The sequence below is a fragment of the Meriones unguiculatus genome, chromosome 6, assembly GCF_030254825.1.
Source record: "Meriones unguiculatus strain TT.TT164.6M chromosome 6, Bangor_MerUng_6.1, whole genome shotgun sequence".
Lineage (NCBI taxonomy): Eukaryota > Metazoa > Chordata > Mammalia > Rodentia > Muridae > Meriones > Meriones unguiculatus.
In genome coordinates this window covers 90,250,897-90,395,075 of record NC_083354.1, presented here as the reverse complement: position 1 = coordinate 90,395,075, position 144,179 = coordinate 90,250,897, and the positions used below count along the sequence as shown (strand labels likewise).

At 38.1% G+C, this 144,179-nt stretch overlaps 1 long non-coding RNA gene across 1 annotated transcript; it reads right to left on the bottom strand.

Annotated features, from left to right (window-relative positions):
• Nucleotides 1–48,391: 48,391 nt before the first annotated feature.
• On the bottom strand, nt 48,392–111,622 carry LOC132654549 (uncharacterized). The gene is made up of 3 exons (XR_009592177.1): nt 111,264–111,622; nt 49,618–49,796; nt 48,392–48,492 (listed from the first exon to the last, which is right to left on the bottom strand). It is a non-coding gene; the product is annotated as an uncharacterized LOC132654549 (long non-coding RNA).
• Nucleotides 111,623–144,179: the final 32,557 nt, after the last annotated feature.

Here is a 144,179-nt window from a genome sequence, read left to right as displayed (position 1 = left end):
TTATTCATTTATTGTTTCATTGTGTGTTTGTTGGGGTTTTGTGTTCACTGGAAGTACAGTTGTTTTGTAATATATATATATATATATATATATATACAATGGATTTAAAATATAGTACTTAATTAAAGTTCAGCAGCTATACATTCTGAAAAACGCACTGATAAATCAGTTGTCAGTCACTGCAAACATTTAATATTTTCTCATTTGTGTGAATGAATAGACCCACGAATATGTGAATACACCCAAATTAATTAGAAAATAAATGAACTCCTTAACTTACTCAGATAAAATGTTGGCATGTTTTCTGTGGAAAAATGATATAAACATTTTTAAAAATTGAGGTGATTATTTTCTTGAGCTTAACTTGTGTTACAGTAAGAGTCTTGATCTCACTTCCCCCTGTATGGGGGTTATTTAGGTTTTTCCTAAACAGAAAAAAAACAGCTCAGGCTCTAAGATCAGCAATCAATAAATGGGTCCTCATAAAACTGAAAAGCTTCTGTAAAGTGAAGAACACTGTCAACAGAATAAAATAACAATTTACAGATTAGAAAAGATCTTCACCACCCCCACATCTGACAGAGGGCTAATATCTAAATATATATAAAGAACACAGGAAGTTAAACTCCAAGAAACCAAATAATCCAATTAAAAATGGATTACTTTATTTTCTTTGTTTGTTTTTAAAAAAATTTTAATGTATATTGGCATTTTGAATGGATGTTTGTCTGTGTGAGGATGCCAGCTCAGTTTCCATGCGGGTTCACTAGTAAGGAGAACAGGGGCAGTCTCTGAAATGAACTAGGTTGCCTGCTCTTTGCTCACTTCCCCTTGGCAAGGCAACCTAACCATCCCACAGAGGAAGAGGATCCCAGGCAGTCCGGAAGAGACCTGATAGGCTAGGGTCAGACAGTAGAAGAAGAGGACTGAAGAGGATGTGGAGCAGGGGGAACACTCCTCCATTGTTGGTGGGAGTGCAAACTTGTACATCACTTTGGAAATCAACCTGTCACTTTTTCAGACAGTTAGGAATAGTGTTACCTCAAGACCCAGCTATACAACTCCTGGGAATATACCTGAAAGATGTCCTTACAACAAGGACATTTGCTCAGTTATGTTTATAGCAGCTTTATTAGCAATAGACAGAATCTGGAAACAACCAAGATGTCCCTCAACCAGAAAATGGACTCAGAAAATGTGGTACATTTACACAATGGAATACTACTCAGCAATTAAAAACAAAGAAATCATTAAATTTGCAGGCAAATGGATGGAACTAGAAAAGATCATCCTGAGTGAGGTAACCCAGAAGCAGAAAGACACACATAGTATGTACTCACTTATAAGTGGATATTAGTTATATAATATAGGATAAACATACAAAAATCCATAGTCCTAAAAAAACTAAACAGCAAGGAACACCCTAGGGACAAACAGGATAGGCACTGTAAAGTTTTGGAGAGAGGGAATAGGATGGGAGCCTACAACAGATGTCTTCTGAAAGATTCCACCCAGCAGGGGAGTGGAAGCAGATGCTGAGGCTCACAAGCTTTGGGCAGAGTGCAGGTGGGCGTAGGAAAGAGTGGAGGAATAGAAGGACCCACAGTGTACAGGAGTTCCAAAAGAAGACCAACAGAGCCAACAAATCTGAGCCCACGGGGGCTGGCAGAGACTGATGCACCAACCAAGGACCATGCACTAAAAGGACCTAGACCCTCTGTTCAATATAGCCAACAGGCAGCTCAGCCTCCATATGTGTTCCCTATTAAGGAGAGCAGGGCCTTTCTCTAACATTGACTCTGTTGTCCACTCTCTCCTCACTTCCCCCTGTTTGGGGGTTATTGTCAGGCTAGAGAGGAAGAGGATGCAATGAGACTTGATAAGCTGGGGTCAGATGGTAGGGAGGAGGGCTCTGACTTTCTGAGAAATAAGGGAGGAGAAGAGGGGAGAAGAGGGAGGGAAGGTAGGGCTGGGAGGAGAGGAGGAAAGCATCTACACACTTGAAGTAAAGTTAATAAATTATAAAAAATAAATTTTACTTAAAAAATTTGGGTGAATCTGTAAGTTGATTATATTGTTGAATTGGGAGAACTACACTTTCATTTTTTTAAGTCATAGGCCATTATTTGACTTTTAAAAATATGATATAAAACATACATGTGTAAAATATTATGTATTATGAGGTAGCTTGAATATGAAATGTCTCCATAGGCATACATACTTCAGGACTGGTCAAGAAGTGGACCTGTTTGGAGAGGTTGTTGATACTCTACATGTGTGTTGCTGGAATAAAAAAGTTACTAAGGACATGTTCTTGCTAGTTGTGTCTTAATTACTGCTTGCCTCCTGCTTCCCATCTTTCATAATGTGATCAATCCTCCTCCCCCACACTATTCTAAGGATATGTTTTACTCACCAAAGGCCCAGGATGATCTATAAATTCTATACCATATATCAAACAAGCCTTTCCTTTTTAAAATCATTCCCCTCAGGTACTTGTCACTGTGATGGAAAAAAAAATTAAAAATCGTTACTGAGAACATGAATTGTCATTATACCTATTTGATTAGGTGGTTCATAAGCCTTTAGAGTTTTCACAAAAGCTCTTTACAGAAGTTTGCCAATGCTGAAGTCGAGCTTGCTAGGTGATTCTGGTGGGAGCTCAGATGACAGTAGAAATGGATAGAGGTAAAAACAGTGCACGTACTGTTTCAGAGGGAAATAGGAACTCTGTTAGGAATTAGACTGTAGGTGCATTCATGACACATGCTGGCAAAGAATTTATAGACATTTTGTCCATGGTCTGAGATTTTGAAGGAGGCTAAACTCAGAATTATTGTGTCCATTATCTGGCTGAGAGACTTTCAAAGCAGCATAGCATTTGGGGGCCAATGAGAAGGCTTCTGGCTTCCTTTAGCCGAGCTTTCTGTGATAAGTATAAGAAAAAGCAATAATGTAGGATTGGAAACTTTGTGTTTTGCCTAAAAAGAAAGTACATGAAAATTTGAGATTGAGAGAAATGAGTCACTGAAGAGATTAGTTGTATTAAACCAATGCTGAGTACTCTGCATAGGTAATAGAAGAAAGGTCTTGAGGATGACTAAGGAAATCAAAACACCAGACAGGAGATAGTCAATACTGTAAAGGTTTTAATTTTTTTTGTTTGTTTTGTTTTTATTTCACATCTATGAGTGTTTTGCCTGCATGTACATGTTCATTTGCCTGCATTGTTCATGTGGTGGATGCCTGGTGCCTTCGGGAGCCACAGAATTTGCTGAATACCTTGGAAATGGATCTACAGAAGATGGTGAGCCATTATGTGGATGCTGGGAATCAAACCCCGGTCATCTGAAGGAGCAGCAGCTACTCTTCACTGCTAGGCCAGCTTTCCAGCTTGGGGTGAAGATGTTCATTTATGTGAACATTTTTTACTTTGAGTGTTTTTTTTTTTTTTTTTTTTTTTTTTTTATGACTCTCTGACTACATATGGGGATTCCTTAGGCAGTATTTCTTCAGATTTAGCTATGTAGGCATGTGGAATCCAGTGCAACTGTGGCTCACTGGGGGACTAATTATTGTCTGATGTGGTGGGAGATGTTGATACCATTTATATGGTGCTATCTTTTCAGGTGTAGATGAGGCAAGACTTTTGACATTATAATGACCTCCTCAAAGACAACAGAAGAAAATGTCTGAGGTCAGTAAATGTATGGCAGTCAGGATCCCCACAGGCATTCTTGAAGTTGCAAGGATTAAGGTAAGGACACAACACAGAGAACACAACAATAAGTTAGAGACGAGGGAAATGTGAACTGTCTAAGGAATTTCAGTCAGTAAGGAGTCAGCTCATGAGATTGGCCACATGGGTTGCTATGTGGGAAGCCATAGAGCTGCATATGGCTGGGGCTGCTGGACCTTTGAGCTCACTTCAGGACAGCACATTTCTCAGCTTTTGACACTGTGCTGCTGGGCTTATTGTTTGTCCTGCTGAGCTTTCATCTCTATTTGGTAAGATTGTTTTTTTTTTTTTTTTTATTGTATCCCCTCCCCCTTTAATGGGAATTTGTCTACTTTGTTTTCTGGGTTTGAATATTTTAATTGTTTTCCTATTTTTATTTGAAAATTTCCACACCATATATTTTAATCATGTTTTTCTCCCCCGGATCCTCTCCACTGCTCTATCCACTCATCTTTATGCCCCCTCTTTCTCTCACTCTCTCTCATAAAGCAACAAGAGTTAATGTTAACAAACAAGACCAGTAAGACAAAGAATTTTAAATCAAAAGAACCAAAAAAAAGTATTTGATTCTGAGTTTTTTTTTGTTTTGTGTGTGCTTGTGTGTGTGTGTGTGTGTGTGTGCATGTGTGTGTGTGTGTGTGTGTGTGTGTGTGTTTGCCAACTACTCCTTGTCATGAGGACTACCCTGGAGTATAGTTGATATGCGTGGGGATACTCCATAACTGAAAACTTATTTTCACTTAGCCAGTGAATACTAATTGAATTGACATACTTCAAGATCCCAGATACTTACTCAATATGTTCATACCAGCTATATTCATAAAAGCCAGAAACCAGAAAATACATCCCTCAACCAAAAATGGATAAAGAAAATGTTGTACATTTACATAATGGAGTATTAATTAGCAGTTAAAAACATGGCATCATGAAATTTGCAGGCAAATGGATGGAACTAGAAAATATCATCCTGAGTGAGGTAAGCTAGACCCAGAAAGACAAAAATGGTATAGACGGTATGTACTCATTTATAAGTGTATATTAGCTGTTAAGTAAATGATAATCATACTACTATCTATGGACCCAGAGAGCCTAAGCAACAAGGAAGACTAAAGGAGGGAGAGATGAAAGGATATCCCTGGGAAAAGGACAGAGAACAGATTGTGCAGGTGGGCTGAGAATGCGTGGGAGTGGGAATCAGAGAGATCAAGTTGGGGAGAGTGGAGAGAAAGAGTAGGGGGACTGATGACTGAAACTGGAAGGAATTTGAGGGGCAATGTAGAGACCTATTGCAATGGAAACTCCCTGGAATTTATGATGGTGACTCTAATGAGGACTCCTATTCATTCTGAACCATCAATCTCCTGTTATCAGGCAAGGCTTCCAGTGGAGGCACAGGGGAACCAACCCAGCTACAAAACCTGTGACCTAAAAATCTTTCCTGCCTGCAAGACGTGTTGGGATAATAGTGGCACAGAACTGTGGAAGTGGCCAGCCAATGACTGGTCTAATTTGAGGCCCACACCTAGAGAGAGAGGTCATTCCTGACACTGTCAGAATGACCAGAAATGCAGACTGTGTAGTCCAGAGACCTCGGGAAGAACCAATAGAACTGATGAAAAGAAATCCATGAAATGATCCTTAATGATGTTCCGTTTTACTGATAGTTTGGTGCCCAATTCGGGAGTCATCAGAGAGGCTGCCTCTGACATCAGATGGTAGAAGGTGCAGACATCCATAGTCAAACATTACGTGGAGGGAGATCCAGGTTGAAGGCTACTATCAGGTTCCTGGGGGAGGAACTATGGGAGACAGAGGGCTTGAAGACACTGCTGTGAGAACACCGCTGGCAGAATCAACTACACAGGGATAATGGGGGCATACATGAGTCTGTGCTAGATCTTTTGCATATAGTTATGGTTGTTGGGTTGGCATTTTGTGGGGACTCCTGACATTAGGTGTGGGAGTGTTTCTGACTCTTTTGCCTTTTCTTGGGACCCTTTTCCTCCTACTGGGATGCATTGCAAAGCCTTGATATACCTGGTCTATTATATCTTGTGCCTTTCTCAGTTAATGTGTCTGGGGAGGCCTGCTCTTCTCTGGGTGGGGGGGAATAAGAGGTAGATCTGAGGGAACTGAGAAGAGTGGAGGGAGAGAAAGCAAAGTCAAAATGTGCTGTATGAGAGAATAATAATTTTTTTTAAATAGCTTCTGGATAAGGTGGTCCTTTTGCTTACTTCATTTCAGTTCTGTACCTCATCTAGCTTGAACCTGTGTAGGTACTGTGTATGCTGCCATATTCCCTGTGAGTTCATAAGTATGGACATCAGTCCTGTTGTCTAGAACACACTGTTTTCTTGAAGATGTTCATAGCATCTGGCTCTTATAATCTTTTTTTCATCTTCTTCTGTTAAGCCTTGAGTGGAGAATTTAATAAAGACAGAAGGACACACATGGCAGGTGCCTAGGATAGCTGTCCTCTGAGAGGCTCCACTCAGAAGTGGATAGAAACAGATGCTGAGACTCACAGTCAAACATGGGGCAGAGTTCAGAGAATCTTGTGGAAAAGTTATGGGAAGGATAGAAAGACTCAGAGGTGACAGGGGCTCCATAAGAATGCCAACAAAACAAACAAAGCAGGGCTCATAGGGGCTTTCAGAGACGGATGCAAGGATGCAACAAGGATCATGCATGAATTTGGTCTAGACCCCTTACATGTAGGTAGACCATGGGTAGCTTGCGCATCATGTGTGTCCCCTAGAAACAGGAAAGGGGGCTGTCTCTGATATGGACTTTGTTGCCTGCTTTCTGATCACTTCTCCTTGGGAGGGCACAGGAGAAGAAGATGAGACTTGATGAGCTGCTGTCGCTTGGTGTGAGAGGTTCCCCTTATCTGAAGAGTAGGGGAAGAGGAGAATGGGGAAGAGGGATGGAGGATAGGACTGGAAGGAGAGGAGGGAAGGCCTACAGTCAGGATGTAAAGTACATAAAAAAATTTAAAAAGAAAAGATAAAACATCCCATTTAGGAATGACTATGCTAGAGCCAATTATCCTGGGTATATTGTCCAGTTGGGGGTCAAGCTGATAATTTCAATTTATGAAAGAATAAGTAGTTCTCTTGCAAGGATTAAGCAAGACACTAATCTATGTCTACAACAGTATTTCATTAGGAGCCATTTTATTGCTGTGCTCCTTTAGTTGAAGAAAGTTTTCCCTGGGTCCATGACCATCTAGTCTCAGGTCCTTGGCCTCTTTAGGAGCATCACATATGGGTTCCATCTCATGGAGTGGGCTTTACATCCAGTTCAAAAGTGGTTAGTTACTTCCATAGTTTAGTCCATCGGATATGGGTTCTATCTCTGGGAGTGGGCTTTAAGTTCAATCTGAAAGTGGTTGGTTACTTCTAGAATATTTGGTCCATCAACATTTCTTGCAGGCAATTTACTATTATAGGTTACAGTATTTGTAGCTAGGTGATATTGACGATTACCATTTTACTTCTTTAGGGTGCAGACAATTACAGCATCATGATGACTCACCAGTAGAGATGAAGCTTCTGGTAGAGCATCAACTCAGCTTCTCTGTGTTTGATGGCATCACTATTGTTTTCAGCAATAGGACCTTACAGTCAGATGGTGGAGAGAAGCCAATAGTTTTCCAAGAGCCTGAGATATCCAGGGGTTCCTTGGGACTCCTATGATCAAAACTCCAACCAGATTTAACCCATTTCTGGCACTGGAAATTGTATTTGGTAACACAAGTTGTCTAGTTGGGACCTTGTCTTCCCCATTATAAGGTGACTCCTTTTAGGTTCCCTTTATATGTGAATATATTTTAGGGGGCTTCTACAGTAGTAGTTATTCACATGATTTCCAAAGAGGTCATTAGTGTTGTCACTCCTCATATTTCTTCCTTTACCTTTCTCTTCTATCTCTCTCTACTTAATGTCCCATTGCAGTTTTTCCTTTTATCTCTTCTTTTTTATCTTTCTTTACCATATTCTAATTTTGCTTCTTTGGTAGTTCCTCTCATATCTCCCGGTGCTTTACTGCAGTTATTCATATGGCAACACACAACTTAAAAGCTAATATACAAATATAAAAGAAAACATACTGTATTTTTCTTTTTGTTTCTGGACTACCCACCTATTAAAATTGTTTCTAGCTCCATCCATTAATCGAAACTCATCTTTCTTAACAGCTGAATGATAGTCCTTGTGTAAATGTAACAAATTTTCACTATTCATTCATCAGTTGATCAGAATCTAGGCTCTTTTCAATTTTTGTCTATTATAAATAGAGCAGTAATGAACACATCTGAGCAAGTAGCATAGAGAGTTCATTTGATCGATGTCCCAGAGTAGTATCTTATTTAGGGTTACATTTGCTCTGATGAAACGCCATGATCAAAAGCAAATTTGTGATGAAAAAGTTAATTGGCTTACACTTCCAATGTTACTGTCCATCAATGGAGGAAGTCAGCACAGAAATTCTCACGGGAAAGGAACCTGGAGGCAGGAGCTAGTGCAGAGGCCACAGAGGAAGACTGCTTACTGGCTTATACTTCATGGCTTGTTCAGCCTACTTATTTGGAGATCCCAGGACCCCCAGCACAGGGGTTATACCACCAACAATGGGCTAGGTTTTCCCCCATGAATCACTAATTAATAAAATACCCTCCAGGCTTGCACACAACCAAATTTTATAGAGGCATATTTTCCATTGGGGCTCACTCCTCTCCGATGACTGTATGTTGTGTCAGGTTTACAGAAAGATAGCCAGCACAAGTAGTACAGCTGAATCTTAAAAGGGAGACCCCAGCTTCCTGGGGAACTTCCACATTGATTTCCATCGTGGCTGTTCCAGTTCTAGCAGTGATAAGGTTCTTCTAGTTTCTCTGCATTTTTACCAGCACATTTTATCATTTGTTTCATTCATCTTGGCTATTTTGATTGAAATAAGGCAACATCTCAAAGTAATTTTAATTTGTATTTCCCTGATGGCTAAGAATGTTGACTATTAGGGGTATCTATGTTTTCTTTTATAAAAAATATGTTTTTTTCCTATAATATAACCTGATTGAAGTTTTTTTCTCCCTCTCCTCCTTTCAGCTCACCTCCTCTCCACTCCCTTCCCCTCCACATTCATCCCTTTTCTGCCTCACATTAGAAAAAAGAATTAATTGGTTTTAAAGGACAATAATAAGATAATAAAAACTAATATATCAGAAAAAGACAGAAAAACAACAGACAGAAAGAAAAAAGCCCAAGAAAAGGCACATGAAACAGAAATAAAGAAACCTACTTTTTTGCACATTCAGAAATCCCATAAAAACAGAAAGACAGAATCTATAATATATATATGCAAAGAACCCACAGGGTTAAAAAAAAGAAAACATGTAAAAAATGTAAGTATTTTCTTGTAAAAAAGAAAAGAAAATGTCTGGACATGTCTTGATGTGACATTATGAGATAAGGAACCTCTAAAGATGAGTTCATTTTCTGTTGGCAAACAGACCTACTGCTGGGCATGCAGACTACCCTTAGGAGTAGGTTCCCTCATGAGACTACCTTGGAGAAGCCTAAGTTTTCATTTACAACTGGTTATCAGTTGGAGATAGCGTCTAGATTAGGGATGGGGGCATGTGTTCACTTTTCCTTTCAGCCCTGGGACTCCATCTGGTGCAGATTGCTGTGCATGCTGTTTCTGTAAGTTTATATATGTTTGGTCCTGTTGTATTGAAAGGTCCTGGTTTTGTGGTGTCTTGTATCCACTCTGCTTCCTTTACTCTTCCTGCTTCCTTTTCCTCACTGTTTCCTGAGCACATATAAGAGGGAATCAATGATGACATCCTATTTAGGACAGAGTGTTCCAAGTTCTCTCCTTCTCTGCATTATATATGGCTGTGTATTTGTGTTAATGTTTTGCAGAAGAAAGCTTCTCTGATGATAACTGAGTAAGGCACTGACCTATGAGTATTGCTGAACATCATCAGGAGCCATTTTACTGCTAGGTTCCTTTAGCAGTATTTGATTTTACCCTAGGTCTTCCGCTATCTAGTCTCAGTTACTTGGTAACCCACATAGCTGCAGGTATGGCTTCCATTTCATGGAGAGGAATTTGAGTCAAATCAGATATGAGTTGATTACTCTTACAAGCTCTGCGATACCATTGAACTAGCTTATCTTGCTGTCAGAACTCCATTGTAGCTCAAGGCGTTTGGGACTGAGTTTGTGTTTATGTTTTTCCTTTGGAAGTGTGCAGAATACCTTCTATAGCAATGACACTAGCATATAGTTGTGAAGGCTCTGTGTAGGTACAAGCTTGACTTCTCCATGTTCAGTGGGTTATGAGGTGTTGCTTTAACAATAGGGCCTTCACTTCAGTTTGTGGAGGCCCACCTATAATTTTAGGAACACCTGGGTTTGGTTGTTTGAGGGATAACTGTGGGACCCCTTTGGCCAACAACTTAATAATTGTAAACCAATTCTGCACTGAAAGCCTCATTTAATGAGAAAACATGTATAGGTGGGCTCTGTCACCATCATTATTTGACAATTTAAATTACATAGTATTCATATATGTATACATTTTCAGAAGCTCCTACTGTATTAGGTTTCCATAGTGTCCATCAAATGGCCCTTAATTTCAGCTGGCTGTCCTTCTATTTCCTCCCTTGTCCCTCCTCTTTCCTTCTTTTCCCCACTTTATCCTTCTGGTCCAACTCCCTATCAATCTATTCTATATCCGCTTTTTATGGAGCTGTATGAGTCTCACATAGTCCCTTACTCTATTCCTATCCTAGTTAGTTCTACTGATTGAGGTTTGGTTATCACTGACTCAAATGAAGCAGCCACTGAATTTATGTCAGAGACAACCACAGCTCCCCTTATTCGGGAGCCCATTTGGAGAATGACTTGCCACTAGCTACCTCTGTGCAGAGGGTCCAGATTATCTCCATGAATGGTCATTGTTTGGAGTATCATTCTTAGAAAAGACCCCTAGGCCCAGATTTTTTGGGTTCAGTACTTCTCCCGTGGAGCTCCAGACCCTTCCAGGTCTTCTTATCTCCCTTTCTTTCATAAGATTCCATGCACTCTGCCCAAAATGTGGCTATGAGTCTCAGAATCTACTTTAATACCTGCTGGTTAGAGCCTCCCCCGACTGTGGGAGGCTTCTATCTTGTTCCTTATTTTCACCTTTTTCCAATGTCTATCCCATTTGCCTTTCTGAATGAAGTTTGAGCATCTTACCCAGGGTTCTTCTTCTTGTTTAGCTTCTTTAGATGTAAATATTTTAGTATGATTATCCTATATTGTGTCTAATATCCACTTATAAGTGAGTATATAATATGTGTGTCTTTCTGCTTCTGGGATAACTCACTCAGAATGATCTTTCTAGTTCCCACCATTTGCCTGCAAATTTCATGATTTCCTTGTTTATAATTGCTGAGTAGTATTCCATTGTGTAAATGTACCACAATTTCTGTATTCATTCCTCAATTGAGGGACATCTGAGGTGTTTTCATTTGCTGGCTATTACAAATAAAGCTGCTATGATCATGGTTGAGCAAATGTCTTTGTTGTGTACTTGAGCTTCTTTTGGATATATGCCGAGGAGTGGTATAGCTGGATCTTGAGGAAACAATATTCCTAATTGTCTGAGAAAGTGCCAGATTGATTTCCAAAGTGGTTGTACAAGTTTTCATTCCCACCAGCAATGGAGGAGGGTTCCCCTTTCTCCACATCCTCTACAGCATGTGTTGTCACTTACTCAAGTGATCTTGAACTTAGCCATTCTGATGGGTGTAAGGTGAAATCTCAGAGTCATCTTGATTTTTATTTCCCTGATGAGTAAGGATGCTGGGTATTTCTTTAAGTGTTTCTCTGTTATTCGATATTCCTCTAATGAGAATTCTCTGTTTAGTTCTGTACCCATTTTTTTAAACTTTTCTTAATTACACTTTATTCACTTGTATCTCCCCCATAAGCCCCTCCCTCCTCTCCTCCTAATCCCACCTTCCCTCCCCCTTCTTCACCCATGTCCATCCCAATGTCCACTGATAGAGGAGGTCCTCCTCTCCTTGCTTCTGATCTTAGTCTATCAGATCTCATCAGAAGTGGCTGCATTGTCATCTTCTTTGTGTGGCCTCATAAGGCTGCTCCCCCCTCAGGGGGAGGTGATCAAAGAGCTTTTTAAATTGGATTATTTGATTTGTTGTTGTTTAACTTCTTGAGTTCTTTTCGTGTCCTGGATATCAGCCCTCTGTCAGATATAGGGTTGGTAATGATCCTTTCCCAATCTGTAGGCTGTATTTTTGTTCTGACGACAGTGTCCTTTGCTTTATAGAAGCTTTTCAGTTTCATGAGGTCCCATTTATTGATTGTTGATCTAAGAGCCTGTGCTGTTGGTATTCTGTTCAGGAAGTTGTCTCCTATACCAATGAGCTCAAGGTTCTTCCCCACTTTTTCTTCTAACAGGTTTAGCGTGTCTGCTTTTATGTTGAGGTCATTGATTCACTTGGACTTTAGGTTTGTGCAGGGTGATAAGTATGGATCTGTTTGCCTTTTTCTATATGTAAATATCCAGTTAGACCAGTACCATTTGTTGAAGATGCTACCTTTTCTTTCCATTGTATGAATTGACATCTTTGTCAAAAATCAGGTCCATAAGTGTGTGGGTTTATTTCTGGGTTTTCTATTCAATTCCATTGATCCACTAGTCTGTTTCTATGCCAGTACCATGCAGTTTTTACTACTGTTGCTTTATAGTACAGCTTGAGATCAGTGATGGGATGGAGAAATCTCCAGAAAATCTTTTATTGTAGAGGGTTATTGTAGCAATTCTGGATTTCTTGTTATTCCATATGAAGTTGGAAATATTTCTTTCAAGTTCTGTAAAGAATTGTGTTGGTATTAGATGGGAATTGCATTGAATCTGTAGATTGCTTTTGGTAAGATGGCCATTTTTACTATGTTAATCCTGCCAAGCCATGAGTATGGGAGATCTCTCCATCTTCTGATATCTTCTTAAATTTCTTTCTTCAGAGACCTGAAGTTTTTTCAAACAGGTCTTTCACTTGCTTTGTTAGAGTCATACCAAATTCCTTTATGTTATTTGTGCCTATTTTCAAGGTGTTGTTTCCCTAATTTCTTTCTCAGCCCTTTTGTCTTTTGCATTCAGGAGGGCTACCGATTTTTTGAGTTAATTTTGTATCCAGCCACTTTGCTGAAGTTGTTTATGATTGTAGAGGTTCTCTGGTAGAAAATTTGGGGTCGCTCATGTATCTTTTCATCTGAAAATAGTGATACTTTGACTTCTTCATTTCCATTGTGTATTCCCTTGATCTTTCTTACTTGTCTTATTGCTTTAGCTAGGACTTAAAGTACTATGTTGAAGAGATAAGGGGAGAATGGGCAGCCTTGCCACATCCATGATTTCAGTGGGAATGATTTAAGTTTCTCTCCTTTTATTTTGATGATGGCTATAGGCTTGTATATTGTCTTTATTATGTTTAAGTATTTGCCTTGTATCCCTGATCTCTCCAAAACTTTAAACATGAATGGGTATTGGCCTTTGTGAAATGCTTTTCGGCATATAAGCAGATGATCATGTTGTTTTTTTTTTTCTTTCCTTCTGTTTATATGGCGTATTACATTGATGGATTTCTGTATATTGAACCACCCTTGTGTGCTTGGGATGAAGCCTACTTCGTCATGGTAGATGATATAATTTTTTTCTTAATTAAATTTTTTATTTTTATATATTAATTGCAGTTTATTCACATTGTATCCCAGCAGTAGCACCCTCCCTCATTTCCTCCCAATCCCACCCTTCCTCTCTCATCCCCTCCCAATCCTACCCTCCCTCCCTCCCTCATCTCTTTCCATTCCCTTCTCCAAGTCCACTGGTAGGGGAGGTCCTCCTCCTCTTTCATCTGACCCTAGCTTATCAGGTTTCATCATGACTGGCTGCATTATTTTCCTCTGTGTTATGACAAGGCTGGTCCCCTCCTCAGGAGAAGGTGATCAAAGAGCCAGCCACTGAGTTCGTGTCAGAAACAGTCCCTGATCCCTTTACTAGGGAACCTGCTTGGATATTGAACTGCCATGGGCTACATCTGAACAGGGGTTCTAGAATATCTCCATGAATGGTCCTTTGTTGGAGTATCAGTGTTGGAAAAGACCCCTGTGCCCAGATATTTTGGCTCTATTGCTCTCCTTGTGGAGCTCCTGTCCTCTCTTGGTCCCACTATCTCCCCCTTCTTTCATAGGATGATATCTTTTATGTGTTCTTGGATTCCGTTGTGAGTATTTTACTGAGTACTTTTTGTCAGTGTTCAAAAAAGCTATGATACGTCTGAAGTTCTCTTTTGTGTTTGGTCTTTGTGTGGTTTAGGTATCAAGGTTACTGTGGTCTCATTGAATGAGTTTGGTAGTGTTTCTTCTTTGAAGGTCTGGTAGAGTTCTATCTTGAAACTATCAGGCCCTGTGCTCTTTTTTTGGCATGGAGATTTTGGTGACTGCTCCTATTTCCTTGAGGGCTCCAGTACTCTTTTATCTATTTAACTGATATTGGTTTATCTTTGATAAATGGATTCCATCATGAAAATTTTCCATTTCATTTAGATTTTCTTTTTTTTTTTGAAGAAAAATTACGTATATAATCTATTTTAGTTATCTTTTAGACATCATTCATCAACCACATTCTTGGATTGTGTGGGATACAGCTTCACTGCCTTTTCAGTCTTTCCTGAGGGTTGTAAGCAGCATGGTGGTAAGATATCTTTAGATGATCCATTTTCATTGTCATCACCATATGGGGTTTGTCATCCAAGAGTGGGCTGGAAAGTATGGAAAGGAAAAAAGAAATTACTCTTACAATTTAATTTGCAAAGATTCTGATAAAATGTATTTTTTTCTTACTACTTTAATTTGCTTGTTTTGAAAACACAGCAAAGTTGAATATGTGAAGTTATAGCAAGACAGCTAATGGTCTGAAAAAAGAAAGTGTGGCAATAAGATTACCTTCTATTGCTATTATTATCGGCTTTGCTCAAGCCAGAGATTTATATTAAGCAAGATAAAGGAACAAAAATATTCTTTGAACTGAAGTGAAGCAAGATCTTCAAATTAATTTCTTTTTGATGTGAAGAAAATGAACAAATTTGGTGGCATATTGGCATTTGAAATAAGTCCTAAAGAATCTTTGAATTTCCTCAGTGTCTGTTGTTATACCCCCCTTTCCTTTTGATTTTGCTGATTTGAATAGTTTCTCTCTGCCTTTTAATTAGTTCGGTAAAGGTTTGTCTATCTTGTTGATTTTCTGAAAGAACCAGCTCTAAATGTCATTGATTTTTTGAGTTGTTTTATTTCTAATTCGTTCATTTCAGCTCTGAGTTTGATTATTTCCAATTGCCTACGCCTTTTGGGTGTGTCTGCTTCTTCTTTTTCTAGGGCTTTTAGGTCTGCCATTAAGTTGCCTGTATGGGATTTCTCAAACTTCTTTCTGAAGATACTTAATGCAATGAATTTTCCTCTTAAAACTGCTTTCATTATGTCCCATAGGTTTGGGGAAGTTGTGCCTTCGTTTTGGGTAAGTTATGCTTTCTTTGAATTTTAGGAGGTCTCTAACATATTTTTCTTTCTTCCCTGACCAAAATGTCATTGAGTAGAGATTTGTTTAGTTTCCAGTATGTAGGCTTTTTGTTATTTCTGTTGTTTTTAAGGTCAAGTTTTAGATCACAGTGGTCTGATAGGATACAAGGGATGATTTTGATCTTCTTGTATCTGTTGAGGTTTGCTTTGTGCCTGACTATATAGTCAATTTTTGAGAAGGTTCTGTGAGGTGTGGAAAAGAAGGTATACTCTTTTGAGTTTGGGTGATAAGTTCTGTAGACATCTACTAGGTCCATGTGATTTAGGACTTCTGTAAGTGTCATTAATTCCCCTCTAGTTTCTGTCTAGATGATCTGTCCTTGGAGAGAGTGGACTGTTGAAGTCTCCCAGTATTAAGGTGTTGGGATTGATGTGTGATTTCAGCTTTAATAATGTTTCATTTACAAATGTAGGTCTCTTGTATTTGGGGTATAGATGTTCAGAATTGTGATGTCTTCCTGGTGGATTTTTTCCTTTGATGAGAATGATGTACCTCTTCTCATCTTTTTTAGTAATTGTGGTTGATAGTCTGTTTTATTTGGTATTAGGATAGCTACCCTAGCTTTTTTTTCTGGGTCTGTTTGCTTAAAACAAACAAACAAACAAACAAAAAAAACCTTTTTCAGCCCTTTGCTTTGAGGTAATGTTTTCCTTTGTTGCAGAAGTGTGTTTTTTGGATGCAACAGAATGTTGGAACCTGTTTCCTCAACCATTCTGCTTGTCTGTGTCTTTTGATTAGAGAGTTGTTAGTTAATAATGTTGATAGTTAATACTGACCAATGAATGTTAGTTCCTTTTATTGTAGAGTTGGTGGTGTTATTGTGATTCTATGATTGTTTTCTTTTAATATCTTGTTGTGAATTCATCTACATCCTGTGTTTTCTTGGGTGTAGTTGATTTCATTTGATTGGAGTTTTCTTCCTCGTATCTTCTGTAGGGCTGGGGTTTTGTGTATATAGTGTTTACATTTAGTTTTGTCATGGAATATTTTGTTTTCTCCCTCTATGTAGATTGAACGTTTTGCTGGGTATGGTAATCTGGTTTTATATCTGTGGTCTCTTAGAGTCTACATGGTATCTCTTCCTGTCCTTCTATCTTTCATGGTTTCTGTTGAGAAATCTGGTGTGATTCTGATAGATCTACCTTTATTTGTTACTTGGCCCTTTTCCCTTGCTTCTTTTAATATTTTTTCTTTGTTCTGTATATTTCATGTTCTTACTATTATGTGACATGAGGAGTTTCTTCTCTGGTCTAGTCTATTTGGTGTTCTGTAGGCCTCTTGTATATTTATGGACATCTCTTTCTTCTATGATTCTCATGAAAATATTTTCTGGACCTTGGATCCTGGAATCTTCTTTTTCATCTATTCCTATTATTCTTAGATTTCGTCTTTTTATGGCATCCTTGAGTTCTTGGATATTTTGTGTTTGGGACTTTTTCGATTTTACTTTTTCTTTAATGGATGTACCAGTTTCTGCCTTTGCATCTTCAGCACCTTAGGAAGTTTTCCATCTTTTGTTTTCTGTTGGTGATGCTTACTTTGTGGTACCTGATCTCTTCTTCAAGTTCTCCAGCCCCAGGGTTTTCTCTGTGTTTTTCTTATTGATTCTAATTCTGTTTTCATGTCTTGCACTATTTTCAGCTGTTTGAATATAGATTCTTGTCTTTCCATGAGGGAATCTATTTTTTATTCATTTTCTCTGTGCCTCTAATTGTGTGGTTATATTTGCCTGTGTTTTTGTGAGAGCTTTGTTTATTTCTTCTCTTTTTGTTCAATGCAGTTTATTCAGTAACCTTGAACAATCATCTGACCCTGGGGAAAGCCAGCCCACAGCTTAAATAGCCTCTGGGTAGCCAACCCCAGCGTGCCACATGGGCAATGCAGATAGGTCCACATACATGGAAGCAAGCCAGATCCTCAGCCTTAGCCAAATGTGGAATTGTTCGTGACAGAGAGCACTCACCATCGGGAAGGTGGAAGGCGGAAACCAGCTCCATCTTTAAGGCATAGCATTCCGCAGCTCTCTACAGTTCCCCCTTTTTGTTTTAGACGCATCAGGCAAGAGTAGAGGTCTGATCTCTGATATTAGAAATAAATTGGGACTTTGTACCGATGTTCATTTAGGTGTCTTCCACCCAAAGAGCATCAGACCCGTCTGATACCTTTTTCTCAGAGGCGGGACCTGGGGCATCAACCCGCATGCAATCAGACATGCTCTTCTCTGGGTCCAAAGAGGCTGACCCTGAGTGCAGTGCTTAGCCTCACATCCTGAGCATAACATTTTAGCTTTTTATGGTAGCCGACCATGCTTGGGGAGACTGTCCTGCTTCAATGGCTGTAAAGGCCTGAATGGTCATGGCTGCATTACGCTGTTGTGAGACTCTAATCTTGCATATATACCACAGGCAAACCAAGGAGACCAACACCAGAAGGCCTGCTAATGCTCCCATGCCCGCCCATTCCTTCAAATGATTCATGGCTGCAGCAATCCATAATGATAATCCTGTGGCTAGTCCTGCGTCCACTCTGGAAGAATTTACTGTGACAATGGCCACTCTCAGCTGCTCCATCGTAGTATCGAATTCTCCAGTCCAATTACCTAAAATATAGCTCGACAATTGTTTTGACAGATTTGCAGCACAGGAAAAATTCTCATGTTATATGCTAGTGACTCAAAGTCCAGCATACTTTCATTGACAGCCAAGTTGAGCGATTTGCCATAGGGTATCAATTTGCTTCTGCACGAGGTCAATCCTCTGATTGAACACCATCAAGCTTCCTTTTAGTTGAGCATTAATTCCTTTTTGTACAACTAAGGCATGAGCTACATTGGCTAAATGATTATTCAGGGTCTGAGCAGTCTGCCCAGTATGACTCATGGCTAATGCCCCGGTGGTAGCTCCAACAGCTGCCAATGAGATGGCAGTAACAATGGTGGCTGTAGTTCCAAGATCCCTTTTCTGTCTGAAGAGAGTCATAGTGTGAGGGGCATCAACGGGCACAGGTACCCAGCGAGGCATGCGAGTAACCAGGGCATACCTAAATTTACTAGCATTCCAGCATTGGGCATAAAAGCAAGTATCATCACCACAATTACTTGGCTCTATCTGGCTAATAATGAATAAAAATGGGGGATATAAACAAACAGGTGTGGGCTTATAGGAAATATTATGAGAAGCCTTAACCCCCTCGTTGGAACATCCTGCATCAGTTCTAGAACTAGCAGTGGTGGTGTCCAAGGTCTGAGTAGGTTCAGGAGACCATTGCCTCCAGGGGCAAGACGTGCTCCACGCCAATTGAATAACTCCATGTTTTCCTCCACTTTTGAAAGTCATTTAAGGTTCTTAAATTATTTTTTCCCTTTTTTAAAAAATTTTTCATCAATTACACTTTATTCATTCTGCATCCCCCCATAAGCCCCTCCCTCCTCTCCTCCCAATCCCACACTCCCTCCTCCCTCTGCTTGCATGCCCCCCACCAAGTCCACTGATAGGGGAGGTTCTCCTCTCCTTTCTGATCTTAGTCTATCAGTTCACATCAAAAGTGGCTGCATTGTCCTCTACTATGGCCTGGTAAGGCTGCTCCCCCCCAGGGGGAGGTGATCAAAGAGCAGGCCAATCAGATTATGTCAGAGGCAGTCCCTCTTCACTTTACTATGTAACCCAGTTGGACTCTGAACTGCCCTGGGCTACATCTGTGCAGGGGTTCTGGGTTATCTCCATGAATAGTCCTTGATTGGAGTATGAGTCTCTGGGAAGTTCCCTGTGTTCAAATTTTCTTGTTCTGTTGCTCTCCTTGTGGGGACCCTGTCCTCTCCAGCTCTTACTATTTCCCAGTTCTTACCTAAAATTCCCTTCACTCTGCCCAACAGTTGCCCATCCGGCTCAGCATCTGCTTTGATAGTCTGAAGGGCAGAGGCTTTCAGAGGCCCTCTGTGGTAGGTTCCTAGATTGTTTCCTGTTTCCTTCTTCTTCTGATGTCCATCCTCTTTGCCTTTCCGGATGGGGATTGGACATTTTTGTTAGGGTCCTCTCTCTTGCTTAAGTTTCTTTAGATGCACAGGTTTTAGTGGGTTTGTCCTATGTTGTATGTCTATATGAGTGAGTAGATACCATGTGTGTCTTTTTGCTTCTGGGACAACTCACTCAGGATGATCCTTTCCAGATCCCACCATTTACCTGCAAATTTCATGATTTCCTTATTTTTCATTGCTGAGTAATATTCCATTGTGTAGATGTACCACAATTTCTGCATCCATTCTTCAGTTGAGGGGCATCTGGGTTGTTTCCAGATTCTGGCTATTACAAATAAAGCTGCTACAAACATAGTTGAGCAAATGTCCTTTTTGTGTACTTGAGCCTCTGTTGGATATATGCCCAGTAGTGGTATGGCTGGATCTTGAGGAAGCGCTATTCCTAGTTTTCTGAGAAAGTGCCAGATTGATTTCCAGAGTGGTTGTACAAGTTTACATTCCCACCAGCAGTGCAGAAGGGTTCCCCTTTCTCCACAACCTCTACAGCATGTGTTGTCACTTGAGTTTTTGATCTTGGCCATTCTCATGGGTGTAAGGTGAAATCTCAGGGTTGTTTTGATTTGCATTTCCCTAATGGCTAGTGAGGTTGAGCATTTCTTTAAGTGCTTCTCTGCCAATCGGTATTCCTCTACAGAGAATTCTCTGTTTAGCTCTGTTCCCCATTTACTTGGTTTGCTGCTTTTCAGCTTCTTTAGTTCTTTATATATACTGGATATGAGTCCTCTGTCAGATAAAGGGTTGGTGAAGATTCTTTCCCAATTTGTAGGTGGTCGCTTTGTTTTGATGAAGGTGTCCTTTGCTTTACGGAAGCTTTTCAGTTTCATGAGGTCCCATTTATTGATTGTTGCTCTTAGAGCCTGTGCTGTTGGTGTTCTGTTCAGGAAGTTTTCCCCTGTACCAATGAGTTCTAGGGTATTTCCCACTTTTTTTTTCAAGCCAATTTAATGTGTCTGGTTTTATGTTGAGGTCTTTGATCCACTTGGACTTCAGTTTTCTGCAGGGTGACAAGTATGGATCTATTTTCATTTTTCTACATGTAGACATCCAGTTAGACCAGCACTATTTGTTGAAGATGCTATCTTTTTTCCATTGTATGGTTTTGGCGTCTTTGTCAAAGATCAGGTGTCCATAAGTGTGTGGGTTTATTTCTGGGTCCTCTGTTCGGTTCCATTGATCCACCATTCTGTTTCTATGTCAGTACCATGCAGTTTTTAACACTATTGCTCTATAGTACAACTTAAGATCAGGGATGGAGATACCTCCAGAAGATCTTTTATTGTAGAGGATTGTTTTAGTAATTCTGGGTTTCTTGTTATTCCATATGAAGTTGAGAATTTTTCTTTCCAGGTCTGTAAAGAATTGTGTTGGTAATTTGATGGGCATTGCATTGAATCTGTAGATTGCTTTTGGTAAGATGGCCATTTTTACTATGTTAATCTTGCCAAGCCATGAGCATGGGAGATCTTTCCATCTTCTCATATCTTCTTCTAATTCTTTCTTCAGAGATTTGAAATTTTTTTCATACAAGTCTTTGATTTCCTTGGTTAGGGTTACTCCGAGGTACCTTATGTCATTTGTGGCTATTGTGAAGGATGTTGTTTTCCTAATTTCTTTCTCAGCCCTTTTGTCTTTTGTATACAGGAGGGCTACTGATTGTTTTGAGTTAATTTTGTATCTGGCCACTTTGCTGAAGGTGTTTATCAGCTGTAGGTGTTCCCTGGTAGAGTTTTGGGTGTCACTCACGTATACTATCATATCATCTGCAAATAGTGATAATTTGACTTCTTCCTTTCCAATTTGTATCCCCTTGATCTCCTTCAGCTGACTTATTGCTCTAGCAAGCACTTCTAGCACTAAGTTGAAGAGATATGGAGAGAGTGGGCAGCCTTGTCTTGTCCCTGATTTCAGTGGGATTGCTTTAAGTTTCTCTCCATTCAGTTTGATGTTGGCTATAGGCTTGCTGTATATCGCCTTTACTATGTTTAGATATGTGCCTTGTATCCCTGATCTCTCCAATACTTTGAACATGAATGGATGTTGGATTTTGTCAAAGGCTTTTTCAGCATCTAGGGAGATTATCATGTGTTTTTTTTTTTTCTTTCAGTTTGTTAACATGGTGGATCACATTGATGGATTTCCGTATATTGAAAAACCCCTGCATACCTGGGATGAAGCCTACTTGGTCATAGTGGATAATATCTTTGATTTGTTCTTGGATTCGGTTTGCAAGTATTTTATTAAGTATTTTTGCATCAATGTTCATAAGGGAGATTGGCCGGAAATTCTCTTTCTTTGTTGAGTCTTTGTGAGGTTTAGGTACCAAGGTGACTGTGGCTTCATAGAATGAGTTTGGTAATGTTCCTTCTGTTTCTATTTTGTGGAATAGTTTGAAGAGAATTGGTGTTAGCTCTTCTTTGAAGGTCTGGTAGAATTCTGCGCTGAAGCCATCTGGTCCTGGGCTTTTTTTGGATGGGAGACTTTTGATGACCGCTTCTATTTCTTTGGGGGATATAGGTCTATTTAATTGATTTACCTGGTCCTGGTTCAGCTTTGGTAAGTAGAATCGATCAAGAAAATTGTCCATTTCATTTAAATTTTCAAATTTTGTGGCATATAAACTTTTGAAGTAAGTCCTAATGATTGTTTGGATTTCCTCAGTGTCTGTAGTTATATCCCCCTTTTCATTTCTGATTTTGTTGATTTGTGTGGTGTCTCTCTGCCTTTTAGTTAGCCTGGCTAAGGGTTTGTCGATCTTGTTGATTTTCTCAAAGAACCAGCTCTTGGTTTCATTGATTCGTTGAATTGTTTTATTTGTTTCCAATTCGTTGATTTCAGCCCTGAGTTTGATTATTTCCAGCCGTCTACTCCTTCTTGGTGTGTCTGCTTCTTCTTTTTCTAGGGTTTTTAAGTGAGCCATTACGGTGCTTGAATGAGCTGTCTCAAATTTCTTCTTGAAGGCACTTAGTGCTATGAACTTTCCTCTTAGCACTGCTTTCATTGTGTCCCACAAGTTCGGGTATGTTGTGTCTTCATTTTCATTGATTTCTAGAAAGACTTTAATTTCTTTCTTTATTTCTTCCCTGACCCAGCTGTCATTTAGTAACAAGTTGTTCAGTTTCCATGTGTGTGTAGGCTTTTTGTTATTTCTGTTATTGTTGAGGTCCAGCTTTATTCCATGGTGATCAGACAAGATACATGGGATTATATCAATCTTCTTGTATCTGTTGAGGCTTGCTTTGTGACCCACTATATGGTCTATTTTGGAGAAGGTTCCATGAGGTGCTGAGAAGAAGGTAAATTCTTTTGTGTTTGGGTGTAAAGTTCTGTAAATGTCTGTTAGATCCATTTGATTCATGACCTCTGTCAGAGACATTGTTTCTTTGTTTAATTTCTGTTTTGTTGACCTGTCCTTTGTTGAGAGTGGGGTGTTGAAGTCTCCCACTATTAATGTGTTGGGATCTATATGTGCTTTAAATTTTATCAATGTTTCTTTCACAAATGTGGGTGCCCTTGTATTTGGGGCATAGATGTTCAGGATTGTGATGTCTTCCTGGTAGAATTTTCCCTTGATGAGTATGAAGTGTCTTTCCCCATCTCTTTTGATTAATTTTGGTTGAAAGTCTATTTTATCAGATATTAGAATGGCTACTCCTGCTTGCTTCTTGGGTCCGTTTGCTTGGAAAGTCGTCTTCCAACCCTTTACCCTCAGGTAATGTCTATCTTTGTGTCTTAGGTGTGTTTCTTGTATGCAACAGATTGCTGGGTTTTGTTTACGTATCCATTCTGTTAATCTGTGTCTTTTTATTGGAGAGTTGAGTCCATTGATGTTGAGAGAGATTAATGACCAGTGGCTGTTAGATTTCTTGATTTTGATGTTGGCTGTGGTCATCAGGTTGTGTGCTTGGTTGCTTTTTGTTTTAATGAAGTGAGATTATTTATTTCCTGTGTTTTCTTGAATGTAGCTAGCTTTCTTGGGTTGTATTTTCCCTTCCAGTGTCTTCTGTAATGCTGGATTTGTTTGTAGGTATTGTTGAAATTTGTTTTTGTCATTGAATATCTTGTTTTCTCCATCTATGAGGACTGAGAGTTTTGCGGGGTATAGTAGTCTGGGCTGACATCTGTGTTCTCTTAGGGTCTCCATGATATCCGTCCAGGCCCTTCCGGCTTTCATAGTCTCTGTTGAAAAGTCAGGTGTGATTCTAATGGGTTTGCCATTATATGTAACTTGGCCTTTTTCCCTTGCAGCTTTTAGTATTTTTTCTTTGTTCTGTATACTTACTGTTTTGATTATTATGTGGCGGGAGGATTTTCTTTTCTGGTCAAATTTGTTGGGTGTTCTGTAGGCCTCATGTATTCTAATTGGCCTCTCCTTTAGCTTGGGGAAATTTTCTTCAATGATTTTGTTGAAAATATTTTCTGGGCCTTGGAGATGGGAGTCTTCTTTTTCCTCTATACCTATTATTCTTAGGTTTTGTTTTTTCATATTGTCTTGCATTTTTTGGATGGTCTGTGTCAGGAATTTTTCGGATTTAGCATTTTCTTTGACAGATACATCGATTTCTTCCATTGTATCTTCTACACCTGAGATTCTTTCTTCCATCTCTTGTAGTCTGTTGGTTATGCTTACCTCTGTAGTTCCTGTTTTCTTCCCTAGATTCTTCCTTTCCATTATTTCTTCCATTTGTGTTTTCTTTAATTTTTCCAATTCTATTTTCAGGTCTTGAGTTGTTTTGTTTACTTCCTTCACCTGTCTGATTGTACTTTCCTGTTTTTCTTTTAGTTCCTTCAACTCTGTTTCTTTCATTTCATTCAGTGTTTTAAGCATTTCCTTTCTAATGGCCATAAACTGTTTAGCTGCAGCTTCCTCTATTTCTTTACGAATGGCAATATTCTGTTTGAGTTTATCTTCCTCTACATCTTTACGAATCTTATTTGTTTCTTCTGTTATCATCTTCATGAGCATACTTGTTAGGTCATCTTCTTGGATTTCAGTTATGGTGGGGTGTCCAGGGCTACTTACCCCTGGGTAAGTGGGTTCTGGAGATGCCATATTGCTCTGTCTTTTGTTGCTTGAGCTTTTACGCTGGCCTCTACCCATTGTGCTATCTTAGGTGTTTGGGGTTATTTTCTGGTGGTTGCTGGGGATCCTGTGGTGGAGAGAAGCCCCTTTGCAGAAAGCTGGTTTTTCCTGAAGGATGTCTTCTCAGCTTTTTGGGTATAGTCCCTGGATGGCTGGTGTTTTTTCAGGAGTTGCTCACCTCAGTGATATAGACCTGACTGGTAACTGTGGTCTTTGTTAGTCGAGAGGGTTCTCCTCTCACCCAGGGAAGTCCTGAAGGCAGTTGCCCTGTTTCTGGGTTTCTTGTTGTAAATTTAGTGATCAGCTGCTGTGACCCAGTTGGACATCAGGCGCGCATCAACTGTTTGTGCCTGTGTCTGGAGCACAGCTGAGTGCTGGCGCCTCGGCCCCACTAGTCTGCTAGACTTTTTCTAGGGAAGGATTGGGTGATTTAGGTCAGTACAGTTTCCTTCCTTCCCTGTGGATTTTCTGCAGACATGGACTCCCAGTGTCTTTTTTTGCCCTGGTGCACACTGCTCAGTGTTCGCCAGCTGGCTGGCCGCAGAAACTGCCTGTGCCTGGAGCACAGCTGTGTGATGGCGGCTCAGTCTCTGCCAGCTGTCTGGTGTGCAGAAACTGTCTGTGTCTGCCTTTGCGGCCTTTGGGAACCTGGGTGCCTCCCTAAACTGGGTAATTTTCCGGGGACCTTTTCAGGTTGGTGGTGTCAGCTGAGTGCTCTGAGATCAGACCAGTTTCCCTCCCTGTGTGTTTGCACTGGACAGTGAAACTCATTCGCTGGTTCCCTGGTGCCCACAGTTCTATCTCAGGCGGCAAGTCAGGTCGCAGGCAGGCAGGGCTCAGTGCAGGAACCTGGGTCCCCGGCTCTGGCTCCGGGCTGGCTCCTGGGGTGCCCGTGGACCCCGAGTCTTTTCCAGGGGATGTCTGGGTGACCTAAGGCCGGTCCCAGTCGTTTCCTGTACCCTGGGGTTATCTCTCCACTGAAAATTCCAGTCTCTGATAGTGTGGTGCGCACGGTTCAGTCTGGGACCGTGACCAGAGACACTGGCTTGTGGCTCTGGGCTGGGGCTGGGGCTGGGGCTGGTGGCAGGCAGCCAAGCGTCTGGCCGAACCGGGATCTCTTCCACGATTTAGCCGGGTGAGTTAAAAGCTGATTGACTCCCCCACCTTGGGGTATCCTCTCACCTGGGAAACACAATGACTGTGTTCTATGGCCGAGAGTTCAGAATGCTGGTCACTGTGCTGATCCTGCTGCTGCTGCTCAGAATGAGAGTCCTCTGGGCGCCTCCATCTTGCCCCGCCACCTGTTCATTTCTTCTTAATGTGCTTTTAATAACTGTATAAACATAGCTTTAAAATAATTTTCCTGTGTTTCCAATGAATTAAAATATCCATTGATTTGGGGGTTTGCTGATGAAGCTGTGATGTCCTGATTTTTGTTGTATATGTTCTTAAGTCTGCCCCTAGCCATCTGTTGGTCAGTAGCCTTTGCTGTTTGTTACTGGAGCCTCTGTCTATCTGTCTCTGGAGTCTGGAGTATTTTCAGGAAGATGAGAGAGGTCCACTGGATTGAGTGTGGGTGTTGGTGTTTCAGATGAAGCTAAGGGAGGAAGGTGGCTGGCACAAGTGTGCAAGTGCAGAGGTGTGCACGGAAGTGTGCCTGCCTGGAAGGGTGATGTGAGGGCAGAGCTTAAGTGTAGGTTGTTGTGAAGGCGCAATTGTTGTTTGTGGTGTGTGTGCTCAGGTGTGCTGAATGTCTCAGTGGCCCACAGGCCTGTCTAGGTATTGTGCTCCAAGCCCTCAGATCTCTCTGGGCAGCACCATCTTCATTCCAGGAATTGTCTTCAGGAATTGTTTGCCTGGACTCCGCTGGAAGACCCACAGAACTGGGGCTACAATATTGAGAAGCCTGTCCCAGGAATCCCTATGTTGCCCATAGTGGGGGTGTGCATCTGAGGGATCTGATGTTTGGCTGATAGAGTAGAGGGACCCTGGTTCTGGGCTTTGTATGCACTTTAAAGTGAAGAAGGCTCAGAACCTCACTTGCAAGCATATTCTCAGGGGGTCCACAGTTTTCCACTCTCAGATTTGGGTCCTCTGTTTGGCCATTAGAGTTAAGGAAGCCCCTTTCCTGGGGTTACACATTCCTGCTAATGTTGTAAAGATGCAGCTACAAGGGAAGGGGTCAATAGTTTGTCACTCTGAGACCCTGGAGACTTCCATGGGGAGCCTGAATCCAGTCTGTTACAGCTCACAGGCTGTCCCTTCTAGCCTGGGAACCCTCAAATTCGATGTGTTGGCTTCAGCAGCCCATCTTCTCACCAGTTTTGTAGTTTCAGATCTTCTGCTCTTCATAAACAGTGTGCAATGGTTGCCTCCATTTTGGACTCCCCATGTACGCCATTTGTTAATTAGGCTATTTGTTCTCATGATATCTAGTTTTTATGTTCTTTGCATATTTTGGATATTGAGCTGCCTCTTTTTCCGATTGATGGTGCCTTTCGTGTACAAAACCTTTTTTTGTCTTTGAATGCTATTTTAATTAATTAACTAACTAACTTTACATCCTGATCAGAACTTCCCTTCCCTCCTCTTCTCCCAATCCTTACCTCTCACTTCCTCTCCCTTTATGCCCTTCTCCCTCAGCTCTTGAAAACAATGCATCATGAAATTTGCAGGCAATGGATGAAAACAGAAAAGATCATCTTGTTCTTATAAGTGGTTTTTAGCCATAAAGAACAGGATAGTCCTGCTACAACCCTCTTACAGAACTTTTTCAGTGTCATTGGGTACCGTTTATTAATTGCTGATTTTAGTGCATGTGTAATGGTTCAGAAGAGGCTTTCAGATGTCTTTCAGATGTCTTTTGTTCATGTCCATTTGATAATATAACCATTCAGCACAGAAGCACTACAAAAAGTTTGCACTGAGTCACAGATGACACTGTACTTACAATTTCAAAGTTTAAGTTGCTGTGACTTTATGAAGCCTTAGACCATCTTCAGGATAGACTAAATGTGTTTTCATAGGGAGAGACTGAGGAGGAGCTCTTTTTTTAACATGACAACTCTCCCAAAGGCATGTTGATGTGTTGATGATTTGAACCCAGCTGATGGTATTATTTAGAAGGTGCTGGAATCATTAATCTATAAAGACTAATCAGCAGGAACACATCATTAGCACAGTATCTTTGGGAGTTGCATGGGTGTATCTTGTTCTTGGCTTTTCCTTCTCTTTTTTGTTTCCTTCTTTTCTCTCTCCACTGGACATGACCTAATTTAGAGATAGTCTTTTATGTGACCAAGTTAATATGGTATCATCATAATGGGCTTCAATTCAATACACGTTTGTATTTATTTTATTGAAAAAAAAAAGAAAAGAAAATTACTTGCAGAATTAGTTGCAGGAAGTTAACTAAAAACTCATTTAAAAATCTATCTACAAAAAGAATTTTAGGATTATTGGAAACTAGGTGAAACACATGAATAGTCTCAGTCATCATAGTGTTGAGAAAAGGTGAATCCCACAGACATTTGACTTTGGACTCCTAAGATTAAGAAGTAGAAGATAATACATTTCCAGATTTTAAGGTACTCCTGAATGTAGTCGTTTGTGAGAACAGTCCCAAAAACCAAGCACAGCGAAGGGGGGTTTTATATGTTCTAGCTGTTTATTCTTTTTCTTTGCAAAGTATGTATTGCATTGTTAATCTGACCATCTTTTTTTTTTTTCTGGAGTTTTTGAGACATGGTCTAATTTTGTATCCCATGATATTTGAACCTCACTATTCTGTCTAGGTTGGCTTCAAGTGCAGAGCAACACTTTTGCCTCAGTCTTCTGAATACTGAAATTACAGTTACAGGCTTGTACTACCATAACCAACTTAATGGTAATTAAAAAAAATTACACCTTTATTTTTTCTTTTTTCTACTACTTTTATTGCTATTGCTATTTACAATTTATTTACTTTTTATCCCAGTTGTAACCCTCTCCCTCATCTCTTTCTAGTCCCTCCTCCCTTCCACTTCCTCCCTATTCCTTCTCCCTAGTCTACTGATAGGGGAAGTCCTCCACCCCTACTTTCTGACCCTAGTTTATCAGGTCCCATCAGGACTTCCTGTATCCTCTTCCTCTGTGGCCTGGCTAGGTTGCCCCACCAGGGAGAAGTGAACAAGGAGCAGACAATTGAGTTTGTGTAAAAGACTGTCTCTTCTCTTCTTACTAGAGAACCCACATGGAGACTGAGCTGTCTATGGGATACATCTGAGCAGGGGTCTAGGTCCCCCCTATCCATGGTCTTTGGTTGATGCATCAGTCTCTACAGTCCCCTCTGGGTCCAGCTATTTTATTTTATCTTTAAAAAATATTTATTTTTTTTATGTATGTATGTATGTATGCATGTATATATGTATGTATGTATGTATGTATGTATCTATCTATCTATCTATCTATCTATCTATTGGCTTTGTTGGTCTCCTTGTGTGGTTACTGTCCCCTCTGGTTTCCTCAGTATACCTCTTCTTTCATAATATTCCTTATGTTATGTCCAAAGTTTGGCTGTGAATCTCTGCATCTGCCTACTGTGTGGAGTCTTTCAGAGGCCCACTGTGGTAGATAGGATCCCCTCCCATTCCCTCCTTTCTACCATTTCTGCTGTCTATCCTGTTTTCCGTTCTGAATGATAATTAAGCATCTTACCTAGGGTCCTCCTTGTTGTTTAGTGTCCTTAGGTCTGTAGATTTTAGTATTGTTTTTTTATATTATATGACTAATATCCACTTACAAGTGAGTATATACCATGTGTGTCTTTCTGCTTCTGGGATACCTCACTCAGGATTATTTTTCTAGTTCTCACAATTTGCCTGCAACTTTCATGATTTCCTTGTTTTTAATACCTGAGTAGTATTGCATTGTGTAAATGTACCACAATTTCTGTATCCATTCCTCTGTTGAGGGACATCTATGTTGTTTCCAGATTCTGGCTATTACAAATAAAGCTGATATGAACATATTTGAGCAAATGCCCTTGTAAGATTGAGCATCTTTTGGATATATGCCCAGGAGTGGTATAGCTGGGTTTTGAGATAGCATTATTAATAGTCATTCTTAAAAAAATGTTCTGAGACATTACATACAGCAAGATGTTCTCATTTAGAAGCACAGATTTATGAGATTATACATGTATGTAAAGCTGAGTAAATATTGTCATGATCAAGATTCAGAACACTTAATCATAGGGGAAAGATATTTTTCTGGCCCTTTGTAGTTAATAATTTCCTAACTGTAAATACTTTTAATGAGTGACCTAATTTCTGTCACTGCAGTTTTTCCTTTCAGGCACAGCATGAAGGCTGAATCCATATCATAGCTTGCTTTTTGAGTGAATGTTCTTACATTTAGATGGTGCATTAAGCCGAGCATGCTGTAGGATGTGTAAATAGTGTGTTCCTTTTTGTGTTATTTTGTAGTTTGTATGTGTCCCAGCTTAACCATTTGCCACTAGTAGGATATTTAGGTTTTATTCAATTAGGCATGAATGAATAAATATACATTGAATATCCACCTAGAGATTTTTTAATCAGTTTTCATTTCATAAAAGCTTTAAATTACAGAAACATAATTGTACAAAGAATTTTCATATATTGTATGCCAAGTTCCTTTCCTGGTAATGTTTTCAATTAATATGAAATTTTGCAATAATAGATGAACCAAAAAATGTTGATAGCTAATTGTTAAAGTCTAAACTTTATTTATTTATTTATTTATTTATTTATTTATTTTGGTTTTTATTATCTGTTGTTTAGACAATAGACCATGTTTCTGTAGTTGGTGTCTTTCTGGTCTCCTCTAGACTGTGACAGTTTTTCACACTCCTTGATGACATTGGCTATTTTGAACAGTTTTGTGAACTAATATTTTTTATGGAATATTATTTAGATTTGGTGTTTGTCTGAGGGTTCAGTTGTCATCATATCCAGGTACAGTTATTAACATGAATTTTACTGTTATTTATCTAGCTGAGGGAACATTTTATCTGAAATTTACCTTTCTTTATGTTCCACACTGTAATCTTTAGAAGAAAATCTTTTTGTACAGTTTTTGTATAAGAAGGCAGCATTTTGTTATGATCCAACACTTTCAGAGGGAAGCTTTTACATAAAACATTTAGACACTTTTCTTCTACAGATTGAATGCTCAATTTTGTGCTAGTGATTGTACAATAGTTTGTGTTATTATCCAGTATTGTATAAGCTTGTTCATATTGGTCCAGCCTCAGAGGCTGAACCATCTTTTATTTGGTTCTTGTATCTCAATTTCATACTCCCATTATTTTATTTTTATCATCTGTGTATTCAGATGTCTGTAATTCTACACATAACTATCTGTATATAAAATTAAATATTACTTAATATTATATCTCCTGCAAATAATCCTATAATCTTTCTGGTAGTCTAGTTCCATTCACTTTATATGAACAATCCATCTGAAAGAAGTAAGAAAATGCTGAATCTAATCATTCTTACACAGTTCTATCTGATTAGCAGATTTGGGTGTAGTGTTACATTATGAAACAACTTTATTAACCATAGTTTGGTACTTGTATGCGTTTCTTTGGTTCCCTTGACTAACCACTTCCATTCATGCTCAGAGTAACTCAGATCAGCACCTTCCCTCATCTACCTTCAGGGAGGGTTTTCCATCAGTTTGTGACTCAGGACTGACTTAACCCATTTGCATTACCTGTATCTTTGGATTTGAAAAATACTCAAAATTACCATGTGTTGAAGTTGTTATTTTGTGTTGTATACTACTATAAGATTTAAAAAAAATAGTCATGGATGTGTTTTCACAGTTACATAAAGAATAGTTACAATTCCTTAGGAATTCTTCATGCTTCATTTAGTCAGTCATCTCCCCGCTCTTCAAATTTGCCAAGCAATTTCAGTGTTTTGTCTTTCAGAATGTCAAATAAATAGAACAGCACAATAGTGTTTTCTGATAAAATTTCTTCTCATATGACCATATTTGAAACACTGCAATTGTTTCCTTGATGGCACTGTCTGAGAGTCCATTCAGTATTAACCCTTAAATCATTTCAAATGCCAGGCAGGGCAGCTCATGCATATAGCCTCTGCACTGACTAGATGGAGACAGGATGATCATGGCAAGCTTGAAGTCAACCTGGGTGATACAGTGAACAGGACAGACTAACCGAGTGAGAGCCTAACTGCAAATAACAGCAGAGCAGTCCTAATATTATATTTAAAAGTAGAAAAGCATTCAATTGTCTTTATATTTGATAGATTGTTTAAGCAAAGTCATTTGTTGAAAGATGACTCTATTGCTTCCACGTTTGGTGACATAATCATTTTCTCAAATAATTATGAATAAGTTCTAATATAGATGTATCTTAAATCAATTAAGTGAAAAATGGGTAACATGATTGTTGCCATCTTGGAAAGCTTTGTCTTATGTTCAGATTTCTGTGCAGACACAAGGTTACAGTGGCTTGTTTTTTTTTTTTTTTTGTTTGTTTGTTTGGTTGGTTTTTTTTTCTAATGTTTATGGTCTATTGCAGACCCATCACCAATATTTTTTCTAGATGCTCTGCATTTTATATATATTTTTTGAGACAATAATGTAATTACATAATTTCCCCCTTCTTTTTCCTCCTTCCAATGCCTTCCACATACCAGCTTCTCAATCCTGGATTCATTTTCTTCAACTTTTGTTAGGGGTGTGCGTGTGTAAATATATAAATACACTCCATGTAATTCTAGTTTTACCTAGGTATCTTCAAGGTTGGCCATTTTGTTTTGGATAACCACTCAATGTGTTTGCTCTTCCCAGGGGAATGCTGAATCACCCACTCTCATTATTCCTTAGTTTCCTTAGTTCTTTGTTCAAGGTTGAGGACTCCTGAATTTTCCTCATCTACCCATTAATGTGTCTGTTGGTGTGAGTCTTCTATAGGCAGTGTTAAGGCAACAATGTTGGTGAGACTTCATAGATATAGTTTCCCTGACATTTCCAGGAGATACTATCTCAAACTTCCTCTGGCTCTTACAGTTTTTCTGCCACCTCTTCCACATGATTTCTGACCCTTAGTTTCAAGGGTTTGGTTGTAGATGTATAAGTTGTGGAAGTGCTATGCAACTCCATACTTTGATTAGCTGGCTTAGCAAAATGTGAATTGTAGGTGTTCCTCCAAGATCCATAGTGTCACTAGTCTTACGTAATTGTCTGGGTTTCTAGTACCAGGAAAGATTTCCCTCATGGTGAGTGGGTCTTATTAGAAAGCTGCTGGTTACCACCAAGGTATGCATGCCACTTTTGTACCCTTAGGGTTACCGTACTGTGCTGGTCATTGTTGTGGTTCATAGGTGTTATATATAGTTTGGTAAGACTAATGCTTGTTTTCTTTCTTTGGAGGTGTAGATGGTTCCATTTGATACTATGAGAGCTAGTCCTCACAGGGGAGATATTTAGATTAGATCCAGCTCGAGGAGGCATCTGGGCCCTTTGCCTAAATACGCCATCTCTTCAGCAATTAAGGACTTACTTCCATTTTTTAAAATTTATTTATTGATTTATTTATTACAGTTCATTCATTTTGTATCCCAACTGTAGCCCTCTCCTTCGTCCCTCCCCAATCTCACCTTCCCTCCCTCTTCTCCACCCATGTCTCTCCCCCAGACCACTGATAGGGGAGGACCTCCTCCCCTTCCATCTGTTTCCATTTTTAAGGAGGCGACCAAGAGCAATAGAAAAAGCTCATAATGTTTTAGGAGTTCCTTGTACAACCCTGACCAACAACTCAAAAGAGGGCTTTTCATGCTCAGTGTTGATGTTTTTGTTAGATGATATATGGCTTTTGGGGAAGAAATTGTCAGTCCATCAAAAATTATGTAAGCTGTATAGGTATAGTTATATGCACAGTAGGTTTTTTTAATGTAGATATAGTATTAACCCCTTATGACTATTTCAGACATCCTTATTGTTATTTTATCCTCTTCTATCCTTCTCTGTTTTTGTATCCCTCATTAATTACCTCCCTAATTTCTTCTTTATCCCTCTACTTAAAATTCCTCTTCCCCCATTTCCTCTTTCAGAACAATTTCTCTACAGTTTTGTTAGTACTTGTTTGTAATTTTTATTTATTTCATTTTAGCCATTCTTCTGAGTATACAATAATGTCATGTTTTTCCATAAATTTAAATTTTGTGCTGACTAATAACTGAGAATCATATGATTGGCTTTTTTTTGCTATTTGTATATCATATTTTATAACAAATCTGAGATTTGTTATAAAAATTGCTAATTTTGATTTATTTATTTTTTATATTTTTTTGAGACAAGGTCTCCTTATGTTGCTTTGGCTATCCTGGAACTCACTATGTAAAACCAGGCTGGCCTTGAACTAACAGAGATCTGCCTGCTTCTCCCTCCCAAGTGCTCAGATTAAAATGTATGGCACAATGCCTGGATATACTGTTTATTTTAAATAAAATTGTCTTATGTGTAGGTCTTATTTCTTTGCAGAGGTATTTTTTTAAACCTTATTTTGGTATCACATATGCATTATAAGTGTACAATTTAATGATTCTAAATAAATTTGAGAGTTCTATACTTTTTTATTTTAGAACTCAGATTTATGCAATGTTTTTTATAAATACCAATTCTGATCTTCTCTTTCAAAGGCAAGGATTTTGGATATTTGTATCTTCTTTGTTTCTCTATTCTCTATCTGAATGACTTTTGCATCTGAATTATGGTTTTGTAGCTAAACTAAGATGAACTTCACATCTTAATTACTCATGAAGTTTTTGACTTTTTAAGAAATGACTTCTCAGCTGCTTATAGGTTTTATAAATTTAAGAATGATTATTTTAAGTAGCTGGATGCTCTACTTACATGTGCTTATAATTATTTTTACATTTTCAACTTACTGAATTTTAGTTGGACTAAGAACGTTACTAAATATCCCAGTGCAATAAAGAAATGAAGGGAGCTGCATAATGGGTAAACAGGTACACTCTTTTACCTAAATCTGCTTAAATCAGATCTTATCTGTGTTGGATGGTGCTCATTCTATTAGCTCATGCAACGATGAGATTCAATCAGAAGCTGTTAGCATGCCAGTAGTAATTATGATCTCAGGCCATTTTAACCAAATTGAGTTGTGATAATTCTAGGATAAAAATTTGCACTCCAGTATACACTGATCCGAAGCATTTTGGAGTCTAAGTTTGGTTTCAGTTTGCCATTCTTTAAGAGAGACATTGACAAATTGGAGCTAATACACAGGGCAACCAAGATAGTAAAAGGGCTAGACATGGTGTCACATGAGGAATGTTTAGAAAAAACTGGAATGTTTAGTCTGCAAAAGGAAAGAGTGATGGGCCTACAGAATGCTTGCAGGGACATGATAGCCATCTCTCTTTAAACATTTACAGGACCAACAAAATAAAGAGGATTTTTTTTTCACAAAAGGATTCTCTTGGCATGCTAGATTATATTCAGTGAAGGTCAGTGCTGTCTTGTAAAAATGGAACTTCTTTGAATTTCAAAATTCTGAAATGAAATGCAATTCATAAATTAATTTCAAATTTACTGAAATTTGATTTCTGAATTAAGTAACACATGTGAGTTCTGCCTAAAAACCCTTGATGCTAGCTATACATTTTATTTTACTTGTACTTTATCAAACAATTGAAAATTGACAAATATATGTTTTTTAGAATGATAATAATTTTTAGAATAATAACAATTTTTGGAAGGATAAAGAGATTAGTTTCATGTGTCTTCGAAGTCCAAATTTCATGATAAGTTAAAAGTTGTCATAGCCACTTGGCATTTTGCCTATGCTGATACAGCTTGCTACCCCCTCTTCCTCCAATACAACCAACATTTGGCTTTATTATTCCTTTCCGAATTTGTTTTACTGATTCTTTACACTTATTCAGAAGTGGTATAATTTAAATCACACAAATTCATATGCCCTATAGAAATCATACCCAAAACTTAAATCACTAACTTTTACCTCCTTGAATCTCAAACACACACACACACACACACACACACACACACACACACACACACGGCTGTCTATGTCTATAGTTCTTCACCGTTTCTTTGGAGCCAACATCATTCATGATAATTCATTACCCAGGCCTCACTGCTCAAGACAGATTTGCAAGAGAGTTCACCAATAATCTCCCTTAATTTCCTCCTCCTGTGCCAGGGTTTGTAGATATGTTATTGTCAATTGGATATTACTTGGTTGCTTGGGATCTAAGTCAAGTCTGGGTGGTTATAAAACAAGCAATTTTACAATTTTACACAACTAACTTCCCACTTCTCAATTTCACATTCAGTTATAAGACCGTATACTGGATTACCTTCAACCTATTACCCACTGAATATTAAATTAAGACTATAAACTGAGAGGGTGTAGAGATGGCTCATTGGTTAAGAACACTTGCTTCAGGTAAATGGTGGGACCTGGAAAGGATCATCCTGAGTGAACTGTCCCAGAAGCATAAAGACACACACTGTATATACTCACTCATATATACTTATAGGATAAACCTAAAATCTGTCCATCTAAAGAAACTAATCAAGAGAGAGGACTCTGACTAAAACGCTCAATCCCCATCCCGAAAGGCAAAGAGGATGGACATCAGAAGAAGAAGAAAGCAGGAAACAACCTAGGAACCTGCCACAGAGGGCCTCTCAAAGGCTCTGCCCTGAAGACTATCAAAGAGGTTGAGATTTTATGACCAACTGTTGGGCAGAGTGCATGGAATCTTATGTAAGAAGTGGGAAATAGTAGGTTATGGAGAGGACAGGAACCCCACAAGGAGAGCAACAGAAATAGAAGATTTGAACACAGGGAACTTCCCAGAGACCCATACTCCAACCAAGTACCAGGCATGGAGATAACCTAGAACCCCTGCACAGAGGTAACCCATGGCAGTTCAGTGTCCAAGTGGGTTACATAGTAATGGGAAGAGGGACTGCCTCTGACATAAACTGATTGGCCTGCTCTTTGATCACCTCCCCCTGGGGGGGAGCAGCCTTACCAGGCCACAGAAGATGACAGTGCAGCTACTCCTGACGTGATCTGATAGACTAAGATCAGAAGGAAGGAGAGGAGGACATCCCCTATCAGTGGACTTGGGGAAGAGCATGAGTGAAGAAGGGGGTGAGAGGGTGGGATCGGGAGGGGAGGAGGGAGGGGCTTATGGGGGGATACTAAGTGAATAAAGTGTAAATACTACTACTACTACTAATAATAATAATACTAATAAAGAACACTTGCTTCTCCTTTTTCAGAAGATTTGAGGTCAGTTCTCAATATTTATATTAGATGACTGACAACCACCTGTAACTTTCTGGGAGATCTTACACCCTTTTCTGTCCTCTATTGGGAAACACACACACACACACACACACACACACACACACACACATATATACACACACACCTATCTCCCACATACATAATTAAAAATAAAAACATCTTTATAAAAAATGCGAATTAAAATATGTCTGCCACATAAACAAACTGAAGGAGAAAAACCACATGATCATTTCTTTAGATGCTGAAAAAGCATTTTACAAAGTCCAACACCCGTTCAAGTTTAAAGTCTTGGAGAGATCAGGGATACAAGGGGCATACCTAAAGATAGTAAAGGCGATATACAGCAAGCCTATAGCCAACATCAAACTCAATTGAGAGAAACTTAAATCAATTCCACTGAAATCAGGGACAAGACAAGGCTGACCACTCTCTCCATACCTCTTCAACATAGTACTTGAAGTCCTAGCCGGAGCACTAAGACAACTAAAGGAGATCAAGGGGATAGAAATCAGAAAAGAAGAGGTCAAAGTGTCACTATTTGCAGATGATATGATAGTATACATGAGCGACCCCAAAAATTCAACCAGAGAACTCCTCCAGCTGATAAACACCTTCAGCAAAGTTGCAGGATACAAAATCAACTCAAAAAAATTAGAAGCCCTCCTGTATACCAAGGACAAAAGGGCCAAGAAAGAAATTAGGGAAACAACACCCTTCACAATAGCCACTAATAACATAAAGTACCTTGGGATGACACTAACCAAGCAAGTGAAAGACCTGTTTGAGAAAAACTTCAAGTCTCTGAAGAAATGAATTGAAGAAGATATCAGAAGATGAAAAGATCTCCCGTGCTCTTGGATTGATAGGATTAATATTGTGAAAATGGCCATACTGCCAAAAGCAATCTACAGATTCAATGCAATTCCCATCAAAATACCAACTCAATTCTTTACAGACCTTGAAAAAAAGATTCTCAGCTTCATATGGAGAAACAAAAACCCCAGAATCTCCAAAACAACCCTGTACAACAACAGATCATCTGGAGGTATCTCCATCTCCGATATCAAGTTGTACTACAGAGCAATAGTAATGAAAACTGCATGGTATTGGCATAGAAACAGAAAGGAGGATCAATGGAACCGAGAAGACCCAGAAATAATCCCACACACCTATGAATACTCGATTTTTGACAGAGAAGCCAAAACCATTCAATGGAAAACAGACAGCATCTTCAACAAATGGCGCTGGTCCAACTGGATGTCTACATGAAGAAAAATGAAAATAGACCCATATTTATCACTCTGCACAAAACTAAAGTCCAAGTGGATCAAAGACCTCAATATAAAACCAGATACTCTAAATCTGTTAGAAAAAAAAGTGGGTAACAGCCTAGAACTCATTGGCATAGGAGAAAACTTCCTGAACAGAACACCAACAGCACAGGCTCTAAGAGCAACAATCAATAAATGAAACTGAAAAGCTTCTGTAAAGCAAAGGACACCATCATCAAAACAAAACAACTGCCTACAGATTGGGAAAGAATCTTCACTAACCCTTTATCTGACAGAGGACTAATATTCAGTATATACAAAGAACTAAAGGAGCTGAAAAGCATCAAACCAAGTAATCCAATTAAAAAATGGGGAACAGAGCTAAACAGAGAATTCTCTGTAGAGGAATATCGAATGGCAGAGAAACACTTAAAGGAATGCTCAACCTCATTAGTCATCAGGGAAATGCAAATCAAAATGACCCTGAGATATCACCTTACACCCATCCGAATGGCCAAGATGAAAAACTCAAGTGACAACACATGCTGGAGAGGTTGTGGAGAAAGGGGAACCCTCCTCCTCTGCTGGTGGGAATGTAAACTGGTACAACCATTCTGGAAATCTATCTGGCACTTTCTCAGACAATTAGGCATAGTGCTTCCTCAAGACCCAGCTTCACCACTGCTAGGTATATACCCAAACTTTGCTCAAATACACAAAAGGGATACTTGCTCAACCATGTTTATAGCAGCTTTATTTGTAATAGCCAGAACCTGGAAACAACCCAGATTTCCATCAATGGAAGAATGGGTACAGAAATTGTGGTATTTTTACACAATGAAATACTACTCAGCAATCAAAAAGGAGGAAATCATGAAATTTGCAGGCAAGTGGTGGGATCTAGAAAAGATCATTCTGAGTGAAATATCCCAGAAGGAAAAAGACAAACACGGTATATACTCACTTATATAGACCTGTAAGATGTGATAAACATAATGAAATCTATACACTTAAAAAAGATAATCAAGAGAGTGGACATGGGGTAAGATGATCAATCCTCGTTTAGAAAGACAGATGGGATGTGCATTGAACGTACGACAGGAGTCTACTGAGCGCATCTGAAAGACTCTAACTAGCAGTGTTTTCAAAGCAGATATAAAGACTCATGACCAAACCTTCAGCAGAGTATAGGGAATCATATGAAAGAAGGGGAGCTAGTATGATGGGGAAAAGATAGGAGCTCCACAAGGACCAAATATATCTGAGCACAGGGTCTTTTCTGAGACTGACATTCAACCAAGGACCATGTATGGATATAACCTAGAACCTCTGCTCAGATGTAGCCTGTGGTAGCTCAGTAACCAATTGGTTTCCCAAAGTGAGGGGAACAAGGACTATTTCTAACAGGAACTCAATGACTGGCTCTTTGGTCTCCCCACCCCCGAAGGGAGGAGCAGTCCTGTTAGGCCACAGAGGAGGGCTTTGCATCCAGTCCTGAAGATACCTGATAAAACAGGATCAGATGAATGGGGAGGAGGTCCCCCCTATCAGTGGACTTGGAAAGGGGCAAGGTGGAGATAAGGGAGAGAGGGTGGGATTGGGAGGGAATGAGGGAGCGGGATACAGCTGGGATACAGAGTTAGTAAAATGTAACTGATAAGAAAAAAAATAAAATACAAAAAAATATTTCTACCTCCAAACTTCTGCTATCTGCCCTACCTCTCATAAGTTCTCTCTCTTAAAAGATTTCAGTTGTATTATTGCTACACACTTGATATTTGATTATCATTTCCTTTTTTTCCCCCTTACTAACTTTCCAGTCTTGTCAGGCCAACCATCAAAATACAGTCAGAGCACAACGACTGTTCATCTTTCTCTAGCTGCTGTTACCTATTTCCTGGATTACTCTAAGGTCTCTCCAATAATAGACAACCTTCATTGCTTTTCATTGATTCAACCCAGTGAATTGTAAAACTACAGAGTCTAGGACTGATTGGCTGATTTCTTTGTTCCTTCATTATGGTAACAGTGGGCATCTGTAGATGACACTCCATACAATGCAGACATTCTCCTTGAGTCTTGTGGGACTGTCTCACAATGGATTCCGTTAATGTAACTTATGGTACATGGCTTGCCCTCTCGCTTCATCCAGATTTGTTTCATCAAAACTATATACTGGGTACCTACTTAGGAAGGTACATAACTAAGACCTTTGGAATTATTTCATCCCTGCTTACAGTACTCTTCCTCCATTTCTTCAGGTCACTCATTAATCACCATTTTTTTTCCAATGCAGTTTATTCAGAACCTTGAACAATCATCTGACCCTGGGGAAAGCCAGCCCACAGCTTAAATAGCCTCTGGGTAGCCAACCCCAGCGTGCCACATGGGCAATGCAGCTAGGTCCACATACATGGAAGCAAGCCAGATCCTCAGCCTTAGCCAAATGTGGAGTTGTTTGTGACAGAGAGCACTCACCATTGGGAAGGTGGAAGGCAGAAACCAGCTCAATCTTTAAGGCACAGCATTACGCAGCTCTCTACAGTTCCCCCTTTTTGTTTTAGATGCATCAGGCAAGAGTAGAGGTCTGATCTCTGATATTAGAAACAAATTGGGACTTTGTACCGATGTTCATTTAGGTGTCATCCACCCAAAGAGCATCAGACCCGTCCGATACCTTTTTCTCAGAGGCGGGACCTGGGGCATCAACCCGCATGCAATCAGACATGCTCTTCTCTGGGTCGAAAGCGGCTGACCCTGAGTGCAGTGCTTAGCCTCGCATCCTGAGCGTATCATTTTAGCTTTTTATGGTATCCAACCATGCTTGGGGAGAATGTCCTGCTTCAATGGCTGTAAAGGCCTGAATGATCATGGCTGCATCACACTGTTGTGAGACTCTAATCTTGCATATATACCACAGGCAAACCAAGGAGACCAACACCAGAAGGCCTGCTAACGCTCCCATGCCCGCCCATTCCTTCAGATGATTCATGGCTGCAGCAATCCATGGTGATAATCCTGTGGCTAGTCCTGCGTCCACTCTGGTAGAATTTACTGTGATAATGGCCACTCTCAGCTGCTCCATCGTAGTATCGAATTCTCCAGTACAATTACCTAAAATATATCTAGACAATTGTTTAGACAGATTTGCAGCACAGGAAAAATTATCATGTTGTATGCTAGTGACACAATGTCCAGCATACTTTCATTGACAGCCCAGTTGAGCGATTTGCCATAGGGTATCAATTTGCTCCTGAATGAGGTCAATCCTCTGATTGAACACCATCAAGCCTCCTTTTAGTTGAGCATTAATTCCTTTTTGTACATCTAAGGCATGTGCTACATTGGCTGAAAGATTATTCAGGGTCTGAGCAGTCTGCACAGTATGACTCATGGCTAATGCCAAGGTGGTAGCTCCAACAGCCGCCAATGAAATGGCAGCAACAGTGGCGGCTGTAGTTCCAAGATCCCTTTTCTGTCTGAAGAGAGTCATAGCGTGAGGGGCATTTTTTTTTTAAAAAAAAAATTCAATATCTGTGGATAAAATTTATGTGTGTCCCTGTGCATCATTTATAAACTGAGATTAAACCACAATCTGAATGTGTTTGAAGGTGAGACCTTTGGAGGGTAATCTGCACCAAGAGTGAAAGACTAAGTGATTGTATGATTGATCAAAGCAAGGGACACAGTAGAGTTAGCATCTGTCTCCACTCTGTAAGAAAACATGGGAAAGGGTCCTCACCTATCAGATAGAGTCCTCAACAGATAGAAACTCTAGTGACAGCTTATTCTTGGACTTTTCAGTGTCCAGAACTGTGAAGAACAAACCTTTGTTTGTTGTTGTTTATGCAGTTTATAGCTGTAGCATGAACTAAGACACGGAAGTTGTCTAAAATCACATCATTTAGCACAGTATCACTTTCTAGTTTATTTTATCTTTTAACACCTACAAATATCCAATTTACATCTTAAGAATTATTTTAACTCACCTGGCTCGGGGATTGTGTGCATTCTGTTTATTGTGTGCATTCTGGATTATTGTTTCATTAATGTCTAGAAAAAGGTACAAGATGGTTAGTCAATAACCTTGTAATATGTTTTGAAAGTCCTAAATCTGAAAGCAAATATTTGGAATAGTGCATGCTTCACTTTTTGGCATTGAAAAGCAGAGTATTATGTTAAAGATATAATGAAAGAAAATTAATTTCCAAAAGTATAATTTAAATAGAGGGTTCAAAACTACAAACACTTAAAAATAGAAAACAATTTAAGATTATATTACAGAAATTTAAAGTATCTCATGGTCAAAATTATATAATACAGAACAAAAGACAGTTGTAAATAAAGAATATTCGATGGCTAGTTATTAAATAGGGACAATAAAACAGAAATTCTAGGGATGGCATTAGATACTTAAGGTAGACAGGTTCTGGTGTCAATATCTTACAGTAAATAACTCACATGGAAGAAGATAAAACATTCTGATAGCTACAGTATCACGTAGCACTACTAGTAGTAGTAATAAAAGACATCTTTGGAAACTACAAATAAAACATTGTTGACTTGCTTTGAAAAGCCACTGCATTCTTTCATGCCTTCTTTGGAATAATGGAGAGAAACATCCTGGCAAAAAATACCTAGCATACATTTGGAGATAAAAGAACCATTTAGAAATATGAACATCTCCTCTGATTGGGGAGATCCTCATCCCCTACTATCTGACCCTAGCCCATCAGGTCTCCTCAGGACTGTCCGATACTCTTTCTCTGTGGCCTAGTAAGGCCCTCACCTGGGGGTGGTGATCAAAGATCAGTGGATGAGGGGAGAGAAAGAGATGGTGAAGCGGAAGGGAGGGTGGGACCAAGAGGAGATGAGGGAAGGGGCTATAGCTGGGACACAAAATGAATAAATTGTAATAATAATAATAATAATAATAATATAATAGAAATGTGAACAAGTAAAAGATGCTAAATTGGTATACACTCATGCACTCAGCATTCAAAATTTAAGATGGTAGATATTCTGATAAGAATGCTGTGTTGAGTATTGTAAGTATCACAGAATAAATGTAGAAATGAGTCAAGTATGGCTATAACCAAAAGTGAGGAAACTTTTCCATGCTCTAGTTATCCAGTTATAAAGGTAGGGAAAATTACTATTTTTAAAATCAGCAATGATGCTATGAGAAGCATATGAATGTTTTTGAGAGACACAATATAAGCACCTGACATTAGAGAGTTCCAGAAAATTTTATTCCAAATGATTTCAATTTAAGGAACAGTGAGTGATTAGTAAAAAGTATTGTAATTTGGGAAATGTTCTGGTTTCCTTTACTTCAGGCATATTGTTCAGAAAATGTCTGTCAGTGCTTCTGGGAAGGGATTAAGGAAAAAAGAAATGAAATGAAAAGGCTGAGGCCTGTCAGAGAAAAATAAACACTAAAACTGAAAATATCCTGTTAGGATTAGGAGGGTTAATTTATGTGCTGGTCCTTTTAATTAATTTTAAAGGTTTATTGTATTATATGAGTGTAGATATTTGACTTGGATTTAACTCTATACCACTTGTGTGATTGGTGATCATGCAGTCCATAAGAGAGTTTGAATCCCCACCCAGGTCTCTGAAAACAGCCAGTGCTTTTAACCACAGAGCCATTTCTCAAGCTCTGAATTTGTTAATGTGACAGTTCTTAACTAAGTCCTCCATGAAGTAGACTTTGCTGAAGAAATGATTACCCACATTCCTTTCTCACCTGCTGGAAGCAGGTTTCATGTAGAACTATTCCCCACTGAAGTAGAAAGGCTGACTGCCCTAGGTGTGGACAGCATTGGAAAGCCATCCCAGCACTAATAGAGCTATGGAGGTCTCTGTTGCTACTACTTTTCTCTCTCTCCAGTCTATCTCATCTCCCACTGACATTTCTCCTGAGACTGCTCCATCTATTATTCCTGTACTTGAATCTCCCTTGTGAAGAAATACAGTCTTTAATTGTCATTGAATTATAACAACTTAAGATGAAATAAAATTGAATGATGGATTTCCAAGACATTCAATGTTTGTAGACTACCATCTGACTGGCTATAAGAAGCATAAAATAGCAAGATGGGCCTCGTTCCTAGATTCACAACAAATGCATCAACCTTACAAAGGAGCATTGACTCAGACCTAAGCAGAAACCCTCCCGCATTACAACTACATTCATGATTAACAGCCTGCAGATGTGCATAAACAGCTTTTGGACTCTGAAGGATGTGAGATGATACTGTCCTGGGTTTACAAGGCTATCTTCTAAAGATATTCTCAGCATTTGTAGACCATTTACTATTTTCGACTGTCTTCTTAGCTCTGTACCCAAGCATGTATATGTGTTTTCAAAAGCGCAGAAGAAATAACATAAGCACTACAGGCACTAGAAGAATACATAAGCTTCCAGTAATTGTGATTACACGCACAAGACTAGCTCAAGCCAGACATGATAGCATCACAGAGAGGAAAAGCAGAAATCAAAACCACCCCTCTCCTTTGATAACAAATAGTGAGGACAGGGAGAGGTAAGTGTCTTTAAAGATATCATCCATAGTAGGACTAATATGTTCTAGTGAAGGGCCACACACACACAACAGAGTATCAGCAGTACTAATGGGTCTTTATGTGCTTAACAACGAGAACAATGTGTAGTGGGCACCGTATGCACAGAAAAACAACCATGGGCTCAGCAAGAAGTATTAATATGTTTGTAAGTACACATACATATATACACACACATATAGGTTTCGATAGCTATGTACGTAATCGTGGTCAAAGAAAAAAGGCTATCAACTTGAGAATGGGGGAGAGAAAAGGGTTTCAGGAAGGGTAGCTTGATGGAGCTAGAGGGAAGAAAATGAGGAAGTAAAGCCATGTAATTCTGTCTCAATTAAAACCATATTTTTATAAAGAATGATGATATTGATGATAATTTAGATAAAATCAACTAAAAATATCCCTTTCATTTCTCCACTCTCCACACTTTGACCCAGAAAGATTTCAGGCTCTGTTTTTGACATTTCAACTCTCATGTGGCTGGGGGTTCAGCCATTACTATGAACCAGTATCATTACTATTACCAGAATAGTTAAGGATGCTATAGAATTCAGTTGTAAGAATTATTAGCTATGGTGTGAAGACCTATAGGAAGGGAAAAAAACAACCATGGCATTATAGATTGCAGAAATGGGAAGCAGAATAGCCAGCAAAGATGCTATGAAAATAGTACTACAAGTAATTATTCACTGCGTTCTTCTTATGAACTTCCCAGGAAGGAAACTCATACTTTAATAGTCTCTGCCACCCATCTTATATAAACCCTTCTATGACAACTGAGTTCCATTTCCTGTTTTTATATCTTTCAACCTCCCAGTGACCCATAAAACCGCCTATAATAATAAATTGTCGTCACCCTAGCTGAGTCATCATTGGTTCTGCTGCTTCTGTCTCCTTTTCTAACCATCACATATCCAATGTGAATGACCTAATTCCATTTTGCCACCACAAATACGTGTAAACCATTCTTATCTACAGTATTTTTATGATTCTTGTTCTGAAAATATCTTCTATGACTGTTGCTACCATGATGAGGACAGTTGAGCAATTATGGACAATATCAGGAATTATTTTAAGGTAAGGCTATCGATTCTACAGTAATGCTATATCATTTCAGTGTGTTCTCTACCATCTCCCTACAAACTATTAACCAAGAAATACAGAGTGTGAAATGGACGCGGCATGTCAAAGATTACAAACAGTATATCTTAGCTTCTATTTTTAACATTGATATGTTCACTATCAGAAGATGGAATTTTTCTAATATTTTATGTTTGGTCATCTCATGTAGGTGACACAGACACACTTTTTAGGGAACAATGTCTTAACAATTTGTGAATTAAATTTTTACTTATGAAGAGTGTTTAAAGGAGTGAGATTGAATTTGGGGTCTCAGTGAACTAGTTTCTTGGCTTATCTTGATCATGCCTTTTTTTCAGCTCACAGATTGTCTTAATCATCAAATACTATGTGTTTTTTTCTGTCACTGACGAATAATAGAAATTCAATTCTTTTGGATATATATTTATTGAATATGCATTAAAGCAAGGCAGATGCTTTCTTTATTAGGAGGGTTAAAAAATCAGACATATTTTTTACATAAACAAATGTAAAGATTAGCCGAGGTGTTAATTGGTAATATTTTATTGTAGACATCTAGAAAACACCATAGATATGTTGGCAAACAAGTTATGCAGTACCCAAAGGAACAATTAATTCAACTCTATCTGAGGATCTTTGTGTAAAATTAACTTTTTCAGAAACAGTTTAAAACCAAGTTGACAAAGGTGATATCACATTTGTCAAATGTTTTGTATGGAAACAAAAGTGTTTTTTAAAACATGTTACTTCTTTTATTAAATATGTTTATTTTTCTCACATATTACATCTCAAATGCATTTCCCCTGTCTCCTTCTCTCCTAGTCTGTCCCTCCAGCTCCCCTTTGACCTCCCCATCCATTCATTCCTTCTCCAAGGGATATCAACCAAATATGACATATCAAGGTGAAATAAGATTAGGCACCTCCCGTCATATTAAGGCTAGACAAAGCATCCCAGTAGGAGGAAAAGATCTAAAAAGATGGCAAAAGAATCAGAGACAGCTCCTGCTCCATTCCCATTTTTAGGAGTCCCACAAGAAGACAAAGCTACACAACCATAACACGTAATGCAAGAGCTGTGGTCAGACCCATGTAGGCTCCCTGATAGTCAGTAATCTTGTTTTTTTTTTCAAAGTTATTTGTTTAAATTATATAATAAGCACAAAATATGAATCATTAAATTATATGTGCAAAAATTCTAGAATATATCGTTGAGCAATGCCTCCAAACATAGGTGCTAATATGTGCCATGTGGCTTCCTAATAATATATAGCATGATATATAGGATACATACTGTTTCGCTTATGTTATTGTACTACTCATAAAATATTCAAACACAGGAAAATAATGTCATGATTCTCACATTTGCATAATCCTCATTTTTGAGGTTTCAAAACTCTTTCTTTGGGCATGAGGTTATTTTTCTAATTTGAAACAAGTCTAAGAATGTGGTATACCACTTTGATGTTTAAGGGATGAAGAAGATGTACCTTCTTTATACTCCTTTATGATTTTTTCCATGTGACAATATGAACTAGCAGTAAATTTCTATCTTTTTATGTATATCACTTTCCTATAATATTTAGTTTAAAGTTTAAACCATGTTAAGTGACATAATCATTTCTTAATCAGATCAAGAATAATAATGCAGGATTCTCACAGTCCTAGGGATTGTAGAATTCCTCTTGACCTTATTCTTCTTTTCTTTTAGAGGAAAATTTTTAGAAAATTTCCAATAAGGTTAGTAAAAAATAAAAAAAAGAGAGAAAAGCCTAAAATAAATGGTTTGGTAAAATAGTATTTTATTCAATGATATGTAAATTACCTGTAAATTATATTAAAACAATATTAATGATGCATGAGTGGAAATTAGAGAAGCATTCTTATTCATAGTCCATGAAATGCTACAAATTTATTGCAGCACCAGGTATGAACACTATGAGCTGGAGTGCAACTTTACTTTGAATTTGTAATGTGCTATTAAATAAGCCATAAAGATCAATTAACTGTCATCTTTCTGTCACTTCAACTTTTGCATAATATTTATTTTTCTTTTTTATTTTAATTTTTTCTTTTAAAATTTTATTTATTTGTTCACTTTACATCCTGGTTGCAGCTCCTTTTTTTTTTTTTCCTAGTCCCCCCTTGCACAACATTTTCCCCATTCTCCCCTCTCCTGCTCCTCAGAGAAGGGGGAGGTTTCCCATGGGTATCAACCCATCCTGGCACAAGTATTTGTTTTTAGATCATGAACATTTTAAACATCACATCTAATAATGTATAGAAGTGTTTATTAGTGTAGTGGTTCCATAAGATGGGTGCTATCTCAATAACTTAACCAATGGCCTTTTACTGGTAAGCTTAGTTAAAGACACAGTGAATTTTGAGCCAACAACTCATGACATCTTCTTTAGATTATTAAGAAGGAAACAGTTGTTATGGAGATTGTGATCCTTATTGTGTGTATTTTAATCTGTTGACTCTTCATAAAAACATTTTTATTGCTAACTTACTTCCAACTCCTTAAAGAGGAATGACACAAAGGAAAAAAATAATCATTACCAGGATGCTTGGAACATTATGTAGAATTCCCAGGAAAGCAATCTGTCCTCATTCTTGTTTTCAAGTGATTAGTCATCTCAGACACCATCCATCTTGGGACAAATATCTTAAAAGAGTTAAAGAGTAAGTACATAATATCAGAGTTAAGTGGTTTAAATAAGTATTTGAAAATTATTCATATAAGCATCCTCCCTCAGGGGCTGTAGATTTTAGTATGGCTCTCCTATATTGCACTGCTAACATCCACTTATAAGTGAGTATAAACCATGCATGTTTTCCTGCTTCTGAGTTACCTCACTCAGGATGATCTTTTCTGGTTCCCACCATTTGCCTGCAAATTTCATCATTTCCTTGTTTTTAATTGCTGAGTGGTATTCCACTGTGTAAATGTACCACAATGTCTGTATCCACTGCTCAACTGAGGCACAATTGGGTGTTTCCAGATTCTGGCTATTACAAATAAAGCTGCTATGAGCATAGTTGAGAAAATGTCCTTGTTAAACAGTGGAACATCTGTCAGATATATGAGCAGGAGTGGTACAGATCTATCTTGAGGGAACATTATTTTCAATTTTCTGAGAAAGCGCCAGATTGATTTTCAAAGTGTTTGTACAAGTTTGCATTCCCACCAGCAATGGAGGAGGGTTCTCCTTTCTGTACGTCTAGCCACCTTGAATTTTTGATCTGAGCCATTCTGATGGGTGTGAGATGGAATCTCAGAGTCATTTTGATTTGCATTTCCTGGATGACTAAGGATATTAAACATTTCTTCCATCTTCCTTCCCTCATCTCTTCCCATGCCCCTCCCCAAATCCACTGATAGGGGAGGGCCTCTCCCCTTCCATCTGACCCTAGTCTATCAGGTCTCACCAGGACTGGCTGCATTGTCTTCCTCTGTGGCCTGGTAAGGCAGCTCCCCCCTCAGGGGGAGATGATCAAAGAGCCAGCCACTGAGTTCATATCGAGACAGTCCCTGTTCCCATTGCTAGGAAATACGTTTGGACACTGAGCTGCCATGGACTACATCTGTGCAGGGGTTCTAGGGTATATCCATGCAAGGTCCTTGGTTAGAGTATCAGTCTCAGCAAAGAACCCTGTGCCCAGATTTTTGGTTCTGTTGCTCTCCTTGTGGAGCTCCTCTCCCCACAGGTCTTTCTGTTTCCTCCTTCTTTCATAAGATTCCCTACTCTGCCCAAAGTTTGGCTATGTGTCTCAACATCTGCTTTGATACCTTGCTGGGCAGAGTCTTTCAAAGGCTCTCAGTGGTAGGGCTCCTGTCCTGTTTCCTGTTTTCTTCTCCTGGTGATGTGGTCTTGCCATGCCATAGAGGAAGAGGATCCAGGCTGTCCTGATGAGACTTGAAAAACTAGGGTCACATGGCAGGGGAGGAGAATTCTCCTTTTCAGTGGACTAGAAGAAGAAAACACAGGGAAGAGAGACCAAGGTTGGGATTGGAAAGAGTTGAGAGAGAGGTTACAATCGGGATATACAATGAATAAATTGTAAAAAATAAAAAAATTAAAAAGATTAAAAATTATTCATTCATAAGGTTTCCTACACTCTGCCCAAAGGTTAGCCATAAGTCTCAGCACCTGCTTTGATAGTCTGCAGGGCAGAGTCTTTCAGAGGCTCTCTGTGGCAGGCTCCTAACTTGTTCCCTGTTTTCTCCTTCTTCTGATGTCCATCCTCTTTGCCTTTCTGGAAGGGGATTGAACATTTTAGCCAGAGTCCTCCCTCTTGATTAGTTTCTTTAGGTGTACAGATTTTAGTAAGTTTATCTTGTATTATATGTGAGTGAGTATATACCATGTGTGCCTTTCTGCTTCTGGGATAGCTGACTTAGAATAATCTTTTCCAGTTCCCACCATTTGCCTGCAAATTTATTAAGATATGGAGAGAACATGAGCTCCACAAGGAGAGCAACAGAACCAAAAAATATAGGCACAGGGTTCTTTTCTGATACTGACACTCACACCAAGGACCATTCATGGATATAACCTAGAATCCCTGCACAGATGTAGCCTATGGTGTAGCCCATGGCAGTTCAGTGTCCAAGTGGGTTCCATGGGAGCAAGGACTATCTCTGACATGAACTGATTAGCCTGCTCTTTGATCACCTCCCCCTGAGGGGAAAGCAGCATTACCAGGCCACAAAGGAAGACAATGCAGCCACTCCTGAGGAGACCTAACAGACTAGGATCAGAAGGAAGGAAAAGAAGACCTCTCCAGCCACTGGACTTGGGAGGGGCATGCGTGGAGAAGGGGGAGGAAGTGAGGGATTGGGAAGGGAGGAATGAGGGAACTAAGAGGGGGATACAAAGTAAATAAAGTATAATTAATAAAAAAATTTAAAAAGAAAATAATAATAAAAATAAAATTATTCATATATAATTTGATACCAATATACAAGTTTATATTTATTTATTATTGTCAGGCTCTAATGTAGATAAATTAAGATGCAAACTATAATTTATAAAATTTATAAACTATAATTGATAAATTTTATTTAGGAAAATTATTGTTTAACTGTTTTATCTACTGAAATTAATATATTTATCTATAATTAAAGGCAATAAAAGCATATCAAAACAGAAACACCAATTGATTTCAAATATAGTTTAAATTCATAGTCATCCCAATCAGTTAAGTGATAGTGTAACACAGTGAAATTTTTTAGCCAAAAGCCCCACCATCACCCCACATTACTTTATTCTTCTCATTTAATATGCATAGGGCATTATTTCTAAAGCATAGCAGCCAGCTTATCTCCATTTTCTCTAATGATACTTTAGTGTGAATGAATGGGATCCCCTGCCTTGACCTTTTCAGGGTTTCTAACAGGACACTTAATTTTGTGATCTCTTAAAACCCATTGTTCACCTAGTAATCAGAATGATCTTCAAAATATATAGCTCAGAATATATCACAGTATGTAAAACCTACAATGTTGTTTAATTTGCTCAGAGTAATTAAATGATAATGTTTAATCTCTTACCATTGATTGTAACACCAAACACGCTTGAATCTTAGCCCAAATCATTTCCTGCCAAATCTGTTTTGTTCTTTCTTGGGCCACATAGGTCTTCTCAAAATACCGAGTAAGACTGAAATATATTTCATAATATTTTTGTGGATTTAAGCTCATTTTAATTCAGAAATTATCATGTCTTGGTGTCTAGACACGCACAATTTAGTAAGGGAAACAACAGTAAGTAGATCAGAACAATGCATATTCTATGTACAATGAGAAATCTACAAAAGTGTTCACTTGGGCTATAAAGAGAAGTGATCAGTTTTACTTAAGAGACAGCAACTGAAGTAGATTTTGAAAGACAGATTAGTAGACCTTTTCCAGGAGTCAGATTAACAAATGCAAGTGTCAGAGATTGAAATCACACCAAGAGTAAAATGACCCAGCCATCACTTAGCCATATTTGACCAAAGCATTACATATAAATCAATCTTTTCATTTGATTTTATTATGAGCAATTTGAAATATTTGTAAAAAAAAAAACAAAAACAAAAACAAAACAACAGAATAAAACAAAACACCATGACCATTAGGTAATGGCATCAGTTTGTAAAGCTATTTCTTAATGACCAGTGTAGTTTTCTTGAGTTTGTTAAGCGATAGCTATTCAGTGCCTGTACTGTGTAACTGGCTCTGCCAGCGAAAGAGGACAAAGACTCTGCTCTCATGGTCCTGATAGCCCAGTGCTATGCCAACAAAAAAACAAGCCAAGTGCTGGAGAGATATCATAGTCAGTAAGATGCTTGCCTTGTAAATATGTGTCTGATTTCCATGATCCATAGGCAAACACTTTCAAACCCATTGATGGAAGTCAGAGACAGAGGAATCAGGGGGCTTGCTGGTCAGCTGTCCTGCCTGACTGGGGAGCCTCAGGTTCAAGGAGAGCCGGTGCTCAACAACTGAGGTGGAGAGTGACTGAGGAAGACATCCAACATCTACCTCAGACCTCCCTATGCACACGCATGTATAAGTGTTCATGTGCACACCTCACATGCACAACTGCATATGTTAGTACACACCCAAACACGCATATACTCATTTCAACAAATTGGTAGTAATTCAATATTTCAGACAGTAAGATGTGCTGCAACTGAAAAACAACTTGAATGGTAAAATCTTGTATTATTTTGATACTAAAGAGATTGAAAACCCACAGTAATGATAAAAGAGAACTGAAACATGAACCCTTAAAATCATTATCAGAAACAAAACTTGATTGTTTTATTAAAATTAATTTAAATTAAAACTAACATTCTAATGCCACAATTTTACTTGTTAAATAACATTATTCTCCCTAAATTATTAAGGAGAAGGAAATTAATGATGTCTAAAAACAGTGCTATAATAGGTGTGACCTTAGAATTTTATCCCTTTCTATTTAATGAATACAATTAATGTTCTGTAGGGGTAATTTATCTGAAACTACTGTACTCATTATGCTAAATTGTCTCTAATTATTATTTTCAGGCAATTTGGCACAAATAGACCAAGTTCAAAATTACAATCCTCGTGCGATCTGTGGTATTTGATAAACAAAGTTATAACTTTGTGTGTGTAATCATGATGTCAAATCAGCAGCAGATTGAGGGAAGCTTGATGGAGCTCAGGCTTTGCTGTAGCCGACACTGAATAAGAGATGGGAGAGATACTCATTTCCCTTCCACCCGGCCTCCTTTTGTGACACAGAGAACTGCTCTCCTCAGTGGGAATGACTTGCAGCACTTACTCATGTAACTACTGAGATTAGATTCAGTTTTGAACTCATTAGCTGAAAGGAAGCACTTTATTGTAGTACTACAATAGAATCGTGTTCAGAACTGGGCAAAAGTATACAGCCAAAGATACAGATACGTTTTGGTAAGGATCAGCCCCATTAGTAATTCTAGCCACTACTGAACTTTCAGAGAGCGAGAGAAGCAAATACATTGACTATGAGAGCTCTGGGCTATACCGTTTATTCACACTTTATTCCTGTTCCTCCCCTCCCCCCGGAGGAGCTGTGCAATGCTTACATGGGAGGTGGGAACAAGAAGTCTCATAAAACAAATGTTCTAGCCAAGACCTTGATTTCTTACTGTTGAAGATGATCCTAGCCCACAGAAAAGTTCTCTGACGATGGCAGCTGGCCCAACAAACGCTTTCCGCCCAGGAGCCTGTCTTACAAATAGGATTTCACAAGAAGTACAAGGAACTGACTGACAGGAGGAGAAAAGAAATGTGGTTAGGTTCAAAGGAGGTTATGTTTAGTTAAAAAAAAAAGTGCTAGTTTAAGGATTTCCTAAAATGCTGCTGAAACACAAAATGCTGTAATCAAAAGCAATTGTAAAAATTTCCTTTGACATTTGTTTTACATTTTCTAATCTTGTGGAACTCTCATCTCAACCTTCATGATTTTTCTATTTGAATACACTTTGCAAAAGTCTTCGGGGGAAGGAATGCATTAAACACATATTGCAATAAACTTGGAAAGTCACAAGGGAAACCCAGTAATCTATTGTACTAAATATGCTGAAACTGGAAACAAGCATTGTTTATAATTTCACCCAAATAGGTGGCATATAACCACAACCAAAACCTAGTCATAAAGTATATACAAGACTAAATAGAATTTTATTTAAAAAGAAAATTACATCTTCTTTTCTAGTAAATCTGGAGATGGCATTTTCCATCCATCCTCTTGTGTCTGCAGTTATTTTAGTGACAGCACTGTTTGACTAAATACATGTAAATTATGTTAGGCTCTGATTTTGGCTAAAGACTATGAAGATGTAACCTCTTCTTTTGCGAAGTCCCATTCTATGGCAGCCAGGAAAGAGAATTCTCAGGACTGGCTTTGTAACTGAACACTCCTTGTGAAATCTTTACACTGGAGCAATGGCTTTCTCTCCCCAGCCGTCCCAGGCTTGGCCCTGATCTTCAGGATGTTTGTGAATGCCACCTTGCCCTTGCCCTCCTGCTTCAGATTTCTCCTCCTCCCTTTATCTCCCTTTTCCACACAACAAGACAATCCAAAGTGTGTGTCATTTAGGTGTCACCGGGTCTGTGAGACGTGAAAAGCTCTGCCAGTTAACATAAAACAAAATCCAGGAGGTTTCAGGGAATCACATTTCCCTACAGCAAAGAAAGCTGAGAAGCGATGCAAGGAAGCTTTGGAGTGCGAGTTTGAATGAGGACACTTTGTCCAGGAATGGAAACTCTGCATTCTTTGTTATTTTAACAGGCTGTGTCTGTTCTTCTAGAGAGAAATTGTATGAGAGAAGATTGGATTAAGTAGTTTTTATTTTATTTCAAAGCACTTGTACACTTTTCCAAAGATCAGTTTACTTAGCCAAGTAATAAACGCTTGTTTTACAATAATACGAGTGTGTATTATATCACCCCAGCTTACTACAAAATACAGAATTAGAGTTGGGAAACAAAACATTTGTTTCTTTAGTGAATGAGGCATATATCATTACCTATTCACTTTGCCAGATATAATTTGAGCCTTCTAAGCTAGTTAAAGAAAAAGAAGAAAAGAAAGAGAAGAGAAAAAAAGTCCAAAGTAGTTAATCTGCTTTAGAAAGAAAAGAAAAACAGCCATACACCTAGTCAGACACTTAAAAAAAAAAAACTTAGCCTTTTGCAGTCCAAAAGGAAGTCTGTATTTATATTTTCTTAGCATTTGTATCTCTTGAAAGGTTAAAACACGTGTTTGCATACTTTTCAAATCGACTTTTCACACTTTTTGAAAAATTGTAGTCCCATGTAGATGAATTAGTTAATTGGATCAAGTACTTATTTAGGTCTTCATCACTTACCTCAAAGTACAAAGAGTTAGGTAAATAACTTTCTACTAAAATATTCCTTCTTTTTATATGACAGTGTAAAGGATTATCATTTTTTTTCAAAATTTATCATTTCATTAATTTACTCTGTGTATATATATGTATATAGTCTCTATACATATTAAAGACATACGCATATATAAGTTTAAGGATGTCTTTGTCATGAGTTTAATGCTTTTAATGAATTTAGATACTGCAATGTATAGACAAGGCTATTTATAATTTCTGTTTAACTACAATTTGAATATCTTATTGTTCAGAGATTGGACAATTATTTGATCGCTTGATTTCTTTTTAATCTGTGCAGTAATATAGTTAAGAACTAACTACTTATTACACTTTTTATTCACTATTGCTTTTGTTCAAAGAAGTTCATGTTTTTATTAGTGTTGTGGTTTTAATTCGGATAACTTTCTTGCTAAACTGCTTCTTGATGAACTTGTCTTTCTCTGTGTTCGTTACTGTTTAGCCTACAAAGTAGCCAAATAAAATGGAGTTAATGTACTTGGAGTGTAGCAAAATTTATTAATGAGCCACTTGATTTTTCATTTACAATAAACTCTCTGGATTAGGAACTTCAGTCAACTGATAGTGAATTGATTACAATGAATTGGCCAAAGTTCACATCTTCCTCTCATCCACATTTTGTGTGTTGCGTGGACATGAAATTCAATACTGAAGGAGTCAAATGGTAACAACCTGTCACTCTCTCATAAATATAACTTGGTTCCTGGACTAAAATATCTCATCCCAGACAATGCCTTTCTTTTTCTTTTTTTTACAATAATAAATTATTTTTTATTTCACATTTTTTACACTTTATTCACTTTGTATCTCCCCACATAAGCCCCTTCCTCCTCCCCTCCTGATTCCACCCTCCCTCCCCCTTCTTCACGCATGCTCCTCCCCAAGTCCACTGATAGAGGAGGTCCCCCTCTCCTTCCTTCTGATCTTAGTCTATCAGATCACATCAGGAGTGGCTATACTGTCATCTTCTGTGGCCTGGTAAGACTGCTCTCCCCTCAGGGAAAGGTGATCAAAGAGCAGGCCAATCAGATTGTGTCGGAGACAGTAACTTCCCATTACTATGTAACCCACTTGGACACTAAACTGCCATGAGCTACATCTGCACAGGGGTTCTAGGTTATCTCCATGCCTGGTACAGATCTCTGTTCAAATTTTAAGGATTTGTTGCTCTCCTTGTGGGGCTCCTGTACTCTCCATAACCTACTATTTCCCTTAGTCAGGGTTCTCTATCTTGATTAGTTTCTTGAGGTGTACAGATTTTAGTAGGTTTATCCTATAAGTCTATATGAGTGAGTATATACCGTGTGTGTCTTTCTGCTTCTGGGACAGTTCACTCAGGATGGTCCTTTCCAGGTCCCACCATTTACCTGCAAATTTCATGATTTCCTAATTTTTCATTGCAAAGTAATACTTCATTGTGTAGATATACCACAATTTCTGCATCCATTCTTCAGTTGAGGGGCATCTGGGCTATTTCCAGCTTCTGGCTATTACAAATAAATCTGCTACAAACATGGTTGAGCAAATGTCCTTGTTGTGTACTTGAGCCTCTTTTGGATATATGCCTAGGAGTGGTATGGCTGGATCTTGAGGAAGCGCTATTCCTATTTGTCTGAGAAAGCACCAAATTGATTTCCAGAGTGGTTGTACAAGTTTATATTTCCAACAGCAGTGGAGGAGGGTTCCCCTTTCTCCACAACCTCTCCAACATGTATTGTCACTTGAGTTTTTCATCTTGGCCATTCTGATGGGTGTAAGGTGAAATCTCAGGGTTGTTTTGATTTGCATTTCCCTGATGGCTAATGAGGTTGAGCATTTTTTTTTAAGTTTTTCTCTGCCATTCGATATTCCTCTACAGAGTATTCTCTGTTAGCTCTGTTCCCCATTTTTTAATTGGATTAATTGGTTTGCTGCTTTTAAGCTTCTTGAGTTCTTTATATATGCTGGATATTAGCCCTCTGTCAGATAAAGGGTTAATGAAGATTCTTTCTCAATCTGTAGGCAGTCGTTTTGTTTTGATGACAGTGTCCTCAAAGTTAATTTTGCTTTACAGAAGCTTTTCAGTTTCATGAGGTCCCATTTATTGATTGTTGCTCTTAGAGCCTGTGCTGTTGGTGTTCTGTTCAAGTTGTCTCCTGTGCCAATGAGTTCTAGGGTATTTCCCACTTTGTTTTCTAGCCAATTTAATGTGTCTTGTTTTATGTTGAGGACTTTGATCCACTTGGACTTCAGTTTTGTGCAGGGTGATAAGTATGGATCTATTTTCATTTTTCTGCATGTAGACATCCAGTTAGACCAGTACCATTTGTTGAAGATGCTATCTTTTTTCCATTGTATGGTTTTGGCATCTTTGTCAAAAATCATGTGTCCATAAGTGTGTGGGTTTATTTCTGGGTCTTTTTTTCAGTTCCACTGATCCACCATTCTGTTTCTATGCCAGAACCATGCAGTTTTTATAACTGTTTCTCTATAGTATAGCTTAAGATCAGGGAAGGGGATACCTCCAGAAGATCTTTTATTGTAGAGGATTGTTTTAGCAATTCTGGGTTTCTTGTTATTCCATATGAAGTTGAGAATTTTTCTTTCCAGGTCTGTAAAGAATCGTGTTGGCAATTTGATGGGAATTGCATTAAATCTGTAGATTGCTTTTGGTAAGATGGCCATTTTTGCTGTGTTAATCCTGCCAAGCCATGAGCATGGGAGATCTTTCCATCTTCTGATATCTTCTTCTAATTCTTTCTTCAGAGACTTGAAATTTTTTTCATACAAGACTTTGACTTGCTTGGTTAGGTTTACATCAAGGTACTTTATGTCATTTGTGGCTATTGTGAAGGGTGTTGTTTCCTTAATTTCTTTCTCAGCCCTTTTGTCTTTTGTATACAGGAGGGCTACTGATTTTTTTTTTTGAGTTAATTTTGTATCCAGCCACTTTGCTGAAGGTATTTATCAGCTGTACAAGTTCCCTGGTAGAGTTTTTGGGGTCACTCACGTATACTATCATATCATCTGCAAATAGTGATAATTTGATTTCTTCCTTTCCAATTTGTATCCCCTTGATCTCCTTCAACTGTCTTATTGCTCTAACAAGGACTTCCAGCACTATGTTGAAAAGATATGGAGAGAGTGGGCAGCCTTGTCTTGTCCGTGATTTCAGTGGGATTGCTTTAATCCCACTTTCAGTTTGATGTTGGCTATAGGCTTGCTGTATATCGCCTTTACTATGTTTAGATATGTGCCTTGTATCCCTGATCTCTCCAATACTTTAAACATGAATGGATGTTGGATTTTGTCAAACGCTTTTCCAGCAATCTGTTGCATACAAGAAACACATCTAAGGCACAAAGATGGACATTACCTGAGGGTAAAGGTTTGGAAGACAACTTTCCAAGCAAATGGACCCAAGAAGCAAGCAGGAGTAGCCATTCTAATATCTGATAAAATAGACTTTTAACCAAAATTAATAAAAAGAGATGGGGAAGGATACTTCATACTCATCAAGGGAAAATTCCAACAGGAAGGCATCATAATCCTGAACATCTATGCCCCAAATACAAGAGCATACACATTTGTAAAAGAAACATTGATAAAACTTAAACCACATATAGATCTCCACACATTAATAGTGGGAGACTTCAATGTCTTTTTTTTTTTTTTTTCAATGCAGTTTATTCAGGAACATTGAACAATCCTCGGACCCCGGGGAAAGCCAGCCCATAGCTTAAATAGCCTCTGGGTAGCCAACCCAGGCGTGCCACGGGGGCAATGCAGATAGGTCCACATACATGGAAGCAAGCCAGATCCTCGGCCTTAGCCAAATGTGGAGTTGTTCGTGACAGAGAGCACTCACCATCGGGAAGGTGGAAGGCGGAAACCAGCTCCATCTTTAAGGCATAGCATTCTTTCTTAAGATTCAGAAGATCTAGATATTTGGGGAACAGTTACATTTCAGGTCCAAGTGACCAGATCTGATTCTTATAAGCTTAAATTTCCTCGGTTGGTTAAAATGCAATTTTTTCTTTATAGTCTTTAATGTCTTTATATATTTTGTCTTTTCTTTCCACTTGTAAAGTTCAGAAAAATATATGAAGAAATGACACAATGTAAACATTAATAGTTCTCCACTGAATCGTAAAAGTACGTGCAACTTTGCTCTGTTGAGGTATAGTGAGCATTCAGGTGATACACAAGTACACACATACCACTATGTAGACATAAAATGTTTCTTTCTTTTTAAAACTAATTACTTAATTTTCATTGAACATATTGCCTCACACACAATACATTGGGACCATAGTTTACTACTTTTTAAAAAATTCTTTATTAATTACACTTTATTCACTTTGTATCCTTGTGCTTCCCACCCTCCTCCCATCCCAATCCCTCTCTTCCTTCCCCCTTTTTTAGCTAACTAAAACATATGAAGGCAGAAGGATAACCTGCATAGCCAAAACCTCTGGACCTAATACCTAGATGTTATTAAACTAATATCCCGTTATGGGTATGGAGTACTTTCATATGAGATGTAGAGATCACAGATGTTAGAATTTCCCCAAAAGGGAAGCCTCTTGCCATCTCTACTGTCGTGCAAGGCAGGACTAGTTGATCAGAATCAATTTCCAAAGACATAACAGATATTTGGTCTAAGGGACAGAGAAACTATTTCAGGTGTTCTTGACCTTTGGCCAGATTTCATAGCATAAGAAAATCAAGCATAGGCTATTATCATAGAAAAGGCATCCATGGTCTTACCCAACAAACTACAGTAAGAATCTATCAGGCAGTATATGAACAGTGGTATGATAGTGCCCTGACTGTGAATCTAGGGGTTTGGGGGAAAACCCAAATGCCTTTTGACTGGTTTTGAGACCTACTTCACAAGAGAAAATCATGCCTTTGTTGTAAACAACTTAGAAATCCAGTTCTGAAGAAGTTTTAGGATACAGATTCTTAAGGGACTTTATTTTGGAGCTAGTCCCATTGAGGTTAATAAATTTGTTGTTTAAAGTTCTGCTTAATTTTGTGTCTCCAACACTTAGATATTGTTGAGGACCTTGTAGCAATGCACAGAATATAGCTAGAAAGAAAGTCAAGCATAAAGTAAATAAAAGAGAAAGAACAAAATACTCATGGATCTCAAAAAAAAGAAACCAACCAACTCCCACCAAAACCCAACCAAACAGCACCCTACCAAAAACCAAAAGAAGGCAAGCAAACAAGCAAACAAACAAACAAAAGAGAAACCCGTAGTATTTGTTGGCCCTTTTCATACCAATAAATAGTTTACTAACCAAAAAACAATGAGGAAATGTATAAACAGAATGACAATTTGCTCTCTTAGCAATTTTTGCATTTTCTGGCATTCCGTGGGAGTCTCAGACCTGTTAACAGAATTAAGAAAGTGAATATTAAAAGATGGTCTAAGGGATTTGAGACCACCCTGAGATGATGAAATGAAAGGTGGAAGAGAGCCCTGCAAAAAGAATGTCCAAAGATATAATATTCCAAATATCAGAGGAGAAACAATTGCAAAAAGATTACAACTCTCAATTTTGATCAGTTGTGGTTCTCTATAGTGCTCTCTGTCTGCTGCAAAGAGAAATTCATTTTTTGTGAGACCTAAGAACTACACTTACCTGTGGATATAAGATACATATTTAGAATGTAGTAAGGAATTTTGATGGTTTAGTAAGGTGAGGATTATAGGGCAAATCCATGATGTCAGTTTCCCTTGGTAGTTGGCTAGGTTTCCATTATAAAAGATGATTTTTCTGTTGCTGAGCAGGCTTTAAGTCCAATGAGAGAGTTGTTGGTTACCACCATAATATTCATACCATATTATACCCTTAACTTTATTTTGCCATGCTGGTCTTTGCAGCACAAACAACATAGCTAGCTAGGACTATTATTTCTTTCTCTCTTCTAGAAGCTTGCCTAGGAGAAGACATTCAGGTGAGAATCAGCTTATGTCTTCTGGGCCCTGTCAGAAAGACATACGGTATATCAAGGGACTTACCTGCTCCTTCTGAGAGCCAGTCAAGGGAAATAGCAATAACCAATAATATTTTGGGAGTTTCTTGAACAACTCTGACCGACAACTCAAAAGAGGATTTCTCATGTATGGTATAAAATAGTCTATTTCTCTGTCTCTTGCAAAAATTATTGTCAACACAGATGGGGAGTTCTACTATAGATAGATAGATAGATAGATAGATAGATAGATAGATAGATAGATAGATAGATATATAGATAGATAGGTAGATAGATAGATAGATAGATAATAGGCAGATGGATAGATAGATTATAGATAGATAGATACATAGATGGATGGATAGATAGATAGATAGATGGATAGATAGATAGATAGATAGATAGATAGATAGGGAGATAGATGGAAATGCATTATAGGTTTTATTTGAATTCTTTATGACTTCCTCAGATATTTTATGGTCTTGTGTATTTTTTCCTCCTCTCCCCAATGATTGCTCCACCATGCGTAAATGCATATTTATAATCCAATGGACATACAGACGACCCTAACTAAGCAAGTGGGTCCCACAACAAACCACAAGCCATGAATCTGAAAAAAAAATAGGTAGGAAGAAGGAATAGCACTAGATAAGGAAAAGGAGTAACATTAGAGTCAGTGGATGGTAACCAAAATTCATTACACTCATACATGAATTTTTCAAAGAATTAATTTAATAAAAATAGTAACAAATTTAATTTTTGTAACTAAAAATTTTTAAATTAAGAAAGCTAATACTACAGTGCTTTAACTGATATTACTATAAAAATATAACTAAAATAACAATTTAGAATAATTATAATTTAAAAGTAATAAAAATTATTATAAATTGATTTCCTCTGAAACATAGCCTTCCATTGTGGAGCGAAGCTTATTAAGTCATAGGATGTTCTAAAGGAGGGTAAAACATTCTGTTCTCACTGGCGGCTCATTAAGTTCTGGAAGCTAACAACTGAAAGTTCTCAGCAAGTCCCTGAAACTGACTAGATTCACCCGGTCTCTCTTTCCCCAAGTATATCATCATATAAGACGAGTGGTAATCTCAAACAAGCTGAGCTTCTTGTAAGAGACTAAGAACTGTGGACCACAGGGATGAACCACAGAACAGCCAAGCTGCCTGGAAAGAACACTCTGCTACCTGTTAGCCTACATGACCTGTGCAGTAAGGTGCAGTACAGGCCAGGTTTCTAGCTTGGGAGAGCCATCACTCATACTTTTGGTGATGAGGCTGTCATTTAATCATTTCTGCATAGTAAGCAATTCCTCACTCACATTGATATAAGTAACCCAATAAAACCCATAGGTTTACTTTGGTAGAAACCTTGCTTTGTCCTTTCATCAGTTTTCTACCTTGGCTGAGTACATTTGTATTCATGTCTACCCAAAAATAGCATCACAGAATAAAGTTAGTAAATTTCAGATGCATTAGGAGTTTTTGGATCTCATGTTTGGCCAGACATTAGTTGGACAGTCCCTCAATCCCTGTTTTATTTTTGTCCCTGCACATCTTGGAAACAGGGTAAGTTTGGATCAAAGTTTTTGTGTGTGGGTTGGTGTTCCCCTTCCTCCACTAGAAGTCCTATCTAGTTAGAGGGTGGCTTCTTCATTATCTATGACCTCAACTAATAGGAGTTTCAGCTAGACTCGCTCGCTCTCACATCCTCCCAGGAGCCTACCTTGTTGTAGATCTTCCACTTGTCACAGAGATGCCTTCACCTATGTTTTCTATTTTCTGCAAGGCCTCTGTCCTCCAACCCTGTTCTCCCCTAGTTTGATATGGACTCTCTTTAATCTCTTTGCTGCCTCTTCCACTGTTCCCTCTTTTCCCCTTTTATTCATCATCATCATCATCATGGTTATTATTATTATTTACAATTTCTTCACTATGTATTCTGGCTATAGCCTCTTCCCTCATCTTCTTCCAGTCTCAACCTCCCTCCTTCTTCCCCCTATATGCCCCTCCCCTAGCCCAATAAGAGGGGAGGTCCTCCTCCCATACAATCTGAACCCAGCATAACAGGTGTCATCAGGACTGTCTGGATCCTCTTTCTCTGTGGACTTCTAAGGTCACCACTCTAGTGGGAGTTGATCAAAGAGCAGACAACAGACTTTATGACAGGGACTCTTCCTGTTTCCTTTACTAGAGAACCCTCTCTGGAGACTGAACTGCCCAAGCACTACATTTGATCAAAGGGTCTACGTTTTCTCCAAGCGTGGTCCTTGGTTGATTCTTCAGTCTCTGCAGGGCCTGCGGTCCCAGATATTTTGGCTCTGTTGGTTTTCTTGTGAAACTCCTGTCCCATCCATGTCTTTCTATCTCCCCTTCTTCCACAAGAGTCCTGGCACTCTGCCCAAAGTTTTGCTATGAATCTCAGCATGTGCTTCAATACCCTTATGGGAAGAGTCTTTCAGAGGCCCTCTGTGGAAGATTTCCATCCTGTTGCCTGTCTTCTCCTACTTCCGATGTCTGTCATGTTTTCCCTTCTGAATGCGGTTTCATCATCTTCCCTAGGGTCCTTTTTGTAGTTTCATTTCTATAGATTTTAGTATGTTTATAATATGTTATATGGCAATATCTATTTATAACTGAGTAAATACCATGTGTGCCTTACTGCTTCTGGGTTACCTCACCCAGAATGATCTTTTATAGTTCCATCCATTTGCTTATAAATTTCATGATTTCCTTTTTTAAAATATTTTTCTTTCCAATTTATTTTTTTATTTACTACAATGTATTCACTCTGTATCCCAGCTGTACCCTCTCCCTCGTCTCCTATCAATCCCACCTGCCCTCCTCTTCTCTTCCCATGTCCTCCCCCAGTTCACTGATAGGAGAGGTTCTCTTCCCCTTCCATATGACCCTAGCTTTTCAGGTCTAATGAGGACTGGCTGTATTGTCTACCTCTATGGCCTGGTAAGGCTGCCTCCTCCTCAGGGGGAGGTGATCAAAGAGCCAAACATTGTGTTCACTTCAGACACAGCCCCTGTTCCCCTGACTAGGTACCACACTTGGACACTGAGCTGCCATGGGCTACATCTGTGCAGGCATTATAGGTTATCTCCATGCATGGTCCTGGGGTGGAGTATCAGTCTCAGAAAAGAACCCTGGGCCCAGATTCTTTGCTTCTGTTGCTCTCTTTATGGAGCTCTTGTCCCCTCCAGTTCTTTCTATCACTTCCTTTTTTCATAAGATTCCTGTATTCTGCCCAAAGTTTGGCTGAGTCTCAGTATCTGCTTTGATGCCCTGCTGGTTAGAGTCTTCTGAAGCTATTTGTGGTAGGCTCCTGTCCTGTTCCCTGTTTTCTCCCTCTTTCGATATCTATCCCATTTGCCTTTCTGAATGAGGATTGATGATCTTACCCAGGGTCCTCCTTCTTGCTTAGCTTCTTTAGGTGTAAAGATTTTAGTTTGATTATCCTATATTATATGTCTATTATCCACTTATAAGAAGGTATATAGCATGTGTGTCTCTCTGCTTCTGGGATACCTCACTCAGGATGATCTTTTCCAGTTCCATATATTTGCCTGCAAATTTCATGATTTCATAGTTTTGAATTGCTGAATAGTATCCCATTGTGTAAATGTACCACAATTTCTGTATCCATTCCTCAGTTTAGGGACTTCTGGGTTGTTTCCAGGTTCTGGCTGTTCCCAATAAAGCTGCTATGAACATAGCTGAGCAAGTGTCCTTGTTGTATGCTTATGCATCTTTGAGATATATGTCCAGGAGTGGTATAGCTGGATCTTTTTTTTTTTTTTTTTTTTCAATGCAAGTTTATTCAGGAACCTTGAACAATCATCTGACCCTGGGGAAAGCCAGCCCACACCTTAAATAGCCTCTGGGTAGCCAACCCCAGCGTGCCACATGGGCAATGCAGATAGGTCCACATACATGGAAGCAAGCCAGATCCTCAGCCTTAGCCAAATGTGGAGTTGTTTGTGACAGAGAGCACTCACCATCAGGAAGGTGGAAGGCAGAAACCAGCTCTGTCTTTAAGGCACGGCATTATGCAGCTCTCTAGAGTTCCCCCTTTTTGTTTTAGACGCATCAGGCAAGAGTAGAGGTCTGATCTCTGATATTAGAAATAAATTGGGACTTTGTACCGATGTTCATTTAGGTGTCATCCACCCAAAGGGCATCAGACCCGTCCAATACCTTTTTCTCAGAGGCGGGACCTGGGGCATCAACCCACATGCAATTAGACTTGCTCTTCTCTGGGTCAAAAGCGGCTGACCCTGAGTGCAGTGCTTAGCCTCGCATTCTGAGCGTAACATTTTAGCTTTTTATGGTAGCCAACCATGCTTGGGGAGACTGTCCTGCTTCAATGGCTGTAAAGGCCTGAATGGTCATGGCTGCATTACGCTGTTGTGAGACTCTAATCTTGCATATATACCACAGGCAAACCAAGGAGACCAACACCAGAAGGCCTGCTAACGCTCCCATGCCCGCCCATTCCTTCAGATGATTCATGGCTGCAGCAATCCATGATGATAATCCTGTGGCTAGTCCTGCGCCCACTCTGGTAGAATTACCGTGACAATGGCCACTCTCAGCTGCTCCATCGTAGTATCGAATTCTCCAGTCCAATTACCTAAAATATAGCTAGACAATTGTTTAGACAGATTTGCAGCACAGGAAAAATGTATGCTAGTGACTCAAAGTCCAGCATACTTTCATTGACAGCCAAGTTGAGCGATTTGCCATAGGGTATCAATTTGCTCCTGCACGAGGTCAATCCTCTGATTGAACACCATCAAGCTCTTTTTAGTTGAGCATTAATTTCGTTTTGTACATCTAAGGCATGAGCTACATTGGCTAAAAGATTATTTGGGGTCTGAGCAGTCTGCACAGTATGACTCATGGCTAATGCCGCGGTGGTAGCTCCAACAGCCGCCAATGAGATGCCAGTAACAATGGCGGCTGTAATTCCAAGATCCCTTTTCTGTCTGAAGAGAGTCATAGCATGAGGGGCATCAACGGGCACAGGCACCCAGCGAGGCATGCGAGTAACCAGGGCATACCTAAATTCACTAGCATTCGAGCATTGGGCAAAAAAGCAAGTATCATTACTACAATTACTTGGCTCGATCTGGCTAATAATGAATAAAAATGGGGGATATAAACAAACAGGTGTGGGCTTATAGGATATATTATGAGAAGCTAAGCACTGCACTCAGCCATTCTGCTGGGTGTAAGGTGAAATCTTAGGGTCATTTTGATTTGCATTTCCCTAATGGCTAATGAGGTTGAGCATTTCTTTTAAGTGTTTCTCTGCCATTCGATATTCCTCTGCAGATAATTCTCTGTTTAGCTCTGTTCCCCATTTTTTAATTGAATTTCTTGATTTTTTGCTGTTTAACTTCTTTAGTTCTTTATATATACTGGATATTAGCCCTCTGTCAGTTATAGGGTTGGTGAAGATCTTTTCCCAGTCTGTAGGCTGTCATTTTGTTCTGTTGACAGTGTCCTTTGCTTTACAGCTTTTCAGTTTCACGAAGTCCCATTTATTGATTGTTGGTCTCAGAGTCTGTGCTAATGGTATTCTGTTCAGAAAGATGTTTCCTGTGCCTATGAGTTCAAGGATCTTCCCTACTATTTCTTCTAACAGATTTAGTGTGTCTGATTTTATCTTGAGTTTTTTGATATAGTTGTGCAGGGTGATAAATATGGATCTATTTGCATTTTTCTACATGTAGACATCCAGTTAGACCAACATCATTTTGTTGAAGAGGCTATCTTTTTTTTCATTGTATAGTTTTGGCTTCTTTGTCAAAAATCAAATATTGGTAGGTGTGTGGGTTTATTTCTATACCTTCGATTCAATTCCACTGACCCACCATTTTGTTTCTATGCCAGTACCATGCCATTTTTATTACTGTTGCTCTATAGTACAGTTTGAGATCAGGGATGGCGATACCTCCAAAAGATCTTTTATTGTTTTAGGTATTTGTATGTTTTTGTTTGTTTGTTTTTCCATATGAAATTGGGAATTGTTCTTTCAAGTTCTGTAAAAAAAAAATTGTGTTGGTATTTTGATGGGAATTGCATTGAATATAGATTGCTTTTGGTAGGATTGCCATTTTAAATATACTAATCCCACCAATCCATGAGTGTGGGAGATCCATTGTTTTATTTCTCCTTCAAATTCTTTCTGCAAAGACTTTAGTTTTTTTGTTTGTTTGTTTGTTTTTGTTTTTTACATCCAGGTCTTTCCCTTGCTTGTTTAGAGTCACCAAATGTCTCCCATCTAAAAAAGCCCAGGGCCAGATGATTTCAATGCACAGTTCTACCAAACCTTCAAGAAGAGCTAGTAATACTTTTTAAACTATTCCACAAAATAAAAACAGAAGGAACATTATCAACATAATTCTGTGAAGCCACAGTCATTTTGATACCTAAACTGCAAAAAGACCCTACAAAGAAAGGGGAGCTTCAGAAAAATCTCGCTTATCAACGTTGATGCAAAAAACACTCAATAAAATAGTAACAAACAGAATCCAAGAACACTTCAAAAATATCATTCACCATGACCAAGTAGGCTTCATTCCAGACATGCTAGTGTGGTTTAACATAAGGAAATCCATCAATGTAATCTACCATATAAACAAAATGAAGGAGAAAAACCACATGATCATCTCCGTAGATGCAGAAAAAGCTTTTGACAAAATCCAACACCCTTTCATATTTAAGTTTTTGAGAGTTCATGAATACAAGGCTCATACCTAAACATAGTAAAGGTAACTTACAGCAAGCCTATAGCCAACATCAATCTAAACAGATAGAAATTTAAATCAATCCCACTGTTATCAGGCACAAGGCAAGGCTGCCCACTCTCTTTGTATTTCTTCAGCATAGTACTAGCTAGAGCAATAAGACAACTAAAGGAGATCAAGGGGATACCAATAAGAAAGGAAGAAATCAAAATATCATTATTCTCAGATGAAATGAAAGTATACTGATGTGACCCCCAAAATTCAACCAAAGAACTCCTTCAGCTGATAAACACCTTCAACAAAGTGGCTAGATACAAAATTAACTCAAAACAACAACAACAAAAACCACTAGCCCTTGTGTTTACAAAAGAAAAATGGGCTGATTAAGAAAATTAGAGAACAACACCCTTCACAATAGCCACAAATAACATAAAGTACCCTGTTCCCTGTTTTCAACCATTTCTGTTGTCTATTCTACCTACCGAGTGAGATTTATGCATCCTCCCCTCAATCTTCCTTGTTACTTATCTTCTTTGGGTCTGTGAATTATAGTATGTTTATCCTGGACTATGGCTAAAATCCACTTCTAAGTGTGTGCATAGTGTGTATGTTCTTCTGGATCTGTATTACCTCACTGAGAATGCTATTTTCTAGTTCCATCCATTTGCCTACAAATTTCATGACGTCCTTGTTTTTAATAGCTGAGTAGTATTACATTTTGGAAATGTACTACAGTTTCTTTATCCATTCTTCGGTTGAGGAACATCTGGGTTGTCAACCCCAGACTCTATTAGTGATACTCCACTATGCTTGCATATAGGAGCCTAGCATAGTTGTCCTCTGAGTGGCTCTATCCAGCGGATGATGGTAGCAGATGAGACCCACAGCCAAATGCTGGGTGGAATGCAGACAGTCTTTTGAAAGAGCTGGTGAAAGGATAGAATGACTCAGAGGGGACTTGAGCTCCACTAGAAAACCAACAGACCCAACTAACCAGAACCCCGGGGAGCCTGTGGAGACTGAAACACAAACCAAGGACTGCGTATAGACTGGAACTAGACTCTTGACACTGATGCAGCTGACAGACAGCTCAGTCCTTACACAGATCTTCTAGTTAGGGCAATGGGGCTAACTCTGACATGTACTCTGTTGCCTGCTTTTCAAGCAGATCACTTTCCCCTGAGGGTGCTACCTCTCTAGACCACAGGGTAAGGGAATGAGCTCATTCCTGATGCGACTTGGTGTACTGTGGTGGATGGGTAAGGGAGTTCCTTTCTGTGAGGAACAGAGGAAGGGGATAAAAAGTGCAGGGAGGGATGATGGGGCCAGTAGGAAAGGAGAGAGGGGACTACGAAAAGGATGTAAAGTGAACAAATAAATAAAAAAATTAAAAAATTCAAAAGGAAACAACCTTGGGATATTATTTCACTTTTAAAGTAGGCCCTTTGGTGAATAGAGAGATATATGGTTTTAGAAAAACCCACCCCAGTACTCAGTTATTTCCCTGTATCTTTGATGTAAAAAATTAATGCCATTGTTTTCTAGGAGGTAGAGCTGAGGAACAGAGATATTAGACATTGGATATCTTGTCTATACTCAGAGACTGGCTTGTGAATTTATACTGTAACAACTGTTTATACTTTCACCCAATGATTATGTGCCAAGGAGGCACATAATGAAATAATCCTTCTGATCTGTTTAGAACAATTTTGGATACATAATACATGAGTGATAAAGAGAAACAGAACACATATTATTTCATCTTCCGTGAAACCCTGTAAGGTAATTATTATATCAATGAAGAAATTTAAACTAAAGTAAATTGAATGAAGTATCTTTGATTGCATAGGAAAGCTATGGTTTATATGAGAATCACATCTCTATCTTTACAGCTTAGATTCAGGCTGTTGCTTTTCCTAGCTGCTGCTCATAGATGGAGTCGTATTAATAAGTGGTTTGCTTTTGCTATCAGTTCTTTTTTATTAGTTGGTGAGAATGAGCTGAAGTTTGAAAGTGAAGAGTGAATAAACAGCACTGATGTAATGATATGCTAATATATTCCAAGGAGGAACCTCTTTTCAAAAAATGATCCTTGAAGCTGAATAGTACATAGGAAAAATCCAGGTGCATAGGAACTACGTTGTTTTTTTTTTTTTTTTGAATCACACAGATCTATGGTTATGCTTATTCCCCACTTAATTGACATATAATCTTGGGCAAGTTAGAAACTTTCTTTGAATTAATTATGCCCTCTACGAATATAATGATGCCTTGTCAGATATAATTTAGTATTAAGAACATTAAAATGTCAACTCTTCTCTCTGTTTTCAGTTTGTGGTCCATTTCTCATTTCTAAAGAATACTTCTACCTTTTCTGCACTCACCATTACATCACCTGCTTCTTTAATCAGGACTTCTATGTCTCTCGCACAATGAGACATTGTGGTTATACAAACAATCCCTTATAGAAGTAATCCAGGATAACTCCATCTAAGAAATTTAATTCACTCACATCTAGGAAGTCTTAAATGAAATTTTAAGTAATGCTCATAGGTTCTGGGGTTCCCGAGATACTGATTTTGGATGGGAGCAATGGTTAGTCTATTACAAAGGATTTCTTAGGGTTCATTCCCTCTTCCTACTAGCCAAGAAGTATACAATAACTTTTAGAGTAAGAACTCATACATATACTATCAAATACCCTCAGTAGTTCATCTGTTAGCTTTCTTCTTCTCATGGTGCCCATCTACCATTCTGTTGAGGAAACTGAGGCACTAAGGTATATATTAACTGGTTTCTGAACACACGGCTATGATTCTAAGGGAGAGATATGCTTAGAAATCTTTCAGTCAGAACCCTGAAATCACAACCTTACATTGTTTCACTACCCCTTGATCTGAATTCTGCTTTCCCAAACTCTCAATTTCTCTTAAAAATTGCACCTCAGCACTCAGGGAGTTTAATTTTTGACAGCTGTCTGATGGCAAGTTGTATCCTGGGTGAGGGGACACTTGAGTATAGGTTGAAACAGGGAAACTTAGTCTTAACTATGTTAGTTTCATCAGATAAGTTAGTTTATATCATTAGTATTTAGCCTATGACTTAATTCAAAACTTATTCCAGTTATTAACCAAAGACATCAGTTATTGCATTCATTCTCTTTCTGAGGATTCTCTCCAACATTCCTGAACTTTCCTTCACCGTACGGCTTTTGATTATGATTGTTTGTGGTAGAACAGTACGTACCAGAAGCCTATGCAAAGAAAGTGTTAGCTAACAATGAGCATTAGAACCTCAATAGAATCCTGGATAACTTGTTGAAATAAATCTATTTATTTTTGCATGTGAATCTCTTCTTTGTTTCCTACTAGATAAAAATCCTTCTGTTTTAGTCTCCAAACACTGCTACATAATACGATCAATTCAGAACTTTGCTTATTCAAAAACACAGTTCTCTGTTCTAGGGAGAGTAATGCCTTTGCCAACTTGTACTTCCATGAGGCAGATAGGCTTGTGCCTCTCACTATACTGACACTACACATCCGTTCCCTAAAAGACAGTAACTTGACTGTACTGCAGACCTTTTTTTCCTTTATTATTTACTTTTCCTAGTAAATGAAGTTCAAAGATTCTAGTTGTGTGTGCTCTGACAAAGGTCACGAAACACACATAGTTATAGGAGCTGGCTCAGTTTTCTAATATATAAAATCTACCACAGGATTGTCCACACCTTGAGGATTTTCAAAAGGAAGAAGATATATCCAACAAACACAGGTCTTAACCGTGAAGAGGAGGATGTCTTGTCATGACATTTGTTAGATGGCAACCAAGGACTGTCTGAGTGATTCCAATGTAACAATTACAAGTGATCCATATCCCTTTTATTAAAATATTATTGTGGAAAAGTTTGGCATTAGATGTTGTGTATAGAATCTCAAACATAAAGAACAGATGCTCTTCCCCAAGGAAATCATTAGTACAAAGTGAAAGATTTACACTATCTGAAGACAAAACAGAGTATCAACAATCAATAAATGAGATCTCATGAAACTGAAAAGCTTCTGTAAAGTAAAAGACACTGTCATCAGAACAAAACGACAGCCTACAGACTGGGAAAGGATCTTCATCAACCATATATCTGACAGAGGGCTAATATCCAGAATATATAGAGCTCAAGAAGTTAAAAAGCAATAAACCAAGTAGTCCAATTAAAAAATGGAGTGCAGAGGTAAACAGAGAATTCTCAATAGAAGAATATCAAATGGCAGAGAAACACTTAAAGAAATGCTCAATGTCCTTAGTCATCAGGGAAATGCAATTCAAAACAACCCTGAGATTACACCTTACACCCATCAGAATGGGTAAGCTCAAAAATTCAAATGTCAATACATGCTGGAGAGGATGAGAAGAAAGGGGAACCCTTCTCCACTGCTGGTGGAAATGTAAACTTGTACAACCACTTTGGAAATCAATCTGGCATTTTCTTAGACAATTAGGAAAATAGTATTTATTCATGATACAGCTATACCACTCCTAGTTATATATCCAAGATATGCTTAAGTACATAACAAGGACATTTGCTCAACCAAGTTCATAGCTACTTTGTTCATAATAGGCAGAACCTGGAAACAACCCGGATGTCCCTCAGTGGAGGAATGGATACAGAAATTGTGTTACATTTACACCACAATGGAACACTACTCAGAAATTAAAAAAAAAAAAAAAAGGTTGTACAAGTTTACATTCCCACCAGCAGTGGAGGAGGGTTCCTCTTTCTCCACAACCGCTCTGCCATGTGTTATTGATCTAAGCAATTTGGATGGGTGTAAGCTGAAATCTCAGGGTCGTTTTGATTTGCATCTCCCTGATGGCTAAGGACATTGAACATTTCTTTAATTGTTTCTCTGCCATTCAATATTCCTCTACAGAGAATTCTTTGTTTAGCTCCGTACCCCATTTTTTAATTGGATTATTTGATTTATTGCTTTTTAACTTTTTTACTTCTTTATATATGCTGGATATCAGCCCTCTGTCAGATATAGGGTTGGTGAAGATCCTTTCCCAGTCTGTAGGCTGTCGTTTTGTTCTGATGACAGTGCCTTTTGCTTTACAGAAGCTTTTCAGTTTCATGAGGTCACATTTATTGATTGTTGCTCTTAGAGCCTGTGCTGTTGGTGTTCTGTTCAGGACGTTGTCTCCTGTACCAATGAGTTCTAGGGTATTCCCCACTTTTTCTTCTAACCAATTTAATGTGTCTGGTTTTATGTTGAGGTCTTTGATCCACTTGGACTTCAGTTTTGTGGAGGGTGATGAGTATGGATTTATTTGCATTTTTCTACATGTAGTCATCCAGTTAGACCAGTACCATTTGTTGAAGATGCTATCTTTTTTCCATTGTATGGTTTTCATATGGAACATTCTCAGAAAACTAGGAATAGAACTTCCTCAAGATCCAGCCATGACACTCCTAAGCATATATCCAAAAGAGGCTCAAGTGCACAAAAAGGACATTTGCTCAACCATGTTTGTAGTAGCTTTATTTGTTATAGCCAGAAGTTGGAAACAGCCCAGATGCCCCTCAAATGAAGAATGGATGTAGAAATTGTGGTACATCTACACAATGGAGTATTACTCTGCAATGAAAAATAAGGAAATCATGAAATTTGCAGGTAAATGGTGGGACCTAGAAAGGATCATCCCGAGTGAGCTGTCCCAGAAGCAGAAAGACACACATGGTATTTACTCACTCTTATAGACATATAACATAGGATAAACCTACTAAAATCTGTACATCTAAAGAAACTAATCAAGAGAGAGCTCAATCCCCATCCCAAAAGGCAAAGAGGATGGACATCAGAAGAAAACAGGAAACACGCTAGGAATCTGCCACAGAGGGCCTCTGAAAGGCTCTGCCCTGAAGACTATCAAAGCAGATGCTGAGATGTATGGCCAACTGTTGGGCAGAGTACATGGAATCTTATGTAAGAAGTGGGAAATAGTAAGATCTGGAGAGGACAGGAGCCCCACAAGGAGAGCAACAGAACCAGAAAATTTGAACACAGGGGTCTTCCCAGAGACTCATACTCCAACCAAGTGCCAGGCATGGAAATAACCTAGAACCCCTGCACAGATTGTAGCCCATGGCAGTTCAGTGTCCAAGTGGGTTACATAGTAATGGGAAGAGGGACTGCCTCTGACATAATCTGATTGGCCTGCTCTTTGATCATCTCCCCCTGAGCTGGGAGCAGCCTTACCAGGCCACAGAAGATGACAATGTAACCACTCCTGAAGGAAGGAGAGGAGGACCTTCCCTATCAGTGGAATTGGGGAGTGGCATGGGTGAAGAAGGGGGAGGGATGGTGCGATGAGTGGGGGAGGAGGGAGGGGCTTATGGGAGGATACAAAGTGAATAATGTGTAATTAATAAAATAAAAAAAATAAAAGAAAAGGAAATCATGAAATTTGTAGCCAAATTGTGGGAACTAGAAAAAATCATCCTGAATAAGATATACCAGAAGCAGAGAGACACACAAGGTATACACTCACTTATAAGTGGATATTAGACATATAATATAGGATAATCATACTAAAATCTGTACACCTAAAGAAGCTAAGCAAGAAGGAAGACTCTGGGTGAGATAATCAGTCCTTACTCAGAAAAGGAAATGGGATGGGCATCAGAAGAGGGAGAATATAGGAAACAAGACAGGAACCTACTGCAGAGGGCCACAGAAAGACTCTACCCAAGAGGGTTTCAAAGCAGATGCTAAGACTCATAGCCAAACTTTGGGAAGAATGCAGGGAATCTTAGGAAAGAAGGGAGAGTTAGAAAGAGCTGGGAGAGACTGGCGCTCCACAAGGAGAGCAACAGAACCAAGAAATCTGGGCCCAGAGGGCTTTTCTTAGATTGATAGTCCATCCAAGGACCATGCATGGAGATAACCTAGAACCCCTGCACAGATGTAGCCCATGGCAGCTCAGTATCCAAGTGGGTTCCCTAGTAATGGGAACAGGGACTGTCTCTACATGAACTCAGTGGCTGGCTCTTTGATCACCTTCCCTGGAGGCAGAAACAGCCTTACCAGGCCACAGAGGAAGACAGTACTGCCAGTCCTGATGAGACCTGATAGACTGGGGTCAGAGGGAAGGGGAGGAGGACCCCCTATCAGTGGACTGGGAGAGCACCATGGGAGGAGATGAGGGAGGGAGAGTGAGAGGGAATGAGGGAGGGTGCTGCAGCTGAGGTACAAAGTGAATAAACGCTAATATCTATATGTGAATAAACTCTAATATATATATGTGAATAAACTCTAATATATATATATGTGAATAAACTCTAATATCTATATATATATGTGAATAAACTCTAATATATATATGTGAATAAACTCTAATATCTATATATATATGTGAATAAACTCTAATATATATCTATATGTGAATAAACTCTAATATATATATCTATATGTGAATAAACTCTAATATCTATATATATATGTGAATAAACTCTAATATATATATGTGAATAAACTCTAATATATATATATGTGAATAAACTCTAATATATATATATGTGAATAAACTCTAATATATATATATATATGTGAATAAACTCTAATATCTATATATATATGTGAATAAACTCTAATATATATATGTGAATAAACTCTAATATCTATATATATATGTGAATAAACTCTAATATCTATATATATATATGTGAATAAACTCTAATATATATATGTGAATAAACTCTAATATCTATATATATATGTGAATAAACTCTAATATATATATGTGAATAAACTCTAATATCTATATATATATGTGAATAAACTCTAATATATATCTATATGTGAATAAACTCTAATATATATATCTATATGTGAATAAACTCTAATATCTATATATATATGTGAATAAACTCTAATATATATATGTGAATAAACTCTAATATATATATATATGAATAAACTCTAATATATATATATGTGAATAAACTCTAATATATATATATATATATATATATGTGAATAAACTCTAATATCTATATATATATGTGAATAAACTCTAATATATATATGTGAATAAACTCTAATATCTATATATATATGTGAATAAACTCTAATATCTATATATATATATGTGAATAAACTCTAATATATATATGTGAATAAACTCTAATATCTATATATATATGTGAATAAACTCTAATATATATATGTGAATAAACTCTAATATCTATATATATATGTGAATAAACTCTAATATATATATGTGAATAAACTCTAATATCTATATATATATGTGAATAAACTCTAATATATATATGTGAATAAACTCTAATATCTATATATATATGTGAATAAACTCTAATATATATATATGTGAATAAACTCTAATATATATATGTGAATAAACTCTAATATCTATATATATATGTGAATAAACTCTAATATATATATGTGAATAAACTCTAATATATATATATATATGTGAATAAACTCTAATATATATATATATATATGTGAATAAACTCTAATATCTATATATGTGAATAAACTCTAATATATATATATATATATATATATATATGAAAACTTAAAAACCAAAACAAACAAACATAAAAAACAAACGACAAAGAATACATACACTGTTTTTGTCTCTTTTAAGCATGTGGTTAAAAGGTACTTTATACATTTTTTTTTTCTCATTTCTGGTCATTTTACAGAATGACTGTAAAAGCAGTTGTTGATGATGAACATTTATGGGGCTTATTGGCATTTCTCAATTGATAGATTTGTCCAGTCAACATTGTTCTCAAACACTTTTGACGAAGTGTTAAACTATTATAGATAATTAACTTAAAAACTAATGAACCAAACAATAGGTTCCTAACTTTTGCCTTATTAAAATGAATTTAATGGACAAATGAGAACTACTTCATTGGGGGTTTTTTAATTGTTAGATCCACTGCAATTTTAGTAGAAAATGGAGGCTAACAACATTATTTTATTTTTACTTTCATTTACGTTATTTTATGTAATTTTTTATTTCTTACAATTTATTCACTTTGTATTCCAGTTCTAGTCCCACCCTCATTCCCTCCCAATCCCACTCTCCCTCCCTCCCTCCCTCATCTCCTCCATGACCCTTCCCTTGTCCACTGATATTGGAGGACCTTCTACCCTTCCATCTGACCCTAGCCTATCAGGTCTCATCAAGACTGTCTTTCATACTCTCCCTCTGTGGCCTGGTCAGTCTGTTCCTCCTTCAAGGGAGGTGATCTAAGAGCCAGCACCTGAGTTCATGTCAGAGACAGTCCCTGCTCCACTTATTAGGGTGCCCACTTGGATACTGCACTGCCAAGGGCTACCTCTGTGCAGGGGTCCAGGTTATCTTCATGAATCCTTGGCTGGAGTATCAGTCTCAGAAAAAACCCATATGCCCAGATTTTTTGGTTATGTTTTTCTCCTTTGGTGCTCCAGATCCTTTCATGTCTTTCTATCTACCCCTTCTTTCATAAGGTTCCCTGTACTCTGCCCAAATTTTGGCTATGGGTCTCAGCATCTGCTTTAACACCCTGCTGGGTATAGTCTTTCAGAGGCCCTGTGTAGTAGGATCTTGTCTTGTTCCTTATTTTCACCTTCTGATTTTTATCCCATTTGCCTTTCTGAATAAAGATTGAGCATCTTACCCAGGGTCCTCCTTCTTGCTTATCTTCTTTAGATGTACAGATTTTAGTGTGATTTTCCTATACTATGTCTAACATCCACTATTTTAATGTTATAGAGTTTCAATATATATCACACAGAAATTTTATATGTAGTGATAATAACGGCTCTTTAGTATCTGAATACTTGGCTTATAGTTCATGATGTCGATAAAGTGATAAACCAGACTAGTTCTAGAAGGAAGACAAGTACAAAGAATGACAATGTTCTCTGGAGGAAAGGGTGTCTAATGGAAGGAATATATGATCACTAAGGTTGTTTGGTTTTGCTAGTATGTAGTATAATTAAAAAGCAGAATTTTGTCTTGATATCTTGCTTGTATTTTCAAATTTTCTCTGTTCAAATCCACTTCCTTAGATCTTAAGTAGATTATCTTAGTAGATTATTTCTACTTCCTCCCTTTGACACACAGCTGTATTTTGATCATCTAGTAGGTAGAGCAAGTTTTGTTTTGTTTTCTTTTATTAAATTTATCCTTTGCCTGGCCACAGAGATTTCCCGGAGTGATCCAGCAGAGTTTTTACTTCCTTTATTCATCCCTCTACTCTTATTCTGTTTGACTTTGTATCATGGGCTTGTGGGAGTTGCTGACTTATAGTTTGATGTGATTTTTAAAATTTTTTGTTTTATAAAGCTTCAAAAGCCATGTGCATCCAGTAGAAAAGGTATCAAAGAACAGTTTTTTTTTTCTCTCTCTCTCTAGGTAATCATATGTGGTAGGTTGCTTTCCCATTGTCTGAAGTAACGGGAGGGGAGATAACTTACAGGAACCCCTATAATCATCCTACCCTGCAATGTTTGCTCGCTTAAATGTGTCAAATGCAGCTTACCTTATGAAATTCCCAACTGCTACTGAGATAATTTGGTTATAATGTACTAAAGTCTGAAATGACTAAAAGAAATAAGTAGTTGATTCCCTTTGAAAGACAAATACTAAATTCATAACTCGATTTTTAAAGACAAGGGTGAGATTTCTTGCTTTTTGGATGAGGGAACAGACTTCTGATACTGTCCATTTAGAGTCACAATAATAGAGCAACCTCTTCAATGCTAAGACTGCTGATCTGAGAGTTAGCATTTGCCTAGAAAGAGGTATTTGGAGGTAGAATTTCCTAAGTCATAGGATCATCCAATAGTGACTAGTCATGTAATACAGAAGGTTACAGTCTATTTGGGGAGAAACATTGGACCATTCTTTCAATCATTTAGGTGGTTATTTATATATAGAAAAGTATGTTCCAAGTTTTTGGTCTCCAGTGGAAACATTCCAATAGAAAGGAGACATGGAATCATTTTCACTATGCCAAAAAAAAAAAGTTTCTAATAGTGGAAATAAGCTAATGATCTCAGGGTTGTTTTAAAATGTATTGGTTTACTATTTGAAAAAGAAATGACCTCCATTTCACAGTAGGGTTGTAAAACGAATATATGTGAAAATGTCAATGTCTGTTGTTAACACTGAAGGAGCACTGGAAGTTTCTTGTGTAATCCTGGTTTGTAAGATTTCCATTTGTGGAAAAGACATCTTATAGCCACTGCAGTGTGAGTCACCAGCATTGCATCAGCTTTGCAGGAATCTGACCCCACAGCCGTACCTCGGGATTCAAAGCAGGCACAGTCTCACCTGCGCAGCTCTGACCTGAATCTCTTGAAGGAACAGTGGGGCTGAGGACATCTGTAAGGTACTGGCTGTCACTATCCTACTGGCAGAAAGCAGGCTCTAGTAGTTGATTAGTTGATTTCTTTTGTTTAACTTAACATTAAAAAAATTAATTGACGAATTATGGATATTTATTCTATACAGTGTGATATATTGGCATATGCATATATTACAGATGTTTACAATAAATAGACTCACTTTATAAACCTCTATCCACTTTAGGAATGACAAACAAGCAAATTCTTCTACAGAGAAGCAGCAGGGAGAACATGCTCAGTTCTTATTCAGTTTGTGTCTGTTTCCTCCTTCTGTCTCCTGCTCTGACTATCCATGGCTTACGGATAGTGCTACCTTTCCAGGTAAAATGGGGACACTTAATTTCAGAAAAGAAACACTGAAATTAGACATGTCTCCAAGCAGTGGCGCTGGTAGATTCTTTGTTGCCTTGATGCCACTGAAAAACTAGTTTGTTTAGTCTGTTTTCCCGTTTTAAAATTCACCTTCATTAAAGCTTTGTTGTCCCTTAAAAAAACTTGCATATTATTGATGAGCCAAAGTGCAATGAGTTTTTACTGCTATAAGTCTATCAGTTGCATTTTATAATATTAAAACTTTGTGCTTTTTAATAGAAAATATCAGTAATTGCAAATATAAATTTAGCTTTATACCAGAAAAAAAAATTATCTACAAATTGTTTCTCTTTTGTCTTTGCTTGGTAAGATTATGGTCTTTATTCATTTGAGCATGGCTGATTTGGAAGCTTTTTGTTGGGGTCCTCTTTCAACAATGCAGGAATTGTCACAAAACCAGGGATAAAATTTAGTCCCCTTCAGCCCTCGTCCTCACGTTGAGATTGATTTCAGTTTGTTCAGAGGGAAGCATCCTTGCACAGCTGTGTAGAACACCTTTCCAAGACTCATGACTAAGGAGAAAGAAAATATTTTCCTGTTCAGTCGTGGCAACAAAAGAAAAGTGGATAAATAAAAGCTTGCCTTTTACTTTCTAAGCATGCCACTAGCCGTTTGACACCACCCCTCATGGGAGTCTGGCTCTACGCAGAACACGTGGGCTGGCTGCCAACCCATTTTGTGCAGAAGTTTCATTGGCGAGAGTTTGCGTTGGCAAAGGACCCATTTCTTTTCCAACCTCGGGCTATTACAAGCTTCCTGTCATATCTGCTTCATCTGATTCTCTGAATATCATTCTCCCCTGACCAGAGCAACCTTTTAATCTACTTAGTGCTGGAAGGGAATATAACAAATCCTCTCATTATTTTATCTTATCACGAGCTGTCCTGCTACTCTTCTGCTTTAGAGGCCATTGCTCTGATATTGGAGTTTGAAAGGGTCAAAAACACCAGTGTCACTTATGGTCATCAATAATTAGCTTCCCGAGGAGAAAGTTGTTGTTCTCTTCTGGATCCACCCAAAATACAAACGTGTTTTTAAAGTAAACACATATCTTGGACTGGCATCTTTCTTTTCAGACCGTGCTTGCTTTGGTAAGATGTGAATTAAGTATATTTTATGAAAAATAATTATCATAACTCCTTTATATATTCCTCACTTAATAAATTATACAGTGGATTAGAACCTGAACTTTTGAGTGTAGCTGTGTCTGATTTCTGGCCCTGTAGATTTATTTATTTGTTCGTTTGTTTGTTTACTATTTCATTTTATAATTGAAAATGGATTCACACAATGTATCAGACCACAGCCTCCTCTCCTTCCGGTCCTCTCAGGCCCTCCTTTCCCCACTCTACCACAACCGCTTCCCCCTCTATTTCCTTTTCAGAAAAGAGCAAGACAAACAGGAAAAACAGGACAAAACGCAATAAGAATATGCAAATGTCCTCAGATAGAGGCTAGACAAGGCAACCCCACAGGAGGAAAACAGCCCCAAAGGCAGGCAAAAGAGCCTGAGGTAAAGTCACCCTCAGTGTTAGGAGTCTCACAAAAGCATCAGTTAAGAACCATAACATATATGCAGGGAAGGCCTCCTCCATTCCCTCTGACTCCTATAATCTTTCCTCCCTCTACACTGCAGGCCTCCAATCTCCTAGGACCTGCCGGAGACCTCCAGTGTCTCTCTTTGCCTGGTTGTGCGCCCTGCACTAACTCTGATCTGCCGAGGGAGGCAGCTTTCTGGATGATGACTGTACGAGGCAATGCTCCATGCATATAGCAGAATATCATTAGGAATTATTTAATTGCTTTTTTCTCCCTGTGATGGCCCTGTAGATTTTAAAGCAGTTTTGGACAAAGTATTTCTACCCTTAACGTGGACGCACCCGAAGATGAGAATAAAAATGAGACTTAATGGGCTAGATTCCACACAATATGCAGCACATTTCCTGGGACTTTGTGCTCATGGGGAAGAAGATTGTGGAGGGGACCTGGCTAGGAACACACTAATTTTATTAAGCTTAATTATGATTTTGCTTACTCTGTAATAAAATCATAACAAAATAGCAAGGAAATGATTTGGCAATTACTCATTTACAAATTAAAAGTAAGATTTGAATTCAAGTGAGAACCGCAAATTCATAATTAGCACAAGAACCAAATATTTAACCTGACTAATTAGTGCAGGAGCAAATTGATACCCTATGGTAAATCGCTCAACTTGGCTGTCAATGAAAATATGCTGGACTTTGAGTCACTAGCATATAACATGAGAATTTTTCCTGTGCTGCAAATCTGTCTAAACAATTGTCTAGCTATATTTTAGGTAATTGGACTGGAGAATTCGATACTACGATGGAGCAGCTGAGAGTGGCCATTGTCACAGTAAATTCTACCAGAGTGAACATCTGTACAAAGTCCCAATTTATTTCTAATATCAGAGATCAGACCTCTACTCTTGCCTGATGCGTCTAAAACAAAAAGGGGGAACTGTAGAGAGCTGCGGAATGCTATGCCTTAAAGATGGAGCTAGTGTCCGCCTTCCACCTTCCCGATGGTGAGTGCTCTCTGTCACGAACAACTCCACATTTGGCTAAGGCCGAGAATCTGGCTTGCTTCCATGTATGTGGACCTATCTGCATTGCCCCTGTGGCACGCCTGGGTTGGCTACCCAGAGGCTATTTAAACTGTGGGCTGGCTTTCCCCGGGTCCGAGGATTGTTCAATGTTCCTGAATAAACTGCATTGAAAAAAAAAAAAAATTCTACCAGAGTGGACGCAGGACTAGCCACAGGATTATCATCATGGATTGCTGCAGCCATGAATCATCTGAAGGAATGGGCGGGCATGGGAGCGTTAGCAGGCCTTCTGGTGTTGGTCTCCTTGGTTTGCCTGTGGTATATATGCAAGATTAGAGTCTCACAACAGCGTAATGCAGCCATGATCATTCAGGCCTTTACAGCCATTGAAGCAGGACAGTCTCCCCAAGCATGGTTGGCCACCATAAAAAGCCAAAATGTTACGCTCAGGATGTGAGGCTAAGCACTGCACTCAGGGTCAGCCGCTTTGGACCAAGAGAAGAGCATGTCTGATTGCATGTGGGTTAATGCCCCAGGTCCCGCCTCTGAGAAAAAGGTATTGGACGGGTCTGATGTTCTTTGGGTGGATGACACCTAAATGAACATCTGTACAAAGTCCCAATTTATTTCTAATATCAGAGATCAGACCTCTACTCTTGCCTGATGCGTCTAAAACAAAAAGGGGGAACTGTAGAGAGCTGCGGAATGCTATGCCTTAAAGATGGAGCTGGTTTCCGCCTTCCACCTTCCCGATGGTGAGTGCTCTCTGTCACGAACAAATCCACTTTTGGCTAAGGCTGAGGATCTGGCTTGCTTCCATGTATGTGGACCTATCTGCATTGCCCACGTGGCACGCTGGGGTTGGCAACCCAGAGGCTATTTAAGGTGTGGGCTGGCTTTCCCCAGGGTCAGATGATTGTTCAAGGTTCCTGAATAAACTGCATTGAAAAAAAAAGGGTTCTCTCCCTCTCTGGCCCCTTCTCCCTTTTCCTCCTGCTGCCCCATCCCCTTCTTGTCTCCTTCCCCTCTCTCTCTTTCTCTCTCTCTGACCTTAATTATGTCTCTCTCTTGTCATTTCACTGTCCGAGAACTTTCATTGTCTTTTACTCCAAATAATAATTATATAAACTGTAAGAGGAAATGATTACAATGCACTAAGTGAAGAAGTAAGGGGAAGAAAAAGGGAGAGCTCAATATAGAGAGAGGTGTCTATCAATCTATCAATTTATCTATCAATCATGTCTCTATCTATCTATCTATCTGTCTGTCTGTCTGTCTGTCTGTCTATCTATCTATCTATCTATCTATGCACATCTAGGTCTACATATAGTAAGAGACAGACCAAGGGGTCAAGAATGAATATCTGAGTGAAGAATTGGGTCGATTCACACATCAATCACACACACTTCTTACTTCTCTTCTAGAGGCACAGTTAAGTGTGTTTCATTCACCTTGTCCCATAATTCAACTTATTTTTGCTTTATTATTCATGGCAAAGTTGTTTCTTGACCAGAAATCATATCGGATTTCTTTCTTCTTTGCCCAACTCACAAATGGCAGGCATCAGCCCCAGGTGATAGGTTTTGCAGCCTCCTTGAGAGCAAAGGTGACAAAGCATGAGCAATGGTGAACTTGACAAAGTACACTAAGGACAGTTTTGCTGTTGTATGAAAGAGAATAACTTAAGATAAGTGCTCATTCTCTAATCATTTCATTTTGTTTACTTTTTGGATGATACATGAAATTGGATTCAGGGCCTCCCATGTCTTAGGCAAGCTAGGATCTCCAGCCAACAGTTTATTCTCAACTTTTGAAAATCTTAAGCATTAATTCAACGTTTGGAGCCAAGGCAACTGCTTTCTCCCATGAAGCAATTTCCATGAAGACAACCAGCAAATAGATAAGAATTATGAGGTTGCAGAATTGCCAAAATGATCCTGTACAAAAAAAGATTCTCTGGAGGTATTTCCTTCCCTGACCTCAAACTGTAATACAGAACAATAGTAATAAAAACTGAATGGTACTAGCATTGAAACAGAAGGGTAGATCAATGGAATCCAATTGAAGACCCAGAAAAAAAAAAAAAACCCCACACACCTACAGATATTTGATTTTGACAAAGAAGCCAAAACCATACAATGAAAACAAAACAAAACAAAACAAAAAAAAAACATTTTAAACAAATGGTGCTGGTCTAACTGGATGACTACATGTAGAAATATGCAATAAATCCATATTTATCACCCTGCACAAAACTAAAGTCCAAGTGGATCAAAGACCTCAACATAAAACCAGAAACACTGAATCAGTTAGAAGAAAAAATGGGGAAGAGCCTAGAACTCATTGGCACAGGAGACAACTTCCTGAACAGAACACCAACAGCACAGGCTCTAAGGTCAACAATCAATAAATGGGACCTCATGAAATGGAAAAGCTTCTGTAAAGCAAAGGACACACTTGTAAGAACAAAATGACAGCCTACAGACTAGGAAAGAATCTCCACCAATCATATATCTGACAGAGAGCTAAAATCCAGAATATATAATGAGCTCAAGAAGTTGAAAAGCAACATATCAAGTAATCCAATTTAAAAAATGAGGTACAAACAAAGAATTCTCTGTAGAGGAATATGGAATGGCAAAGAAACACTGAAAGAAATGCTCAACATTCTTACCAGGGAAGTACAAATCAAAGCGACCCTAAGATTTCACCTTACACCCATCAGAATGGCTAAGATAAAAAACTCAAGTGTCAACACATGCTGGAGAGGATATAGAGAAATGGGAAAACTCCTCCTTTGCTGGTGGGAATGTAAACTTTTACAACCACTTTGGAAATCATTATGGCACTTTCTTAGACAGGAATAGCATTTCCTTAAGATCCAGCTGTACTACTCCTAGGCATATATCCAAAAGATGGCCAAGTACACAACAACGATATTTGTTCAACCATATTTGTAGCAGCTTTATTCATAATAGCCAGTACCTGGAAACAACCCAGATGTCTCTCAATGGAAGAATGGATACAGAAATTGTGGTACATTTACACAATGGAATAATACTCAGCAATTAAAAACAAAGACATTATGAAATTTGCAGGCAAATGGTAGGATCTAGAAAAGATCATCCTGAATGAGGTATCCCAGAAGTAGAAAGACACACAGGGTATAAATTCACGTATAAGTGGATATTAAATATATAATATAGGATAATCATACTAAAATCTGTACAGCTAAGCAAGGAGTTTCTTGGGTAGGATGATTAATCCTCACTTAGAAAGACAAATGGGATGAACATTGGAAGAAGGAGAAAGCAGGAAACAGGAGCCTACCACAGAGGGGCTTTGAAAGACTACCCAGCAGTGTATCAAAGCAGATGCTCAGACTCCTAATCAAACTTTGGGCAGAGTGCAGGGAATCTTATGAATGAAAGGGGAGATAGAAAGACCTGGAGAGGACAGGAGCAACAGAACTAAAATATTTAGGCACAGGAGTCTTTTCTAAGACTGATACTCCATCCAAAGAACATTCATGGCTATAACCTAGAACCCTTGCTTAGATGTAGCCCATGGCAGCTCAGTATCCAAGTGGGTCCCCTAGTAAAGGGAACAGGGGCAGTCTGTGCTAAGAACTCAGTGGCTGGCTCTTTGATCACCTCCCCTGAGAGGGGAGCAGCCTTCCCAGGCCACAGAGGAGGGCAATGCAGGCTGTCCAGAAGAGGCCTGATAGACTAGGGTCATATGGAAGGGGAGGAGGACTTCGCCCATCAGTGGACTTGGAGAGGGTCATGGGAAGAGATGAAGGAGGGTGAGTAAGGTTGGGAGGGATTGAGGGAGGGTGCAACAGCTCGGATACAAAGTGAATACACTATAATTAATATAAAAAATAAAAATTGAAAAGTTGAAAGACATAAAGATTTGGCATCCTTGACAGATCATGCAACCTTGATATGTAACCTTGAGGCTACATATCCAGGCAACCATAACTACTTTGTATTAAGCCATTCTTACATGGAATCTCTGTTTCTCAGGGAAGGCATAATTTCTCAATGAAATATTCAGATTATGTGAAATACAAAAACACATAAGTAAATTATATGACTTCAACTGGCTGCAAGCAGAGCTATTAATTGCATTATGTAATTACATTTTATCTTATGGTAAAATAAGTCAATGATTGCCCTTGAACATACTGTGAAGTACATAAAAAAAACATTTGTGTTAGAGCTTTGTGAGTTGTACATATAGAGAAGAATTTTTGTTTATGGATCCTTAGGACCTCTTCCCTTTCTCTGACAGTTTACAGCACTTTTGTGGATTTTAGTATTTCCACTTTGTACTTAACGAAGAGGGAAGAAAAATACATTGCATGCCTTCACAGACCCTGAAGAAGATATTCATAAAAGTTCTGAAACTTAAGAAATTATGAAATTTTACATTTTACATATGTGTGCATACATGTGTTTTGTTTATGTGTGTGCGTGCGCGCACACATGTGTGTGTGTTGGGTCTTGAGCAGAGATCTCAGGAAAATTTGAAGGAGTTAATCTTCTGTTTTCCCAACATGTGAGTTTCAGAGATCAAAACTAGGTCAACAGGCTTGATGGCACATGCCTTTACCAACTGAGCCATCTTGTTAAGAGCAAGAAATTATCCTTAAAAAATAGCTTCTCACAACTTACTCTAAACTTATTTTTACCAACCTTATGAAAAGAAATATTTTTCACTGTAGCAAAAATTTTGACTTTAACCAGCATGGAAAGCCAAATGAATGAAGGATCACAACTAGAAATGTGAACTCGGAAAAACATCACGGAAACAGAATAAGAAATGTTTTGGTTGCAGGATCAAATGAATGGGGAGGAGGTCCCCCCTATCAGTGGACTTGGAAAGGGGCACGGTGGAGATGAGGGAGGGAGGGAGGGACTGGGAGGGAATGAGGGATCGGGACACAGCTGGGATACAGAGTTAATAAAATGTAACTGATAAAAAAAATAAAAGAAAAATTAAAAAAAAAGAAATGTTTTGGTTGGGTGTGAAAGTAAGAAAAGAGGAAAGGGGAGGAAACTATTATCTCATTGAAAGAAAAACAAGACAAGTAAGCATACATAAAAATAATTAAAAAAAAATGTTCATTCTGCATGCAGGAAAACAAGAAGAACAACAACCCATAGGGAAGATTGAGACTCTAGGCATTGTCTTTTCTTCCTAAAGAAATAGACATGTAAGTCTCTGTAATTGTGTGTTTGTGATGTGGTGGTGTGTGTATGTTTCTGTGTGAGTGTGTTCAGTGTTGGTATGGGATTCATTTGTGAAGAGACAGAGCAAAGAAAAGCATACTAAGAGGCTATGCCCCAGGATTCTCATTCTTCAATGTGTTTACACAAAAAATGGGAAGTGTACACACATAGCTGTTGAGCCTAATTGCACTTGAAGCTGTCTTAGAGTTTCTAAGACTTTGTTATTGAGCGCCATAATGTTCATGTTCATGAAAAGTGTAACCTGTAAGAATGTTCACTGTTAAATTAAATCCTGAAACAATTCAAATTTCATTAAGACTTTGTATCAAATTATTGACATGGTTGGTACAAAATTATACATTTATATTAAATAATTCTTACAATAAATGATGTCAACATTATAATTTATAAAATATTTGTAACATAAATTCACACACAGAGATATTTTTAATGTGATCTGTGCATGTGTGTGTGTGTTAAGCGCATACATGAAAGTCTATATGTAATTTCATTAAGATTTTTAGCAGAGGAGGAATGATTTTCTTCTTTTTATAGTCTACTTCTGTCATTTCTAGATATTTTCCATATTTTTGTATATATTATTAAGGAAGCAGGCATACATCAAGAAATTCCAGAATAAATGTACAAAAGAGTAAATATTAACAATTTTACTGGCCAAAGATAACCTTTGTATCTTGGGTCTGCTATGTGCATGGTTTGTTATTATGGAGTTTAAATGTTGTACTATTTCTGCCCTATAAACATTTGGATTTTGTAGATCTAACATCATATCATCTGCAAATAATTATTTTGCCTTTTCCTCTCCAAGTTTCACTAAGCTAACCTCAAGCCAGTTTTTTATGGTAATGGTGTCTTCCTGTGGCTGTAGGTCAAGGCCCACATTGTCTTTTGGACCAGGATGGATTCTTTTCATTGTGTTGAGGAAGTGCCTTCATTTCAGTGCATTAAAAACATTGGGCTACTTAATGATTCATGGATTTTGTCAGAGTCTTTTGGGGGAATCTAATGGAAAAGATTATATAGTATTTTTCTTTAACTTTATCATGTGACACTTTTTATTACTGGATCTCATCTTGATTAATGGCTTGATTCTGGGAAGAAAGACCATTTTGATATAGTCTGTTTAGGGGTTGGCCTCTCCTGTGGTCATAAAGAATTGAATACACAGAGTTTAGTTCTGTATTCTTTGTCAGCTTGTATTTTCAGAATCATTATTGTGTTATAAAGTAATTTTTCCAATCATCCTTTATCCGACCAATTTTTTTTTCGGTAACTTTTTATAGCAGAGGCATTATCTGTTTCTTAAAAACTTGGACTAAGTTAAGTAAAGGAGAATCTGTCTCTGGAGATGCTTTTGTGTTTGTGATATGTTTTTGACAGTTTGGAACATTTTGCTTCAATACTTTCCCCTTTTAAACATTGTTGAATTCGTGTGGGCTATTTGTATTTTTACTTTGGTGGGAAAAGGGTATGAGTTACTAGAAAATGAGGTTTGCTGAAGAAAACCATACCTGGAAAGATGGTAGAGTTTAAATTCAAATTCTAAAGAAATATGGAGATAAGAGTCGAAGTTTGGGTTTTAGAAAGACAATGTGAATTAAAATGTACGTAACAATTTTGTGATTCACAGTGATGGTTTATTAGTAGCAATGAAAGTAGGGTATCAATTGATACAGTATTAATACTTAGAATGTCACTGTTTTCTAAGGTGGCTTTTAGATGGATATCACATTTGTTATGGATATTGATATCAGTTGAATATTAGCAATGTCAACATCTTCAGAACTAATTCACCATGATACAGAGTTAGCTGTTATTAGGAATTTTTTCTTTGTCTCTTCAAACATACTTAGAAATTAGAAAGTTGTGATGAAAGAGAGTGATATAAAATACAATAGAATAAGAGCTGGAAAGTTTTAGAAATGTTGAACTTTACTCTTTGTTAAAGTAGAAAATACGATATATAAGCATGGAAATAATGTAACAAAATCCATTTTTAAACAATGAATATGCAATAATAAGTTTTTATACCCATAAAAAAGCATGAGTTATAGATGCTACTTCTGTTTCTTTTCCTGTCTCATAGTCAGTAAATTTCATACATCATAATAGTTAGAAATATTATTTTTAAAAATGTGCCATTAAATCTGTGTTATAATTGTTTTAAGCACTGGATTTGTCCAAATTTATTTTCCTTTGACATTATATAACACTTCTACTAACATACTTTATTGGAACATATCTATCTGGGGTGTTTACATGGCAAATACATAGAAGTAAAATCACCAAGTAAAAATTATGAGTTTCAGTGCCTTATATATAAAGAAAACCGAAGACAACTGTGTTTTTGCATACTTGCTATCCTCAAAGACAGTAATAAAAATTAGCACTCATGCTTATGGAAATAACAGTGGTATTTACTCATATCATGAAGAATTGAACTACCCTATGATAAAGACAAATGACACCAGATATTTCAATATTGTGCCATTTTCTTTAATATCAACTATAAAAATATTAGATTTTCCTAAATAAGGTATGCAATAAATGTGAAAAAGTCAACTGAAATTTTCCACTTTGTTCAGTTTTCTAAGTAAATTTGTGCAGACTAGATTTCTACACACACACACACACACACACACTCACACACACATCACAGTTTTGTTCTCTACACTCTCCTTTTAGTGTTCTCCTGTCTTTTTTAAAATAGTTCAGTTTCTTCTAATGTCTATTTCTCCATCTGTATATTATTTGTAGTGTTAAGAGAGCATGTTGGATTGAACTCAAAGCCCAGGATTAGGAAAATTTTTCTCTTGAAGTAGAATTATTTGATATTTAGACACCCAAAATATGGTTACTTTAGCTTCATTATGTCCATCTCTCCTTTGTGTGTGTGTATGTGTGTGTGTGTGTGAGAGAGAGAGAGAGAAAGATAGAGAAAGAAAGAAAGAAAGAAAGAAAGAAAGAAAGAAAGAAAGAGAAATTTTAAATGGAATTCTGAAGTTTTGGACATACAAGTTTCTTACAAGTATAGAAATAATTATCAGAAAATTTTATTTAATATGGGCTAATTTTATTAAGAATTTAGTGAAAATATGTGGTGCACAGGATGGCTCTAAGTCATAATTGTTCCCTTACTGACTGTTGTATAATGGGAGTAGATTCTTCACACTTCTCTATTTACGGTATTCCCTTAGACAGGCAGCTAGGTAGATTTCTTGGAAGGACTATGCTTCCATCCATTTTAGATTTGCTGAGTAAACATTTTGAAAAGCTTAGCTTAGTATTCTGTGTTACTTTATAAGAAATGTATTTTTTCTTAGAATGTTATAAGATTAGAGGATGTAGGGGAAACAGAATGGATAAGTAAGACAATGTAGTTATATATATGAATTAATGTGACCACTGACATGGATTAATGACTGATTTTAAAGCTTTTAAAAGAGATGCTAGTACAGGGACTGGCTCTGACATGAACTCAGTGGCTGGCTCTTTGATCACCTCCCTTTCAGGGAGGTGCAGCCTTAGCAGGCCACAGAGGAATACAATGCAGCCAGTCCTGATGAGACCTGATAGACTAGGGTCAGATGGAAGGGGAGGAGGACTTCCCCTATCAGTGGACTGGGGGAAGAGGGAGGGAGGGTGGGATTGGGACAGGATGAGAGGGGGTACAGGTAGGATACAAAATGAATAAACTGTAATTAATAAAAACATAAAGAGATGCTACAAAGAGCAGAAATGAAGAATTAAAATATATTTGAAAATGAGATGATCTTGTAATTAAAGACTCCTTGAATTTATCTAGAAAACTCTTAGATTTGGTGAATAATTTCAGGAAAGTGACAGCGTCCAATTTCAGCATTCAAATGTCAGTTGCTGTCAGTATTTCAAACAAAGCCATAAAGAAATTAAGAAAAATATTTGATTTGCAATAGCTTCAGGAATATACCTCAGCAAGAAGCAAAAAGACCTCCACAATGCAAACACTAAGATAGTTAAGACAAAAAATTCAAAGACAACTATAGAAAATAGAAAGATCTCCCCTTGCTCATGTATAGGCAGAATTAATATTGTGAAATGGCTTTTGTAACAAAAGCAGTCTACGGATTCAACACAATTCTCCTTAAATTTAAATGGCAATTTTTCACAACTAGAAAGACAATTCTGAAGTTCATAGAGAAGCACAGAAGACTACAAGGAACCAGAACAGTTCTAGGCAGAAAGAACAACTTAATCTACAATTACCCAAAGCTTGAAAAATGTTGTGGAAGAGGGTGCTGAGAGATTGTAAGAGCCAAAGGAAGAGGATGTTTCCTGCAAGACTGTGTCTCTTAAGAATGTTAGAAGCCTCGCATCCTGAGCGTATCATTTTAGCTTTTTATGGTATCCAACCATGCTTGGGGAGAATGTCTTGCTTCAATGGCTGTAAAGGCCTGAATGATCATGGCTGCATCACACTGTTGTGAGACTCTAATCTTGCATATATACCACAGGCAAACCAAGGAGACCAACACAAGAAGGCCTGCTAATACTCCCATGCCCGCCCATTCCTTCAGATGATTCATGGATGCGAGGCTAAGCACTGCACTCATGGTCATCCGCTTTGGACCCAGAGAAGAGCATGTCTGATTGCATGTGGGTGGATGCCCCAGGTCCCGCCTCTGAGAAAAAGGTATCGGACGGGTCTGATGCTCTTTGGGTGGATGAACCTAAATGAACATCTGTACAAAGTCCCAATTTATTTCTAATATCAGAGATCAGACCTCTACTCTTGCCTGATGCGTCTAAAACAAAAAGGGGGAACTGTAGAGAGCTGCGGAATGCTATGCCTTAAAGATGGAGCTAGTTTCCGCCTTCCACCTTCCCGATGGTGAGTGCTCTCTGTCACGAATAACTCCACATTTGGCTAAGGCCGAGGATCTGGCTTGCTTCCATGTATGTGGACCTATCTGCATTGCCCCCGTGGCACGCCTGGGTTGGCTACCCAGAGGCTATTTAAGCTGTGGGCTGGCTTTCCCCGGGGTCCGAGGATTGTTCAATGTTCCTGAATAAACTGCATTGAAAAAAAAAAAAAAAAGAATGACCAGGCAGTTTCCCAGCAAAAAAAAAAAAAAAAAAAAAAAAGATCAGAAAGAAGGAGAGGAGGACCTCCCTTATTAGTGGACTTGGGGAGAGGCATGCATGCAGAAAGGGGGGGGGAGGGTGGGACCAAGAGGGGAGGAGGGAGGGGCTTATGGAGGGATACAAAAGGAATAAAGTGTAATTAATAAAAGTTAAATAAAAAATTAAAAAAAAACAAAAAAACTGGAAATCATCTAATGTAGAACTATGTGTTATTTATATATGTATGTAGTTCTATGTAATGCATTTACATATTTAATTATGTATATATATATATAATAAAATATATTGAAAATAAAAAAAAGAATGTTAGAAGCTTCAGAAGTTTGTGCTTTTTATTTAAAAAAATAGTAACTGCATACAATACGACAAAATTGGTAAGGTACGCTATTACATGATACGTACTGGAGTGACAGTTTAGTGTTGCAATGACTTATTTGTCTGTGTTTTTTTAAAAACAATTGAACATTGTGACTTCTCACTAAGCATGAACTATTATATTCCATCCTGGCAAGAGGTTTTCAACAATGAGTTGTTGCCTTCTCGGCCACTTCAATATGGAATTAGTATTCTCTTAATCAATGCTACAGAATTATAACACTGATGTTAAGTATCATTAATTGTATACAATTAACAACACCATCTTAATCAAATACAAGAGAAAAAAGTGTTATTTATCCACTTCGCTAAAGGTCATTTTATCACAAAAATCTATGGCATTGGTTATGCTATGGTTCTGATCTCACAAGTATATGTTGGAAGGGATACTTAGGCATGAAAGAGAAATAGTTATAGAAGGTTTTCTTTCTTTTTGTTTGTTTTGTTTTTATTTTTTTGCAATTTATTCACTTTATATTCAGATGGTAGCCCTTCCCTCATCTCTTCCCGGTCCTACCCTCTCTCCCCCTCTTCCCCATGCCCTTTCCCTAGTCCAGTAAAAGGGCAGCCCTGCTCCCCTAACATCTGTCCCTAGCTTATCAAGTCTCATCATGACTGCCTGGATCCTCTTCCTCTGTGACCTGGCAAGGCTTCCCTGTCAAGGTGAAGTAAGGTGCTTAGTTTTAGTACTCAAATTCTATCAAGGAGGTCAAGCATCGGAGAGAATATTAACATCACGTCACGAAAAATACTCCGAGGCTCGTGTTAAACTCAATCTTGCGTACATAATTTTCTGTGTTCTGAGTCCAGTTCAGTTGTATATTATGGTTGTGTCATATAGAGTTTTAATCTGTGAGGAAATGCTAAAGAGTGTGATCATACTGTGTTAATAATTGATATTGCAAACTAACAATTTTAACCGAACAAAAACTATTAATGATCAAAATCAACCTTAAATGATCAATCCTAACTTGTGAAATAAATGAGACGGACATTGGAAGAAGGAGAAAACAGGAACCAGGACAGAAGCCTACCACAGAGGGCCTCTGAAAGACTCTACCCAACAATGTATTAAAGCAGATGCTGAGCTCAACCGAACTTTGGGTAGAGTGCAGCGAGTATTATGAAATAATGGGAAGATAGAAAGACCTGGAGAGGAAAAGAGCTCCACAAGGAGAGCAACAGAACCAAAATTGTGGGCACAGGGGTCGTTTCTGAGACTGATACTCCAACCAAGGACCATTCAAGGAGATAACCTAGAACCCCTGCTCAGATGTAGCCCATGGCACCTCAGTATCCAAGTAGGTACCCTAGTAAGGGGAAGAGAGACTGCCTCTGACATGAACTGATTGGCCTGTTCTTTGATCACCTCCCCCTGAGAGGGAAGCAGTCTTGCCAGGCCACAGAGGAGGACAATGCAGGCAGCCCTGATGAGACCTGATAAGGTAGGGTCTGATGAAAGGGGAGGAGGACCTCCCGTATCAGTGGACTTAGAGAGAGGCATGGGAAGAGATGAGGGAGGGAGGGTGGGATAGGGAGGGATTGAGGGAGGGTGTTACAGCTGTGATGCAAAGTGAATAAACTGTAAATAATATAAAAAAATAAAAATTTTAATTAAAGAACTAAAAAAAATCTACCTTAGATACTGCAATTGAAAAATATTTACTTATTCATTTATATAAGCTTAAGGGCTTGTAGTCTCGAGTATGTGGTGTATGGACGTATGTGCACATTTGTATATGCTCTCATTTGTGTGTGGGCAGGTAGCTAGTGGTTGACATGGATATCTTCCTCATTGGCTCCTTGCCTTATTCCATAGAATATTCAAGAGAACAAAATGATAGCCTACATACTGGGGAATTAGTTTCGCTAAACCTACATCTGACAGATGGCTAATATCCAAAATACATAAAGAACTCAAGAAGGTAAACACCAACAAAGCAAATAATCCAATTAAAATTGGGGTAAAGAGCTAAATAGAGAATTCTCAACAGAGAATATTGAATGGCAGAGAAACATTTAAAGAAATGCTTAACATTTTTAGCCACCAGGAAAAACCAAATCAAAATGACTGTGAGATTCCATCTTACACCCATTAGAATGGCTAAGATAAAAAACAACATTCCACATTTGGCTAAGGCTGAGGATCTGGCTTGCTTCCATGTATGTGGACCTATCTGCATTGCCCACGTGGCACGCCTGGGTTGGCTACCCAGAGGCTATTTAAGCTGTGGGTTGGCTTTCCCCGGGGTCCGAGGATTGTTCAATGTTCCTGAATAAACTGCATTGAAAAACAAACAAACAAACAAACAAACAACAACAAAAAAAAACCAACACATGCTGGAGAGGATGTGGAGAAGGGGGAATCCTCCTGCATTGCTGGAGGGAATGTAAACTTGTACAACCACTTTGGAAATCAATCTGGCACTTTCTCAGACAAATGGGAATAGTACTACCTCAAGATTCAGCTATACCACTCCTGGGCATATATCTGAAAGATACTCAACCATACAACTAGGACATTTGCTCAACTATGTTCATTGCAGTTTTATTCATAATAGCTGGAATCTGGAAACAACCTAGACATCCCGCATCTGAAGAATGGATACAGAATTTGTGGTACATTTACAGAATGGAATACTATTCAGTTATTAAAAATGAAATCATGAAATTTGCAGGCAAAAGGATAGATCTTGAAAAGATCATCCTGAGTGAGGTAACCCACAAGCAGGAAGACACTCATGGTATATACTCACTTATAAGTCATATAAAATAGAATAAACATACTAAAATCTACAGACCTAACAAAGCTAAACAAGGAGGACCCTAGGGAAGATGCTGAGTTCTCATTCAGAAGGTAAAACAGGATAGACACCAGAAGTGGTGGAAGCAAGGTAACAGAATGAGAGCCTACCAACATGTTCTCTAAAAGACCCAATGCTGCAGGGGATGAAAGTTTGGCTCAGAGCCAAACTTTGGACAGAGGACAGGGAGTCTTATGGAAGAAGGAAATGTAGAAGGACCCAGGAGGGAGAGGGAGGAGCCCCGCAAGGAGTCCAACAGAGCCAAATAAAGAAAGGCCCAGGGGCAACTACCAAGACTGATGCATCAACCAAAGACCATGCATAGAAAGGACCTAGATCCCATGTGCACATGTGGCCCATAGATAGCTCAGTCTCCATGTGTGTGCTCTAGGAAGGGGAGAAGAGATATTCTCTGACATGAACTTGGTTGGCTGCTCCTTGTTCACTTCTTAGTAGTGGAGAGATCTAGCCAGGCCATAGAGGAAGAGGATCCAAGCAGTCTTGATGAGACCTGATAGGCTAGGATTAGTAGGGTAGGAGGACTTCCCCTCCAAGTAGACTTAGGAGAGATGGATAAAGGGCTAAGAGGGATGGAGGATGGAACAGGGAGGAGATGAGGGAGGTGCCAGCAACTGAGATACAAAGTGAATAAATTATAAATGATGATGATGATGATAAAGCTGCACTCAACAATGAATTTTTATAATGTCTAAAATATTCATTTTAATATTTGTAGTGAAAAGGACTAAGTAATTGCGGTGACAGGAATGGTGTTTATTCTGATTGCTATTATATAACTGTATGCTGATACAGAATGAACACAATGCATACTTTATGTGTACCAATGTTATCTGCTAACTAAAACAACCAAAACACAGACTTAAAAAAAAGATTTTTCACTTTATATGTAATCTATTGCAAACTTAGACTCTACCTCTTTCTTATACATAAAGTAAAATTAAAGATGTGATTGAAAGAAAAGTCAATGAAATAATACCTGATGATATTCTGCTATGCTCATAGCAACAGTGCCTACCCCAGTCTCCATCAGAAAGGCTTCCTCCAGCAGCTAATGGGAGCAGATACAGAGCCCGAGAGTCAAATTTTTATGGAGCTTGAGGAACCATTCAGAAGAGGGTCTGAAAGAATCCTGGGACAATAGGAGAACACAGCCAACAAAGTCCCGGCTTAAGGCTTATTGGTGCTCACAGAAGCAGCAGTCAGGTGCTTTGTGTACCTGTTGTGGTTCTTCAGCTTGCATCTTTTTGTGGAATTCCCAGCAATAGAAAGGCAGAGTCTCAAGGAAGCACTATTCCTAGTTGTCCGAGAAAGCACCAGATTGCTTTCCAGAGTGGCTGTACAAGTTTACATTCCCACCAGCAGTGGAGGAGGGTTCCCCTTTCTCTGCAACCTCTCCAGCATATGTTGTCTCTGGAGGTTTTGATCTTAGCCTTTCTGCTGGGTGTAAGGTGAAATCTTAGGGTCATTTTGATTTGCATTTCCCTAATGGCTAATGAGGTTGAGCATTTCTTTAAGTGTTTCTCTGCCATTCGATATTCCTCTGCAGATAATTCTCTGTTTAGTTCTGTTCCCCATTTTTTAATTGAATTACTTGATTTTTTTGCTGTTTAACTTCTTTAGTTCTTTATATATACTGGATATTAGCCCTCTGTCAGATATAGGGTTGGTGAAGATCCTTTCCCAACCTGTAGGTTGTCGTTTTGTTCTGAGGACAGTGTCCTTTGCTTTACAGAAGCTTTTCAGTTTCATGAGGTCCCATTTATTGATTGTTGCTCTTAGAGCCTGTGCTGTTGGTGTTCTGTTCAGGAAGTTGTCTCCTGTGCTAATGAGTTCAAGGGTATTCCCCACTTTTTCTTCTAAGCAGTTTAGTGTGTCTGGTTTTATGTTGAGGTCTTTGATCCACTTGGACTTTAGTTTTGTGCAGGGTGATAAATATGGATCCATTTTCATTTTTCTACATGTAGACTTCCAGTTAGACCAGTACAATTTGTTGAAGATGTCTTTTTTCCATTGAATGGATTTGGCATCTTTGACAAAAATCAGGTGTCCATAAGTGCCAGAGTCTGACTCTTTTGTCTGCTCAGAGACCTTTTTCTCCTACTGAGTTGACTCATGCAGCTTTGATATGAAGGTTTGTTCTTAATCTTACTGCATCATTATGCACTGAATCTGGGGGAAAGGTGAGGGGGATGTGGGATGCTGGGATGTGACAGTGGAAGGAAGTAGGACGCAGTCAGGATGTATTGTATGAGAGAATAAATGTTTTTAAAGTGACAATAAAAAAAAAACTGGAAGTGATGACGGAAAAAAAAACAAAGAAAAGAAAAAGAAAATGTATGTCATGATGCCATAAAACACTTCTATATATTAGACACAGAAGGTAAAACATAAATTTTAGAAAAATTCACCTTGATATATAGTGATGGTTATTGGACATTGAAAGCAAGTATGGTCTAGATTTAACCTGGGCATGATGCATGGATGTGCTGAAATATCATACTGAGCCCATTGATAAATAAGATATATGCATGTTAGTCAAAACAAATTTAAAAAGATAATCACCCACAAAGAAAAGCTGTATCTGTAGATTTGAATTTTCTAGAAGTCAGATTTTAAAAGTTAAATATAGTTGTAGCCACCTCCCATGTCTCCTCCCAGTCTCACCCTCCCTCCTTCTTCTCTGCCTATACCCTTCCCTAGATACAAATGAATAAATTTTAATAAATAAAAAGTAAAAAAAGAAAAAAGCTCATAAAAATGTTTATAAGGAAGTGGGGATAAAGAATGTTACTCAATTGTTAAATCCTCCATGAATAAAATAAAATAATAATAGTTAAAAAAAGTTAAATACAAAACATGTGAAATTGGTTTTGAAAATATATTTCTTTTGATCCTGTATACTGAAAAGTATTATTGGCCCTTTGGAGCCCAACATTTTTACACTTGAAGTACATTTCCCATAGGAACAGCCACATATTACGATTTCAGTAGCTGGATTAAAGGCTGTCGTATACAGCAGGGCTGTGCACATTCTAAGTATCAGATTCCTCAGGATTACAGTAAGGAGACTTCTCTGAGGTTCCCCTGGTCCATTAGTCATGATTTACTCCCCAGCCTGCTTCATCAATCTCTGAAGATTCTGTTTCTTAGGCAACTGGACACCCATGCTCTTCTCTAGTGTCTCCATGAAGAACCTCACGATGGATTTCTTTATGAAAGACAAGAAAAAAAGTTTTGTTTGCAATACTCTCCACCAAGCACAGTGAGTAATCAGAGTCCAGGGTCCTTGCCATCATGGGAATCTGCCTGGCAACAGCTGGCAGGTGAACCACTGTACTCTATTGCCCTCAGACCACAACCTCTGGCTAGGGTGCTCCGTCTGTGGTCCTGCCACGCATATTCTCTTTACCACACCATGATGAGTAGTGACATCAGAATCTGGCTGTTTGTTGACATTGTGATGCAGCTTAGGTCGCAACTCCACCACTTTAAGGATTGCTTTCACAAACGCCACATGCACATTGCTCAGAATCTGGTCTTCAATTGATCCAGACACTCAATCACAGACTACATTTCAGTGAAAAGGCGCTAAGTCCCTCCACTGTGCCCTTACTTTCATGCTGATATTCTTGTGGCCTGACTTACCAAAGTATTCTTAACTGTGGAATGGTGAATCTAAAGCCCCAATAAAACAAAGACAGCAATTGCTGCTGGACTTAAGTCATATGATGCATTTCTTAACTGCAGTAAGGTCTCAAGAATACCTCAGTCTTGTCAGTGGACCCAAAACCTAAAAAGAAAATTGCTAATTTGTCAGTCGAATCCTGTGCACCTAAGTCCAAATGCCAGCTTTGGGTCTTATTTATCTTAGAGTGGGTAGGAACTTTATCTAACTCTAGAAATCTCCACCTTTTTACAGCAAAAATAAATCAGATAGTATTTGATCTAATGTGCTTAATCAGTGCAGTTGAAAACTTTGTACTTAATGAAAATGTGAAAGTCTAAAATTATCATTTAAAGAACTACTGATTGGGGTATTTTCTTCACTGAGGCTGATCTTTTCCATCAATTTGCTTGTTCTCTTTAATGTTTATGGCTGCTCTCAGAGGTGGAATTTAAGATTAAAGCACATTGGAACCTGTCTCTGCTATTATGATAACAGTGTAATGGGAGACACAGGAACTCCCTCAGTAATCATGGACAGGTACGCTGATGAAGGATGTCCACAGACTATGGAAAGGCATTGACCTAGATTCTGAAGATGGATGCATGTTCAAAAATGCTCTCTAGAAAAGCTGATAAGAACTCAAAGCATATGAAAAGACAGAGCCATCAAAACACAGAGAAGGGCCGGTGTTCTAGAGAAGATGTGTTCTAGAGAAGATGGTACATACCCCAGAGATTTAGTGAGTAGACCTCCACAAGCTGAAGAGAAAAGCTCAGAGTCATGTGGGTACAGTCAAAAGCAGAAAGACACACATGGTATATACTCACTTCTAAGTGGATATTAGCCTTATAATATAGGATAAACACAGTAAAATCTATAGTCCTAAAGAAGCTAAACAACAAGGAGGATCCCAGGGAAGATGCTTAATCCTCATTCAGAAGGGAAAACAGGAGCAACATTAGAAGAATGAGATGACAACAGGGAATAGGACAGGAACCTACCACAGAGGGCCTCTGACAGACTACCCAGCAGGGTATTGAAGCAGATGCTGAATCTCACAGCAAAACTTTGGACAAAGTGCAAGTCATCTTATGGAAGAAGGGGAAAACAGAAAGACCTAGAGGGGATAGGAGCTCTTCAGGGAGACCAACAGAGCAAACAAATTGGGGCCCAGAAGGCCCTGCAGAGGCTGATGAATCAACCAAGGACAATGCATAGAGAGAAACTCAACTCCCTGCTCAGATGTAACCTATGGGCAGTTCAGTCTTCATGGGGGTTTCCTAGTAAGAAGAGCAGTGGCAGTCTTGTTTGCTTGTGCTTTGATCACTTCTCCCTGGTGGGGTGGTCTTACTAGGCTACAGAGAAAGAGGATCCAGACAGTCCTGATGAGACCTGATAGGCTGTAGGGGAAGTAGAGGAAGAGGACCTCCCCTATCAGTGGACTAAGAGAAGGACATAGGGAAGGGAAGGGATGGGGAGAGGGAGAGATGGTGGGACTGGGAGGAGATAAGGGAGGGAGCTACAACCGGCATACAAAGTGAATATGTTGTAATAAAAATAATAAAATTATTAAAAAGTTTATACAATTAAACAATTCATCTGAATTTTTACAAAACAAGACTTGAACCCTTGTTTTGGAGTGACTTCCACGTCTCTCTGCTTCCAGGAGCTGTGATATTGAGTTTCCTTTTCTCTTTCGAGTTACTATGAATACTTATTTGATCTCTCATTTCATAATTTGAAGGTCTTTCTAGTGCTCAGCAGCAAGCCTTCTTACTAATATGAGAAATGGTCCTGGATTCGTCCTCATGACAAGTCCCCATCAGCCTCTCCTGTGGACCATTTCCAAGCAGCCTCTCCTACCTGACCAGTATAGATGTTTTCTCAGGAGCCGAGTGCAGTGGGTCTGAGGGTGCCATGTTCTGACTTGAGTGTGATCATCCCTGTCTTGGCAAGAGTTTTTGGAGGATGGCCAATTGAAACCTGTTTGGTCTGACACGGGGAGGAACATCTTACAGCACTGAGTCGTCATGGTAGATTGAGTTATCAGAATTTATGACCTAGTGGGATTTTCCACTCTCTCAAAAGTGGATGGAGTGGAATTGTTTTCTAGCATAGAAATTCAAATTGTACAATTTTGAACAAGTTTGTAATTCGCTTATAGGGAGAGGATGATATGTGTATGCTATAGTTCTTTACATAGTTTATATTTCTTGTATAAAATATTTTCTAGGCAGTATTCAACTCTCTTTAGTATGAAGGCTCTAAAAATGACCTAAATTCATTTTGTTTCAAGACAGAAAACACCAGTGTGAGTTTCCCTTTTTGTCTGTATTAATCGGGAGTCATAATAGCCATCACTGAGTTACAAATGTGGATTGGCAAAGCCTTTCAGGACTGTGAGTGACACAGAGAGACTAAGTGTACAGTCTCCACCGAGATAAATAAACTCATAATTAAATTGCCGCGAAGTTCAACAAGGATGAAATGAGAACATAAAATATAGGAAAGTACCCTGTTCATTGAGAAGCCAATGTTTTTGTCTATTTCCTGGCCTTTAAATTTTATTCATGTTTGTAGATTTTAGAGTTGTTACTTATCTGATTTTCTTAGCCTAGACAATTCCATCCCCTTTCTCCCATTTGTAAGTACATTCTCCTTCAGACCTGTATTGGAAGTATCTTCTTCAGTCTTTCCTAGTTCTCTTTCCTCTTGGCAAGATTTATATATTTATGATTTCTATTTATAATCATGCTGACTATATGCATTTTATGTTGGGTAAGTATACATTCACGAGTTTCTCTGTGGAGATATGTGTACATATGTGTGCTTCTGTATGGGCAGGGTATGAACACGTGTACATGCGCCACGGGATATCAGAACTCTCTTGGATTGAGAGTTACAGGCTGCTGTGTGCTGAATGACCTGGTTACTGAAACTGAACTCAGGTCCTAACTTTTGCATGTGTGTGTTTGTACTTGTGTATGTGTGTGTGTGTGGGGGGTTATATGTGTATGTATGCATGTGCATGCTCTTGTGTGTATGTTTGTGTGCATGTTAGGGTTATTGTTACTGTGATAAAACACTATTTTATCTTATTATTTTAACTTTGTAACTTACAGCTTACAAGTCCACGGCTGAGGGAATCATGGGAGGAACCTCATGTAGGAATTAGGAAAGAATCTGTTAAATGTCTGGCTCCTGATGGTTTCCTTAACCTAATTTCTTCTATCATTCAGCACTATCTAGGACCACCCACCCAGGGCTGGCACCATATACAGTGAATTGGGCCTGCCCACATCAGTCATTTATCAAGAAAAAGCCCCACAAGCTGCCCCACAGACTAATATGGTGGAGGCATTTTCTCAGTTGGGGTTTCCGTTTTACAAATGGCTATGGCCATGTCAAGTTAACTCAAAAACTAGTCAGCACCAAGTTCATGTGTTTGTGTGTGTGAGTGTGTGTGTGTGTGTGTGTGTGTGTGTGTGTGTTATGAATTGGGAGTACATTCTGCTTTTTTGTTTTAGCAACTTAGTACAGAAAATATTTCATAAATCATGCTGACTATATACGGACCCTTGGCTATTATTATTCAATGACGCAGTAGCTTGCAGGACACATAAATTTGTTTTCATATTTGCTTTACTGTGATGCCAAATGAAATTTGATAGGTTAATAATATGAAATCTTTTCTTTGGACACTGGAAAAGTAGGGAAGGCAGGCTTATTATTACCTTGTATAAGCTAAGATCTTTGGGGCAACCTTACATATGGATCTTCATGTTGCTGTTGTCAGACTGCAGGTATACTATTTGTTTTTATTTTTTTTTCTTGCTTCCTTCATCACACTCCTGCCTTCTCTCTCTCCCTCCTTTTCTTTCTTTCAACAATGGCTCAAATATCCCAGGCTGGCCTCAAACTTCTTATAAGAGAGGATGACCTTCTGAGCCTTCTGAACCTCCAACTACCAACTCCCCAGTATTAGGATTACAGGCATGCGCCTCCACACCTAGCTTTGGCATTGATGAAGATTGAAAATGCACATTAGGCAAGGGTTCCACCAAGAGAGTTACAACCAAGTTACAATTAAGCCTGATAGTTATGTTTCATGAAACATTTTACCTTAATATGCTTAGGTTAAAGGAGAAAAACTACTCAGGTACATAACTTACTTTCTTTCATTTCATCTCCTATCCTACGACAATTTTTTTTCTATCATCAAAGCCTAGGCAGCAGAGACAAGACCAGTGTACAAAACTGACTGCTGGCAAGAGATTCTTCCTAGTTGGAGCCAACCGTGTCTTCCTTTTTGAGCAGCTTTGATTTTCTGTAATTGCCCTGTGCATCTTGGATTCACCAACCGAGCTTGATTGTCCTGACTGAGTCATGGCTTCCTAGGCTTAAATTCTGACTCACTGTTTCACTGTGTTCCAGGGAAAGTCAGATAACTTCCAACACATTCTTCTTACTTCTATGAATTAAACCTAACAGTGACTCTGACCATCCATTTCTTACAGGGATTGTGAAATGACTAGCATAGAGTAGGAGTGTGAGTCTTCTGTTTTCTATATGAAATATTTATTTTTTTCAATAATATCCCTGAAATAATTGTCTGATGTAGTTCTACCTCATGCCAAGTTTCACTAACATTAGAGATTTTCTAATTCCTAATAAAGATGTTTTGCCTTTGGAGTGCTCTGATTGCTAAAAGGATGTTTGATTGATTGTGTGTGTGTGGGGGGAGGATGTACACATGCACACACATGTGCATTTTACATGTGGCTTCTGCGCTGCTCATTGTTTCCTTTTAGTTCAGCCACACGAGCTTATCGCATTACGGTATTCACCCTTTGTTCTCACAGCGGTCCTCAATTTAGGAAAAGGCTTCAATTTTATTCTGCTTCTAATTCTAAGTCATTAATTTTGTCTCATTTGTCTCATCACTATCCTTAGACATGACCCAAGATGCAAATATATATTTTAAAGTATGGGCACTTAGAACTTACTAAGTAGTCCACAGAGGTCACTAAATACTAGAGTTCATTTGCTGTTTTGGAATCCACTTCTGTTGTTGATTCGTATTGGAGTCATGGTACACTAAAATCTCCATTTGTTCACTTTTGTATCTGAACATATATATAGTTTGCCAATCCAATTTAATGTTAAAAGTTGGATCAAAAACCCAAGTTAATGGACCTTCTCATTCAACCCAATTTCAAGAGTATGAGTAGAAATGATTGAACATATAGTCTTAGAAAATACCATTCTCCATACTGAGAATGACTGCAAATAGCACCATTTCAGTATGGCTCTACTTTCAACCTATTAAGTGTTCTGCCATCAAGACCACAAAATAGCTTGCAACCAAGAAGAGAGCTTCATGGATATTGTGTAATGCATTGCAAGAATTCTGGTACAGTAAGTCTGCAAAATCTCCTGTGCTACTCAGGAAATAGCTATAAAAATGGCATATACTCCTTTTCACTTCTTTGCCTTCCACTAACTCCGAGTGTCTTGCTCCCCATTGTTTAAAAAAATCATTTCAAAACCCAATACATATTTTCTCTCAGTATGGATTGTAAAGTAACATATTTATGTTTCAAGAGATGTTTTAAAAAATGTTAAAATTCTTTTTAAGTCGCATCATAAGTAATCCATGTTCTTTTGAAATCCACAAAAATTATTGATACCATCAGTACACAAAATTATGTAAATGCTACTTGCTTTACTGCTCATCACTACATATAACTTTATGCTTGCCCATTAAATGGTCATTTTAAAAGTAGAAAATGATTAAATTGTTGCATCACCTATGCATCATTTTCTACTTTTAAATGACCATTTAATGGGCAAGCATAAAGTTATTTTACTTAGACCTAGCTGTAAAGTTACAATAATTAGACATTTTTATATCACTTTGTCCATGACTGTTCTGAGTAAATAATTTGTTTGTCCAGAATTATAAGCAATGATTTTATGACAAAGACAAGAAATATTCTCTTTGAACCTCATTTAGAGTTATTAAAATAAGAACATGATATAAGTAGGAGAGTGCATTCAAAGCCTCAGAAAATGTCTCTTAGACTTATGAATAAAATACAAAATGTAGACAGCAATTTCCATGTGAATTTTGAAAGAAACTGGGTTAAAATTATAGGAAATGAAAGCCATCTTACTACATTTACATGGGGATATTTTTTACTTACTTGCTTCAACAGACATTTATTATGCAGACCAAATACTACAAACAGTGCAGGCTTGTCAATTAAAAATCAAGAAAATATGCTACTCAGCAATTAAAAACAAGAAAATCATGAAATTTGAAGGCAAATGATAGAACTAGAAAAGATCATCCTGTATGAGGTAAGACAGAAGCAGAAAGACACAGTATATACTCACTTAGAAGTGGATATTAGCTATATATATATATATATATATATATATATATATATATATATAATAATCATACTAAAATCTATAGTCCTAAAGAAACGAAACAAGGAGAACCCCAAGGAAGAGGCTTAATTCTCATTCAAAATGGCAAACATGATAGACATCAGAAGAAAGTCTCTATCTAGCAGTGTATCAAAGCAGATGCTGAGACTCATAACCAAACCTTGGGCAGAGTGCAGGGAATCATGAAAAAAGGGAGAGTTAGTAAGACCTGGAGATGACAGGAGCTTCACAATGACCAAATATATCTGGACACAGGGGTATTTTCCGAGACTAATTCACTAACCAAGGACCATGCATGGATATAACCTAGAACCTCTGCTCAGTCGTAGCCCATGTCAGTATCCAAGTGGGTTCTCTAGTAATGGGAACAGGGATTGTTTCTGACATGAACTTATTGGCTGGTTCTTTGTTCACCTCCCCCTGATAGGGAAGCAGTTTCACCAGGCCACAGAGGAAGACAATGTAGCCAGTCCTGATGAGACCTGATAGGCTAGAGTCAGATGGAATGGGAGGAGCACTCCCCCATCAGTGGACTGGGGGAGGAGCATGGGAGGAGATGAAGGAGGAAGGGTGGGATTGTGAGGAGATGAGGGAGGGAGTTATAGCTGGAATACAGAATGAATAAATTGTAATTTTAAAAAATAAATTAATTTAAAAAATTAAACTTAATAATGTTCCTATGGCAAGTTGTAGAATTTGGAAACACTTTGGTTTGGTTTTCTAAGAAGTTCAGAGCCACCTGCATGACGATCTAATGCTTTGGGGCTTTGTATATTTTATGGGTATAAGTTGTTTTTCTTTTCTTTTCTTTTTTTAGGCTACAAACTTGTAATGAACTAAAAATATAAAAATATTTCCAATGTAATTTTAATTAAACTATGAAATAAGAGATTGAATAAAGACCATAAAATGCCTGAGAAATTCTTAATAACTGCATTTTTTTTGAATCAGCATGCAAACATATTTGAAACTCTCTAACGTGAGAATATATATCATTTAAGTATATTGAGACTGTCATTAATTAAACACTTTTTCATTGAAAAGATTAGTTCAAATTTCTCAATGTTACACATAATTTGTCAATCTCATGCTCTACAAGACATGTCACACAGAACAATGTGTTTTTGAGAGAGCAATTAAGTGTCATCCCAACTTTAAAAATAACTCATGGAGACACCCTGTTATCACCAGGGTTGCCAGTTGCTCTCCTCTATCTTCTCATTTCTTTAATCATTTTGAGAAAGCAAATCCCCACGGTGGCATGCCGTTGCAACATAGAAAGATAACAAAACCGCTCAAATAGAGAAAGCTCAATGTTTAAACTATTTTTGGGCTGATCATTTCCCAGTCCATTGTCAAACAGGGGCTAAGATAACCAGTTGATTCCAGGAGAAGGAAAGCATCATCTTAAGTAAAATTAAACCAGATAATTTGTGTTCAAAATAAAAAGTTAGAGTAAAAATTTATTCTTTGTGTATTTAAAGTAATTTCTTTTCTACCCCCATCCAAATATATATTTTGATGTAAGCTTTTTGTATCTTCCACTTGTATTATAAACAGATTATCAACCTGTGTGCATTTTGCCTCTTGTCTTCTCCTCCAACTTGCTATGGTGAATGATGCACTGTGACTAGGTTTGGTCAGAAGGTATCACAGTGTGTTCGTGACTATGCGATTTTAAATATCTAAAATATGCAATAAAAACAGGAGATGAGGAAAAGCGTTTTGTAAAAGTGTATTTAATTTAAAGCTATTCTGATTCTTGCTGTCTGGTTTTGAGTCTGACACAAATTTACTTCTTACATCTTGTACTTTTGCCATATTCATTTCATGGCTAGTAGCTGGTTAGCAGCTCCAGATTTTCATGTATAAGGCAATGTGTGAGGAGAGTGATATGTCTTCCTGGGCATAGAAAGGGACTTTCAGAAAGGACACTGCTTAAGATGAGATGATGAGCTAATATATAAGAAAGATACTTTTTAAGCCTTTAGTTCTTTAAACATGTGTGTATCTAGATGCTTCCAAATATGGTAAATTAAATGAACAGGAAAAACATCTTTAACGTTTCTAACTTTGGATAAAAAAATGTCTTCAACTTATACTTTAATATTTCCTGAGATTCTTAAGTTCAAAGTCGCATTCTATTTGATTGGATGGCAGTGATCTTAGATATGTGGATGGTAATAATTTTCTGTTAGAACCTTTGGACTGGATGGCATATCAGTCACCTATGTGTCTTACAATCTTAACACTTTATTCTCAGACCAGTTAATTGCACTGATTCTGTCTTTTCTCATAAGTACTGCAACTTTGATCATGGAAATGTTTTATGGTATATACTTTACAAAATTATTACATAAAGATATGATAAATTATTAGTATATTCCAACCCACTGTAACTTAACCTCTTTAAAATTAACTGTGTCAGGACATTCAAAAAGACAGAAAAAGCCACCATATTCAAAGTCAACATGAAGAAAAATGACTAATCTGCACAGTTGTATTTTGCTGGTATTTTTAAAGCCAGAGGTCCTAAGTATACACACATTTACTTATCTCATGAAGACATAATCACACTGTCATCCATTCTTGAACCACAAAAGATGGATAGTGTAACATGTGTTTAAAATGGATTCATTCATTATCAAAATAGATAAGTGTTTCATCAGGTATATACAGCAGATAGCATTTATCTTTCCTCATACAGGGAAAAGATTAAAGTAATTATTCTGCATATATTGAAAAGAGCCTGCTACCCGGCAACTTTCATAATGTGACACTGAATAATACGCGTCGCCACAGATGGCAAAGTCTCACAAACACAGATGCATGTGCCTCTTTACGTTATCAACGGGGGTGACAAAATTGAAGAGGCAAGGATGCCATTCTTTGTGAACCCCAGTACCATATCTTACTTTTCATATCACTCGCGAGCATAAATTCAACATAGAGCAACCGGACTAATGTTTTAGACATTTTAGTTCAGTTTTATGTATTTTAGAAACTTATATACCAACACTGAGGGTTGTGCATGACTGTGGGAGCAGCTCTGATGGCCATGGTGGCTACGGGAAGACATGAATCACAAAGCATCCATAACTTACTGATGTTTTCTCTCAATGGGATGATGAGCCTCATATTCCTGAGCATTTAACCATGATTACTAAAATCATTATTTCATTTTTCTTTGAAAATACTTGTATATTTTGCATGTTCATGTTTTTAAATGCACCTTGAAGGGGAGATGATGTTCAAATGTATATTAACATTAATATACAAATACATTTATATATTATTAAATATAAAATATGAATACTTACAATCAGAAGTAATGAATTTTAGGTATAATGAGCCAACAGCTGAAATAGAACCCTAATCTAGATTAGTAGAAGTACACAACCTACTTCACATGCACCCCTGTGCTCATTAATCAGATTTTTTTTTAATTTCATGCATTTCTTCTCACAGGAGTTGCTGAGTGAACCTGCCTCTTATTTGTTTCCTATTTCACACTATTGAGGTGCCCTCAGATCACATGACACAACCGTTTCCCCAACACCTTTTAAAATGCTTTTGCTTTAGAATTGAGAATACTTTTAAATGTTTACTAACAACTGAGAAGCAAGCATTTATGTACAAGAATACTATTTAGGTGCTTTGAGTTTGGGTTTTCACAATGAATTATAAAATACTGTTGTAAGATTGTTCCATATGCTAACAGTGAAAAACCCTATCACACTAATATTCGAGGCATGCCTGCGATGCTAAAAGACATGATTTTCTTTGCCTATTATTTTTTAAATACCTGATAGATGTAGCATTTTGTGTTGATGCATATTGTTTCTCTGCATTGATATCACTGTTAAGATTCATCGATATGCAACTATCTGTAATCAAGTAAGTTTTTTTAAACATAATACATACTGTAATATTTATCACGTAAACATTTTGAGTCATGACTCCTTAATTAGGTTATTGTTTCTTTCCACATGCCAATCACCAAGTACTGCATTGCTTCTTATGGTAATGACACATGCAATAACTCAGTTGGTAGGAAAGTGCCTAAGTACACTGTGCTCACCACACTGATACAAGTGTGCCTGGATAGTAAAAGAAAAACATGAGACGTGAAAGCAGTAAGATTCACATGTTGCTTAATTTTAACGGCACTCCACTGGTGGAATTCAAATTTACCTTCTTGAATAGTCAATTTATTTGAGGATTACTATAAACATTGATAAAAGGCTATGGAACTTGCAAGAATATCTAGGTCAGGAATCAAGACAAAGACCACACTTTTGGGAATAAATGCTTTTCTGCAAAAATTACGCTAGCATTGTGTGTTCCTAAACATTCTCAAGACTTTTAATTGTGCAAAAAAATAATAATTAATAAATGAAATCAGGGAGAGAAAAAATGCTAATAATTTGCCTATTCTGATAACATTGGAAAAACATTTCAAACGCACATATTAGAAGTTTCAGTATTTTATGTATATAGTTTTATTGCAAATTTCAAACACAATTATTCGTTAATACAACATTTTTGAACTGCTCTATCAACACTAGATATTTGGGTCAATTCAAAGCTCCTTGTTTAAGCTGAAATTATGCATAAATTCTCATGTGTAATACTTTTGTCCACTGTTGAATTTAACTGAAAATATTCAATAGCTAATTTTATGAAAAGTTTTTTTTCATGTCAGATTCTTCAAACACAACATTTATTATAAACAAATATGAAATAAGAGAAATTATTTTATATTACAAATTTATTTTTTTTAAATATTGATTAAAATTTTTTCCCAATTACAATATCAAGTAATATTACTTTTACCACTGTTTACTTAACAAAATGCTCAGCACTAAGTCTGTAATTAATACATGAACAGTCATGAAGATTTATGAGATGTGCAGTTATGCTTTTGATTAAAATGCATGATTTTCCCAAGCAAGTCTATGCTTTCCCTCTAAAAGCATAAACAGCACACTAGTACTAACTGTGAGCTGAGCTTGCAGCAAATCTGAGTGACAGCAGTTCCTGTGAATCTTTCTCTGAATCTCCTTTCTCATGCCTCACTCCAGAGTAGCACTGACACATTCCTCTATGCAAATGAACATCTAATTAGAGACACCTCCCAATCAGCCACTTTCTTATCATCAGTTATGTTACCTGGCAAGCCCTCTCTTTCCAGTCTTGGCCAACCAAGAATCTTCATTCACTTTCTCTTCTTCTCTGCAAAGTGAACTGTTCCCGCATAATCCCCGGAATAATGCAGTTTCTCTTGCAGAAGAGCAGCCTTGCTCTCCCGCTTTTGCTCCAAGCTAATGGAGCCAGTAGGCATCCTATTGATCTTTACTCTATGTGGTTTCCACAGGATTTGACAGACTTCCTTACAGGTTAAACATCCAGGCTTTCTGAAGTGGCTATAAAGCTTTGTTTTTGATTTTTCTAACTTTTTTTTTAAACCCTTGCTCATCTGTAATCTTTAAAAGCTCAGTGGATGCCATGCAGAGCAAAGCCTCATTTCTTTGCAGAACTAATCTAGACACTGTCTAGTGTTGAGTACAGTTGTCTGATTCAAATCTTCTGTTACAAAGCAGATGCCATCTAGCTAGATGTCATGAGAAGAGCCTAACAATGACAATTCACTTATCCCTTAGAAAGAATCAATTCTCCCACAATGCATCTGTCAGAGAACTCTCACTCAGTAAAAGCAATTTTTCTCGCTGTCTGACACTGTAATTGCTCTTAAATTTTCAATGAACGTTTTACAAGGACTCCCCTGAACCATGATGAAAAACTTAACTTTTTTCTAAAAATGAGAGGCTGACAGGATGAAAGAGGTCTTTCTCTTTAAAGCTTTGCTTGCTCGAGTAGGAATTCTTTCATATCATCAACAAGCTGTTGAATAGAGGATAGATTACTTTCCATTTATTTCATCAATCAGATTAAAGGCTCTCCTTCACAATGCCCTTTAAACAAGAGCTGTTCATGATGTCCTCCCAGGCTTGACTTTAATGTAGTTTTAAATCACCATGGACAGTGGTGTTCATAAATATTATAAATATGATGACTATCTGACAACGTTTAAATATTGCATATATTTTGGTCATTATCTTTAATCTTGTCCAAAAAGAGAGGTGAGAGGCAGAAGAAAAACAACTATAGATTTTCTATTGTTTAGTTTGGAAAAAAAATAGTGGCATTAATTCATACATATCAGCAAACAGAAATATCCAACACGTCAATGTTTCACCCAATTCAGACCAATGATGTTGAGAAAAAACAAAACAGAAGCAAGCAGGTATTTTCCATTGCCATATGTATTTACCAGCCTTTAACAAAAGAACTGTGCACTTGTATGTTTAGTTAAATTCATATGATAAGAATATAGCTACTATAAATAAATTCCTGTTTTAATGCCTTTCTAAAAATAAAGTTCAGCCAAGCTTGTTAATCTTTTTTTTCACTTTTAATTAATTTTTTATTATTGTTTATTATTATTAGTTACATTTTATTAACTCTGTATCCCACTGTATCCTGTTATTCTCTGTATACACTTTTTTTTCTTTTTTTTTAATTTTTTTAAAGTTTTTTTTTTATTTTTTTTATCAGTTTCATTTTATTATCTCTGTATCCCAGCCGTGTCCCGATCCCTCATCCCTCATTCCCTCCCAGTCCCTCCCTCCCTCCCTCATCTCCACCGTGCCCCTTTCCAAGGCCACAGAGGAGGGCTTTGCAGCCAGTCCTGAAGATACCTGATAAATCAGATGAATGGAGAGGAGGTCCCCCCCCCATCAGTGGACTTGTTAATCTTATTAGTAAACACAATGAATGGTCTTTTCATTATTGGACTTATATGTGACAAATAGGTTGACACTACTCTTTTAATACATATGTGTTAGATTGTGTCTCTGTAAGTAAATAACTAAAAAGTAGATCCACTCAAATTCATTTAAATGACATAACTCACCTGCAGTCAAGTTAATTAAGATGCATAACTATATCACAACTATTTTAAGTCTAACATAATTTAAATTTCAACCTCTACTATAGAGAAATTTTACTCAAGTTATAGAGCATTTTTTTTCTTTTCTTTCTTTTTATTACTTTTTTGGATTACATTATTTTTATTTATTTTTTATTTATTACAATTTTTTTCACTTTGTATCCCAGCTGTAGACCACTCTCTAGTCTCCTCCCAATCTCACCCTCCCTCCCTATTCTTCTCCCATGCCCCTCCTCCAGTCTACTGATAAGGGAAGTCCTCCTCCCCTTCCCTCTCACCCTAGTCCATCCAGGTTTGTACATAGGGATTCTACAGCCTCTCACCCCATCTCTCACTCTGTTCTTCAGAACCTGAACCATGGCCACACTGCTTTCCATCTTCTCCTAGCATCTCTTCAGAGATCAGTCTCACTGTGCTCCTAAATGACATGCATGCATATGTTCACACAATTCTAGTTGATTTCTAATTTTTGGATGATACTACATTCTCACCCTGTGATGCATCAGCCATTATTTTGCAGACGGCTAGTATTTACATAAACCAAATATTTAATATATAAAAAATTTAAAGGTGCAATTTGGAACAGTAAGTATTCAACTGTAAGACTATTACAACCATATTTCTTATCTATTATTTCTTTAAAGATAATCACAAAATGTGGGCATTATCATATCAATGAAAACAAATTATGTATGAGAAACACTCACACACATACACACAATATCAACGTTTTGGTGTTTCAATGGTACATGTATTGCATGCAGAGGCGATAAATGAGGCCCAGAAATGTGAGCTTTGCTGGATTAGGTTGAAGTCTATTTTCTCCAGGTAGCCATTTGTTTGTGCTTGGTCTATTAAGGTGGACTCCATTTTCTCAGCAAGGTTCTAAAAGTCTCCCCTGATCTGGGTAAACCTAGCTTTTGGAAGGAGTGTCACAAAGCCCTCAGGTTAGATTCCAGGCAGGACCCTTTCCTGCATCCAGCAGGAAAAGCATCCAGCAACTATCTGGTATTTCTGGAATTCCTAGAAATACCCTACCCTGACAAGGATCTTAGTCTTCAGCAGTGACCTCCAACTCTACTTGGATAGTCTTCCCCCACACAGGATAAGTATTGTGTTCTCCTTCTTGTGATAGGACCATGCTACTATGGGAAATGAGGCATTGTTCCACTACATGTAAATCAAATATCTCTGACCCACTGACCCCATCACCCCAGCAAATAGAACACACTCGCCCTCAAAACCCCTCTCACTTACCAAGGTTTGTAAATCTCTTATTCCAAATACACCTGCTGTTTGCTTGCTGCCTGGGTGCTGTGTGCTACTATCAGCATTCCACCATCGCTGCCTGAAAGTAGTCATTTTCCCCTCTCTGGGCTCTGTCTAACCAGGCCTGTCCTCTGGCCCACTGGGCCTCATCCTCACCAGTCCCGTGTATCAGCTGCAAGCTCACCAGGCATGTGCTTTCACCCATATCTCTGCCATGCTCAGCACAGCAGCTTATCCAAGAGCTACATCACTTTGGTATCACCATAGGCTCTAGAATGCCACTGTCAATTTCATTCTAAAAAAGCTAAACTGTAAAACTCGGTGGAAAACTTTTTTCACTCCCCAACCTAGTGCCTGGACCTTGCCCTAAAGCACTCTAGTTTCTTCTAAGAGAAACAGAACCCCAGTTCTCTATCCAGAAGCTGAGCTCCAGGAACCCACCGATTGGAGAAATGCCACAGAAACCTTAAGAAAATCAAGTCACATGCATAGTAAAAGGAGATTCTAATTGCAAGCCTATATATACATGTCATTGGCAGGGTCTACTATGTGTACCTGGTTCCACACTGTTGACAGAACACTGTACTACCATCCCATTTCTACTTTCTGAATTTAATTTTCTTTAATGTTGAACTGTAAATATTGAACGAAGGATAGATAAAATCACGGTGCCATGCCCCTGTTAAGAACTTTGATGGCCACGAGCATGAAGTGTAAAGATATGCATACAGATTTTATATATGTCCTTATTTAGAAATACCTTTCTTTGGCTTTTTCTTTCTTCTTCCCCCTCTTCGTTCCTTCTTTCATTTCTCTTTGTATTCCATACATTTTATATTTATGTATTTTTATATATCAAATTATAGATATTTTGTACAGTACAGTTTATCATTTGTCTTTTCTTCATGAACACATTATATACTCTTGCATCTACTTCATTAATAAAATGTTTGCAGTAAGCAGGTTTGAAAATCACACTCTTCATTAGTCCACTTAGAGATTTTATTCTACCCATATCAGCCAGTTACTTGGCAAACAATCCTCCTAGATTTGTCACTCAAGTCACCTTTCCCTCAGTGTTCAACAGGAACAACATGAAAGTCTGAATTCCAGTCCTGTATTTCATACACCTTGTCTAAGCTATTATCTCACCCAATGTTTTTAGGGCTAAATCGAAAATCATCACTAATTTGTCACAATTTTAAAATAGGTTTTTAGTTTATTTCTTGAAAACGTCATCACCTGTGCAATGAATCTTGATCATGTGCATCTTACTCTTCTCCGATCCCCCCCAGTGTCTCTCCATTTAACTTCATATTTGCTCACTGATTGCAAAACAGAACTGCTCGTAGAGGCTTGGGTATGGGGTCAACCACTGGGGTACACTACTAGTGAGGATACCACACCTCCAAAGAGTAGTGACTTCCCAGATCCTAGGCTTTATTATTTGAAAAGGCAAGTGTCAGAGCTTTCTAATGCAGCTGGGTTTTACGGTACTTGTCTATCATGTAGAAGACCCTGTACAAGATCCTTAACACAACACAAACCAGTCAAACAAACTACACCACCTTTCTTTTCTTATGCTTTATCTCCATTAAGACATAACTTGTGTATATAAGCCATTGTGACATAAGCCATTAGTTCCTGATAACCTATGGTTCATCATGTGACTTGCATTGCTCACACATACCTTTTAGAGAGATTCTGATGTCTGGAAAGTAGATGGAAGAAGGGACCTAGTTTGGAGAGGGAGCGATGAGGAAAGAGGAGGAATCAAGTCTGAGAAGAATTTAGGGAGAGAGAACTGGGAGAGAGAAAGGAAATTGGTGTGAAGAGTGAGGCAGCTCTGGGATGAGCCAGAAACCTAGGACAAGGGAAACTCCCAGGAATCTATGAGAGTGATCCTATCTAAGACTCTGAGCAACCCAGGATATGGAAGATGAAACTATCAATTGGTTTCCATAGTAAGGGGAACAAGGACTATTTCTAACAGGAACTCAATGGCTGGTGCTTTGACCTTCCCCCCCCCCAAAAGAGGAGCAGTCCTGCTAGGCCACAGAGGAGGACTTTGCAGCCAGTCCTGAAGATACCTGATAAAACAGGGTCAGATGAATGGGGAGGAGGTACTCCCTTCAGTGGACTTGAAAAGGGGCACGATGGAGATGAGGGAGGGAGGGTGGGATTGGCAGGGAATGAGGGAGTGGGATACAGCTGGGATACAAAGTTAATAAAATGTAACTGATAAGAAAATTAAAATAAAATAAAGGTGAAACTGTAACCTCCTGAAACCTGGCAAGACTTCCATTGGAGGGATGGGGACACCAACCCATCCACAAAACCTTTGACTCAAATTTTTTTTCCTGTCTACAAGATGTACAGGGATAAAGATGAAATAGAAATTGAGAAAATACCAACCAATAACTGGCCCAGCTAGAGACCCATCCTGTGAGAGAAAGCAAATCCCTGACAATACTAACCATATTCTGCTACACTTGCAGACAGGAGCCTAGCATAACTGTCCTCTGAGAGGCTTCACCAGCAACTGGTGGAACATATGCAGAGACCTACAGCTAAACACTAGGCAGAGCTAAGTGAATGTTGTGGAAGAGGAGGATGGAGAATTGAAAGGACCAGAGAAGTCAACGACAGCACAAGAAAATCTACAGAATCAACTAACTTAGTATGGAATCACAGAGACTGAAACACCAACCAAATTACATGCCTGGAAAGACACCCTATACATTTATAGCAGATATGCAGGTTGGTCCTCATGTGGGACCTCTAACAATTGGAGCAGGGGCTGCCTCAGACTCTGTTGCTTCCTTTGTATCCCTTTCTCCTAGCTGGGCTGCCTTGTCTAGTCTCAATAGAAGATGTTTGCAGTCCTGCTACAACTTGATATGCCAAGATCGGTTGATACACAAGCAAAGCCTCACTTCTGAAGAGAAAGGGAGGGAGGAATGGAGGGAGAGGAGGTCAGAAGGAAAGAGGGACTGGGTGGAGATGAGGAAAATGAAGTTGAGATGAAGATGAAAAGTAAATAAATAAAACAATTAATGAGAAAAAAAATGGATTCAGATGGCAACCCAGACACCCTGGATGATATACATTGAGGAATAATTTTAAGCTATAAAGGAAAAGTTTTCTTAATGAACATTCTTTCATTTATGTCACTATCTATTGAGTGTCTCAGCTTATAGATGTTTATATTAGTATTGTTCTGTGTGGGTTTTTTGTTTATTTGTTTGTTTTTGCACAGGACTACTTAGGCTTTTTCAAGATGAGAATCTCATTTTATTTCCTTTCCCTCAATCTGTTTTCATCCTTTTCTGATTTTTATTGCTTCACATTTCATTAAGAACACTGAATTTCAGATGTGATCTCCTGAGTTAATGTACTTACTTCTCTTAGATTTGTTCTGGTAACTTCTGTTATTATCATCATACAGCTGTGTTCTTACAGTTTCCATTTTCTCTAAATATTTTCTCATCTACATGTATAAAATATTGCTTTTATACTTTGCTCTGAGCAAATGCATTTGCTTAGCTTGCTATCTTTATACTATGTAAAAGCCACGGGACATAATGTACACTTTAATATTCAATCTTACTTTCTGCTTCTCTCAGTGGACAGTGCAGATTCTCACAACCAAGTCATCTCAGTATCACTACATTTCTTCAGTTCCTGTCAGCCCTCAATACCCTAGCATTTAGCTTCAAATCTTTCCTCTAAAAATTTCTCTTCTAAGATTTTTGAGGCAGTTTGGTGTGTATGTGTTCTCCAAAGGCTTAGGTTCAAATATTTTGTTCTCACTGCAAGACACTTTGAGGATACTGTAGAAACCATTGAGGGACGGAGTCTTGTTTTCGCTCGTTTAGAAATGATGTTAAAAGAGAATGTTGGTCTCTGGCTTCTTACCTTCATTTTGTTCACTTATCAAGTGGAAACTGTTTCTTTTTTCCATGTTTTCCTTCTGTTATTGACCAAAGAAAGAGTAAAGCAATGGTGTCAGTCAGTCATAGATTGAGACATCCAGCACTGTGAGGAAAAATAAACCTTTTTTCATGACTTGATACTTTTATGTATTTTTTTTAGAGCAGCAGAAAGCTGACTAGATCAGTTATTAATCAGATCTTCACTCTCATGTCCTTATATCTTACTAGCTTAGTGGATTTGTGTGTGTGTGTGTGTGTGTGTGTGTGTGTGTGTGTGTGTTCAATGGCATAGCTACTGTCAGAATCTGAAACAGTTGTATTATAGTTACATATCATCAATTTCAAGTTTTTCTACTTGCCCTTCATAGTTGAGATTTCCTAAAAGATTTAATTCTACATTTTTAAGTGCAATATTCTCTCCCTAGGTAAACTCATTCAAATTCAAGGCTTTGAAATGATGATTTTAAATCTAGAATATTTTTAAATCATTATGATTAAGATCTACTTTGACTCACAGCCAAACTTTGACGGAGCACAGGGAGGCTTATGGATGAAGGGGAATACAGAAGGACACAGAGGAATCGGGAGCCACGGAAAGAGATGAACAAAGACAAAAATAGCAAGGCCCAGGGGAGCCTGCAGAGACTTAGGCATCAACAAAAGACCATACATAGAGAGAACATTGACCCCCCCCCACAGATGTAACCCATCTGAGCTGCATCTCCATGAGAAAGCTCAGTCTCCATGTGGATTCCCTAGTAAGAGGATAACAGATAGTCTAGGTTGCCTGCTCCTTGATCACTTCTTTTTGTGGGGTGACCTAGCCAGCCCACAGAGGAAGGGGATCCAGGCAGTTCACACAGTAGGTCAGGAGGACTTCCCCTAACAGTGGACTAAGGAAGAAGGGTAGGAGAGGAAGAGAGAGTGTGGGTGGGACTGGAAGGAGATGAAGGAGAGGGCTACAACTGGAATACAAATTAAAAAATTGTAAATAATATTAATAATAAAAAACAATAAAAAATAAAAAGATCTACTTTGATACCTGGATTCAAACGCCTGCTACTACATATGTCAAATTTCACTAGCATTTTGCTACCACAATGATATTTTGTTTTGTTTTTGCATTTAACCTTGTGTTCCTTTGTTCACCCCTGAGTCTAAGCCCAAGCAAGAGGCAAGCCCAACTGATATGGAATAGGATACTAGAAAACCCAAATACCCAAATCAGGGGCTTACATTCACTGGAGGAGCCATCAGTTTTCCCCAGGCTTTTTACACTACAGCCCTAGACCCTATACCTTCACCCTACTAAGGAGTTCTGAATGATTTGTGTGATCCTTTCCAAACAGTACTCTCTACCCAGTTCTGAGAGCCAGTTTTCTCATCTTCTTAACAACTATGCCTCATGGTTCACTTTGTGTCTTTTGCCTCATCAATTTCATGTTATTAGAAATGGGCTGTCTTTAGTTTTTCCTCCCTTCATGCTCAGTCATTTATCCACAGTTGTCTCTGTCTCACATTACTATATCATAAGTGGCCAATCCTATACATAAATGTAGCTTTGAACCTTGCTGTTTCTTTATTTCACAACAAAATCCATTCCCATTTATCCTGTCTGATAAACAGTTTTATATTTCCATTTTCTTCTCCTATACTGCCCTTACCCCCACTTATCTTAAAGAGATAAAAAATGATGGTGTGGAATGGCATGGTAAACAGTTACCACCTCTTTTAATTAAAGATTTTAGTCACTTCCTATTATACACAGAAGACAACTCTTAACTCACAATATCCCTGAATTCACCCAAATCTACTTTTGTGTCCTTTCTAATCACATCCTTTGGAGGAATTTTAATCCATTAACATAGCTGCTCTGGTAAGGGATCATGTTCAGAGACATTCTAGGTCTATAAGATCTGGCTGTAATGCAGACATGCTTTGGATTACAGTATGATCTGGCTGGAAGGCAAGCATGCACTTAGTACACACCTTTAATCACAAAAAAAATGACAGTAAAATTAGTTTATAGAAGGAAGCAGCCATGTTTGAAAGTGATGTCAAATTGAGAGGCAGACAAAGTGATGAATCAGAGAAAGATTCAACAGAATGAATCAGAGGATACACCCAATTCTCGTGAAACAGCTCAGGAAATAGAGACTATTTAAGGGCAGTGCAAAGAGAAAGAGAAGAGAGTATTATTTTTTAAGAGAAAATGTTTATTGTTTTTTAAGCAATGTTGTGGCTCTTAGAACTGATGCAAAAGGGGCAAAAGGAGAAGTCAACTCCTGAGGTTGACTTTTGACTTCCACATGCATGTTTTTATGCAGGCACACATACTATACCCATGTAAACACACATGCACATAGTACTGCAACATATCATCTATAGGTTTCAGTGTTTCATCACAAACTACCATACAGAAGCTAAAGAAAGACATACCAATACAAATAGAAGAAGCACACAGAATGCCAGAAAGATATGGCCAACAGAGAGAGAGACTTATTACAGAATATTATACTTAAAACTCTTAAATATAGAACAAAGCATGGATATGAAAGGCTTCAAGAGGAAAGAAAAAAAAAAACACAAGTCACACAAAAAGAAAACCCATCAGAATAACAACTGATTGAATCAATAACAACTTTAGAGGCCAGAAAAATCTGGAATAACATACCCCAAAGTCTAAGCTACCACAGAAGCCTAACTGGACTATATACCCAGCAAAATGCTCTGCCAGATCTCAAGGAGAAAGAAAAAGTTTCTCCTAGTGGGAACTCATGCCCAAAACACTAGATTTAAAAACATACCTAAAGCAATATTTTGCCCCAAAGAGAAGAATAAGCATAACCAAGAAACTCTCGAAAAACTCAAACTAAGCTAGTATTACTGAAACACAAAGTGTAGAGGAATTTTAATCCATCAACTTGGCTGCTCTGGCTTGGAATAACACCTAGAGACCTTCTAAGTTTCTGTGATCTAGCTGGAAAGCAGGCACAGCCTGGATTATAGCCTGATCTGCCTGGATTACAGACATGTCTTTAGTACACACCTGTAATCCCAAACAATGAAAGCAAAATTAGTTTATAGAAGGAAGTGTAAGTGTTTGAAAGTGATGTCTAACAGACTGGCAAAGTGAGAAATCATAGAAAGGGTTAACAGAACAGCACACATGAGAATGGCACAGTAAAGAGGGTCTCTTTGCAACAGGAAGCATAGTGTGGCAAAGAGGAGTGTGTGGGACAGTTTTACTGAGACAATTTTACAGGGGCAGATTTCAGAAAGAACAAACCAGAGAATGAGAGTGAGCCAGAAGGTCAGAACAAATTGCCAGAGTTACATTGAGGCCAAACACAGCAATTCAGTCAGAAGACAATTGAAGCCAGATTTAATCAGTCCCCATGCAGAGGAGTTGGGCCAGAACACCTAAATTGAACCACCAGCCAGACTTCAGAAAGAACTGGAAAGGGTGAGTTTATTCACCCAAGTCTTGTGGCTGTAAACATTCTAGGCCTAGGTTAGCAGAGACCTTTAAGGTTCGGGTTTGCAGAAGGTTAGATTGTATGGCGGCTAGAAGCTTCCAGGCCCAGGCCTGGAATGGTTAAAAGAGAGAAAGAAATGCTTTGGGTGGGTATCCTTATAGAACCCTTATGTAAAATGAGTTTATAAGACTAAAGTGCTATTGACTGAGGCGAGATCATTTATGTATCTTCCTACCATGAACTTTGATAAGTTTTTGAGACTGTTCTATCTCTGAGCCTCACAGGTGTAGTAATTATAAATATGTACATGTATAAATATGTACATTGCTAGCTTTTTAAACATGGCTTCCGGTATCAAGCCTAAGGCCTTAAAGCGTGCACAGCAAACATTTCATTGACTAAGGTATATCCATAGCATCAACACAATTTTTTGCAGTTTGGTCAGTCATCTTCTTTTAATTTTAGTATGTAAGTTCTGCATCTTCTTAGAAACTCACTATCTCTCAAAGGCTGTAACTATATATTTTTTATGGATATTCTATAAAATATTTATAAACTAATGTAATATATAGTCTGCTAAATTAACATCGTGACTATGTTTTATTATGATTTTAATATCTGTGTTTTGATCTTCAGATATGCTCTTAAAATCATCCTTTCTATTTTTGTATTTAGGGTTATAAGCTAAATTTTCCTGTTCCTCCCCTACATCCTGTAGGTTTTAATTGCACACTGAAGGGTGTAGATGTTTGAGAATCTGGATTGGTTTTGCCTCTCTTGGGAAGACAATGTAGTTTTGTCCCAGTAGGTCATTAAGTCACCTAGTGTTGACTTGCTTTAAGATTTGTTAGACTGACTCTGTTTATATTATGGCTTAATTCTTTTTTAAAATTTTTATTAATTACACTTTATTCACTTTGTATCTCCCCATAAGCCCCTCTCTCCTCCACTCCTAGTTTCACACTCCCTCTCTCTTCTTCACATATGCCCCTTCCCAAGTCCACTGATAAGGGAGGTCTTCCTCTCTTTCCTTCTGATCCTAGTCTACCAGGTCTTATCAGGAGTGGCTGCATTGTCTTCTTCTGTGGCCTGGTAAGGCTCCCCTATGTAAGGCTCCTCTCAGGGGGAGGTGATCAAAGAACAGGCCAATCAGTTCATGTCAAGTCCCTCTTCCCATTATTATGGAACCCACTTGGACACTAAACTGCCATGGGCTATATCTGTGCAGGGGTTCTAGGTTATCTCCATGTATGGTACTTGGTTGGAGTATTAGTCTCAGAAAGACACCTGTGCTCAGAAATTTCGGTTCTGTTGCTCTCCTTGTGGAGCTCCTGTCCTCTCCATATCTTACTTTTTCCCACTTCTTTCATAAAATTCCATGCACTCTGCCCAAAGGTTCCTCATAAGTCTCAGCATCTGCTTTGATAGTCTGAAGGGCAGAGCCTTTCAGAGGATGGCTTAATTCTTAGTACAAATTTCTTGGTTTGGAAGTCTAGTCTTTATTATTTGTTTACTGTCATTCTAGGAGTGATGATTAAGCACAGTGAATTCATAGTTCTCTAACTTAGTACAAATCGCATTTTTTTTTCTTTTCAGATATAAGACATATTTAAATCTATTATCTGCTCTTAATCCAGTTATTAGTTTCTTTGGTTATTGGAGTCTCATTTATGCATCGATCACTTAAAAATCAGCATTTGAAATGAAGAAATCTGCTTGCTTGCTTACTTGATTTCTTTAGTTGTCTACCTCTACACCATATCAAAGCAGCTGTCTTACCTGGTCTTAGATTAAAGTTTACCATTGGAACAATTTGCTAATATTTTGTTGAAAGCTACCAAAATGAACCAGGCATTTTCCCTATGCCTTTTTTCCTAGCAATTTTATTGTTAACTACAGAAGCTAGACTTGTGGAACTAAGTTCCTTAAAGCCTGGTAAACTTCTACTGTCAAAATCATTAATTGGCCACTCAATTTTCTACAGTCTATTATCTTAGTATTATAGTTTAAAACTAAAGTTACCACTTTCTCTTTTTTGTTTACAAAAGAGGTAGGGGTGGTGTCCCACACCTGTAATCCCAGCACTCAGGAAGACAGAGGTAGTGGGATCTCTGTGAGTTCAAGGCCAGCTTGGTCTACAAAGCAAGTCCATGAAAGCCAGATCTACACAGAGAAACCCTGTCTCAAAGAAAAAAAATAAAGAAAAAAGAAAAGAAAAGCAAGCAAGCAAGAAAGTTTTCAATATCTAGAATCTTTTTTCAAATCATGCATTTTTAAGACATCTCATATCATGTATGCCCTATATATGCCTTTGAAGAGCCATGAAAAATGGTGAACATGGATTCTCTTTAGTTTTCCTGAGAGCAAAGTTTCTGAGAGGCTATTTTGAAAATGAAAATCTACTTTTGTGTTATGCAGATTCTAAAAGAGTATCTTTATGTAATTTATCTAATTGCAATCTCCAAAATCATATAAAACATTCTAAAAGTGAAAAACAATGTTTTAAGCCACACCCCTTATATTACAGTTTCAAAAAAAAAAAAAATCCACAGACCAAGCTATTAGAATCATACAGCCCTTAAAATATGAGGCCATATTTCTACTACAGCTAATTGATTTTACATCTGGCATGCTGAAATAATTTATGAAACTTGAATAGTGTCTTTGTTTATACTCTAAAGGTTCAGAATGAATTCTCTATTTTATCATCCCTAAGCAGAGGTAATCTTTGAAAATGCACTGTCACTTCAAAAGCCAATCCATTTCTTAAGACCCTGAGTAGAAATGGTTTCTTTTAAACACAAGGATGTTTTGAATATTCTTTAAAATGTTAAACACAACACTAATATATTATGAATTGTGGTAAGATACCAGTGGGGATATAAAAAGAAAAATTGATATCAAGTACATTTCAAAATAAAAAGAAAAGACAAGAAGTAATGAAATGTGTCCTCTTTGGAATAAGCAGAAGAGGAAGGGGAGAGGGAAGGGCCAATACATTTCTTAAGCATCACTTATATTATTTCTAATAACAACTGATGATATCCAAGGCCTTGTTAACAGCTCTGTTCTGAAGACTCACCAGGAATTTCTTGCTTTAATCCTCTCATCTCCTCAGTGAAGCCACCTGATTACTGTCCTCACTTCACAGATGAAAATCTCAACAGCCTGAGGAAATGTGGGAGAAGGGGGATTCACACCCGGGCAGTCTGGCCGCAGAGTCTGTGCAGTTAAACTTCATGATATACAGCTTCTTCCAGGGTCGAAGGCTGATTCTGCCAGAACAGTTTTTAAAGGATTTGCATCCATTATATCTTTTTAAATTCAATGGAAATAAGTAAAGCACAGATTTCTGGTCTATCTTACATCCATATTTCAGTTCACGGCCCATGTCTGACAGGACCGACTCTATGGCTTCTACCACAAAGTGATTAGGAGACAAAGTAAGGCATTGTGGAGTAGAAAGTTTCTGGTGTTCCATTCTCAGGACCTTTTGGTGAGTGTGTGTTTGGGGAAGTATATTCTAGAATACCAAATATTTCCACGTGGCTTTTCACTAAAAATGATTTTATATTTTCCTGAGCTGCGAGCTTTCTTCTTATTTCCATACACATGCATTGGCACTTATGTGTGTACAATTCCTCATCAAATTAAATGAATACGCAAGTATTTAAAGTTGGCAGAAATTAATTTCAGCTTGTGATAATAAATAGCTCAATAGAGGAATGTCCCCCAAAGCATGGAAAAATTCTGACAAAATAAATTCCAGCGACCTAGAATTTTGAAAATGGTGTTTGAAAGACCAGCTACTGGTGACACATGTTAACCATGTTAATAATTTATACTGAGCGTGATGTACATGCCTGTCATATCAGCACTCGGGAGGCTAAGACAGGGAGATTTAAATTGAGGATAGCCTGTTCACTACGTGTATTTTTAATTTTTAACAATGAAAATAAACTAAGAATGTAATTATTTTTTTTATTTTCTAGTTTCTGCACATTCTCATAAAGCATATAATGGGAAGAGTATAAGGTATAAGTGTATATAAATGATCTCGCCTCAGTCAATACCACTTCAGTCTTAAAAAAACTCATTTTACATAAGGCTAACCAAGATAGTGCTATGGAAACAATAAAGGCTGTTAGTGTGAAGATTTTCTGTGTTTGAGGTCATGACAGCACATATTCCAAATTTCTTAAAAATATTCTTTGGTAATTTCTTGTGTGTCTGCATATACTTTGCTGATAATATCCATTTTCTATCCCCTCCTTCTTCCCCTAGACTCTACTACAATCCCCTTTCCAACTTCATATACTTATTTTCTTTCTTAATTTCCAGGTGAGTGTAATTAGAACTGTCTGTACATTCATGGAGGTATCCAGCAGAGCACGGACAATCAACCATGGGTTATAATTCAGAAAGAAAAAGAAAAATAGACTCCTCTAGCAGCTATCAAGTTCACATAGTTCCTCAAATAGAGATTGGACCTCATGACCCTTTTCCATATCTATCCTGCAGTGTGGACTACTTAGATCTTGGGTGAGTCTTGGGCAGAAAAATGGCTGAAACAGTGAATTCACAGGTGTAAGGATTCTGCCATATACAGAAAACATTCTTTTACATCTGTTTCCCCAGCCTCTGATTCTCGAGGACCCTTCTGCCCTGCTCCTTTTCCCATTGTGTTCTATGAATTTTACATGGGACAGTGTGAAGTCTTGTGGAGAGCTGGACAATTGGCAGTCATTTTTCTTTTGCTTTTTCACCAATTGTGTGTCTCTTTGTTAACCTCTATTCACTGCAAAAGAAGCTTCTTTGCTTAGGGCTAAGAACCAAATTAACCTATGGTTATAGAGATAAGAAAATTGGAAGTAATTTGATAATTATAAATAGTTAGCAAAATAATAGTAACTTCTTTTCTAGCCCACAGTCCTGGGCTCTTGGCCAGGTAAGGCATGTGGTTTTCCAAGTCTGCTATTTGGCATAGCCTAAATAATTGATGAACATATCCTCAAGTACAATGTTACTATCTGTAGTGGATTAATATCAAATAGTTCAATAAGGAAAGTACATTTGTGAATATTATGCACCTAACCCTAACCCTTTTCCTTTTTGAAGATTGTGATATTTGCCTCTTTGAAACTTAAAGTTTTTCAAAATATATTTATTAATGAGTACAATGAGATGAAAATGATATATACACTGAAATTGAAGAAAATTTACATAGTGATGGTTATAAACTACTAGAGATTTGAATACATTCTTTGAACACATTTTATAAAATAATGTAATACATAACTATTTTTATGGTGGTACGGAGGACAGAAGACACCCAAGGCCTGCCCCTGTCTCATGGCACAGGCCAGAGGTACCACTATGATGAACAAATATGAGATGGAGAGGTGGAAAAGAGAAAAATGGAGTCATGGGTGCACAACAGAAAAAGATGTTACTGGAGACAGGATGGCAGTGACAGGCGAGAGACAGGGCTGAGGTCTACATGCTGTCATTGCCTGCTGGAGTTAGCGGAATGGTGTGCAGCTATAGATTGAGCCCCTGAACTTTCTGACCAGTTGTGGGATTCCCTGGCAATTATGGTTCACTTTCTGGATTAGATCTCCTCCACAGTTATCTGCAATGCCACAGAGGCCATATTCGTGAATGTGATCCATGCTGCCACCCCAGGCTGTGAAGAAGCCTGAGATCCATGTGGACAAATGAAGTCTGTGCCACTGACTGAAGCCTTGGTGATGTCATCCGGCAGCCATGTTGATATGAGCAACATGAGACCATGTTGAGGCTCATAGTTAATGCAGTTGCTGAGGGCCATGAGTGGGTTGGTATTCCTGATATGGCCAGGGGCTGTGTTGATGTGTGTGGACCATCTGTAGATGTCCGAGGTGTGGCTTCACCTTGAAGCCACAGTGATGTCTGTGGGGTCAGGAGAGCTGGCCCTGCCCCTTGCATTTCACACAGAGGTACAGACAGTGGTGTTGCTTTGGGAGAGCTTGCCCTGTCCTTCTCCCTCTCCACCTGCAGGAGGGCTCTCCTCAGGGCTTCTGGCACAGGTACAGTTGGGGAAAGACTCACCTTCTCTTGGGGGCTAGCCACCAATATGGAATGTGACCATATTCCAGTGAGCATATGGGCATATGAACAACACAAAATAAGCTTGGGTTTTTATTTTCTTTCTTCTTGATTGGTGTGTGGGTGGGGGAAGTAATAGGCAAAGAGGGTTGGATGTGGGACGACTGAGAGGTGAGTTTGGGATGCATGATGTGAGATTCCCAAATAATAAAAAAAATTAAAATTCAGTGTGTATGTGAAACAGGGTCTTTCTATGTAAATTTAGATAACATGGTACTCACTATTTAGCCCAGAACTGACCCCAAACTAGAAACAATCCTTCTGTGTCCATATCCCAAGTGCTGGGATTGCAAAAAAAAAATATCTAGATTTAATAATAAATGTGAATGATGGAATTAAGTTTATTATAATATAAAACAAACAAGTGTTTAAATTGTATAGAGTATAACTCTAAAACTACCGTTTTCTTTAGCTGATGATAAGATATATGTACAGCTCACATCTCACCTTACAAACTGAGACTTCCAAGAATTAATATGCAGAATCAGACCACCATTTGTGTTATTTTCTACATGAAGAAAGCAGAATTTTAAATTCTTTGTTAGTCAGAAATTTATGCCACCGAATTCAAATATAAGGGTAGATTAGGCATTAATTTCTGTTTTCCACTTAATTATGCTATCAAATCAAGTGCTAGTCATAAAAAATTTAATTTTTAGTGGATATTTAGAGAAATTGGACTTCCTCTAGAAATTAAAATGTATATGAAAAACTTACACACATAAGTAACATACACATTTATGTACTTGTATATGTGCGATACCGTTTTTAATAGAACTTAGTCTCAATATTATAATGTGTTATCTCTTAGAATATTTCAAGTTTATTATTAGTTTCCTGACACAAATGGCAAATCCTTTAAGAACAGCCACTTCAACATGACATGGATATGGGTTTCTCCATAGGTAATACTACAGCTCCTGTATTAGCGTTATTGTCTAAGGTACATATTCTTGGAAAAAACAAGAAAAAAAAATCAGTCATTTCATTTGAAGTGGCCTGTGACAAGCTCCTGACATGCAGCTGTTTGTCGCAATCTGCAGTTGCCCCTAAAGTCCTACAGACATGGAGTAATACTGTGAGTATCAAGAATGAGAAATGAATACGCACATTTTGCAACAGTGGAAGGAAATACCCAAAACAACTACGTTTTTTCCCCCTGACTTGTAAGCACCTGTATTTTTGCATATTTACTTTTCCTTCAATGAAGAGTAAATATATTGCGAGATTTTCCAGGTCGATTAGACTCCTTTTTGCTAATTTTACTTTATAGTAAGATTTTAATTCAGAGGATATCTGCAGAATCTTAGAAGGAGGTAAGAGTATTAAGGATAGGAAATTCAAAATGGATTTCATGATAGTCGGGTAAGCAAAAATATCTCTAACAAGGGTTTGAAGTAAAAGAATTGCTACATTAGCATAAGCAGCTTAGAGATTCAGCACATTACTTAAAAGGGAGTATTTGTAAAACCACTGCTGCACAGTAGATTCATGCTTCTCTGTTTCAATTAGCAGACCCATTTATTACCCACCAAGATGTGAAACTGCAAGGTGAAGTTCAAGTGTCACCAAGGGTGTCTTCATCACTTCAATATCATTGCCTTAAAAGGCACTGACCAGAAGAAGCAGATGACCTCATTTCAAAATTATTACAGTACAGAGAACTTAGTTTCAACATTATAATTCATTGTCTCGTGGAATATTTCAAATTTATTATCAGTTTCCTGACACATAATGGCTAATCGTTAAGAACAGCCACTTTAACATAATATGAATACGCATTTCTCCATAGGTAATACAACGGCTCCTGCATTAGCATTATTGACTAAGGTACATTTAACTTCTTCTCCAATACTTAATGGAAGGTTAATGTACAAGTCAGGAGAGTAAATGGCTTTTACTTAAAACAAGTATATTGATTAAAATAACTTAGTGAGATTTTTAAGGCTGATGATATAAAAAAGTCACACATTTTAATATTTTATTTGATATTAAGAGCAAATTGTAGGGTGTGACGGATCACGATTAGTGGAAGCTATTGCATTAATTGCTGGTGGAACTGATTCTTGCCCATAGCTAACAAATGGATATTGTATATTGGAAGGCAACAAATCATTCTGGATATTTCTGGTGTTCAAGAGACTTCTCTGTTTGAGACTCACCATTGTTGCTTGAAATGTCCTTCAGGAGTGCCTTCCTTGTACGTTACACCTGGCACCATTAAAAGATAAAATAACCTTCCCCAAACAGAGCTACTATTCAATGTCATTGAAATGTAGCTCTGTGTCCCCTTCCTCCTTTGCATCCTATTATTTAAATCTGTGTTAAATCCAATACATGCAGCGCTTGCAGAGAATTAGCTGATGTTACCTCATCATTTCCTTTGTTTGCTCAAAACCCAATATTCTATCATGTTTAGGAGACTAACAAATTGCCCTTGTAATAGTATGACATACGATGCCTGTGATCATTCACTTCTTTGATTCTATTTCCGCCTAGAAATACCCAGGCACCTCCTCTATTCATCCATTCTATATAGGTAGCACAAAGTTACACCTGCAGGGTCTTGCTCAGTTTTGACCCGGGATTTGTATTTAAAGGGATTCCATCTCAAGGGAAAGTGACTAGGGCCTCCGAAAACATTGTCAGTATAGCTGCAGAGCAAAAAAAAAAAAAAACAGCCGGCTGGCAATGCATTCTGCAACCGAAAGCAAGGTGGTAAATTAGGCAATAAAAATTTACAATGTTAAATGTATACTGTCCTATGAAAGTGATCTATGATCATAAAACTGCTAACACGCAGGTGGTGCTTACTCTCAGCCACGAGATGATTTTTAAGTACCTGGGTGTAATAAGTCGTTTGTAACTCAGTGCAACTCATGAATAGGTAATTGGTACTCTCCCTCACTTTCAGACAGGAAACTGAGGCACTGGAATGTTAAGGTGCTGTGGCTCAGAACTTTTCTATAATATTTCCAGGATTATACTCCAGAGAAGAAACACAGGCTGTGAAGAGCTGTGTAGCTATGGAGGCCAGTCTCCTTTTAACCATAATGTATTAATTCCCAGTACTTGAAAACAAATAATTCAGTTCATATTCCAGTACTGCAAGGTCATTAAATAAATCATTGTATATACTTAGGTGTGTGTGTGTGTGTGTGTGTGTGTGTGTGTGTGTGCACGTGTGTGCTACGCATGCATGCACACGTATGTCATGTCATGGGTGTATGTAGAGGCTAGAGGTTGCATTCCAGAGGTTGAAGTTAGGATGTCTTCCTCAATCACTTTTTAAGCTTGATCTCTGAGGAATTTCTCTCACTGCAACTAACTTTTTCAGCAAATATAGCCAACTTATGAGCTGCAAATACCCCATTTGTCTGTTTGTTCTCTCAAGTGCAGGGGGTCTACACACCCACTTTATGTGGATCTTGGGTATCTGAACTAAGGTATTCATGCTTATCCAGCAAGCCATCTTTTCAGTCCTTAACTGCACCATCATCACATGACTCTTAAATATATTGTTGCAATGTTCACGCTGTAAGATGTTATGTGCTATTTTGAGAAAAGAACCCAGTAATCCATACAACCGAACAAGTGTGCTACCCAACATATAAGCAGTCCATGAATGAGAACTATCACTGTGAATATATTTTCAGTGTGCATATTTTTAATTAATTCAGTGGACTCTCTATTTAGCTAATGCCAACCAGATGGAGGTGAGGTTATTGGTGATGTGTCAATGGAGAGATATCAAGACCAGGTCCTTTGCTCTACCTTTTGCTTCAGAGACATCACGAGGCAAGCACATTTATGCCATTCATATGATACCTGCTCTGATTCTTTGTCTTCCACAGACCCCAGAATATTGCCACCCAAAATGTTATGGATCAAAGCTTAAATAAAAAGCTTAAATAAAGAGTTCTTCTAGTAAGTTGAGTTTAGCAGATATTTTGACACAGAAATGCAAAATATCACAAGATACATAAACAGCTAATGGCTTAAGTAAGTAAGTGCAGTAGCAGAGCAGGAAAGTAATCCTTCTAAAGTAATACTTCTAGTAGCAATAAAGACTCTTCATGGGATGGCACGTGGCATATTTATATGCTTTGTCATGCTGTGATTTTACTTGAGTTGAATAATGTATAAGCCAACTGGAGCCTTTATGTATTTATTCAGTTCATTGCTTATCTAAAAAAAAATCTTGGAATTAAGGAGAACATTAAAATGCAAACTGTTTCATATTATGGCACAAAATATGTTTTATTAAAGTTTCTAATGAGATCAATTTACACCATTCTGTACTTAAAACATGAGACTCTGTGAAATATGAGAACAATAACCATTTCATCCTAATGCTGCTCTCAGATTTGAGGTAAGTTATATTTGGTCTTGTGCATCATTCTTTTTATCTTTAGATAAGCATTGTTTTTGGCAAATGATCCATGATATAAAAATTAGATAGAGGACTGTCATTTTACAAACAAAAACAAAACAAAACAAAAAAAAAAAAACCTGCATGTGATGAAAGGTTTTTACTTCATAAAATGTGTCTAAAATTAATTAAAAGCAAAATGATATTAAGTATTCATTAAACAGGGAAAGAACCGTGATCTGGTTTTTTGTTTAAATATACTTTGCCTTTATTATTTGATGATTTATAGACACATATGTACTGAAGTTGGTTATTTTCAACCTTTATTATGCTTTCTCATCCCCAGTCTTTTATGCTGAAGTCCCTTTTCCCAATAAGTCCTTTCCTGACTGATGCCATTTTTCTGTGTGAACCACTGAGTTTCATTATGATTGCATACCCAAGTGAAGGTAAAATTACTTACAAGAACAAGACAATGGTATCAATGATTATATCACTGAAGAATGTGACACCTTTCCCTTGTAACCATTAGCTGCCAATGGTTGCAGCCTCCAGTGACAGTTGGAGACTAGTGTGTACCTTCCCCTGCATGCTGGGATACTGATAGTTCCAGTCTTGCTCAGCTCTTCTGCAGGTAAATATAGATGTGGTGAGTTTATGAACATAGTGACCACTTCGTTTTCTGAAGACACTGATTCACAGAACGCTTCCACAAGCACTCATTCTTTCATTTCCCCTCTCCACCCAATTTTTGTGCTCTGTGAGCCTTGTGGGCAGTGGTGAGAATGTCATATTGAGGACTGAGGGCTGAGTAATCAGCAGTACTTGTTTCCCGAACACTGACCAGTTGTGAGTCTTTGAATTAATCACCATCTACTAAAAGAGAGCTTTCTCTGAAAAAGGCTAAGAGCAGCACTAACTTAGTGGCTTGTTTCCTTAGTGTCAGGGAAGCTATGCAGGCTGCTACAGGAGAAAAGCCATCAGTCTGGGTCAGTGACAATGGACAGTGCCAATTGTCGGTGATATTTCCGGGCAAGTGGAGGCTCCCTGACCAGTAAAACCAATGTCTAGTTTTAGAACAGAACCAGATTCCTGTGTTACACGAGGGTTAGTTTCCCAAGACAGAAGGAAAGAAGTTTGTTTATAAAACACGTGTCAGTGGTTTCTTCTCTAGAGGAATTTTCTTCGGTCAGTCTAAGTGAATTTTAACACATCATGAAATGTTCTTGATTGGAAAGTTTATTAAAATAAACTCCCCAAGTTATTCTCTAGTTTCCTCTGATCAACGTTAGAATAAAGTAATGTTAGAAAATAGTACTGGGAAACTGGAAGGTGTTTGAAAACAAAAAAATAAAACATTATTATTCTTTTTACTTCTTCTTTTTTGTTTTTCAAGTTGTCACCTGGGATTTAGTTAGGAGAAGCCAAGGCTCCAATACGAATTAGTTTATATCAGATTCTCAGATACTTATCAATATCTAGCTGTTGAATGTCCTGAGTGACTTCAAACTCATTGAGAAAGATAAAAGTACATTTAGGCCATTTCTCATTCATAATATAAAGGCCATGCTGACTCTCATTTTCTTCACTGCCTGTTTCCCCATCCTTCTCTCCATGTTCTGCTCCAATTATTCTTCTCAATGGTCATGATCAAACCAAATCTCCACAGAATTCTATATGTGGAAGTCTAAAACTTTTTAGAACCTCAAAATGAGATACTATTTGAAGATAAACATTTCCTAGAAGGAATTACATTAAAATGATGCAAGTTGGAGGCCAGCCTGTTTATAGGAAAAGACCATATTTCAAAAGTAAGAGGTACAGAGACAACTAACCAGGCCCAGAGGGGCTTTCTGAGACCAAAACATCAAGCAAGGACCATGCTTGAACTGGACCTAGGCCCCCTACAAAGATGTAACAGATGGGCAACTTAGGCCTCATGTGGGTCCTATAGTAAGGCAAGTAGGGACTGCATAGGACATGGACTCACTTATCAGCTTTTTGATCACCTTTCCTAGCTAGATAGCCTTACCAGGCCAGAGAAGAGGAGGACAGGCTCAGTCCTGATGCAATTTGATGAGCTGGGATGGATGGGAAAGCGATCTCTCCTTTTCTAAGGAAAAGGAGAGGGTGAGGGAGGATAGAGAGGGAGTGTGAGGCTGAGAGGGGAGGAGAATGGGGCTACAACAAGGATGTGTACACTGATTGTTTTTCTAAAGTAAGAGGTGAACTGAAAGAGGTAAATCTTATTGCATTCTCCATCAAAATCCCACAGGTCAAGCAATCGCAGGTAAATGTGCAGTATCCCCCTCAATTTCTCTGAAACAGTCTCTCACTTAACCTGGAGCTCACCAATTTCGCTGGACTGGCAGACCAGAAAACACGAAGATCCCTTGCTTCCGCCTCTCAGATGCCAGGTTCACAAATGTAGCCTGCCCTGGCTTTTCACAAAACAGTGTGACTTGAACTCAAGTTGCCATGATTGCATAATCAGCACTTTATTCACTGAGCCATCCTGATCTTCCTTTTTGTAAGGACACTGGCCACTTTGCGTGTTCTAACCCTAATTACCCCTTATGGTTGTCTGTTTCTGATACTTTAGCAAAATACCCAGGACTGGGTAATCATTAATATTTGATTTTATTCTTCATGAGAGGCTGCAAAGCCCGATATCCACGTGACAGCGGACTTGGTGGTTGGAAAAATTTCTTCTTTTTTTCATGCTAACATCTTATGTTCCAGCTTCCAAATGTGTCCCAGAACTGTGGTAATTTTGGGAAAGAATAGAAGAACAGACTCATGTAGAGTTTTTCTTCTTTTTTTTATGGGAATATTACTTCAAATTATGAGTGTGAATCATTCATTACTTAGACAGTTTTCCAAAGGTGATACCTCTCCATTAAGGCTGAGTATCAGCATGAGTGTTTGCAGGAGCACAAACTTTCTGACTACACTGCCTCATAAAGTTCCCATCCCAATTGTTGTGTTTGGCTGAGGGCTTCGTTATGTGGCTTTTTGATAGAGTTAAACATTCAGCGTGTAGCACAAAACCTTTGGAAATTCATATGTATCTTTGTATATTTGTTCACGAAAGAATTTTACGGTGAATTTATTAAACTCTTGAGGATTTGTAAATCTCAAAATGGTCAGCCCAGGAGTTCCTGATATTATTTTGTAAATCTGAACCTAACACTTGGTTGAATCTTTCATTTCCTCATCTTTATAGAGATGAGAACACTAGCCAGGGCTGGGCGAGGGAATAACTTGCACGTTTATCTCCCACACACCCCTCTAAAAAGGTTGTAGCTACCTGCCTCTTGCAAAATATTAATTTTTGTAGTAGAATTTTCTGCCCTTAACAATACCAAGGATCACAGAGTTCTGAAAATTAAAAGTTTACTCCAAAAGTAGCTGTTTTAAAACTGTATGATTACATTGTATGTTTCTAAGAAGCAGATATATAAACTACTGTTAATGTTTGATGTAGCTAGCTACCATGATCTGGAGTTTTACAGTTTTCAATTGCAAAAATATGTCTCATGACATATTCATCAGATTGAATATTTAATAACTTAAATAAATTTTAAAAATGACATTTACAGATGGCCCAAATATGAAAATATATGAAGGTAGTTTTGTAAAGGTACATATCAATTTATAACAAAACAGTGTACCATACAACCTTTTCAGGTTGTTCTGAATATTGCTTTCATTTGTATATTGCAATTTAGAGATTTAAAAAAATGTTGCTATGTGGCATATGATTGTCTTTTCTTCTTCTTCCACTTGAAACTTTAACTTTAAGTAAGAAATGATAATTGTCACTAACAGCATGACTCTGAATTGTAGCTTTATTTTTACCTTTGTTCTCACAGAAGAGAAAAAAGAAGGAAAAAATGTGTAAGATGCCAACAACATTTTTTAAACTCAGAATTACATTAAACCAATTTAATCTTTTTAACATTATAGTCACATTATAGAAATTATTAGTGGCATATTTGAAGCATTTTATTTGATCAATATATTTCAATTAAGGATTTCGATCTGAAGGGGTACCCAGGATTTAGAGTGTGTGTATATGGTGTGTGTGTGTGTGTGTGTGTGTGTGTGTGTGTGCACATGTGCACTTGCATAAGTAGGTGCTGTGGAGAGTAGAAAGTGTCCTCTGACACATGGTGTCAGCCGAGGAAACACACAAAAGATGTAGAAAGATGCCAAGACAACTTTTCTGTTATCTCGGCTCTGATCTTGCTTTTAAATACCCGCCTCTGCATGGATCTATGATCAACCTTCTGATTTTGCCTGTCTGCTTTTTAAATCTATGACATTAACATTTTCTTCCTGATATCTGAAATCTTATTGGATATGGTCTGAAAATTTTTATATATAATCATCATCTCTCTACTAAATTCTGTATTATTTTCAACTAGTAGCAGGGACATTATTATAAGTAGATACATTTTCATTATTATAAGTAGATATATTTTCTACTACTAGCAGGAATATTATAAGTAGATGTATTTTCTGTCTTCAAATAACAAGAATATAATCAGTTTCGTCACATATCTCCTCAAGCAACTTTTTAGCTAAAACATACAGATTACTAATTTTTATCATTGTCTCTTCATTTATTTTGTTAAAGCCTTTAAGTTTACTCTGTTTTTGATCAAAGTCACACTGAAATACAATACAGCTAAAGTAGAGAGGAAAAAGTTCAGAAACATAGTTCATATGCGGGAAAAACAATCATATTTAATCACATTACAACTTCAGTGCTTACTCATTGTGACATTATTTTTCCTACAAATAAAGCTCGTAGGGAAGATATTTGTGTTTGCTCTTTTTTTTTTGAGGATCCAAGATGGCGGCATACAGCACACACAGTTTCTGAGAGGCAGAGGATCTGAAACTGTGATATTGGTGAGTGGAGAGGCAGCTAAAGCCAGAAAATTGACATTTAGGCTTCCCGAACAAGAGGGAACATCACATGAGTTGAGACCTTTAGATTCAGGTCTCCTGCGAACATCTCTGGGGACAGAAAGAAGCGAACTTTTGAAGCTCACTGCCTGAGGACTGAGACAGTAGAGGTGGGGCTCCTAGCTCCTCAGGGATGGCTGCCAGCTGTACCTGCCTTCTGAGTCCCAGATCCGTGGTACCATCCTTCCTGGTCCAGTGTCTGCGAGTGGCCATACTGGCTCGGATTGACCCCTCAAACTGTAAGGGCAGCCCAGTCTCTCAGTGGTGGACAGCTGGCTATATAGCCACCAAAGACAAGCAGACCAGCAAACACACCAGGTACACCAGGTGCCGGGCCACCTAGGTCTGTGGACCAGGACTTCCTTGCTGGCACCTGGACTGGCCTCCCAGTTCCGCTGCTGTAGCTGGACTCCCTAGTTCATTGGTTGCAGAACCACTGACTGGCAGAGCTCAACTGTTATCCAGCATTCGGCTCAGCAGTCCCAAACCTGTGAGTAGAGAGCAGGGGTACCCCTGTGCTTGCCCATGTGACCTGCTAGAGAGTGAGTGTGCCCTGAAGTGCCTGCAGAGCCCCCAGATCCGGGGTCCTTCTAAGCCAGCAGCAAGACATCAGATCCCTCACACCTACACATCCACAGCGGGAAACAGAGGGATTCTTGGGACATTGAAGCCCATGCTCTGCAGGTCCACCAGTGCAGTTTAGGCAAATAATGACTGGAGCTCAGTCAGAGACAAATACCGGTAGCCTGTAGGTCAAGGAGGTATTAAAGGAATTTGCATAAGAAAATTACACACGTGATTATCACCAGCACCTGCTACACCTTCAGTGCATGCAACCCCTTTGAAGCCTGCAAATCAGCACCTCTCCCATATACACAAGGCTTCTACATTCTCTAGAACGCTGTCCCACAAGGCACACTTTCACATACACCCACACGCACATGCTTCTTGCATTTGCTCTTCTGCACCAATGGACTTTCCTCCCACAGGTACAGAAACACCAACACACACCCTGAAAGGAATGGACCACTCTAAACTTCCTGAAGAATTCATTAGACACCAGAGAAAGACAGTGCCAGCCTGAACTGCAGAATCCAGAAACAAACAGGGAAGGTTATAGAGAAACATACCCAGAGGTAGGAGAAAGAACACAGACAACAAAAATCAGGACATTATGACTTTACCAGCAACCCCCAAAATCAATGGATATTCCAATTCTTTGGAAACACAGGTAAATGACTTTAAAGCTATGTTTATTCAGTTATTAGAGGCACATAAAGAGAAAACAAACAAATCTCTCCGTGAAATAGCCATACAAATAGAGACAGTTAAAGAGGAAATGAACAAATCCCTCAAAGAATTGGCCACACAAAGAAAGGCAAATAAAGAGGAAATGAACAAAGCTCTCAAAAAAAAAAAAAAACAAAAAAAAAAACACAGGCAAATATAGTCAAACAAACAGGCACAAATAGAAGCATATAGAGAGAAAACAAAAAAAGAGAGTCATAGAGAGACAGGGAGCCACATTCAAACAGATGAAGGAAATGGTGCAAGGCATAAAATCAGAATTAGAATCAATAAAGAAAACACAAACTGAGAAAACCCTGATGCTGGAGAACTTAGAGAAAAGATCAGGAACCACAAAGGTAAGCATCATGAATAGAATATAAGAGATGGAAGAGAGAATCTCTGGTGCTGAAGATAAACTCACAGAACTTGATACTTCTCTCAAAGAAAAAGTAAAATCAGAAAAATACCAAACACAAAACATCCAAGAAATCAAGAATGCCATGAAAAGATGAAATATAAGAGTAATAGAAACTCATGAGAAATTAGAGTCTAGGCTCCAAGGTCCAGAAAATATTTTCAAGAAAATCATAGAAGAAAATTTTCCCAACTTAAAGAAAGAGATGTCCATAAACTTACAAGAGGCCTACAGAACACCAAATATTGTAGCCCAGAAAAGAAACTCCTTACTTCACATCAGAGTCAAAACATAAAATCTACAGAAAAAAGAAAAGATATTAAAAGCAACAAGGGAAAAAGGCTAAGTGACATATAAAGGTAGACCTATCAGAATCACACTGGACTTCTCATCAGAAACTGTGAAAGCCAGAAGGGCCTGGGCAGAGGTCATGCAGACTTTAAGAGACCACAGATGCCAACACAGACTACTATATCATAAAGCTCTCAATCAACATAGATGTAGAAAACAAAATATTCCATGACAAAACTAAATTTATGCAATATATACACAGCAAACCAGCCCTACAGAAGATACCAGAAGGAAAACTCCAATCCAATGAAAACAACTATACCCAAGAAAACATAAGATACAGATAATTTACCAAAAATAATTAAAAGAAAAGAAGCAATGAATCTAAGTAAGACCACCAACTCCACAATAAAGGATTGGTCACTATTATCTATCAACATCAATGGACTCAACTCTCCAATAAAGAGACACAGACTAACAGATTGGGTACAGAAACAAGATCCAACATTCTGCAGCATCCAAGAAACGTACCTCTGCAACAAAGATAAACAGATCATCCAGACAGAAGCCAAATAGGGAAATAAAGGCACTTACAGAGGCCCTAAGTCAATGTAGATGTTTACAGAACTTTTCACCCAAATTCAAAAAAGTATACCTTCTTTTCAGGACATTGGAAGTAGAAGAAAACAAGTATCAGGACAGGAGCCCACCATAGAGGGCCTCTGAAAGACTCAACCTAACAGTGTATCACAGCTGATGCTGAGGCTCAACCAATCCTTGGACAGAGTATAGGGAATCATATAAAGGAAGGAGGAGCTAGTATGACCTGGAGATTACAGGAGCTCCACAAGGACTGAATATATCTGGACACGGGTGTCTTTTCTGTCTTTCCAACCAAGGACCATGCATGGATATAACCTAGAATGCCTGCTCGGATGTAGCCCATGGCAGCTCAGTTTCCAAGTGGATGTCCTAGTAAGGGGAACAAGGACTCTTTCTGACATGAACTCAATGGCTGACTCTTTGACCTTCTCCACCTTGCCTCCCAAGGGAGGAGCAGCTTTGATAGGATGCAAAGAAGGACATTGCAGCCAGTCCTGAAGAGACCTGATAATCTAGGGTCAGATAGAAGGGGTGGAACACCTCCCCTATCAGTGAACTTAGAGAGGGGCAGGGAGGAGATAAGGGAGGGAGGGCAGGATTGGGAAGGAATAAGGGAGGGGGCTACAGCTGGGATACAAAGTTAATAAACTACAACTAATATATAAAAAATAAAAAATAATTAAAAAAAGAAAAGAAAAGCATAAAAAAGAAAGTGTTGCTTCTTGGACAAAGGATTATATAGCTTCCACAGTGAGATGTTTTTGTTATTGTTATTTTGTTGTTGTTGTTATGTTTTGTTTTCTTTATGGAAGAAGGTTGCAAAGGTGGAAGGCAGATATGGAGAAAGAGATCAGTGGTATTGGGATGCATGTTGCAAAATTCACAAAGAACCAATAAAAATGATAAAAATAAAAATAAAATAAAGGAGGTATTGCTCCATGAATTCATGTTTTTGTCTAATGCTTGGAGTCATATATACTTTAATATGCAGTGTATTTTGCATCCAAGACTACAGGCATTCAGGATATTCTCTTAGTATTGTTACAAATAGAAATTTGTTTTCAATTATGTTTTGACTATTTCACTGTTAGTGTAAAAACATTATTAATATGTGTATGGCTTTTTCATGCCATAGCTTTGAGAAATGGTTTGATTCTTTTCAATACTTTTGGGATTCTTCAGTTTTAATATACAGGACTACATTTTCTACAAAAAATACGTTTTTTTGGGGGGGGGGCAGAGTGTGTCCCCCATGTGTTTTCTTTATACATTATCAATAGACTATATGAAATGTGTTCACCCAACAGCCAATAAAATCTATTTATTTTATTTTATACTTTAAAAACATGGTTTGTGAGGGATTACTTATAAAATAGACATGATGAACAGAAATTGAGAAGCTTTAGTTCCTAAAACTAATCAGATTCACAAGAGCCTTATAACTACATACAGACCACATCTCACTAGTAGATATGGGTGAATGTGAAAAAATTCAAGGTTTCAAGCAGAATGTTTGGGTCAAGTTCCTACTCCAGAAATAACAACAGGTGGTCCTCCATAAGGTGTCCATATGGCTGAGACATGATGCTGCTTGAATTCTGCACATAGAAAAGCAATGTATAACCTCCCCTCCCTCAGGGAACTGAATCTCCCACATTATGACCAGATTGTGAATCCTTTTATAGTCAAGAGTTGAGATGGCTTATCATATAATCATGTGCTTAAGATGTTTATTCATCTAGTCTCTATAGCCTCTTACAATCAAGGTGTCCTCCCTGTGACATTGTTATCAGGAAAACAAACATCAAATAGAAATAAATATTTTACATTGAACATTTACTATACTCCTTTGTATAAGGAGTATAAATATTATGCATACTTCACATTGATTATTCACACAGACAATTTAATGTGAGCATAATGAGTTAAACACTAATTTACTGTAAAAGATGTAAGCACATAGGTGTATGGACATGCAACTGTGTGTTGATGTATATATATATATGTATATATAATCTATAATCAATCATGTTAAATCTTTACATGACTAATATTTCTCTGCTGTGTGCATTGGTCACTCATATACAAAGTAATCTTTTCATTCATTTCAAAAAGAGTGATCAAAGATGTACATAGCCTGTTAAGTATTTTTTGGATATAAATTTTATTGTCTCATTTTTACCAGTGAGTTATATATTCACTTAAAAGAAGCATGATTTCATTGATTTGACCACTATAGTTACCAATACTCTGTATCTACGTTGAATATTTAATTGGAAATAAGTACTGAAAACCTAATTATAGACAAAGTTCACGTTCTGTTAATGCCTCAAGCTAGCCACAGAAATAAATACTGAATTATTAAATCAAGACAGCTGTTTGAACATGTCTAGCTATTTTCCTTTCAAATAAGAATATCAGTTCAGACTAGCCTTTTTTAACAAGAAGTGTGATTGAACTGTACCTTCCTGAAATAAATACATTATTTAAGCTATCACAGTCTAATTGCTTTTCTTCTATCATTTTCATATGTATTTGTCTTTATGCTTTGTTCCACTTGTTTTAGTTGCTCACTGCTTCCTTCCAAGTGTGGCCTGACTTCTGGCTGGTTCTCTTCCATCTCTTGTGCTTTCATGTCATATGTATTTACTATTTTCCTTTACTGTTTAAGAATTTTTTTCTTATGATCCATTTTCTAATATCATGACTGAAACACACATTGGTAAACATTCAGGCATTCACACATGCACTCAGTGAGATATGTGCACACCACATGCACACACACATGCGCATCCAACCTTCTTCTCCTTGTTCTTTTTCTCTTCCTCCTCCTTCCCCTCTTCCTTCTCCTTCTCCTCCTTCTCCTCAGTTAATTCACTTTGTATCCCAGTTGTAGAGCTCTCCCTTTCTCTTCCCAGTCCCACCCTCCCTCCTTCTTCTTTCCCTATCCCCTTTCCCTAGTCCACTGATAGGGGGAGACCTCCTCCCCTACTGCCTGACCTTAGCCTATCAGGTCCCATCAGGACTGCCTAGATATTCTTTCTTTTCCTGGTGGGCTGGCTAGGTCTCCCCACCAGGGAAAAGTGATAAAGAAGCAGGCAACTGAGTTCAAGTTAGAGACTGTCTCTTTTCCCCTTACTAGGGAACCCACATGGAGACTGAGCTCTCTATTGGCTAAATCTTAGTATCTAGGTCCTCTCTACGCATTGTCCTTAGTTCATGCATAAGTCTTTAGAGTTCACCCTGGACCCTGCTTTTATTAGCCTTGTTTATCTCCTTGTGTGGCTCCTGTCCCCTCTGTGTCCTTTTATATTCCCCTTCTTCTGCAAGATTCCCTACACTTTGTCTAGTATTTGTCTGTGAGTTTCTGCATCTTCTTAGATCCCCTGCTGATTGGAGTCTTTCAGAGGACATCTGTGGTAGCTCCAGTTCTTTTTCCTGTCTTTTACCACTTCCTGTGTCTATCCTGTTTTCCCTTCTGAATGAGAAATAAGCATCTTCCCTAGGGTCCTCCTTTTTGTTTAGCTTTTTTAGATCTGTATATTTTAGTATGTTTATTCTATATTATATGCCTAATAATACAATTATAAGTATTTATATACCATGCATGTCTTTATGCTTCTGGGATACCTCACTCAGGATGATCTTTTCTAGATCTCACCATTGGCCTGCAAATTTTATGATTTCCTCGTTTTTAACAGCTAAGTAGTATTCCATTGTGTAAATGTACCACAAATTCTGTATCCATTCTTCAGTTGAGGGACATCTAGTTTGTTTCCAGATTCTGGCTATTACAAATAAAGCTGCTATGAACAAAGTTGAGCAAATGCCCAGAAGTAGTATAGCTGGGTCTTGAGGAAGCACTATTCCTAATTTTCTGGGAAAGCTCCAGGTTTATTTCCAAAGTGGTTGTAGAAGTTTGCACTTCCACCAGCAATGGAACAGAGTTCCCCTTTCTCCACATTCTCTCTAGCATGTGTTGTTACTTGAGTTCTTGATCTTGGCCATTCTGATGGGTGTGAGGTGAAATCTGAGTCTTTTTGGTTTGCATTTCCCTGATGACTTAGGGCGTTGAGCATTTCTTTAAGTGTTTTCCATCATTCAATATTCGTTTGTTGAAAATACTGTTTAGCTCTTTACTCTTTTTTTAAATTTAGATTATTTGGTTTGTTCGTGTTTATTTTCGATATCTAATATTCTAACTTCTGCTTCAATTAATACACAGAGAGAAGAGGTAGTGGACAACTTTGTCTCTTGCCAGATCATGGAGGAAGTGGTCCTGTTTTTTCCTCTGTGAT